This window comes from Malus sylvestris, chromosome 13, assembly GCF_916048215.2.
Source record: "Malus sylvestris chromosome 13, drMalSylv7.2, whole genome shotgun sequence".
NCBI lineage: Eukaryota > Viridiplantae > Streptophyta > Magnoliopsida > Rosales > Rosaceae > Malus > Malus sylvestris.
In genome coordinates this window covers 7,761,408-7,904,951 of record NC_062272.1, presented here as the reverse complement: position 1 = coordinate 7,904,951, position 143,544 = coordinate 7,761,408, and the positions used below count along the sequence as shown (strand labels likewise).

At 39.0% G+C, this 143,544-nt stretch overlaps 9 protein-coding genes and 2 pseudogenes across 12 annotated transcripts; 8 read left to right on the top strand and 3 right to left on the bottom strand.

Annotated features, from left to right (window-relative positions):
- Positions 1–5,514: 5,514 nt before the first annotated feature.
- On the top strand, positions 5,515–5,976 carry LOC126595571 (uncharacterized; annotated as a pseudogene).
- A 20,173-nt stretch (positions 5,977–26,149) lies between these two features.
- On the top strand, positions 26,150–28,211 carry LOC126595567 (geraniol 8-hydroxylase-like). Its single transcript, XM_050261846.1, has 2 exons — positions 26,150–27,127; positions 27,536–28,211. The coding sequence occupies exons 1-2, from the start codon at positions 26,234–26,236 to the stop codon at positions 28,154–28,156; spliced, it is 1,515 nt and encodes a 504-aa protein (XP_050117803.1). The 5' UTR covers positions 26,150–26,233; the 3' UTR covers positions 28,157–28,211.
- Positions 28,212–32,037: 3,826 nt separating this feature from the next.
- On the top strand, positions 32,038–38,985 carry LOC126595210 (geraniol 8-hydroxylase-like; annotated as a pseudogene).
- Positions 38,986–60,030: 21,045 nt separating this feature from the next.
- Positions 60,031–76,154, top strand: LOC126595569 (geraniol 8-hydroxylase-like). The gene is made up of 3 exons (XM_050261847.1): positions 60,031–60,083; positions 74,015–74,883; positions 75,347–76,154. The coding sequence occupies exons 1-3, from the start codon at positions 60,056–60,058 to the stop codon at positions 75,950–75,952; spliced, it is 1,503 nt and encodes a 500-aa protein (XP_050117804.1). The 5' UTR covers positions 60,031–60,055; the 3' UTR covers positions 75,953–76,154.
- A 3,115-nt stretch (positions 76,155–79,269) lies between these two features.
- On the bottom strand, positions 79,270–80,867 carry LOC126595570 (uncharacterized). The gene is made up of 2 exons (XM_050261848.1): positions 80,770–80,867; positions 79,270–80,489 (listed from the first exon to the last, which is right to left on the bottom strand). Exons 1-2 carry the CDS (start codon positions 80,797–80,799, stop codon positions 79,635–79,637), a joined length of 885 nt encoding a protein of 294 aa, XP_050117805.1. The 5' UTR covers positions 80,800–80,867; the 3' UTR covers positions 79,270–79,634.
- Positions 80,868–82,110: 1,243 nt separating this feature from the next.
- On the bottom strand, positions 82,111–88,109 carry LOC126596694 (uncharacterized). Of its 4 annotated transcripts, none has more exons than XM_050263363.1 (9): positions 87,803–88,109; positions 86,566–87,335; positions 84,987–86,086; positions 84,488–84,731; positions 84,133–84,339; positions 83,634–83,807; positions 83,272–83,469; positions 82,888–83,001; positions 82,111–82,664 (listed from the first exon to the last, which is right to left on the bottom strand). In XM_050263363.1, the coding sequence occupies exons 2-9, from the start codon at positions 87,253–87,255 to the stop codon at positions 82,335–82,337; spliced, it is 3,057 nt and encodes a 1,018-aa protein (XP_050119320.1). In that variant the 5' UTR covers positions 87,256–87,335; positions 87,803–88,109; the 3' UTR covers positions 82,111–82,334. The 4 variants fall into 4 exon arrangements, with proteins under 4 accessions (XP_050119320.1, XP_050119319.1, XP_050119321.1 ...); XM_050263362.1 differs by having other exon boundaries at positions 87,919–88,109; XM_050263364.1 differs by having other exon boundaries at positions 86,566–87,332; positions 87,919–88,109.
- An 898-nt stretch (positions 88,110–89,007) lies between these two features.
- LOC126596484 (NADH dehydrogenase [ubiquinone] flavoprotein 1, mitochondrial) lies at positions 89,008–92,129 on the bottom strand. Its single transcript, XM_050263083.1, has 3 exons — positions 91,971–92,129; positions 89,642–91,112; positions 89,008–89,266 (listed from the first exon to the last, which is right to left on the bottom strand). Exons 1-2 carry the CDS (start codon positions 91,971–91,973, stop codon positions 89,655–89,657), a joined length of 1,461 nt encoding a protein of 486 aa, XP_050119040.1. The 5' UTR covers positions 91,974–92,129; the 3' UTR covers positions 89,008–89,266; positions 89,642–89,654.
- An 11,897-nt stretch (positions 92,130–104,026) lies between these two features.
- Positions 104,027–107,161, top strand: LOC126595654 (uncharacterized). The gene is made up of 4 exons (XM_050261954.1): positions 104,027–104,535; positions 104,667–104,942; positions 105,233–105,370; positions 105,459–107,161. Exons 1-4 carry the CDS (start codon positions 104,200–104,202, stop codon positions 107,001–107,003), a joined length of 2,295 nt encoding a protein of 764 aa, XP_050117911.1. The 5' UTR covers positions 104,027–104,199; the 3' UTR covers positions 107,004–107,161.
- Positions 107,162–107,698: 537 nt separating this feature from the next.
- Positions 107,699–113,376, top strand: LOC126597765 (probable pre-mRNA-splicing factor ATP-dependent RNA helicase DEAH4). The gene is made up of 14 exons (XM_050264597.1): positions 107,699–108,207; positions 108,305–108,522; positions 108,678–108,730; positions 108,878–108,994; positions 109,086–109,177; positions 109,413–109,499; positions 110,342–110,556; positions 110,655–110,747; positions 111,124–111,247; positions 111,484–111,631; positions 111,733–111,802; positions 112,166–112,326; positions 112,559–112,734; positions 112,852–113,376. Exons 1-14 carry the CDS (start codon positions 107,810–107,812, stop codon positions 113,000–113,002), a joined length of 2,103 nt encoding a protein of 700 aa, XP_050120554.1. The 5' UTR covers positions 107,699–107,809; the 3' UTR covers positions 113,003–113,376.
- A 6,636-nt stretch (positions 113,377–120,012) lies between these two features.
- LOC126596712 (urease-like) lies at positions 120,013–126,597 on the top strand. The gene is made up of 19 exons (XM_050263379.1): positions 120,013–120,158; positions 120,279–120,435; positions 120,573–120,646; positions 120,806–120,851; positions 121,008–121,113; positions 121,197–121,339; positions 121,608–121,718; positions 122,048–122,211; positions 122,355–122,727; positions 122,822–122,930; positions 123,445–123,584; positions 123,755–123,892; positions 124,000–124,091; positions 124,499–124,628; positions 124,724–124,882; positions 125,198–125,365; positions 125,620–125,754; positions 125,950–126,021; positions 126,108–126,597. The coding sequence occupies exons 2-19, from the start codon at positions 120,310–120,312 to the stop codon at positions 126,327–126,329; spliced, it is 2,508 nt and encodes an 835-aa protein (XP_050119336.1). The 5' UTR covers positions 120,013–120,158; positions 120,279–120,309; the 3' UTR covers positions 126,330–126,597.
- A 12,399-nt stretch (positions 126,598–138,996) lies between these two features.
- On the top strand, positions 138,997–141,214 carry LOC126596718 (stemmadenine O-acetyltransferase-like). The gene has a single exon (XM_050263395.1). It carries the CDS (start codon positions 139,077–139,079, stop codon positions 140,481–140,483), a length of 1,407 nt encoding a protein of 468 aa, XP_050119352.1. The 5' UTR covers positions 138,997–139,076; the 3' UTR covers positions 140,484–141,214.
- Positions 141,215–143,544: the final 2,330 nt, after the last annotated feature.

The following is a 143,544-nucleotide window of genomic DNA, read 5'->3' as shown; positions in this document are numbered from 1 at the left end:
AAAGGAAACCCAAAGCAGCACGTTGCACATTTCGTCGAAACTTGCAACAATGCGGGGACGGAGGGAGACTACCTCGCCAAGCAGTTTGTGCGCTTGCTGAAAGGAAATGCCTTTGAGTGGTACACGGACCTAGAGCCTGAGTCCATCAACAGCTGGGAGCAATTAGAACGGGAATTCCTTAACCGCTTCTACAGCACCCGCCGCACTGTGAGCATGCTAGAGCTAACGAGCACAAAGCAGTGGAAGGACGAGCCAGTCATTGACTACATCAACAGATGGCGCACTCTAAGCCTCGACTGTAAAGACAGGCTCTCGGAAACCTCTTCAATCGAGATGTGCATCCAAGACATGCAATGGGGTTTGCAATACATCCTTCAAGGCATTAAACCACGGACTTTCGAGGAATTGGCCACTCGCGCCCATGACATGGAGTTGAGCATCGCCCATCATGGGAAGAAGGAACCGATCGCCGACTACAAAAACGACAAAGTTCTTGGGCCAAAGGTGGAGAAGGCTACGTGGAAACCCACCAAGGAAGCAATGACGGTCAACACAGCTCCCGTCAAAATCCCTACACGAGGCAAGGCGATTCAAGCCGAAGGCTTTCGTGATCAAGAGATGCGTAGACACACTTTGAAGGAGCTTGAGGAGAAAACTTATCCATTCCCCGACTCTGATGTGGTTGCCATGTTAGAAGACTTGCTGGAAAAGAAGGTGATCGGCTTGCCTGAGTGCAAACGGCCAGAAGAGATGAATCGCACCGACAGTCCAAGGTACTGTAAATTCCACCGCTTCATCAGTCATCCGACAGAAAAATGTTTCGTGCTGAAAGATCTCATCATAAAGCTGGCTCAGAAAGGAATCATCGAGCTAGATCTTGACGAAGTGGCGAAGTCAAACTATACCACCTTCACTTCTGGCTCTTCCGACTCAAAGTTTTCACCTCAACCGCTGGGGGCATCCTCCAAGACAAGCAAAATTGAAGGATGGACTCAAGTCACTCCTAAGAAATTGCACAAGAAGCATACGTCTCCTCCACAAGTCCGCCAATCGGAAAGGGGGCAAAGCAGCTCTTGTCAACCTTCAAAGCAACGTGAACGTGTTGAAGATGATGAAATTGCGACACAAAAATCGTCCGTTGCCATCACGATGCGTGACTTCTTGCCCGAAGACTTCTTCAATCACGCGGTCAAAGCTCCTTGCTATGAAAATTGTGAGGAACGCCTCTCCCGGATTGCTTGACAAAATTCACAAATGCTCCTCGCCTGCACGAGCCTAAACTGCATGGCACAATGCTCCTTGTTCGCACGAGCCTAAACTGCACGAACCAAAGCTCTTTGTCTGTAAGAGCCTAAACTGCAAGACACAAAGCTCCTTGTCTGTAAGAGCCTAAACTGCAAGACACAATGCTCCTTGTTCGCACGAGCCTAAACTGCACGAACCAAAGCTCCTTGTCCGCACGAGCCTAAACTGTAGGACACGAGGCTCCTCGCCTGCACGAGCCTAAACTACATGGCACAACGCTCCCGATCCGCACGAGCATAAAAGGCGACATCAACGCTCCTGATCCGCACGAGCATAAAAGGCAACACCAAATGCTCCTTGTCTGCACGAGTTGAAACTGCATACGACACCAAACGCTCCTTGCCTGCATGAGTTGAAACTGCAACATGGCACCAAAAGCTCCTTGTCTGCACGAGTTGAAACTGCAAACGACACCAAATGCTCCTTGTCTGCACGAGTTGAAACTGCAAACGACACCAACACTCCTTGCCTGCATGAGTTAAAACTGCAAACGGCACAAAAAAAAAATACCAAAAATATGTATGTATTTGAACTACGTTTTGACTTGATCTCTTTCTTTGGAAGGGTACGTAGGCAGCTTGAATATTCAATTTCAAGTTCAGTCACATCAAAATAAAAAAAAAGTTTTATTAAATAGAGTCAATTTTATTACAAAAAAAAAAAAAAGAATACATATGTTATTATGTATGTACAAAAAAAAAGGAAAAAAAAAAAGATATATATATATATATATATATATATATATATATATTGTGCAGAACTTGAAAGGGGATCTCCCCGATTAGTTATTAACTACAAACCTTTGAATGAAGTTTTGGAATGGATTCGATATCCTATTCCCAACAAAAGAGATTTAATAAAAAGGCTTAGTAAAGCAACTATTTTCTCAAAGTTTGATATGAAATCAGGTTTTTGGCAAATTCAAGTCCATGAATCTGATAAATATAAAACTGCTTTTGTAACGCCTTTCGGCCATTATGAATGGAATGTTATGCCTTTTGGTTTGAAAAATGCACCATCTGAATTCCAGAATATTATGAATGAGATTTTTAATCAGTATAGTCATTTTACAATTGTTTATATTGATGATGTTCTTGTTTTTTCTAAATCTATAGATGAACATTGGAAACATTTACACTTGTTTGCTAGGATCATTAGATCATATGGATTGGTTGTGTCAGCCACTAAAATTAGGTTGTTTCAACTTAAGATTAGATTCTTAGGTTATAATATTCATAGGTCTACCATCCAACCTATTGACCGTGTCATCCAGTTTGCAGATAAATTTCCAGACCAGATTACTGAAAAAACCCAACTTCAAAGATTCTTAGGATCTTTGAATTATGTTTCAGAATTTTATCCTCAGTTGCGTCAACAATGTAAACCCTTGTTTGATCGTCTTAAGGAGAATCCTCCTGCTTGGTCTACCATTCATACTTCTATTGTTAAACAAATCAAAAATCATGTTAAGACTTTGCCCTGTCTTGGCATTCCAACTCCCAACTCTTTTAAGATAGTTGAAACTGACGCCTCTGACGTTGGTTATGGAGGTATCCTCAAACAGCAAACTTCCTCCAGATCACCTGAACAAATTGTTCGTTTTCATTCAGGTGTATGGAATCCTGCTCAAACTAATTATAGTACTATTAAGAAAGAAATATTATCTATAGTATTATGCATTAGTAAATTTCAAGATGATTTATTAAATCAAAAATTTCTTGTTAGAGTCGATTGCAAATCTGCAAAACATGTTTTACAAAAAGATGTTCAAAATATTGCATCAAAACAGATTTTTGCACGATGGCAAGCCATATTATCAATCTTTGATTTTGAAATTGAATACATTAAAGGCAGCCATAACTGCATTCCAGATTTCCTAACCAGAGAATTTTTGCAGGGGAAGAATGTCTAATAAGAACACAGCTTCTCCACAAGGCAGTAGCCAACAAAGAAGGCTTCCTGCCTCTCTACCACCACCAAAACAGGAACCTATTCCCGGTTCCTCGGCCTTAGCCATTACCAATAGATTCACTCCATTAGGATCAACTCTAAGAAATATCCGCCCAAATTATCAAACAGTGTTAGTAAACCAGTATGACCCTTTCTCCTCTACCTACAGGCAATCGCCATCCCCCTCTGTTAGTTATACTAAAACATCTCCTTACATCATTAAACCCTCCAAAGAATACTTATTCAGCATCCCCTTCAACTTCAAACATTTGAAAACACCTGAGGTCATAACCAAAAAGATGTTTCCAGTTAATTCCCATTTTCAGCCAAGTGAATTTCACAAAACCCTCAAATACTATACTACTATTCTCAATGAGACTTCATCCATCACCATAAAATCGATCTTCGATAAAGCTTCTGGCAATCAAAACAGAATCCTGTATCATTCCCTTACCATCAATAAATTCTTATTAGAATCTGAATGGCAAGTACCTCTTTTTCAGCCCAAACCTTTTAAAAGCAGTAGCTTTCCCAGTCACTCAAACCATTATACCTATTTTGATTACATTCAAGCTTGGACTAATATTTTCTTGCATCAATCAGAAGATTTTAGTCATTCATGGTTTATAACCTTTGATAGAAGCTTCAGATTAAATTTTCCTGCATGGTTCCCTAGATGGTGGTCAGATCATGGCCTTATCTCTGATCTCATGCCGGACGATTTCAAGCAAGTCTTATCAGGCACTTTCTAGAAGAAGTTCGATAGAACACGTTTTGATGAAGGAATCCCTTTGTTCGCCATGTTCATGGCAAAATACAAGGTCCCTTGGATCCTCCGCTGGAATTACGAGATTGAATCCAATCAAGTCTTCCGACAGAGAATGATCAAATGGTGGGATAAGTTCAACTACCAGAAGATCATTGAAGTCGTGCTCAAGGACTTCCCCATGAATTCCAATCCAGTACCTGCAGTAGCAGCTCCTCCAGCAACGGCTTTACCAGAACCAACCAAGGAAGAAATTGAGTCATTATCGGACATTAGTCCTTCTTCCTCTCTCAAAGGCAAGCCCACATCATCCAAATCTTCAAGAAGTTCGAAGAAGAAGAAATCATCAAAACTTAAGGCTCTAGCCAAAATCCTCATGAAGGAACTACAAGAAGAAAATGAAGATAGTTCAGACTCTGACAACTCTTCGGATGCTTCTTCACAATGCGCAGTAGCCACGCAAGGAAATATTTTCCCACCTGATTCTCAAGACCCATACGAATTTTAAACTTGTAATAGCATGTATAGGAATTTCTAAATTCGTATGAATGTAGTCTCTGTAGTATACATTGTATCTAGACTTATATATATATATATATATATATATATATATATATATGGATATATATCTAGTTCGAGCAGCAACAAAAGAAGGCAGAAAGCGCCATGGACTCCAAAGCAACACCAGGCCCAAGCCTGTGTCAAGTCCAACGTCCAGGCCTGGTTCTCTCTCGGTCCGTACACCCCTCAAATCACCATTTCCCTTGCCAACAAGCCTACCACAGGCCCGGCCCAGGAAATAGCCTACATCAGTCCTCCCGACGGACGGGCTTCAAGTCAACTACTCCACCAACCACCGACCTTAAATTCGATATTTACAATAAAACCCCCATCTTAACCGACAAGACAATTGGGGTTTCTCAGAAAATGGCGCTTTGTAAGAAAGGTTTGGTCTTGGTTGCTCTTGCTTTGGTTGTTGGGCTCTGTTCGGATCTGAGTTTTGTTTCTGGCTTCCCTGCATCTGCCGCTCACGAACCAACCCCAGTGTTCTTCCTGATGAATTAGTGAATCCAAGGTTAGCAAAGATTTTGGAGAAGGTTGCTGTTAACAGAGAGCTTATAGTTGCTCTTGCAAACTCAAATGTGAAGGAAATGTTGGATTTGTGGTTCACTAATATTAAGAGGAGAAGAGAGATGAGCAGCCAAGTGGGTGCGAGGCGGACCAGTCTCAGCCAAAGACGGGGACTCTCCACTAGCGAAGAGCTGGAGCATCCACAGCCGACCCGAAATCATCGAAAAATACAAGATCCTGGAGCGGGTCGGATCCGGAGCCTACTCCAATGTCTACAAAGCCATCCGCCTCTCCGACAACCTCACCGTCGCGCTCAAGGAGGTCCACGACTACCAGTCGGCGCCCCGCAAATCATTCAGCCCCAACCGTCATCTTCACCTACTTTCCCCCAAAAAAAAATCCCATCTTTATTTTGTCCATCAATGGCCTTCGTCGCCACCGGCAGTCGATTCAAAGAGCTCCTGAAGAAGTACGGCAAGGTCGCACTTGGCGTCCATTCCTCAGTCTCAGCTGCCTCGATCACAGGCCTTTATGTCGCCATCAAGAACCACGTCGACGTCGAATCGTTGCTGGATAAGCTTCACATGGGGAGCGTGTCCTCCAAAGACGAAAACCAGAGAACCCACCTGTAATCTCCGATGGGTCGGAGTTTCGAGACGGATCCATATCAGAAAATGGGCAATCGACAGCTGTGGTTGTGGAGAATGAGAGGAGTCGGACGGCTGAGCTCGCGGCTTCGACTGGTGGTGCTCTGGCATTGGCTTTGCTCTGTAACAAGGCCCTGTTTCCGATTCGGGTTCTTATTACTCTGGCGCTTACTCCTCCCGTGTCTAGGTTTTTGGCCAGGAGAAGGCTCATCAAGACCGGCGGTCTATGAACATCTTTGCCTGCAATGAATGCAGCCTGCATATGCTGCAAACATGTGGAATGAAGTAAGATCCAGACTCCTACTGACAAGGTAGTCGTTCCTTCTTTCTCGGCAGCCAACCAAAAATTGGATATTTCGGACATTCACGCGGCGCCCGCACAGAGTATGCATTCAATGTTCACCGCGGACGACTCCTCCGACACGTTTTGGGCTCTGTCGTCGCCGGCGGAGATGAACCGGAGCACGTCGGAGTGGGCCTTCGAGCAGTTCCTCGATGAGTTCACGACCCCGGCCGCCACTCCTCGCCAATCGGTCGCCGAACAATTTCCCGTTTCGTCCGCCGCTTCCTGCTCCGTCGCGTCTCAGTTTTTATTTAAGCGCGACGATGTGGACGAAGAGATAGTTGAGATCAAGAAGCCCGATCGTCATCGTCATCGTCAACTGTAACCTCCTCAGCAGCTCAATCATCCTCCGCCGGCGGCGTTGGATCCAGCTCCTACGGCGCCGATTAACTCGGACCAGTACCGCGAATTTCTTAAGAACCAGCTCGATCTGGCTTGCGCAGCAGACTACTCTCTCTCGGTCATCTCTTCGATCCAGCCTGCAAGTACCAACCTCTGGTTCCCACGCATTCGATTCGACTTGCCATCGTTTCTTTCTGTGTGGTGGTGATCTGGTGTGAGATCGGAGGAAAATGGCGGGTCCGTATGCGGATCAGCTGGAAGCCTGCTTCAGGAAAGCAGATTTGGATGAAGATGGCAGGATCAGCGGAGCTGAAGCCATCGCTTTCTTCCAGGGTTCCAATTTGCCCAAACCAGTTGTTGCTCAGATATGGATGCACGCTGATCAGAACAAAACTGGTTTTCTTGGTCGGCCAGAATTTTATAATGCACTCAGACTCGTGACTGTTGCACAGAGTAAGAGAGATTTGACTCCGAATATTGTCAAAGCGGCACTATACGGTCCAACTGCTGCAGAAAAAAAAAAAAAAAAAAATTGCTGCTTCACAGATTAATCTTCCACTCGCGCCTACACCACCGCCCACATTTCATTCCTATGCCAAATTTTGAACGAAGTTGTTTCCACAAGATTGGGATCCCATTGGCATGAGAGAGAGCCGTCGTCGCAACGAGCAGGGAGCAACCATCATCCCAGCAAGCAGTGGATAGCCGTCATCCCAGTCGGCAGTGGTCGTCACAACAGTCGCAAGCAGTCATGAGCAGTAGCAAACATGTGGTGCAGCAGACAGTAGCAGCGCAGCGATCGGCGGTGTGCAACCATCTCTGGCAACCTGCCTTTCTTCATCATCGCTTGGATCTCCCTCGTCTTCTCCACTAAAGCCCATGAACAGAGCCAAAAGATCACCATCTCCTCCATGATCTACCCTCTGCTCATCACCCAGCGCCGCACCTCCGCTGCAACTCCTCCACTTCAAACTCATTACTCTGGCCGATGAGGACGTTGCGGGCGTGGTAGACTTTAGCGAAAGATTGCAGAGAAGTTGAAAATGTCGACAACGTGGCAGCGACATAGCTGGTGATCCCTTCCTCTGGGACGGCATACGGTGCAATGGGTGCTTGGTGACTATGCTCGGTGGCTGTGCCCAGTGGTGGAAACGGTGAAGCTTCTTCCCCTGCCTCCCTTGCAAGACATCTCCTTCTGCCCATCAGCTTCAGCAGCACATGCAGCCCCTCCGCATTCTTCTTCTCTCCGCCCTCTCTGCCCATCTTCCTCCATGCGCCTTCATCCTTCCCTGCAAATTCCCCAGCCCATCATCGAAATTTATAAAAAAAATAATAATAATAGAAAATGGGATGGTGGATCAAAGATGGGGAACAGCCCCATGACAGATCAAAAGTTTCTGGTGGTGCATGGGCACCATGTGCAGAAAGAAAAAAAAATTGCAAAAAATAAAAAAATGAAAAGTTTGATCTTTGGTGCGTCTGGCACCATGATTAAAGAAAAAATTGTTTGATATTTGGTGCTCTGGCACCATGTGCAAAAAAAAATAAAACAGGAGAAAAGAAAGGAAAATATGAAAAAAAAAAAAAAGGCATTAAGAGAAATAAAAGTCCATTTTATTTATTTTTTCTGGAAATTTTACATAAAATTGCATTCTACATACTAAAAAAAAAAAAAAAAAAAAAAAAAAAAAAAATCAAATTTACAAGAGGGGATCTTCAAGGACGATCAGGTGCCGCCTCACCACTCGGCAGAGCTCCAGAAATGAGAGGCGCCGGAGGTTGACTGTTTGAAGCCACACCACTCGGCGGAACTCCAGGAAGAAGAGGAGCCAAGGGTTGATCATTTGGAGCTTCATTACGCGGTACAGCCCCAGAAGACGAAGGTAAATGCTGCTGGAACAAACCCACAAACCGCTGATGATCAAGTAAAATCTGACCATCAGATTCCTGAATCTGGTCAATCTTCCTCTTCATGTTTGTCGCATAGCTATGTGCGAGCTTATGCAACTGTTTATTCTCCTGCTTGAGCCCTCTAATCTCCTGTTTGAGACTCATCACTTCAGCCGCCAATGATTCAACTTGACGGGTTCGAGCAAATAGGCGTTGGGCCATATTAGACACAGAACCTGCACACTGCACACTGAGAGCCAGAGAATCCTTAACAGCCAACTCATCAGACCGTTTGGAAAGTAGTCTGTTATCTCTGGGAGTGACAAGATTTCGGGCCACCACCGCAGCGGTCATATCATTCTTCACCACCGAATCCCCAACGGTAAGAGGACCAGTAGGGGATATGAAGGATGGGCGCCATATGTTGTCTGGAGAAGGCGGGACTGCCTCTTCACCAAGATTAAAGTCAAAACGACGATCGGAGGGTCCTGACATTTTCAAAATGTTGAAGAAAGAAGAGGTCGGACGAATCAAGATCTTAGAAGTGCAAGAAGGGAGTTTTCACAAGTAAAATTCAAGTGTGCTTTGAAACGAACAGCGTGCCTCTATAAAAAATCAGCACTCGACGGGATTTCAGAGATCGAAGAGGCGAGCTCAGAATTCGAAGAGGCCATTCAAAAATCGAAGAGGCAAGCTCAGAAATCGGAGAAGCATCTTGCTTTTCCAGACGCGTCGGCACCTATCACACGCAAACTCAGCTTTGCGAAAATCACGGGCAATTTGTCGAAGCGCCGATCCCAGATATCGAAGAGGCGCCAGTCTTTTTCAGCCACGTCAGCACCCATCACACGCAAACTCAACTTTGCGTAAATCACGGGTAATTTGTCGAAGCGCCGATCCCAGTTATCGAAGAGGCGCCAGTCTTTCTCAGCCGCGTCAACACCTGTCACATGCACACTCAGCTTGGCGGAAATTACGGACAATTTGTCAAAGATTTCTGATAAAGAAGAAAGCACGTGAAGCCATATAGATCAATCACGCATTGGTTGCCGACACGAGTGAAAGAATAGTACCTCTACAGGTATCAAAGAACTTCCTATAATTGTCTACCTTCGCCTTCCATAGCAAGGCAGACATACAGAGCCTTTCTTCATCTCCAAAAAATGTTTTCCCAACGAAGCCTCTCGAGTCATTCAATGTTCCTTATTCCTTGGGGTACCTCTGCAAGCCAATGACTTCAAAGCAAAAGTATCTCATATCACCAGAGTAGAAAGCAAGAGTATCTCATATCATGCGTTCTCCTTGTCCTTTCCTTTGTCCTTGTTCTTACCTACAAAGACAAGGATAAAGAAAACAATATGCCGGAACTTCCACTCAAACTCGGGTAAGGAACCGACTGCTTGGAACCCTTCCCTGATTGCCTACCTAGCACTGCTCTCGAGTACTCGTTTCCCACTGCTGCTGTACTTCCAAAGAAGCTGCCCCATCTGCCTGGAGAACAGATAAGGCAAGTGAAAATGATACCTTGCAGCATGTGGAGACAAGGTGCAGAAGGAACAAGCAGAGAAGAATGCAGTATGCACAGTCAACTCAGCAGAAGGAGTCCGAGCTGAAGAACTTAAGAAGCTGCCATATCTGCCTGAAGAAACAAGCAGAGAAGAATGCAGCATGCACAGTCAACTCGGCAGAAAGAGTCTGAGATGAAGAACTCGTTTTGACCCTCAAATTCTTGGGTAGACTTACTAGGCGTTGTGGGCTGCACGTGCCGATTCACCACCCTTGAATCAAATCCTTAAAGATCAAGTTACCAACTGGAACAAGAGCCCATCAATCTTGAAGATCATACCGCTGACCAAACTGCTCAGGTGTGAATTAGAAAGATTGAACAAAGCAACAAGTCGTCACCTTCACCTCGTGCCTGCTTGCAATATGTTCGAGTCAACCTTCAAGAATCAAGCCTCGACGGCCCTTGAAGAAGCTTCCAGCCAAATTCAAAATCAAGCCTCGACGGCCCTGGAAGAAATCACAAGTCCGATTCAAGATTAAGTGTCTACCACCCTTGAATCAAAACCTAGTTCAAGAATAAGCTGTGGAAAATCAACAATTGGAGGAATCCAGAAAATCCTCCAACCCAGTTCAAGATCAAAGCTGTGGAAAGTCAACAAGCGCAACAAAATACGTGCCGATTCACCCACTACCAAAGCCAAAGATCATCTACCACATGAAGCTCCTTGTGGTCCAATTTCAACCTTCAAGATCAAGCCTCGATGGCCCTTGAAGAAAGTTCAAACAAAAGTTCAAGAACAAGCCTCAACGGCCCTTGAAGAAATCTCCAGCCCAATTCAAGATCAAGCCTCGATGGCCCTTGGATCGACATCTACAGTAGGGGACTTCAAAACGCATCTCCTACACGTGACAAGCACATGTATACGACGCGCCTTGAAGTGGGGGCATTTGTAGACATCGAAATTTCGGTAAATAAATGTTGACCGATAAATTAAAGTGTCAACGCTCATGTATTACATAAATTTTACACGTAGCGTGCGACTCAACGAAAATTGAAATGAGTTGGAAAAGTCATCAAATAGGACACGTGTCAACACCTGGCAGAAACAACTTATTTCATCTGGGATATTATATTCAAAATTAGGCCTTGGAAAATTCTATAAATACAAGCCCATTTCATTCAATGGGGGAGGAATTCATATTACACCTTGAAGCTCTGAAGCTCTGAAACTCCGAAGCTCTCAAGCATCCAGGTTCCTGAAGAATCAAGAAAGCTCTCTTCGTTCTTCGTTCTTCGCCCATCGCTCTTTCAAGATCAAGCCCCAACAACCTTTGAAGAAAGCACCATCGTTCATCATCCGTTCATCCAAGATCAAGCCCCAACGGCCCTTTGGATCAACAATCATCCACCTTCAAGATCAAGCCCCGACGGCCCTTGAAGAAAGTGGTCTTCGTTCATCGTTCTTCCAAGATCAAGCCCCAACGGCCCTTTGGATCAAAAAACGTCGACAAATCCACACATCCAACCGTTCTTCAAGATTAAGCCCAAAAGCCCCTTGAAGATCTGTTCATCAACCATTCTTCAAGATCAAGCCCAAAAGCCCTTGAAGATCCGCCAAAATCCACCTTCAAAGATCAAGCCCACGGCCCTTTGAAGAAAGTTCCAACTGTTCATCCAAGATCAAGCCTCGACGCCCCTTGGATCAACGAAACACCCACAAATACACACCTTACGGAGATCGAATCAGAGGATCAAATTAGAGAGAGATTGTAACCCAAAACTATCAAATACAAATATTTGTTTGTGCACGTTGTTTCTTGTCTCTTTCGTTTCAGGAATTTTCCGTGTTCACAGTTATAACACTGGATTGTAATATGAGAAAATTGACATATCTTTTGTTCTCATCTCATTTGTTTTTCTTTTATAACAAAGAAGTCATTATTTTTTAGGAAAACTAATGAAAAGAGCTTAAAAACTTTGAGTTTTAATGATAAGGACAAAATAAAGGGTAAAGTGAATAGTACCAAAATTAACTTTTTAGTGTAAAAATGTGGGTTTTCGTTAAAGTGAACAGTACCGGGATCTTTTCGTTAAAGTTCCCTTATTTTTTTTTGGTACAGATAGGAGTCTCTCATTTCGTAGTAAAAAATAAAGTGAGATCAAAGTTGGAATTTTAATTTTTGTGTCCATAAAAATGTATTTTGCTAGTCTTTACCTATATAAGTGAAATAGTGGATGTGCAACTAAGATAAGAATTAGAAGTAAACTGAACACCTAAACCTAGTTTAATCTGCTTTTACCTTTCCTTTTTCACTTGAATGAAGAACAAACTATTTCGTTTATATAGGATCTCTTGAGGATTTAAGTTTGAGAATGAATTTCATATGACAGGAGGAGGGATTTTACATGGAGTTACTAGTAAGTTAGGCTGCTTTCTATATTGCTAATTGTTTTTATGGTGAAACTTCAACATTCTTCATGGTATCGTAGCAGGTTGTTCCACGTGTGAAAGCCTACGGCCACATGTGTTTCACGTCATCCCGTTGTTCCATCCAAGTGTTAGGCTTGAAAAGTCGCTACACGTAAAGAACGCGTTGAGAATAAACCCCACATTAATAGGAGGATAAACCTTGTATGAGTTTATAAGTAAGTTGGATTACTTCTCACATATTATTATTGAATTCACAGCGGAATCTCAACTTTTTTTAATAGGGATAAGAAATCTTAAGAGCACTTCTCATATCGATTTATATGTAAGATTTATTGTCCTCTCAACAGAGAGACCAAATGGACATTTTTGAGTTGTATACTCTTATGGTCACTATTTGCGGGTGTCTCAATTTATACCCTTTATTATTGGATGAGGATCTTCACATCATAATCGTTCATAGTACATCGTACATCGTGCGGTCAATTTTCGTCAAGTACTATTTATGTTTAATTTTAAATAAAAAATCAAATGATTTCTGACCGTACGATATACGATGAATGACTAAGATGTGAGGATCTCTAGAATCCTCACAATTTAGATCCAGATGAAATCCAAATCCTCTATTATTCACTTGGAAGAAGATCATCAAATACCAAAAGGCTTCCACCTGGACCAAACCGACTTTCCTTCATTGGCAATCTCTTAGAGCTTAACCCATCTCACTCTCACGAAGCTTTCATAACGGTATGGCCCCATTAAGTTTTTGCAACTCGGCCAAATAACAACCGTTGCCAAAGATGTCCTCCGAACCCATGACCAACTCTTTTGCAACCGTAGTGCGGCCCTTGGCCAAATAATAATTCAAAAGTTTTACTTCCCGTTAAGTTTTTTGAGTAAAAATTTGAAAATTTTGACAAGATAATAATAATAAGGGAGACTTTGGTTGCGGTCTCTAGTTATGAATATTCTTTAATTGAAACCTTGTTGGTTTTCAATTTTTGATTGAAGTCCCTGAAGTTAATGTGATAATTTATTTTTATGTACGTTACCATATTTTTTAAATTAAAAATTAAAAATTTTAGTTGTATATATAAATGAGATTTTAAATAAAAAACCATAATTTGTGGGATTAAAAATATTAAAATATAAATATACTATTGTGTGTGTGTAACATCCCACATCGTCTAAGGGAGTGATCCTTAAATGTATATTCCCATCCCTACCTAGCACGAGGCCTTTTGGGAGCTCACTGGCTTTGAGTTCCGTAGGAACTCTGAAATTAAGCGAGAAGGAGGCCAGAGCACTCCCAAGATGGGTGACCCACTGAGAAGTTGTTCGTGAGTTCCAAAAAACAAAACCGTGAGGGAATGGTCAGCCCAAAGTGGACAATATCGTGCTACGGTGGTGGAAGGGGCCCGGGATGTGGTGGACCCGGGTCGGGATGTGACAAATTAGTATTAGAGCCAATCCCTGACGGGAAGTGTGCCGACGAGGACGTCGGGCCCCTAAGGGGGTGGATTGTAACATCCCACATCGTCCAAGAGAGTGATCCTTAAATGTATATTCCCATCCCTACATAGTACAAGGTCTTTTGGGAGCTCACTGGCTTCGGGTTCTGTAGGAACTCCGAAGTTAAGTGAGAAGAGGGCCAGAGCACTCCCAGGATGGGTGACCCACTGGGAAGTTGCTCGTGAGTTCCCAGAAACAAAACCGTGAGGGCGTGGTCAGGGTCCAAAGCGGACAATATAGTGTTACGGTGGTGGAGCGGGCCCGAGAAGTGATCTGCCCCGGGCCGGGATGTGACAGAATGGTATCAGAGCCTAACACTGGCCGTGGTGTGCCGACGAGGACGTCGGGCCCCTAAGGGGGTGGATTGTAACATCCCACATCACCCAGGGGAGTGATCCTTAAATGTATATTCTCATCCCTACCTAGCACGAGGCCTTTTGGGAACTCACTGACTTCGGGTTCTGTAGGAACTCCGAAGTTAAGCGAGAAGGAGGCCAGAGCACTCCCAAGATGGGTGACCCACTGGGAAGTTGCTCGTGAGTTCTCAAAAACAAAACCGTGAGGGAATGGTAAGCCCAAAGCAGACAATATCGTCCTACGGTGGTGGAACGGGCCCGGGATGTGGTGGACCCGGGCCGGGATATGACAAATATTGTAACATCCCACATCGTCCAGAGGAGTGATCCTTAAATGTATATTCCCATCCCTATCTAGCACGAGGCATTTTGGGAGCTCACTGGCTTCGGGTTCCGTAGGAACTCCGAAGTTAAGCGAGAAGGAGGCCAGAGCACTTCTAGGATGGGTGACCCACTGGGAAGTTGCTCGTGAGTTCCCAAAAACAAAACCGTGAGGGAATGCTAAGCCCAAAGCGGACAATATCGTGTTACGGTGGTAGAATGGGCTCGGGATGTGGTGGACCCGGGTTGGGATGTGACAATGTGTGTGTGTATATATATAAACATGGGTACATTCATCAAAATTAACCAAAAAATTATTGTATCAAAACATGCGTACATTCTTCAAAATCACAAAAAAAAAAGAGAAGATATTAGGCTTAATAACATTAGTAAATTTCTTCGATTAAGCTTGACATGGATACATTTTAAATCAAAGAAAAAAGAATGTACCCATATAAGTTCAAAAATGGATTAGAAAAAAACTGAATAGATTTTATATAAAAAAAATGGTACATTTTACATATAACAAATTAGTATATTTAAGAATGAGTACATTTTAAGATTAAAAAATTTAAAAAATTACATGAATGGGTACATATAATTAGCATGGGTACATTTGGCAAAATAAAAAAATGGGTACAAATAAATTTAAAAAAAAATATGGGTACAAATACAAATAAAACTTTAAAAAATATGGGCACAAAAAGAATTTAATATATGAGTTCAAATTAAAACTGAAAAGAAAATTGGTACAAATTAAAAAAGGGTTACAAATTAAAAATGGGTACAAACTAAAAATATATGATAAAAAATTTAGTCATAAATATAAATATACTAATTGTAACATTTTTAACATTAAATGAATATATTTAGAAAAAAAAATTATTTTATTATTAAAATAATTAATGATGTTATTAATACCCAAGGTGACACACCCCGACCGAGATCAAGGCATGCTGGTCGTCACGTGAGAGTGACGTAGCCATGTGCACAGTGCGGAAGCAATAATGATAGAAAATATATGAATAATTAAAAACTGAATTACCAGAGTGCACTACTAACAGGAAGTGATAAGAGTTAGTTACAATAGTAAATACTCCTAATTAGAGCATAGAAAGTTTAGGTGTAGTCCAGTAAGACAAGTACTAGTTATACAGTACCAGGAATGTCCTACTATTATTTAGATAGGTCAGAACTGCCGACGTCCTCAAGCCACCAACATCAAGCTTACTTAAAACCTGGAGGGGCGCAAAACAGAAAACGTGAGTGGGAAAAAACAAATGTTTTACAAAATCATTTCATTTTTCAACATATCTAACCCCTCGCTGTAAAACATGTATAATTTTTCCCAGAATCAAGATATAAGCATATACATAACTATATAACTATATAACTATATATATATATATATATATATATATATATATATATATATATATCACTTCACATCATGCTTCACATAATCAATTTCATATGTATGCCATGCCAAGATATAACAGAGTAAGCAATTCAGGTAAGAATAATTTCATAGAAATATAACATGTTAGTCGGAACCCCTGTGGTAGTCTGTACGGCTGAATTCATAGCTCAAAAGTCACTTTAGCCGGAGTCACTACAATGACCTATACAACAACATACTGCACAAGAGTCGAAACCAAATAAAAAGGTCTATACGACAATAATGGGTGTAATACAATCATGCTCAATACTACTCTCACATAATAGTTGGGCGATAATTCGCCAGTTACCTGTAAGTCGGAACCATAAGTAAGGTCTGTACGACAAGACTGTGCACCTAAATTGGATCCAATATGAGCATATGGTGCGGGAGGTGACATAATAAACAGGCATGTGCCATATCTATGGCTAAATCACAATTACCCTAAGTGCAGTTTTATGAACTCAACATTATTCAATCACATATCGCATCATCGATGATTCACATAACCAAACATAACTTACCTGAGCTTACCTGAGCGTCCAAAGCACCACATTAATATATATAAAGCATTACATACCAATTCATGTACGAATTATAAATTTATATGCATGGCATTTATGACATACTTTCATATAAACACATATTTCTGAGAAAATATCAAGTATATAATATATACTGAAAACCAAAAGCCCACTCACTGGTATGTCGAAGGGTCGTAGCCCCCGAGTCGCCCCTGGATACGCTCGTCCTTGGGATAAGTCTCACCTATATGCGAATTAACTATAAAAACGTTATTTTAAAGCACATAGGCAAAACTAGCTAATAACTTCTCATACATAGCTCAAAATGGGTATATGAATATACCACAGTGACCTACACAACCTCAGGATCACCCCCAAATTTTCAGATTAATTTTTGGACCCCTCACGCGCCGGCGAGTGCACGGCAAGATGTGCCCCCACGTGCTGCACGTGACACGCATACTGACGGCGTCAGTCAATGCCGTCAGGAATATTCTAGGGAATATTCCGTTAAAACCTAACGGAATCCGTCTAAACTAACTGACGGCGTTGGAATATTCCGTCATCCCTACCATTGAATCTCCGACGACCGTCGCCGGCGCCGGAAACTGGGTAAATCTTTGAAACACTTATTCTCCTTCGTTTCTTCACCATTTTTCATGAAATTTGAACCATTGGAAAGCTAACAACATGTAGAATCACGTTATACAAGTTTCAAGGCTTAAATTTCACTAGGTTTTCCCCGAGAAAGCTCGATAGTTCGGCTTACCTAGAAACATGTCGATCTCAGTCCTCCGACGTCCAAATCCTTCCAACGAAGTACCTCGAGACTCGTGAGGACCTCCTTAAGTGTCCTATGTCCTTAGAATTCCCTAAAACACAAGGTTTTACGTGTGCATGAACAGTGCACAAAATCGGGGTTAGGGTTTCTTGGGTTTTCGAAGCATTCACGTCCAAACAAGGGTACCAATAGACTTAGAAGGTTACAATGAGCAAGAACTTTACCTTTAAAGCTTCGATCCGTGCTTGAAATGGGGAGTTCTAAGCTTGTCCGTACGAAGAAGGGAGAAAGAGAGAGTGAGAGTCCGAGAGAGATGAGAGGGTACGGGATAGAGAACTAAGAGAGAGTGTGTGTGTGGCCTAGGATTGGTCAACCACCAAAATATACAATAACTTAATCCTAATTGGTTCCAAACAATTAGGATTTAAGAATTTTGACCCAAAACCACACTTAAACCACATTACACAATCTAACGTCCATGGGCATTTCCGTCAATTCACGTGAACAAAAATTATCTTCCGGGACGGGCTGTGACACAAGGACCTTGATCTAAAATTGAAAAGGAATATGATTTTAATCAATGGAGTAGCAAAAGGAAAGATGAGAACCTAATTTCTCCTAATAATAATTCCAAAATTTCTAAGGTGCCTTTTATTATCCTATTCAAAGTTTTTTTTTGTTATCATTTTCAAAATATTATTTAAAACTATTTCTTAAGTTGATTTTTGAGTTCATTTTTTTAAAATAATTGTACCAAACAAGAATTATTGATTTCAGATTTAAAAATGTTTTTGAATTAAAAATATTGGATTCAAATTGCATACCAAACATGCCCTAAGTTTTTTCATACCCTTAACATTAACAGATTAATTTATGCACCAAATGTTAAACTTAAGGAGAACAATTTGAGATCCGCACCAATTTCCTAACCCTAACGATAGATGTAAATTGATCGGATGTCATGTCAAACAGATTGAGTGTTGCACCAAATGTTTAACCCAATGAAAGATGTAAATTAATCGAATGCTGTAATAATGTCAAAATATTGAATTATAGTGTGAGAAAATTAAAATATCTTTCTTCTCGTCTCATTTGATTTTCTTTTTAACATTTGTTCCTTTTTAGTAAGACATTTCATTTGTTCTTTAAAGACATAAAAATATGACTTCTTCGGGCCTATACAAAAAATATAGAAGTCTCGATTTTTGTTATTTTTTTTGACAAATAGAAGTCTCTAATTTCGCAGTAAATATATATATATATATATATATATTTTTTTTTGGCTCAGACACTAAAAATAAAGTGAAAGAGGTCAAAGTTGGAATTACCTTTTTATTTCTGTCATAAAAAGGTATCTTGCTAGTTTCACGTACATGGCAGAAATCAAAAAATTGAAATTGAAAATCGGAGATTCGATGGGTTCTTAATTATTATAACTTTAAAAGAACCTCTCTGTTTGTAACATTTGTATAAAAATTCAACGACCCACAATGCTTGATCAGGAGAATCCTCTCCATTGGCTTAGGAGAGGATCCAAATCCCTTTGATTAGCCACGAGCATCCACACAATTCCTTGTCTGCAATTGCTTTCTCACTTTTTTCCACGTCATCTCCATGTCCTTTTCCATTTGTCCAGAACCCTTTCTTCTCTGCGGAAAGGGATCCTCTCTGGATCTTTTCCTCCTAATTTATTAAATTTGAAAATTTGGATTGTTAAAATTTGATCAAACGGCTATAAATAGAGATTCACTGTAAAAATTATAATAACTTTAATCGTTAGATCAAATTTCAACAATTTAAATTCTTGAATTTAGTGGATTAGAAAGAAGGAATCCGAAGAGAATTCATTTCTCTACTCTACAACTGCTTTTTGTTTCTTTCATCCACATGATCTCTATGTGCTTTATCATGTGTCCACAACGATTGATGGAAACATCACATTATTTTGTTTGTATTATCTATGTGTCTTTTGATGGATTTTGCACTGAGATTTTAACTTTTTTCCTAGGTGCACGTATTAAGAATGAATTCATATTGATAAAAAGAGAAATTTTGCATGAGCTTATAAGTAAATTTGGCTACTTCTGTATATATATTTTCTAATGGTTTTATAAGTAAATTAGAGCAGTTGCAGTAGCTTTTATTTATTTATTTAAACAAATGATATTATTTACACACTAAGGAAGAGAGGTGAGTTTAGTCTTACAATAGACTAGCAATAATGTGGTTCACATTCGTCTTTCGCGAGAATCGAACCTAAGACTTCTTACTTACAAGTGAAGAAAAATATTATGAGACCGTAGTTCTAAGTGTCATTTTTAAGAATGGACGGCAAGAATAATGAAGGAAGGCCACATGCGCCCTATCACTTCTCATATCGGTTTAAACGTAAGATTCATCGTCTCTCTCAACAGAAAGAGATCGTTCAAATGGACATTTTGAGTTGCATACTATTAGGGTTACTGGTTGCAGCGATCTCAATTTGCTCCATCTATTATTCACTCGGAAGAAGATCATCAAATACCACAAGGCTTCCACCTGGACCAAACCCACTTCCCTTCATAGGCAATCTCTTAGAGCTTGGCAATAAACCCCATCTCTCTCTCACCAAGCTTTCACAACGCTATGGCCCCAATTATGTCTTTGCAACTCGGCAGAATAACAACCGTGGTAATTTCTTCGTCAACCGTCGCCAAAGAAGTCCTCCGAACCCATGACCAACTCTTTTGCCACCAAAGGGTGCACAAGTGTTTGTCAATGCATGGGCCATCGGCAGAGACCCCGACATTTGGGACAACCCCGACTCATTTGACCCAGAGAGGTTTTTGGGATCGGAAATTGATGTTACTGGCAAGAACTTTGAGCTTATTCCGTTTGGTGGTGGGAGAAGAATATGTCCTGGCTTGCCATTGGCAGTGAGAATGGTGAACTTGATGTTGGGTTCACTTATTAACTGCTTTGATAACTGGAAGCTTGAGACGGAATTGCACCGGAGACCATGGACATGGATGAAAAGTTTGGCATCACCTTACAAAAAGCTCAGTCTGTCAGATCTGTGCCCATGTTATAGAAGAACCCATGCTCGATATATGTACTTCAAGTTTCTACCATATAATATTTAGAATATATAGGACTAGGTGCGCCGAGTCTAGGCCTAGAGCTCTCTGACTGGAGTTTAAGAGCTAGCTTGTTAGTGCTGTGTTTTAAAAAAAAAAAACTGCTTTTGTTGTGTAGTGAAAATAAACAGTTATAAATAAAGCAGTTTAGTGTTTGATTTGATTTGATTTATTTTATTTTTTATTTTTTTTGTAAACGTGTTTTTAACAAGAAAAACAGTGTCGAATGTTTGGTCAACCTTTATGTAAAACTGTTGCAATTATACTAATGAGAGCTTTTTAATGGAAATGATTTGGACTAAGTTTATTTTAACCAAAATTTTATTTAATAACTTTATTTAATGTAAAAGACTTGAAATTTAGTCACTTAGTACTACGGTCTAGTGATATTTCTCTTCACTTGTAAGTAAGAGACTTTAGGTTCAATTTTCGTCAAAGGCGAATTTGAGCCACATTATTACTTGCTCATTGTGAGGTTAAGCTTACTCACTTCTTTTAATGTAAATAATATCGTTTTTTTTTCAAATTTTTTTTTATAATTTAATGAAAATGACAAAATACAATATAATACATACAAAAACTAAAAGCTTATGAGTAGGACATAAGCCCACATGCAAAACAAAAAATATATTTTTTTTTCCAGCCAATGTACCTAATAGAACTATTCCACCGTCCAATTCCCAAGTGGAGGTGGATTGTCTGCCCTCCCATTTCTATACTCTTCCCATCCCCTCTTGTTTGTGTGGTCACGGTTAAGTCACGTCAACATTTTATATTCCTATTACTTTTTGTTTTATTATTTCTATAAAAAATTAATATAAAATGTTGACGTGGCTTAACCGTGACCACACATCACAGGAGGGGATGGGGAGAGTATAGAAATGGGAGGGCAGACAATCCACCTCCTTCCTAAGTAGCACTCTCCAAAATCCAATTCCCATCAATTTTGCCTCCAATCAACTTTCTCTTTATAAGTGATAATCAAGAAGATGTTGAGGTCATCTTTAACCAAATGAAGGTAAGAGGGTTCTTTTTAGCCCTATAACCCTCCAAAAAATTATATTTTAATGAACAGTGCCGAGTCATATTTCCTACCATCTCCAACCGAATGGGTCAAAGGGTCATAGGTCAAACATAACCCTGTGACAAAAAATTATTTCCAACCGAGGGAGCCAAAAGGTCATAGGCCAAATATAATTTATTATTTTAATTGAATTAATATAGTTAATTAAATTAAATTACCATATTAAAATAAGATTTTCGGACATATTGGAAGATTATTGAAAGAGGTGATCATTTGAAAATTATTGAAAAAAATTAAAGGAAAGATTATTGGAAGAGAATAGAATGTGAAGAATTGAAATAAAATGAGGTAAGATAGTATGAAATGATGAAAAGTATGTGAGAAATGGTGTAGGAAAAAAATTCGTCAAAAAAAAAGTGGGCTGGAGATGGCCAGCCCTGATTTGGTGGTTTTGGCTTGGTGGGGCCCACAAGCTCTTTGGCCTAATCCTCGTTTGGAGACGATTTTCGTGTTATTTCGAGCTATTTTTAGCCCTATGACCTTCTGGCTGGATCAGTGGAGATGACCTGAAGTATATTTTATAAAACTTCCATTTTAGATTAGAAAGAATATAACTGGCTCTTCCTATAAGATCGTTGTCACAGCCTGTCCCGAGATTTTCATCGGGAAATGTGAAATGACAGAATTACCCTCGGACGTTATTTGGGGTGTGAGTTATGTTTGGTTTAATTTTGGGATTTTTGGAACCAATTAGAACTAAGATTCTTCTTAGTTTTGGTTGGTGGCTTTTTGGACCACACAAATCCCTATCACCCTCTCTCTCTCCTATCCCGTATCTATCTCCTTCGCAGACTCTCTCTCTCTCTTCCCTCATGTACGGACCACACCCAAAGACCATCAAAACTTCACGGATCGTCGTGTTTAAGACCACCATCGTGCTCCTGGAGACCACACGAACTCTCTGGTACCCATTTCAGGTAAGAAACCTTTCGATTTCACGTTGAAAACTCAAGGTCCGAATTGAGCATTGTTCACGAACTTTGTAATGGTTGGTTTTTAGGACAATCCAAGCTCACAGTGAGCTCTAGGAGGTTCCCACGAAGCTCGGGGACGTTCGTTTGAAGGTTTTGGAAGTCGGGATCACAAGGTTCGAAGGTGGCCGGTTTTGGTAGAAATTTCCCGAAGTGATTTCGAAGGATTTGGAAGTTTTAAAAGGTATAACCTTCTTCCTCTCGTGATTTGTGACATTTTGGTGAAAATTTCGTGGAAAATGGTGCAAAATCGAGCGAGAAAAGGGCATTTGCAGGTTTTCCGGCGCCTGCGAGATTTTCCAGCGTCTTGAGGTAGGGGATGACGTGCGTGGGGGCGCGTGCGGCGTTGAAATTTTTTTCTAAAAATATCTCGACGTCCGTGACGTCGAGTAGGTCACTGTGGTATATTCATATACCAAAATTGAGCATCGTATGAGAAGTTATTACGTATTGTTGGTTATGTGCTTTAAAATAACGTTTTTATAGTTGTTTCGCATTTAGGTGAGACCTATTCTGAGGACGAGCGCATTTAAGGTCGTCACGGGGGTTACGACCCTTCGACATACCGGTGAGTGGGCAGTTATTTTCTGTATATACCTATATACTACTGACTTTTCCTAGAAATTTAATTTAAATGGAAGTATGTTTTAAAATGCCATGCATACATATTATATGAAATATATGAACTAGTATTTGATGCATATATGTGAAATGGTGTTGTGGACGCACATGTGAGTATCAGGTGAGTTAGTTATTGTTTGATGTGATTTATGTTGAGAGCTCATAACCTGCACCCCTGGTGTTAGTGCTTATATTATTCACCCCGTACCACACGCTCATCTTGGATCCAAGTAGGTGCATGTCGTACAGACCATTAGAGGTGGTTCCGACTTGTAGGTGACTTTAGATTATTATACAACTGTTGATGAGAGAAGCACTAGAGCGTATTCTTACACCATTCTTGTCGTACAGACTACTTCAGGTAGTTCCGATTTATGTGCAGAGTAGTGCCGTACAGGTCACAGTTGGTGACTCCGGTTGGATTGGATATTGAGCTATAGAATTAACTGTACAGGACAGCTGCAGGGTCTCCGGTTGATTCCTTATTTCACCTGTTATATTGATGCATCCTTATTATGTTTTGAAGCATAGCATGGCATATTTCATGAAAAGTGTTAAAGACTTGTGATTTGAGTTATTTGTTGTTATATATGGTTATATATATACTATTTTTCTGGGAAAGTATACAGGTTTTACAGCGAGGGGTTAGAAATGTTATTAAATGAAATATTTTCAAAAAGCTTTGTTTTATTGACCCACTCAATCTTGTTTTGCGCCCCTCCAGGTTCTAGTTAGCAGTGTTGGTGGCTCACGAGGATTCCCACGGCGTTCTGACAGACTACTTAAATGTAGGACTCACCTTCGGGTGTTGTAATTTAGTAATGGTCCTACTTGACTGCACATAGTACTTATGTTCTGATTATGTGTGTTTCACACTTAAACTCACTCTAGCATGTTAGTTGGATATTATTGCTAGTAGTTGGTTTTTATTCCTTCGTATTTCTTTTACCTTTTTGCTTCCGCGTCGCACTTTTGGTTACGTCACGCCCACGTGACGGCCAGCACGCCCTGATTTTAGGGTCAAGGTGTGTCAATCGTGATACAAATTCTGAAAGAACCCGAAATTATGATGCGTTATGGCACTACAATCATTCATTTTTAAAGTACACATGCTAATTGATTATATCTAGAATTGAATCATGCCTATGTCTTAAACTGAACCGTATCTATTTTTAAACCGAACGCTGGTACTATAACTATTGTAGTTTCATAAATAGTGTGGGTTGTTTTGGTTCAGTTTCAGAAATATTGTTGGTTGTTTTGCTGTAATTTCAGAAATAGAGTTTATTTTGTTCTCTTCCAAAAATAGTGTGGGTTATTTTGTTGTAGTTCTAGAAAAAATGTAGGTTATTTTGCAGTAATTCCAAAAATGTTTGCGTCACTTTGTAGTAGTTCTAGAAATAATGTGTGTTATTTTAGTTCAGTTTCAGAAATAGTGTGTTATTTAGATGTAGTTTTAGAAATAATGTTTATTTAATTTGTTTCCTTTCAAAAATAATGTTTATTTTATTCCCTTTTAGAAATAATTGTTTTTAATACTTTAAAAAAATATAAAATGAGTATAAAGCAATGAAAACATGTAATTTGATAATAGACTCACTTCTAAAAACAATCTATGTTTTTTAATCTAGATCTAAAAATCCCTACAACGGAGTGCAAATATTCTCGAATGATTACTATTCACTAAGACAATAGTTACTAATTGCTTAATAGCCCGTACAATTATCGTCAGCGGGGGAGTTGCTTTTAAGAATCTATCCCTAGGACGCCAACTGGAGTTTAAAGCCTAGTCCACAAAAGCAATTCTTACAAGTAATGAATTGTTCTTGGTCAACAAACGTATGGGTAGAGAGAGTTTTGCATATTGCACTCGTTTTTAACGCTAAATTCATTAGATTAAAAGAAAACTAATAAAAAGACTTGAAAATTTTGAGTTTTAATGAAAATGACAAAGTAAAGAGTAAATTGAATAATACCAGGATTGACTTTTTAATATAAAAATATAATTTTTCTTTAAAGTAAATAGTACTAGAAATTTTCATTAAAATTCACTTAAATTAAAGGTACTTTAAAATACATCCTCTTTATCATAACAAAACAAAACAGCACTCGTTTGTTCACAATAATGGCTTTTTACTGTCTTCAAAATACTAAAGAGATAGTATCACTTTATTTACTAGATGTGGGTGTGGCTATGAAAGAACCACGTCTGTATAATAATAGTAATATAAGTTAAAGTAAATAGCACTAAAAAGTTTTCGTTAAAGTTCCTTGTATACAAAGCAGATGGAGCTATTACACGCGTGCATGCGTATGCGATGACGAAAATAATGTAGGCCCTTAATTGCATGAAGGGGCAGATATGTTGGTATGTAATGCACCAGTACACAAAGTGGGGAAAAGCTTTTCAAAGTGTCTGGTTCAGTACACAAAGTGTTCTTATATAAATGGTTAAATTTCTTTTAACATCTAATCACTTATTTTATGTCAATTGATATATCAAGTTGTATTTCTGACAAACTAAAATTTTTCTTGCATGTAAGAAATGCACAAACCTATCTTGATTGTAGAAATTTTGAAATTGAAATATCTAAAACTGTTTATTTCTCTATTTTTATTTGAAAATTATTCTCACAAAAAATCAATTGAGTCGAAGATTTTATGCTTCCAAATGTATATAACAAAAGGTAGTGTTATTTACACACTTCTTATTATCTCTTACACACCATTATTAATTTTTGTTTATTGATCTTCTTCAATTCATTTGATCTGGCTGTCAGAAATTAATAGGAGCTTGTGAAGGTAAAGATGAGTGTGTGGATAATGCACTATCTTAAAACAAATTGACGGTGTGAATACTAACTAGTAACTATTAAGTAAGATATTTACAAGAAAAGTCTATTATTTGATATATAAGGAAATGATTCCTTTTTTCTTTTTTTAGAAATGATCTTTTCAAATAAAGATAAAAAAATTGAAGGATTAACATAATGAAATTTATATAATAAGGCCATGTCATTAAGTAAGATATTTACAAGAAAAGTCTATTATTTGATATATAAGGAAATGATTCCTTTTTTCTTTTTTTAGAAATGATCTTTTCAAATAAAGATAAAAAAATTGAAGGATTAACATAATGAAATTTATATAATAAGGCCATGTCATTCAACGAAGGATGTTATCCGAGAATATATATTGATTTTCCCCAACAATCATGCCAAAGATAAAGGCTTAGGAGAGGAAAGAAAGAGTACGATCAGATGGACTTGTTGAGTTGCATGCTATTATCTCTTATAGTCGTCTGGATCTCAGTCCATGCTATCTATTATTCATTTGCAGGAAGATCGATTCCCACTAGGCTTCCACCTGGACCAAAACCATTTCCCTTCATTGGAAATCTCTTGGAGCTTGGGAACAAACCCCATCTCTCTCTCACTAACCTTTCACAACGCTATGGTCCCATTTTCACATTACATCTCGGACAAGTAACCACGGTTGTAGTTTCCTCGTCGACCGTGGCTAAGGAGGTCCTCCGAACCCATGACCAATTCTTTTGCAACCGAACCATCCCCAATGCAGTCCAAGCTCGTGACCACGCCAAGTACGGCATGCCTTGGCTACCCGTTTCAGCCGCGTGGAGAAACCTCCGCAAAATATGCAACTCGCAACTGTTCGCCAACAAAGTTCTTGACGCCAACCAAGCCAACCGTCACATAAAAGTGCAGGAACTCATATCCAAGGTCAATGAAAGCGTTGTGAAAGGTAACGCTGTTGATATTGGAAAGGCCGCTTTCAAAACTACGCTCAACTTGATGTCGCGTACCGTCTTCTCTGTGGACTTGGCAGACCCGAAGAGCGAGACGGCTAGAGAGTTTAAGGAGTTGGTTTGGAGTATTATGGAAGAGATTGGGAAGCCAAACTTGGCTGACTATTTTCCTGTGCTTAAGAAGATTGATCCCATGGGGATACGGCGTCGTTTGGCCAATCACTTCCAGAAGATGATCGACCTCTTTCACCGCATGATCACACAAAGGTTGGAGTCAAGAAAATCACGAGATTATGTCATAACAAATGATATGTTGGATACACTCATAAACATCAGTGAAGAGAAGAGTGAGGATATGGACATGGATGAAACTGAGCATCTGTTTCTGGTTAGTTGCCACTACTCTACTCTATTCTACCTCCATTGTTGTCGATACCTTGTTTGAATTAAAAATAGCTTGGCAGCTGGGCTTATCTGTACGCTCGAGGTTTTAAGCCCTTCTCCATTATTAATTGCTTTATATAAAATTTTAAAAAATGTATTATATGTTCGTTTGGTTTGATGGTTATATACTTGGATCATTAATTTTGTAATTGTTAGTCTTTTACTTGTTTATGATGTGTATTGTGCCATCTAAACTTACTAAGATGATAGATCAAATAATCAGTTGAGATGTTATAGGTAGATTTTGTTGTTCATACACAGCTTCATTCAATATTCCAATCAGATACGAGTTCATATCTCGTGAATAACAATTGTTGGATAAAAAGTACTAATTACACATTCCGTCAATTAGGATCTATTTGGTGCGGCCACAGATACAACTTCATCCACATTGGAATGGGCAATGGCTGAGCTATTACGCAACCCGGAAAAACTTTCCCTAGCTCAAGCAGAGCTGAAGCAAATTATCGGCAAAGGAAAGCCAGTTGAGGAATCACAAATTGCTCAACTCCCTTACCTACAAGCCATAATCAAAGAAACCTTCAGATTACACCCAGTTGTTCCATTTCTAATTCCCCGAAAAGCCGAAGTTGACGTAGAAATCTGCGGGTACATTGTACCAAAGGGTGCACAAGTGCTGGTCAATGCATGGGCCATAGGGAGAGACCCCAATGTTTGGGACAACGCAAACTCGTTTATGCCGGAGAGGTTTTTAGGGTCGGAGATTGATGTTTTAGGCCGGAGCTTTGAGCTTATTCCGTTTGGTGGTGGGAGGAGAATATGCCCTGGATTGCCATTGGCAATGAGAATGTTGAGCTTGATGTTGGGTTCGCTTATTAACTCGTTTGATGATTGGAAGCTGGAAGATGGTGTTACACCGGATACTTTGAACATGGATCAGAAGTTTGGCCTTACCTTACAGAAAGCTCAGCCACTAAAAGTTGTGCCAATTTTATATAAGAACCTAGCTTAATTTCTACTTTCCACTATATATTTTCTGAACCGCAATAAGAATAATATGTTTGTGATATTATTGTCCCACATCCATTTTAATAATTCTTTATCGATTTGAAAATTTTCATCACTTTATTGGATGACTGGTGGGTTTTGAATTTGATTACTACCTGGCGGCTGTTGAGCTCCATATTTTACTTACTTTTTCGTCTTAGTTGTATTAAGCCGCCGGTGGCTCCTCAACATGATTGAGGACTGGTAGCAAAAAATGAATGTGATATCCACACATCCTATTTTACTTCTCACACACATTTTTAATTTTCGGCCGTCGGATCGGATGAATTGAAGAAGATCAACGGATAGAAATTATCAAAGGGTGTGTGAGAAGTAAAATGGGGTGTGTGGATAGTATTCTCTGTGTACCTGCCATAGTATTCCCCTCCCCTAACCTTAGGATCTTTATGGACATTTCTTGTTGTTTTTCAACTTTGGTTTTGAATACTTTAAAACAATTGAATACAGAAGACTTCCGAGATTAATAGAGATATGAAAATCTTGAAAAATCATTCGTAAAAGTCATGAAATACACATTTCCATGAAGTGTTTTGGTTGGAAAAGGTCCACAGACGTCTGAATGAATAATCTCCAACAACTTTAGACTTCTAGTTGAAGTTTTCTTCTTAGAAATTATTAACTTTCCCTTAAAACACTCAATACAATTTGTTAAGTCTGAGAAGTCTAAAGTAGGTAGGATATTATCCTTGACTAAGCGATTCATTCTAATTTTCGAAATGTGTCACAATCTTCTACGCCAAAGCATAGAAGATTTTTCATTTAAAAACGTTCTTTTACTCGAACCCATTGAATCAACACTAAGGCCAGCAAAATCATTCATCACTGAACACAACAATTGCCACAAATTATTAACCAGGAAACAAACTCCAAGAACATCTTTTGGATTATTTTTCAAGTAAATTATGACACTCTCATTGTCGCATTTTACAAGTTTTGAAACAGAAACTAAATTCCTTCAAAGTGAAGGTACATAGAGAACATCAACTAATTCTAAAATAAAACCACTAGATAATTCCAGCTTGAGGTTGCCTACTACTTCCACAGCCACTTTATTGTATTGCCAACGAAAACTTGAAAAACTTCACTTCTTGTAGTTGTAACTCCTCTTGTGAAACCCTGCAATGAATTGGTGATGTGAACCGAACACTCAGTGTCAAACCACCAAGTATTTGGAGGGACTACAACAAGATTAGTTTCAAAACAAACAAAAATACCTTTCTTAATTTTCCAGTTCTTGAGTTTCTCACATTCCCTTCTTATGTGTCCAGTATTTTTGCAAAAATAGCACCTTATGTTGTCCATAATTTCCTTATGTTCCTTTGGTCATTTAGAGGAAGAAGCGGCTATAGCAGTTCCTAGAGAAGAGTCTAGTTTAGAAGCCTTACCAGAATGAAACATTGGCCTATTCCCTTTGTTGGCATGCACCAAGTTCATAGTACCAAAATTGGTGTTTCTTTGAGCCTGTCTTCCCCCTGAGCGCATATGGAAATCAGTTCATCCAATGACCATTTTTCCTTCTGTGTGTTGTAAGTGATCTTCAGTTGATCAAAGGAATAAGGTAGGGAGGTCAATGCCATATAAACAACAAAAGCATTATCAACTGGAACCTCCAAGTCCTTCAATTTTGTTGCAGTGTCAACAAGCTTCGGTATGTGTTCCCTTACACCTTTGCCTTCATCAAACTTCAAACTGGCCAATGTCATCATCAATTCACCCATTTCGGCTTTCTCGGACTCTTTGAACTTTGCTCCAATTGAATCCAGGAAATCCTTAGCTTTGTCACATGCAGTTATACCACCTCTCAAAGTCTCACTTATAGTTCTTTTCATCACCATGAGCTACACATCCTGTTGGCTTTTTGCCACTTTTCATGCTTCAATCTTTGCTCAGCAGTCAAAGTGTCAGTTGGTGCACTTTTCATGCTTCAATCTTTGCTCAGCAGTCGAAGTGTCAGTTGGTGGTGCAGGTTCGTCCTCTCTCAGTGCTAAATCGAGATCCATCAGGCCCAGCAAAATCTCAATATCATGTTTCCACGTTTTGAAGTTTCCCCTATTGAGAGGCTCGATCGATGAAAGGCTAAGTGCAGATGAAGTTGCTGAGGTAGCAAAGTAAAACATTAAATATAGTTTTAATTTCATACATCACTTACACATGTTTAAATATAAACACCCTTTCAAAATCATGTACATTTTGACCACTACAATCACTTTTATCGCAAATATATCGAGTCTTTGGACAAGATAATTACAAGATTATACAAGGAATGATTCATTGAAACGTTACGGATTTTATATATTCTTTCCTTTGGAAAAGAGTATGAACATGCAATGAATCTTTAAACCCTTCTTTGCCAGAATATACAGCCATATCATTCACCGCTGCATGACATTAAAAACTTCTAAGGCAAGACTATCCCATGCATTTCATAAAAAACAGAGAATTCACATGCTTGAAAACATATGCAGTTACACATATATATTCGACTCGTTGAAAGACTTAATGTTCTTAAAGTGATAGAACCCAATAACGTAGAACTTTTCTTTACGAGCAGGGAGTCCTTATATAGATTAACATTCACCAACTTCCCTCTATCATGGAGAGTTGGTTTTTGTCAGTTAACAACAATTTCATCAAATAGTGGGACGTAAGTTATCTCCACGATTGATATCCATATTTCCTTAATAATAGGAAGCAGTTCTTTCCATGCTTGCAACTTATGTCAAATTGTATTATTACCAATTAAATACATTTCGTCCTTCACTAAATGATAGTTTAGTCCAATTAGGTTTCTAACATAAATGGCTTTCTTGAGTTGTGTAATACTATGTCTAATGGTGGCCTGGATCATATTCCAAGCCTTCCGTCACTCATCTGCAAGAAGAATGCCGACAAATCTTCCGCCCTGGACCAAGGCCATTACCCTTCATTGGCAATCTTTTGGAGATTGGCAACAAACCGCCCCTCTCCATAACCAAGCTTTCACAATACTGCGGACCCATAATGTACTTTAAAACTCGGCCAAATAACTGTTGAGAATGAATCCTACATCGATTAGATGAGAGACCTTACGTGTGCTGTTAAGTAATTTGGCTACTTCTCATATTGTCAATTGGTTTTATAGTGGAACTCCAACTTCTTCATGGTATGCCAAGCATGGGATACCTTGGCTACATGTTTCAGATAAATGGAGAAACCTTCACAAAATATGCAACTCTCAATTGTTCGCCACCAATTCTCGATGCTAGCCAAGGCAACCATTAGCGGATGGACTAAGGGGCAAGGGAGGTCAGCTGACCCCCGAACTCCAGTGAATGTCCGGATAACTCGAGAGTTGCCTTTTTGAAGATTGAAGTTGGCTTTATACATTCCCTCCAGCTGTTTGCTAAAATGCTTGAAAGAAGAGTTTCTCTTCTTCTTATTATTATTTTTTAAATATTATCTTACCAAAACGACCATATTTTAGGCCAAATTAGTTTAATAAAATTTTAAAAAACAACAACAGCCAAAAAAGTAATAATAATCATGTGCATTTGCTAATTACATTGCTTTGGTTTTACCCGTTGCTAATGCTTCAGTGGAGAAAGTCATTTCCGCTATCAATAGTGTGAAGAGTACATTGCGTAACAGAATGATTTATACCTTGGCTATGATGGAGTGATAGCATGGTGATTTATAATAAGAGCAATGTTTTATCTTCCGTTGATAATTAAGCTATGATGGAGTGTTTTCAAAATATGAAAATGTGTCATTGACTATTGTTACTTGTATTGTTATTTATTCTATAGGTTATGAATAAGGAACTATGGTTTAATTTTTAAGGTTATTATGTGTCTAAAAAATGTTTGTGAAATTTTACATGTGACCCTCCGAATAATTTTTCCTAAATCCGCCATTGAAGGCAACCGTCAATTAAAAGTGCAAGAGCTCGTTGCTGATGTCAAAGAAAGCCTTGTAAAAGGCGAGGCGGTAGAAATTGGAAGGGTTGCTTTCAAAAACTACGCTCAATTTTCTATCACGTACTGTCTTCTTTGTGGATTTAGTGGACTCACATATTGAGAGGGCTAGAGAGTTCAAATAGTTAGCGTGGAGTATTTATGGAAGAGGCTGGCAAACCAAACTTGGTAGACTTCTTTCCTGTGCTTAAGAAGATTGATCCGATGAGGATAAGGCAACGTTTGACTAGTCACTCCCAGAATGTTTGAACTCTTTGACCGCTTGGTCATGCAAAGGTTTGAATCAAGAAAAAAACTTGATTATATCATATGACTAATGATATGTTAAATACCTTAATAAACATTAGTGAAGAGAAAAATTGAGGATATATATGGACACTGATGAAACTCAACATTTGTTCCTGGTTAGTTGCTACTACATATTTACCCTCTAATTTTGTTGCTCTCAATTATTCTCAAATGTTGGCAGTCCTACATCGGTGGGAAAAGTCAATAAGGGTGGCTTTAAATATAATTACTCTACTCTAACTAATACCAATGTCTTTTGTGGTAATATCTCACACCTAACGGATTGGGCATGTGGTGTGGTAAAGTTGGGGACAATACCAGTGTCGTTAGAGTGAGGCCCCCCAGACCCTTTGATCTATAAAATATCAACATGGTATCAGAGCCCATTGTTACGGGCTCATGCAAGCCGAAAGCTTGTCACTAGGAAATGTGGGCTTGGAAACAAGCTTGGACTCTTAACATAGAGCCAGCATCTGAGTTCTTAAGAAGCACTTCCTGAAAAGATTAAAAACAAGTCTAGACACCATTGGAGCTGGCTTGTTGAGTTTCAATTGCCGATATGTGGATCTCCACGTGTGAACCACCAAAGGGGGTTACACGTGAGGGGGCGTATTGGTAGTCCCAGATCGGTGGGGGAAGTCAACAAGGGTGGCTTTAAATATGATTACCTTACTCTAATACCAAGGTTTTTTGTGGTAAAACCCCACACTTGACAAATTGGGCATGTGGTAAAATTAGTAACAGTATTGGTGTCGTTATAGTGGAACCCCTGGACCCGTCGTTGTAAAAAATTTCAACATTGAATAGCGATGACTATGATTGGTTAGAGTGGAGCCCCTGGACCTGTCGTTTTTTGTTGTGTATACTTAAGGATTGCTTAGAGGCTATATCGATGACTATGATTGTTTTGTTGGTTCATTACAGAATCTATTTACTATGGGAACAGATACAACGTCATTCACATTGGAAAAGGCAATTGCTGAGCTACTCTGTGACCCTGAAAAATTGTCCAAAGCTCAAGTAGAGCTGAAGCAGATCATCAGAAAAGGAAAACCGGTTGAAGAATATGACATTGGTCAACTCCCTTACTTACAAGCAATAATCAAATATACCTTTTGATTGACCCAGCAGCACCTTAACTACTTCCCCGAAAAGCTAAAACAGATGTAGAAATCTGCAGGTACACTGTACCAAATGGCACACAAGTGTTTGTCAATGCATAGGCCATCAACAGAGACCCTAGCATTTGGGACAACCCGAATTCATTTTTGCTAGCTAGAGAGGTTTTTGGGATCGGAAATTGATGTTACCGGCAAGAACTTTGAGCTTATTCTGTTTGGTGGTGGGAGGACAATATGTCCTAGCTTGCCATTGGCAGTAAGAATGGTGAACTTGATGTTGGGTTTGTTAGATATAGTGTGTAAGGTGGTTAAGTTGGTTAGCATATCATGAACTTAGATTGTGACAAGTGTTAACATCTTGTGAGTTTTATCTTAGCTTAGTAGTTAAGCTAAGATAGTTAGACATATATACATTTGTGTAAGTGTAATATGTGATTTCATGAAAATACAATACAAACAAATACTTTCTTTCTCTAAACAACCTTTCTTATTCTTTGAGATAGTTCTTTCTTTCTCTGTTTACATGGTATCTTTCGCTTGAAAAGCTTCGGCTTGACGGTTTCTTGATCTTGGTTCTTTTACTTCCGCGTTCTACTGTGATTCACGATTGCTCTCTCTCTCTTGGGGCCGTGATTACTCTCTATCCTTTACACTCGATGTATCTTCTTCTCTGCACACCAAGTGTTTGTTATAATTTCTCAGTGAAAACCTTTATCTGGGTTGTCTCGGATCTCTGCAATGGTGACTTCTGCTCATTTGCAGATTCTTCAATCTCCTATAACGTCTCTCATCTCCACAGTTTCTTCATCTGTGAATGTTAAACTTGATGATTCCAATTATCTTACTTGGAATTTTCAGATCGACTTGCTTCTTGAAGGTCATGGTCTTATGGGTTTTGTTGATGAGTCTCATATCTGCCCTCTATGGTTTGTTGCTTCTACTTCTAGAGACTCTAATGTTTCTTCAAGTGATGGGGGTTCTCTGATTGAAAGTGATGAGTTCAAGGTTTGGAAGATGCACGATAGGGCATTGATGCAATTGATCACCGCCACTTTATCTCCCCTAGCGGTCTCTTGTGTCATCGGTAGTACTAGTGCTCGTGATCTGTGGGTGCGTCTCAAAGAACAATTCTCTATTGTTACTCAAGCTATGATTTTTCAGATGAAATCTGAGTTGCAGAACTTCAAGAAAGATACTGATTCAATTTCTCAATACTTGCAATGAATTAAAGAAGCTTGGGACTATCTGGTTGCTGCTGGGGTTCATTTTGATGATGATGATATAGTCATCTTAACCTTGAACGGCCTTCCATTTGAATACAATACTCTACGATCTATTATTCGAGGCCGTGAGAATGTGATTTCCATGAAGGATCTCCGGTCTCAGTTACTTGTTGAAGAAGCAATGGTTGACAATGTCCTTATTACTCATTTCTTATTTGCTATGGTTGCTAGAAATAATGGCAGTCATTCACCGTCTTATGGAGATTATACCAAAACTGGAGATTCTTCCAATGGTCCTTCATATGGGGGTTCTTCTGGGTTCAAATCGAATTATAGTAAGAACAAAAACAAGGGTAAATTTCAGCATAGCTCCTAGCTGCAGATTTCGAAATTCTGATAATGCAGTTTCTGAAGGTTGTAAAATCTGTGGGAAGAAGAATCATAGTGCCAAATACTGTCACTTCAGGAATTCTACTATGTCTTCTCAAGCTCCGACAACTATGCATGATTCGACATCTCAATCTCATGAACCAAGTGCCCTTCTCAACAACTGTGGCTTACTGATTCCGGAGCTTCTTCCCTTATGATTGCAAATTTGACTAGATTTTCATTGGCTTCCTCATACCCTACTAATGACACCATTCAGACTGCGAGTGGTGCAGGTTTATCGATTTCTCATATTGGTTCTTCTACTCTTCACACTTCCTTCAAACCGTTGCAACTAAATTCAGTTCTTTATGTTCCTCGTTTATCTCAGAATCTTTTATCTGTGCATAGACTTTGTTTGGACAACAATTGTTGGCTAATATATGATGCATTCTCTTTCTGGATCCAGGACAAAGCCACAAGGATGATTCTCTTTCGAGGCAAATGCAGCAATGTATTGTACCCTATCCCAATTTCTGCTAAGAAGAAGGTTATCACTTCTTCGGCTCCCACTGCTTATTTTGGACATCGTGTATCTTCTGGTCTCTGGCATAATAGGCTAGGTCACCCTTCCAATTCTGTGGTGTCTCTAATGTTAAAGAAATGTAATGTGTCTGTTTTACCTGATTCACTGTCTGTGATGTGTCATACTTCTATGGAAGGTAAATTCTGTAAACTGCCATTTGTCAACTCTGTGTCTAAGTCCATTCATCCATTTCAAGTCATTCATAGTGATGTTTGGGGTCCCTCTCCTTGTAATTCAATAGATGGTTTTCAGTATTATGTGACATTCATTGATAAATGCACAAGACATTGTTGGCTATTTCCTCTTATCAATAAAAGTGATGTTTTCTCTACTTTTGTTGGTTTTTCCAATTATGTGTCCAATCATTTTGCCACTTCTATCAAAATATTACAGAGTGATGGTGGGGGTGAATATCTTAGTAAATCATTTCAACAAGTTTTACTGGACAAAGGGATTAAACATCAATTGTCTTGCCCTTATACACCTGAGCAAAATGGTTTGGCCGAAAAGAAGCATCGGCATATCATTGAAACAACCATAACCCTTTTGCAAACTGCTTCTCTACCACCCATGTTCTGGTCTTTTGCGTGTCAAACTGTTGTGTATCTTATAAATCGCATGCCTTCACCTATTCTTCAAAATCAATCTCCATTTGAATTGTTATTTGGTGCTGTTCCAGATATACATCATCTCAAAGTTTTTGGTTGTTCAATATTTCCTTTACTAAAACCATATAATAGTACCAAATTGCAACCTAAGACATCCAAATGTATCTTTCTTGGTTATGCTTCCAAATACAAGGGTTTCATTTGTTATGACATTTTTTCTACCAAGTTTTATATTTCTAGACATGTAGTTTTTGATGAGTCTGAACTTCCATACCCTTCTCTCTCTGCTAAATGTTCTGTCAACCTCCATTCTACTTTTAATTCTGTTGTTTTTCCATCATCTCTTCCATATTAGTTAACCATGAAAATCATATTGTGTCTATGTCATCTACCTTGTCTGATACTATGTCATCCCAATCTACTCAACACAGTGGTACTTCTAGTTCATTACAATCCATTACTGCATCCACAGATCACCAATCCTCTTCTGTACTCCCTGTGGTTCCTGAGATTCCAAGTGGGGTATGTTTTGAGCCTTCTCATGAGTTCACTTTTGCAACTCCGAGTACTACTGCAATTGAACTGCAACATGAGTTTCAACCTGATAGTTTGCAGATTATTCTTCCAATTCCTCCTATGAATACTCACTCTATGCAAACACGCGCTAAGAGTGGTATTTCGAAAAAGAAGGCTTTTCTTTCAGTAGTTCAAGAGAGTGAAACGGTTGATATTTCACAAGTTGAACCTGCCACTTACAAGTCTGCTCTTAAGTCTCCAGTGTGGTTATCTGCTATGGAAGAAGAGTTGCAGGCTCTTCACACTCAACATACTTGGTCTTTAGTTCCACTGCCTCATAATAAAAATTTGGTAGGGTGTAAGTGGGTGTTTAAGATCAAGAAGCATGCTGATGGTTCTATTTCCCGGTATAAAGCCCGCCTTGTTGCCAAAGGGTTTAATCAAGAAGAGGGTATTAATTATGGAGAAACTTTTAGCCCGGTTGTTAAACCTACAACTGTGAGGTTGGTTTTGGCATTAGCAGCTAATTTTGGATGGTCAGTACGACAACTTGATGTCAAGAATGCCTTTCTTCATGGCATTCTTCAGGAAGAGGTGTACATGACACAGCCACCCGGGTTTAGTGATCCTCACTATCCTGCACATGTTTGCCGACTACAAGTCCTTGTATGGCTTAAAACAAGCCCCAAGGGCATGGAATGACAGGTTTACCTCATTTCTTCCTTATCTAGGATTCCCTTCAACATATTCTGATCCCTCATTGTTTGTTAAACATGTTGGCAAGTATGTGGTTATCCTACTCCTTTATGTTGATGATATACTCATCACATGGAGTGATTCAGCTGCTATTGATATCACTATTGGGGCTTTGACCAAAGAATTTGATATTAAAGATCTTGGTTCTCTTCATTATTTTCTTGGGATTCAAATCACACAGAATTCTAGTGGGATTTAAAGAATATGTGACAGATTTGTTGGGAAAAGCAGATATCGTTCGTTCTAAACCGTGCCCTACTCCTTGCTTACCGTATAACAGATTGGTAAAAGATGATGGACATCCTTTCAATAATCCATCTTTGTATAGAAGCATTGTAGGTGCTATTCAATACCTGACTTTTACCAGACCTGATATCGCATTCTCGGTTTATCAAGTCTGTCAATTTATGCATTGCCCTATGGAATCACACTATGCTGATGTGAAACGTTTTCTCAGGTATTTGCAAGGCACTATTGATTTTGGCATTCAGTTTAGCAAAGGGGATTTGGATCTTCATGCCTTTAGTGATGCAGACTGGGCGGGTGACCCAAATGAACGTAGATCTACAACAGGTTTGGTTGTGTATATCTGACCAAATCCTATTTCTTGGTCATCCAAGAAACAAAACACAGTCTCTAGATCATCTATAGAGGCTGAATATCGAGCACTCTCAAGCACTTCTGCCGAAATCAATTGGATCAAACAATTACTTCAGTTTATGCAGATTGAGGTTTCTGGTCCAACAACTTTGTTCTATGACAATCTTTCTACCATTGCTCTTGCTTACAATCTTGTCATGCATCAGAGAACTAAACATATTGAAGTAGATGTCCATTTCATCCGAGAGAGAGTTGCCAAGAAGCTACTGCAAGTGCAATTCGTTTCATCAAATGACCAATTTGCTGATATTCTTACAAAGGGACTCTCTACTCCTTTGTTTCACACACATTGCTACAATCTCAGACTTGGCAAGCCTCACTCTGAGATTGAGGGAGGATGTTAGATATAGTGTGTAAGGTGGTTAAGTTGGTTAGCATATCATGAACTTAGATTGTGACAAGTGTCAACATCTTGTGAGCTTTATCTTAGCTTAGTAGTTAAGCTAAGATAGTTAGACATATATACATTTGTGTAAGTGTAATCTGTGATTTCATGAAAATACAATACAAACAAATACTTTCTTTCTCTAAACAACCTTTCTTATTCTTTGAGATAGTTATTTCTTTCTCTGTTTACAGGGTTTGCTTATTAACTGCTTTGATAATTGGAAGCTTGAAGATAGAGTTGCACCAGAGGCCATGAACGTGGATTAGAAGTTTGGTCTCACTTTACAGAGAAAACTCAGCCTCTCATAGTTGTGCCCATGTTATAGGAGAACCCAGTTTGATATCTACATGAAGTTTCTATAAAGGGTAACATTGTAAATATACCTTCTTAGTTGTTATCTTAGTGGTCAAGATAATCTGATAGTTTGTTGTATATATATACACCTAAGTTGTAACATTATGTGTGTGAAATGAAAATATATTTTACCAAATATGGTATCAATCGCCTTCTCTGTCTAACGACTTCCGCTCTTCGATCCTACCTTTCCTGCTTCTCTCTGTGTTCTTGATCGATTCTTCGATCATGTTCGAGATCTTCGATCGTGCTCTCTACCTTCATTGTCTATCTGACAATGGCGTCTCCTTCGTCGGAATCGGCTTCTCCAATTCATCCCCTTCCGACTGAATCTTCAAACCCTAATTCTTCAAATTCTACCTCAATCACGATCCAAAACATTGGATCCATGGTGCCAATCAAGCTTACCACCACAAATTACTTGACCTGGAGTGCTCTCTTTGCCCCGATTTTTCGCCGCTACAACCTTACTGGTCATATTGATGGATCTATAGCGGCACCGCCTCACTTTCTTCTTGATTCTTCGAGCAATCGCACTCTCAATCCTGCTTATGTTTCTTGGTATGAGAATGATCAAAATATTCACATCTAGCTCAACTCCACGCTCTATGAATACATAATTCCATATATTGTTGGTGTGAATTCCGCTCGTGATCTTTGGGCGAAATTGGAATCACGTCTTGCCACGGCTTCTCAGTCTCATATTCATGAGTTACGCTCTCGTCTTCGTAATCTTACCAAAGGAAATTCAAATGCTGCTCAATATCTTCAGCAAATTGAGGCAATTGTTGATGCTCTTACTAGTGCCAACTCTTCGGTTAACGATTCCGATCTGATCTCTGTTACTCTTCATAGCCTTCCCCTAAAGTATGACTCATTTGTTGATGCTATTCAATTCCGTCTCGGATCTACAACAATTGATGAACTCCATGGCTTCCTCCTTAGCAAAGAGATTCAATTAGCCACTCGCAAGAAAAGAATCTCTGAGGCATCATCTTTTCAGGCGTTTAACACATCTGCAGGCATCCTTCATCTTCTTATTTCCAATCCTAACTCTTAGGCTTTTGTGGCTCAGTCTCCTTCTACCTTCAGCAATCAAAGTCGTGGAATGGATCGTCCTCATAATCGAAGTCATTTCAATCATGGAAATTATAGATCCTCTAATAATCAATGATTCTCTAACAACCGTGGTAATAATCAGCATCATACTCGTGGAGGTCACAACAATTTTTCATCCTATACTAAGAAAAATCCCTGTCAGATTTGTCATCAGTTTGATCATGAAGCATGTGATTGTCCTCATCGCATGAATCTGGCTTATGGTGGAAAATCCTCTTCTGCAGCAATGGTTGCTAATACTTCTTCATCCAATCCTACTTGGATTGTCGATTCCGGAGCCACATCACACACGCCCAACTCTTATGCAACTCTGCAGAATCCTGAAGCATACACAGGTCTAGAACAAGTGTACATTGGTGATGGCAAAGGTTTGCCCATCACTCACTCTGGTTCTACTATTTTGAATACTTCTACTAGTGCTTTTACACTCAATAAAGTACTATATGTGCCTGCATTAAAACATAACCTTCTATCTGCAAATCAATTTCTGATTGATAATCACTGTTCATTGCATCTTTATCCCTCTCACTTCACTGTGAAGGATATTTCTTCAGGGAGGATGCGTTTAAAGGTCCTGTTCAGCAAGGGTTTTATCCTTTTCATTTTCACTCATCTGCAAATGGTCATCATAAGGCACTCACAGCTTCTGCAAAAGCTTCTAATGATGTTTGGCATCAAAGATTGGGTCACCCATCAATCAAGATTCTCAATAAACTTGCTTCAAAATCCTGTATTCCTGTTTTAGCTCATACAAATACAACATTCTGCTCAGATTGTGCATTAGGTAAAAGCTCCAAGCTTCCTTTTGTATCTACTTCTTGTACAACTAGCAAACCTCTAGAACTCATCCACACGGATGTTTGGGGACCATCACCTATAGCATATTCTCAAGGTTTTCGGTACTATATCATTTTTGTGGATGACTTTACTAGATATTGCTGGTTTTATCCTCTGAAATGCAAATATGATGTACTGTCAACTTTTATGCAATACAAATCTCTGGTTGAGAATTCTCTGAGTACCAACATCATTACTTTGAGGACTGATTATGGTGGAGAGTACTTAAGTACTCATTTCTCTAACTTCTTGGCTACACATGGCATTCAACATCAACTCACTTGCCCCCACACACCTGAACAAAATGGGTGTGTAGAACACAAGCATCGTTATTTAGTTGAAACTGCTTGCACTCTTTTGGCAGCTTCAAAAGTACCCTACATCTATTAGGTTGAGGCTTTCACCACATAAATCTATCTTATTAACAGATTGCCCATTGCATCCCAACAGTCTCCTTGGGAATCTCTATATCATCGAGCTCCAAACTATGAGTTTTTAAAGGTCTTTGGTTGTGCTTGTTTCCCATGGCTCAAACCTTATACTTCTTCAAAGCTGGATCTTAAAAGCAAAGCATGTGTCTTTCTTGGATATAGTCTGAATCACAAGGGCTATAAGTGCCTTGATCATGCAACCAATAGAGTATACATTTCCAGGCATGTTCTTTTCAATGAATCCAGTTTTCCTTTTCATAATATGTCAAACACCACAACCCCATTACCACCCTTGTATCCTAAGCTCGGATCATTTGACCCATCTAATCTTACCTTTACATTTCCTATTTCTTCTTCCTCTGGTACTAACACCTCATTGCCTAGATCCTCTTCAAGTACACCACCTATCTTATCCCATAACCATTCCTCCACTACTATCTCAAGTCCTATAATGTCAGTTCCAGATTCCATTCCTTCCATTTCTAATCAACCCATTAACAATCATCCAATGCAAACACGGTCAAAATCTAGCATTTTCAAACCTAAAGCACTCACTGCCACTAAACACCCTCTACCATCTCATCTCTCAGTGGATTACATACCTAATACCTATCTTCAAGCCTCCAAATACCCTCATTGGAGCCAGGCCATGCAAGAGGAAGTCAATGCTCTTATCAACACTGGAACATGGTCTCTTGTTCCCAAGACTCCATCACAGGACATTGTAGGTTGCAAATGGGTCTTCCGTATCAAGAGAAAGCCAGATGGCACTATAGACAGGTACAAAGCTCGGCTCGTTGCCAAGGGATTCAATCAACAGGAAGGTTTAGACTATACTGAAACCTTCAGTCCGGTAGCTAAGCCTGTTACCATTCGACTTCTCCTCACTCTTGCAGTTCAATTTGATTGGTTATTGAACCAACTTGATGTCAGCAATGCTTTCTTACATAGGACACTCAATGAATCAATTTTTATGTAGCAACTTCCTAGATTTGAAGATTCAACTAAACCATTTCATGTCTGCCACTTGCATCGTTCTCTGTATGGTTTAAAACAAGCTCCGCAGGCTTGGTATGACAAGCTTCATGGTGCTCTTCATTCTCTTGGATTTTTTGGATCTCACAGTGATCATTCATTGTTTATCAAAAAGGGTCCAGATATGATTTTCATTCTTGTCTATGTTGATGATATTTTGGTTACCGGTCCAAATTCAGCAGCATGTCAACAAGTTATTCAGCAACTTAGCTTCATGTTCCCAATCAAGGATTTAGGTCCTCTACACTATTTCCTCGGTCTTGAAGTTCAACGATCCTCCTCCGGTATTTTTCTCTCTCAGAACAAATACATATTGGATTTGCTATCCAAAGCAAACATGACTGGAGCCAAACTTTGCAGTACCCCTCTCAGCACCTCTAAACTTGATCATGATTCTCACTTATGTCAAAATGCTTCTGAGTATCGTTCACTAGTTGGTGCTCTCCAATATCTCACTTGGACACGTCTCGATCTCAGTTTTGCAATTAATCTTGTATGTCAATATATGCACAATCCAGAGTTTCACACTTTCAGGCTGTTAAGCGTATCCTCCGATATCTCAAGGGATCTCTTGGCATTGGTCTCTGGTTCTCCAAGTGTTCAACTCCGCCTACTATCATAGCATTCTCTCACGCTGATTGGGCTGGCTGTGCTCTTAACAGACGATCCACTGGAGGTTATTGTGTATTTCTGGGAAACTCCTTGATTAGCTGGAGTGCAAAGAAGCAACCAACTGTTGCTAGATCTTCCACAGAGGCAGAGTACAGATCTCTAGCTAACATTGCTTCTGAAATAACCTGGCTTTGTCAGTTACTGGTGGATATTGGCTATTGTCTGCCTTCAACGCCTCAACTCTGGTGTGATAACATTTCGGCTATATCCCTAGCAAAAAAATCCTATTTTTCATGCTCGGACAAAGCATGTAGAAATAGACTATCATTACATTCGGGAAAAAGTTCTTGCTAAACAGATCTTTGTCCAGTTTGTCTGCACTCAAGATCAAGTAGCTGATATCTGCACAAAGTCTTTGTCCAAGCTCAGATTTCTCTTTCTTCGTGACAAACTTCAACTTCGACTACCTAAGTTCAGTTTGAGGGGGGATATAAAGGGTAACATTGTAAATATACCTTCTTAGTTGTTATCTTAGTGGTTAAGATAATCTGATAGTTTGTTGTATATATATACACCTAAGTTGTGACATTATGTGTGTGAAATGAAAAAATATTTTACCAAATAGTTTCTACCATATAATTTTTAGAATCTCTATAGTATATCTATCTGCTATTCTCTCCTTCCTAATTATTGCTCCTACGTGATGAGAGATTGGACATTCACGTTATGAACAAAAAAGTTCGGTGATGGATGTTCTTGGTGTTCTTTTCTTTTTGTTCATATGTAATTAAGAATTACTTACATTCTCCTTGAGGTTTGTCGTATTTTCACAATAACGATTCTTACAAATCAGTTGAATGGCGGCTCAACGACTCCTTTAATTTGTTGAGTGAAACCTTAATAGCATCTCTATTTGCAATTGCCTGCCTCCCTCCTAATTCTTATTCCTATGTGATGAGAGGTTAGACGTTCAACTTTTGAACAAAAAGTTAGGTAATATGTTCTCCGTGTCCTTTTCTTTTTGTCATATATAACTAAAGATTAATTACACTAACACTTCTTGAGATTTATCGTATTTTTAAAAAGCGATTCTTAGAAGTTAGTTGACTGGCCGCTCAATGGCTCCTTTAATTTGTTAAGTGAAGCCTCAATAGTATCTCTATTTGCAATTCCCTCCCTACCATTTCTTGTTCCTACGTGATGAGATATTGAACATTCAAGTTTTGAACAAAAAAGTTAGGTGATGGATGTTCTCCATGTCCTCTTCTTTTTATCAAAATATAATTAAAAATTAATTACACTAACACTACTTGAGATTTATCGTATTTTCATAAAAGTGATTCTTACAAGTTAGTTGACTGGTGGCTTGGGCTTTAATTTGTTGAGTGAACAAAAAAGTTAGGTGATAGATGTTGTCCATGTCCATGTCCTTTTTTTTTTTTATCCATATTTCATTAAGAGCTAGTTTCACTAATTCTCATTAAGGTTTATCGTATTTTCACAAAACCCTTTCAGATTTGAGAAATAACACTAATATTTTAATTTTCTTTTGTATCACCCCCTAAAGACTAATTTACCCTTTCATTTAATAGTTTAAAATTAAAAAATGCTTTGTGAATAAATAGATTAATAAAAAAGCACAATACACAAAAAAAAAGTAAAAAAAAGAAAATGGAAAGAAATCCTAGATGCTAATATGCTATGCATATTCTTTTTGTCGCCTTCTTCGCCCTCCGTTTTTTTCTCCTCTATTGTCATCGTCGCAAACACAACCACGAGCCATTTTCCTCCACCCTTTTCTAGCAACCATCCCCAGTCATACTGCCCCAAACTCCACAGACAGGAAATAGGCAAACAGATAATAATGCCCTAACTAGAAACTCTTAGCAATCCCACCGTCATGGTTTGAAATTCCTGATTGTGAAATTGCGAGAACAACATCAATCCGACGTGAAATCGTGATGTGGAACCCTAAACCCCTGATTTTCACTAGAGAGAATAATGATCATAAATTTTTATCGGATGACGTGGTCCTGATGATCGTGAGTGAAAGTTCGAGTTCGCAGTTGTCAACTCGGGTCTGGTGACCTTCGCGCACAAAATGATAACATAATGATAAGGATATCATCTTCAAGGTATCATGCTTTGACTATTTTGTTGCGCAAGTTCAGAAAGATGAAAATTTGATGCTTTAATTGGTCAAATAAATTGCACTGGGAAAAACCAAGTAAAATGAACGGAGTTTCTCATTATGCATGTTTGGTTTGTGTTAAGAATATTAGAGGATCACCATATCACAGTGCACTCACGTCACTAGATTAATACTTACTTTAGTGGTAAGTAATCTACCTTAGTGATTAAGTAATGAGTAGATAAGGTTGTTATGTAAGAGTGGTGACTAAGCAATAGATAGTTATTTATAAGTCTATATCCCTTTGTAAAGTGTGCTGTAAAAGCTAATGAGAATTCATTCTTCACATATCCATTCTCTCTCTCTCTCTCTCTCTCTCTCTCTCTCTCTCTTGATAAGATATTAGGATTCTACATGGTATGGCCGCCATAGTCTCACGACAAATCGATTTGCTTCCGATTGTCTACAAGTTTCTACAGTTTCCACCATTGAATGGTCAAACCCAAAACTCCAAAGCACTTGTAAAAACTACGAACACTAGTGGCATTGATTGTTCCTTAATTAGCTCTAAAATTGAATGCCTTCGCAGCATCGCCATCATTTGCTCTCTGCTGAGTGAATTGCCATACAAAAAATGTGTTAATAAAACAGACAATATATGGTTATATTGTAAGACTAAATTTATCAAAAATATAAGTTAAAAGATTAAGCTCATGAATCACAAATTTATACAAGTACTAGAATCACAATTTGACAAACACAGTGACAGACTAACCCGTAAAAGCAGCAGAAGAAGAAGCCAAAGCAAACTTCTAAACAGTGCACCTTCTCCTCTCTTGCAAAACCAAAAGTACTCAAACTAACAATAGGTCTTGGTTCGATATTGAGTGTACGTTTTGTGAGAGCAGTGACCACTATTTATAATAGATCAATCCTAATAATTCTCCTATTAGAATCACCATAGGATACCAACTATGAATCCAAACACATTATGAGTACATCAACAAAATAGACTTCCAGTCCCACAAGGACTAGGATAATCTGAATTAAATCCTACAAGAATTAGGATAGTTTTAAACTTTCTAGCAAGACTTTTCTATGTCAATTGAAACCCTGTGACCGACCATAATATCCAGTTTTATACTCATTCTAACGTTCTCCCACTTGAGTATGAAACATATTAATCACATAGCCTTTCATATTCATAAAAGTGATCACCAAATCTTTTGGATAACAAAAGCTTAACCTCACATACTAACACACCCAGACCGGAGTCGAGATGTGCTAGCTGTCACGTGAGAGTTGTGGAGCCAAAAATATTCGCTAGGCGACACGTGGACTTTTGGACAAAAGAGGACAAAAATACCCTCGAAGCATACAAGGATTCCTACGCGCGAGCAGTGGGCAATCATCTTTCAATCAAGTCAAAAGTGCCCAAAAAAGGTAACAATTAAAAACCTCTCTCATCAAATCCTTTCTATAAGGTATTTCCCAAAACCTAGTATTTTCTATTTCATTATTTAGCTAATCAATTAGCTAAATAATATAAACCTACCATATCTCCTAAAATCACCCAATTAATAGCCCAAAACCGGCCCCCACTATTCACATCCTCATCTTTCCCATTTTCCTTATTAAAATAATCATTCATTTTTATAACCACCCATTTATTCTTTTCATATTTAATTAGCCAATAAATTGGCAAATTAAACATGAAATTAACCCCCACAAAAACCCTATGGCTGGCTACTATTATTCAAAATAGGGCAAACCCTAACTCTATAAATAAACACATATTCTCACCAAAAATTCATTCCAACTCTCTCACAAAAAATCACAAATACTCTAAACACTATTTCTCTCTAAAATTCTAACTTTGGCATCGGAGGTTCTTCGGCCAAAGCCCCCCCCATTCATCGTGGGCGCGTGAGGCTCTTGGCCTTAACCTAAGGTGCTAGTTGTTTTGTAGGTGCAAAATCGTCCAAGATCGAAGAGGAGAAAATTTGCATCCACAAATTGGTGCTTTCATTGAGAGTTGAAATCCATACTCGTAGAAGACTCTCGCACAAAAAGATTTTTTCTTTATTTTCTAGTCCATTTGAATATTTTTCATACGTTCTTATTATTAGAATTTTTTACTTGCAAAGGTTCTTTGATAAAACGTATAAGCAAAATATAATGGCTAGAAATTTAGAAAATTCCACAAGTGAAAATTCTAATGTTCAAGAAATGGGATTGCGGAGATCCGTGAGGCTAAATGCGACAATAAGGGGAGCGGCATCATCATCACGAGCTTCCACCATGGGAACCACCGTGGTGGCTACCTCGGTAGCCATCCGCGGTGAGGTCCATGGTGCCTTCACCACGGCCACCATGGGAACCACCGCGGTGGCTACTTCGGTAGCCACTCGTGGCGAGGTCCATGGAGCCTTCACCACGGCCCGGAGATCCCTGAGGCAAAATGCGACAATAAGGGGAGCGGCATCACCACCACGAGTTTCCACCATGGGAACCACCGCGGTGGCTACCTCGGTAGCCACCCACGGCGAGGTCCATGGTGCCTTCACCACGGCCACCATGGGAACCACCGCGGTGGCTACTTCGGTAGCCACTCGTGGCGAGGTCCATGGAGCCTTCACCACGGCCCGAGCCGTGCCATCCAAGGCTCACGGTACCAAGACCACGATCCAAGCCGTGCCATCCAAGTTTACGTGGACCCAAGCCCAAGCCTCGCATTCACATGCACCGCGCATTGAGCAGCCTGCTTCCATAATCCAGCCTGCTCCCATCAAGCAACCCACTCTCACAACCCAACCTGCTCCTGCCGAGCAGCCTGCTCTTGTGACCCAGCCTGCTCCCGACGAGCAGCCCACTCCCGTGGCCCAGCCTGCTTTCGTCGAGCAGCCCACTCCGGTGGCCCAGCCTGCTCCTGCCAAGCAGCCCACTCCCGTGGCCCAGCCTGCTCTTGCCAAGCAGCCTGCTCTCGTGACCCAGCCCCGACGAGCAACCCACTCCCGTGGTCCAGCCTGCTTCTTTCGAGCAGCCCACTCTCACGGCCCAGCCTGCTCCCGTGGCTTTCCAAGCAGCCCAAGTCGGCCCAAGACTATCTCAACCATCCGGACCTACCATCGAGCCGGGGGCATTCTTACCATATTTTTTCGCGGATTTGACATTTCCCAACTTAAATCTCGCTCCCGGAGTCTACCACCTTTCCACTGCCCAAGGAGGCGCATTCCTTCCAAGCTCTTCCAATCCAAATGGCGAACAACACTTGTCTCGACAAGTCATAGAGTTGACGAGCGCCCTTGCACAATAGACAACCTTGGTGAATCAACTTTTGCAACACATTGGGATCCAACGTGCCCCGGACGAGGTATCCCGAAGTAGGACAAGGGCAGACGGACATTTCCAGCAGCGTCCCGGCAAGCAGCCACGAGCCGAACGTTTGGGCAGTGTACATTCCCGTCTTAGAGCGCGAAGGAGCATGCACTCTCGACTAGGCCCACGGAGGAACATACATTCACGGTTGGGGTTATACTCCAATAGTCAACATGAACAACCTTCCGGGCAAAGTGTCTATTCGCACCTAAGCCCACAAGGAGCGTCCTCCACCTCACATCAGAGTAGGCAGCACGACGGACGGAGAGAAGCAGTCACTCAATCCAGCTCAAGTTCAACCAGCAGCATGCGAAGAACTCGCTCGCCTACTAGGAACGCATCACATGCACTGCATCCGCGGCATAGACGAGCCAAACACATGGAAGAGCAGCCTAGACCAGCAAGTCATGACTGGGGGCAGCCGAGAGCTCCGCTACCCCAACAAAGGCAAATTCAGGAAGAAGTAGAGAGACTCTTGACCAAGCGATTGCATGATTTCCAACGCAACGAGGTCACCGACGAGGCACTACGACGGAACATAACCAACATAAGCAGGTCACCCTTCACGGAGGAGATTGAGCAGGCAGAGCCTCCACAAGAGTTCAGCATGCCACATTTCACATATTTCAAAGGGGATGAAGACCCGGAGAGACACTTAAAGCGCTACCGAAGCGCAATGATCCTTTATCGAAACAACGATGAGCTTATGTGCAAGATATTCACCACCACTCTACAAGGCGAGGCGCAAGATTGGTTCTACACCCTGCCGCCACAATCCATCCAGAATTTCTACGAACTTTCTTTGGTTTTCACCAAAGAATATTCATCCTATCGCTCGATCAAAAAGAAATCTGATCATTTGTTCAACGTCAAGAAGAACCCAAAGGAGTCACTTCGCGACTATGTGAGGAGGTTCAAAGTAGAGAAGGCAAAAATAGTCGGATGCAACGACTCGATAGCTAGAGCAGCCTTCCAAAAAGGACTTCCAGCAGACCACCCGCTATTCGGAAAATTGATCATGAAAGAAGATCTAACTCTGGCAGACTCTTTTGCTTTGGCAGAGAAGTATGCACTTTGGGATGAGGCTTGCCAATGCACATTCAAGGACTTGAAGAAGTACCCGACATCACCTCCCTAGAAGCAGCGGAGGACTTATTCACATGTTTGACGGTATCTAAAGTAGCAATAAGCTCTACCATCATGCGAGAAGAGATGGGGGCCCGACTACCTGTATTCCACAGTTACCTGTATTCTACAGTTCAAAAGCTCTCCTCGATGTTATTAAAAATTCAAAAGCTAACTTTGGCGATAGTTGTTGCAACCCAGAAGCACAAGTTTTACTTTCAAACGCATGCAATCATCCTAATGAAGTACTATTCTGCCCAATCCAGACGCGCGACGATAAAGGCGTAGACCCTGGCGGATGTAAAGTTTTCTGACGAACGTAACACTGGAATGACATACTCGAAAGCAAGTTTTGTCCTCGTCACCCTAAAAGATTCTACATAGGAGCAACATGTACCGGCAGTTGAGTACCATTTCTTGCTGCGCATCACACGGCCCTAGCCGACCCTTGCTCAATGATTCAACTCTAGAGTGGCCCAATACCGGCAGTTGAGCATCTCCTGTTGCGTATGACATGGCCCCATCTCCACAGCTCCCTACTGCGTCTTCACGCCGAGCCTAGGTGACGCAACAGAGCGGCCCAACGATGCCTCAGAAGTAGCCGAGCACACTCTAGCTGCGCCTACTCCACCCGATGGAGACTTCTGGCATTTGCATGTCGACGACGCAGAAAAGCCTTCATCACTGCCGGCAGAGAAGGCTCCAAAAAGATGGATCCCATCTGGGAAGGTCCGTACAAGATCAGCAGAGTAGGGGGCAAGAGTAATTACACCCTCACCACCATGAAGCGGCAAAAAGATTGAAAAGAAATGGATGGCCTACAATCTGAAGAAGTACCATGTGTGACCTCCCACTACATCAAAACCTGAAGACTCAATAAGCTCGACGGGCACCACCTCACAAGCTGAGGACTATCCAGTTGTTATGCAGTTCCTACCTTACAGCTAAAGTTCTCGTTCGTTTCACTCGTTTTTCAATGAGGAATTTAGAAGTAATCACAACTTGGCTTGGCTGCATGCTTACAACAACTAATCACTCATGCACTTCAAAAGAAGACTGCGTCCTTCTTAGGGACTCATCGCAGGAATTGCGCCCCTCGAGGGACCAACCATGCTCTCCAGTGCGAGAGGGTAAACCAATTCTCCGACACCCATATGGGTCAGCTCTCCAAGACGGGAGGATAAACTTTACACTCCGAATATCCAGACGTGGATGAGCCTGGCTGCCCTAGTATAACTAGATGCACGATGGCTTGCGCCGGGATTCCTAGAAGTAGCCGCAATGGTCTTTTTCAAGGCTTAGCTAACTGAAGGATTTTGGGTCTCTTGGCCTAATCCGTGGAGAACCGGGCCCTAGAGACGGAAAGGGCACATTACGCAGTACATCCGATGGACGGCTGCCCTGGAATCCTAAAGCTGCTACCGAGTGCACTAAGGTAGCCTACAGATTCCGGAAGACTGCCTACGGCTTGCCCTTCGAGCAGTGAAGCCGCACTAGACTTATACAACCGCACATTCTTGTGAAAGGTTAAACAAGCTAGCGCGCATATACGAAGTTTTATCCACTGCCGACATGCTACGTAGTCGATAAGCTTCACCTCTACCAAGCGCAGAACAACCTACACCAAGTCCTAAAGTGTTGTGATACTTGCTACGCAACCTACGGAATTGAAGAAAGTCAAGGTTAACAGCCGAGTGGTTACGCGGACTTGTCTACTTCTGTAAGTAAGGCATCCGGCTGCCAACCCTATGGCTAACAACTTTGCAAAGTTCTACACCCACACTTACGGCTGCATAGGCTACGCGAGTTTGTCTGCTTATAAAAAAGTAGCATGCCTGCCACTGGTCTATCAAGTCTAAAGGTTAGGGCATGAACAAAAGAAGTGAAGATGAAGAAAAACGAAGGAAAACATGTTTATAAACAACTAGCAAAGGCCGAATGAGTTCAAGCAAAACAAGAGCTACAAGGAAAAACAAAGAAAATCCTAAAGGCTACCTAAAATACTACACCACAGCAGCTTGGACATCCCACGACTACTCGATCGCCACACCTTCAACAGCCGTAACGCTCTTAGCAGCGGCATCATCCGGCGCTTCACCCCCGGCTGCCCTAGTCTGGGCACTAACTTCTCCAACTACTTCACCAATGGAAGCCTTAAAAGTAAAAACAAACAAGTCTTCCGGAGAAATAGAGAAGGTCTTAAAACCTCAAGCCCATCCTTCTCACCCTTCAGCTGCTCATTCTTCTTAAGCAGACTAACACGGACGCGCTACAGCTCATCCACTCTCTTCTTAGCATAAGTAGCGAAACGAAGCTCAGAAATTGCAAGCTTAAGATCTTGAATCTGAGGCGAATCAATCTCAGCAGCAAAGGGAGCAGGCTTTGGCGCCACTTTAGCAGCAGAGTCCACCTTACCACTCTTCATAATAGCAAGTCTCTACAAAGGTGAACCGGACTTGGCTCCCAAAGAACGTCCTGGTACAGACTTCGGCACTGGGGGCATGATAAAACATTTACGCTGAGTAATCTTATCCACAATTGTACTAGCCATTCTCAACATGGAAGACGCCACATGCTCAGATCTAGCAGCCTTACATTTCTTCCCATTGGAAAAAGTCATGTCAATCACATACCTCTCGGTAGCAAGCGGACCCTCATGAGCAGCAGAAGAAGTCTTCAGTTTTTTCTTAACTGGCATCTCATGAGCAGGTGGGGAAGATCTCTTCTTTCCATCTTCATTCATAGTAAGCTCCACGACAGCGATCAGATGAGCCAATGCATCCGCCTTGATCTTCTTTACCTCCTCTTTCCGGAGCAGCCCACATTTCTTTCAGCAAAGAGGACTAAGCAGCCAACGACATTCATGGTACTCAGCAGGGGAGCTCAACCCAGTATTCCAGCAGGCAGGAGGCCTGCATGCCCAACATTCCAGCAGCCCGTGAGACCCGCAATCTCCTTATTTCTCTCAATCGCCAGCCTGGCCCGAGTCAAGTCCAAGAGCCCAAAGGACATGAGCCATGCGGTTCGCCTAACACTGCGCCCCAGTGCCACAATCCTCGACCCCAGCTGCACAAGCTGCCCTTGGTTCTAGCCAAGTCAAGCAGCTTAAAGCAGTGATCCCTACCACAATACCTCATCGGCCCATGCCGAGCCGACTCCTGGCCTATGCCAGCCGACGTGCGGCACCACCCCGATGGCTGCCCTGCAATAGCACTATCCAAGAAGAAGGCAAGAAAAATTAAATTTTTATTACATCGGTGCGGCACGGAAAAGACGAAGAAATCAACGAAAGACGGTCTTTTGCACAGGCAAGACGTAGAAGATTGCTAGAGGAGGGGGAACAAATATCCTCTAACTTTCTCTCTCTTGTTGGGTAGAATAAATCGCTCTCCAAAGTTGATTTAATAACCCACTTAAGGTGGACTTAAATAGGCTTTGAGAGAAATTTATTTCCCTTTCCTAGAAGGATCTAATTTCCATTTAAAGAGAGAATCAACAACAAAATAGGAATCAATTCAGAGTTGCCTAAAGCGAGAAAATCTCTACACCTGTTGCCCTTTTCTGCAAGCAGCCCAACAGGTGTGGGGGCATTTGTGGAGCCAAAAATATTCGCTAGGCGACACGTGGACTTTTGGACAAAAGAGGACAAAAATACCCTCGAAGCATACAAGGATTCCTACGCGCGAGCAGTGGGCAATCATCTTTCAATCAAGTCAAAAGTGCCCAAAAAAGGTAACAATTAAAAACCTCTCTCATCAAATCCTTTCTATAAGGTATTTCCCAAAACCTAGTATTTTCTATTTCATTATTTAGCTAATCAATTAGCTAAATAATATAAACCTACCATATCTCCTAAAATCACCCAATTAATAGCCCAAAACCGGCCCCCACTATTCACATCCTCATCTTTCCCATTTTCCTTATTAAAATAATCATTCATTTTTATAACCACCCATTTATTCTTTTCATATTTAATTAGCCAATAAATTGGCAAATTAAACATGAAATTAACCCCCACAAAAACCCTATGGCTGGCTACTATTATTCAAAATAGGGCAAACCCTAACTCTATAAATAAACACATATTCTCACCAAAAATTCATTCCAACTCTCTCACAAAAAATCACAAATACTCTAAACACTATTTCTCTCTAAAATTCTAACTTTGGCATCGGAGGTTCTTCGGCCAAAGCCCCCCCCATTCATCGTGGGCGCGTGAGGCTCTTGGCCTTAACCTAAGGTGCTAGTTGTTTTGTAGGTGCAAAATCGTCCAAGATCGAAGAGGAGAAAATTTGCATCCACAAGAGTGACGTAGCCATGAGCGCAAAGCGGAAGTGATAAAGAGTAAGAGAAATACTAACAATTTAAAACCAAGCGACTAACAATCCCAATTAAGAAAGGATGCTAGTGAGAGTCTAAGTGTATAAATACACTTTCAAAGCAATAAGAAAGTCTATTTGTAGTCAAGTAGGACAATTACTGAGATACAACACCAGAGGGTGAATCTTACTTTTTCGGGATCTGTCAAAACACCGTTGAATTCCTCGTGGCCACCAAACTTTGCTAACTAAAACCTGGTGGGGTGAAAAACAAAGTTGAGTGGGTCAGTAAAACACATTTACATAAAAACCTTATTTTCCTTTGAATATACTAATCCCTCGCCGTAAAACAAGTATAATTTTTCCCAGAATTAATGTGTAATTATATCATTTCAATCATGCTTCACATAATCATAAACATATGTATGCCATGCCACGATATAATAGGGTAAGCAAATCAAGTAAGAATAATTTCATAGAAATATAACATGTTAGCCGGAACCCCTGAGGTAGTCTATACAGCTGAATTTCATAGCTCAAAAGTCACTCTAGCCGAAGTCCCTACAATGACCTATATGGAAACATACTACCCAATAGTCGGAACTAAATGCAAGGGTCTGTACGACGATAATGGGTGTAATACAATTATGCTCAATACTTCTCTCACATAATAGTCGGGCGATAAATCTCTAGTCATCTACGAGTCGGAACCATAAATAAGGTATGTATGACAAGGCTATGTACCTAAATTAGATCCAATGTGAGCATATGGTGCGGGAGGTGACATAATAAACAGGCATGTATCATATCTCTAGCTAAATCACAATCACCCTAGGTGCAGTTTTATGAGCTCAACATTATTCAATCACATATCACATCATTGACAATTCACATAACCAAAACATAACTCACCTGAGCTTACCTGGGCCTCCACAGCACCATGCAACAATATGCATAATTATGATAATGCATATACTAAAATAAAATATAGGCATTGGCATAGCATGGCATTTAAATCACATTTCCTTTAAATATGTTTTCTGGGAAAAACGTCAAGTATATATATATAGATACTGAAAATAACTGCCCACTCACAGATATGTCGATGGGTCGTAGCCCCCGAGCCTCGATTGATTACGCACATCCTGAGAATAGGTCTCACCTATAGGCGTAATAACCGAATAAACGTTATTTAACGTACATAATCAACAATAGGTAATAACTTCTCATATATTGCTCAATTTGGGTATATGAATATACCACAGTGACCTACACAACCTCAAGATCATCCCCAAATTTTTAGAATATTTTTCCTAGCTCCCATGCGCCGCCACGCGCGGGCTAAGGCATGGCCAGACGCGCCCCCCACGCGCGGCCATGTGCCAGGCACACTGACGGTGTCAAATGACGCCGTCAGGTATATTCCAAAATATTCCGTTTATTTATTAAAAAAAACTTAACGGCGTGACCTAACGCCATTAGAATATTCCGTTAAACTTAACGGAATATCCTCTCATCTTCTTTCTACCTTCAGCTCCGGCGGTCGCCGCCATCGCCAGAAACTGGGAAATTTTCATTTCCTTATATCTTCTTCGATTTTAACCTAAAATTTATGAAACTTGAACCATTTTAAAGATCTCACAACGACGAACAAAACCATACCTGATTCAAGCTCTGAAACCATCGGAATCCCTCCGGAAAAAGCTTCGATAATCCGACAAACCTTAAAACTTGTCGTTCTCACGATTCCGACATCCAATTTCTTCAAACGAAGTACTCCGAGCTTCGTAAAGACCTCCTTAAGCTCCCTGTGTCCTTTAAATTCCCTAAAAATCAACATTTTACATGAGCATGAATAGTACCCCAAATCGGGTTTTGTGGTTCGACGTGAAATCAAAGGTAATCTTACCTGTAATTGGCATCTTTGAACTCGTGAGGACCTTAGGAACACAATGGTACCATTTTTCTTCTTCGATCTGTCACGTTTACAAGGGTTTCTGGTTGTGTCCGTACAAGACAGGAAAAGAGGGAAAGTGTGAGTCTGAGAGAGAGAGGGCACGGGAGTGAGAGAGAGAAAGTGAGGTGTAGTGTGTGGACCAAATCTCTCCAACCAATCAAAATTTAGTCTTTCTTAGTTCCTAAGTGGTTCCAAAACTTAGGAAATCATAAATCCAACTTAAATACAAGTCATACACCACACAACTTAACGTCCAAGGGTAAACTAGTAATTTCACGTCAACGGAAATTATTTTCCGGAACGGGCTGTCACACATACAACTTACCAATGCATTTTAAAGTATGGTTAAGAATTTTTTCTGTTACATCGCAAAATTAACCCAAAAGTCACAACATACTTAATTTGGACATTGTAATTATGTGAACCAATATAGCAAAACCAAACCAATTTGCTCCCACTCATCTAGGCCATACTTAACACAAACAAGTTAATGGCAACTATATTAATTAAAGTCATTCCAATACAATGAAAGACTAATCAGAATTCATATGGAAACCAAATTCGTTTCCTTTTAAATGCTAACCAATATAATAGGATCATTCTCATTACTTAAACAAATTAAGTAACACAAATAATGCAACTAATTGCTTCAATAAAACCATAAACTAGTTTAAGCATCCCAATGCATTATAATGGCTGGTCTAAATGCTCTTAGCCTTATGCTTACATTTGAACATATGATTCTCCCACTTAAGCATAAGCAAAAAGTATTGCACATCCAATAAAGAAACTAGAGATATGAACCAATTAGTTCCTGATTCCTCACCAGCATAATCTCAGTTTAGTCATATACACCTAAACCATTATGCAAACAATTTATGTATCAAAAGATAGTCTCGATCCATGCGGAAAAAACTTATCTCACATAAACCCAAAATCACCAGTTTCAATAATGATCAAAATCAGAATAGCAAACACAATATTTTTGCATTCAATTTGATCCTAACTAGTTCAATATCCATCAAGCAAGATCAACCAAATCTTGATAATGTCTGGATATATATCACAACAATATGTCTTGATTAAAACGAGATAATCAAGACCACTATTTCTTCTGGAGAACTCAAAATTCATCTTCCTCCCTATTTGTGATTTCAATCAAAACATAATAGCGGAAGCATGCATCATAAATGAAATCACAAATACACCTATACAATAAGCATACATCTTAAACTCCATGATTTTCACAATACAATAAGCATAGGCTTTCTTATGAATTCATAAATTAAATCAATATGCATTCGGCAATGTCAATTTGTGTTGTACAAAAATATTGACAACAACTCACATAAGCTAATTTGTTTCTCATCCCTGTATATGGATGATACAAGCTAATTCTCAAAATTTATAGCTTGACCTATATAATCATACAAGTAAAATTTTAAGGCTACGATTAATATATATCGCCACAAAATCTAATTTGGGTCAACTAATGAAAAATAAGAGCATTACAAAATAAAACCCAAAATTACACCAATGTATACAGATCCACCATATATGCACAATAACGATTCTAGCCAAAACATATTTACACATATATGTTCGTTCATTTGTTCATATATTTTCTTGTATGCATGTATCAATATGCAAAGAAACTTATGCAAATTCTATTTGATATAGATACAATCGCATGCCCATAATTACAACGTCTATGCACGAATCGATAAGGAATCTGTCACATACTTAAAACTGTAATAATACCGTAAGCCTCAAATTCCATCCCAAACTAATGTTAGCATAAACCCAAAAACCAATTGATGTATTCACAGTAATTGACATTCAAAAAATCTATGGATGCTCCCATAATTATGTTTTCTTTATTACAAAAAAAATTAAGCAACACAAAACTCTTATTGATCTGTAATTAATCAAATGCCAAAATTGTATGGTGAATCAAACATGGAGATATCATGAGAATTTTTTTAAACAATTAATGCACAAATGCTATCTCCATATGCATACAGATTTCATTCATATATGCTATTATACATAAATCACAAAGCAATTGGCATCCACTTTGTTATGCATTTGTATTTGTTGCTTTATAATACCTACCGAATTGCATATGATATGCAGTCAAATCCAGTCCAACCCAAACTTGATATAAATCAAACCAATTGAAAATCAGGAATTGACAATAAGACGTGCATGTGCCGCTTCCTACAATTATATATATCGAGATTCATACATAAAACAAAGCATAACCATTTATACATATCGTTAGCATTCTTTTAAACCGTCAGAAAAGACTAACCATATTTGCTTCATCATGACAGTTGATGAGACTCAACCTGTACAACAATCATGAATCATATATGCTCATAAGTTCAAACTTTGGCTTAACCAATGCTAATGGCAAAGCAGATACATGCACCAGCACACGATGCATCCATGTATATATTGAAATAGATTCGTGTTTGTGCTTCTTTATACTTGGAAGCCCTTTGATATTATATAATATAACTTGTATATATTATATAATATCCAACAAAATCTAATCGATGCACGACACTCAATTTTACAGGCAAAATGACATGGTATAACAAATGTTCGAAACTGAGCACAAAGGTTTTGATAAAAAAGAATTCGAGATAAAACCTTATGAAAGCCCTATAGATTTCCTCACAAACAAAATTTGATCCCTGCTAATTAACTATCAAATCTTTTACTGTTTTAGTGTCAAAACTTTCAATTTGAATTCAAGAGCAACAATATTAGGCTCCGATACCACATGTAAGACTAAACTTATCAAAAGTAAAAGTTAAGAGATTAAGCTCATGAACCACAAATTTATACAAGTATTAAAATCACAATTCGATAAACACAATGACAAACTAACCCGTAAAAGCAGTATAAGAAGAAGCCAAAGTAGAATTCTAAACAGTGCACCTTCTCCTCTCTTGCAAAACTCAAAGTACTCAAACTAACAATAGGTCTTAGTTCGATGTCGAGTGTACATTCTCTCTTGCAAAACCAAAAGTACTCAAACTAACAATAGATTTGATATCGAGTGTACGTTTTGTGAAAGCAGTGACCACTACTTATAAGAAATCAATCCTAATAATTCTCATATTAGAATCACCATAGGATCCAAACATATTATAAGTACATCAGCAAAATAGACTTCCAGTCCCACAAGGACTAGGATAATCTGAATTAAATCCTACAAGAATTGGGATAGTTTTAAGCTTTCTAGCAAGACTTTTCTATGTCAATTGAAACACTATGACCGACCATAATATTCAATTTTATACTCATATTGTATTGACCTTTTTACCTGATATCTTGTATGTGAATTTCCCACTTTTCTATTAATAAAAAGGTATTTTTCTAGGTTTACATTTATAAATGAAATAATGGATGTGCAAAGACAAGAATTAGGTGTTAACTGAACACCTAAACCTTGTTTAATTTTTTTTTTTACCTTTCTTTTTCTTGAAGGAATCGTAAGTTTTAGCTAACAAGGCCCGCCATTGAACTCTCGTCTAAGAAGAAAATTCTTTAAGATAGGTTTTTTGAAAATTGAAAATTGGAGATTTGATAGGTTTTTTGGTTGATATACCCGGCAAGTTGTCCAGCTCTCTCTTATATATTAGGCACTGGCGCCAACACCTTTCTTTTATCTTCAATTGTTTTTTTCTGACTTTTGTCCCACGAGATGTCCATATCCTCTATCTTTTGTCCAAAATTCTAGATGCATGGGAATGGAGAACAATATGCATAAATTATTTAATTATTTCGATTATATTCGTCCTTTTGTTAAATGGCTTGTTTTTCAAGACGGCACACAACTTATATATAGATTATATAACTTTTGAAGGATTAATAGATAGGTACGAGAAATCTTAGGAGCAGTCGTGCTCGTGCATGAGCTCATTTAGAATGGACGGCAAGAATAATTAAGTCCCTATGCGCCCTGTCACTTTTCATTTTCGATATATGCGCAACATTCATTGTCTATCCCAACAATTATACCAAAAACTTAAGGTTTAGGAGAAAGAGGCGAGAGAGAGATCAGAGATGAACATCTTGAGTTGCATACTACTAGGTCTAATGGTTGCATGGATCTCAATTTACACCATCTATTATTCACATGAGAGAAGATCATCAATTACCAAAAGGCTTCCACCTGGACCAAACCCACCCTTCATTGCAATCTCTTAGAGCTTGGCAACAAACCCCATCTCTCTCTCACTAAGCTTTCACAACGCTATGGCCCCATAATGACCTTGCAACTCGGCCAAATAACGACAGTGGTAATTTCTTCATCATTCGTCGCCAAAGAAGTCCTCCGAACCCATGACCAACTCTTTTGCAACCGAACCATCCCAAATGCGGTCCAAGCCTGTAAACATTCCAAGTACAGCATGGCTTGGACACCGGTTTCAGCTACATGGAGAAATCTTCGCAAAACATGTAACTCGCAATTGTTCATCACCAAAATTCTCGACATCAATTAAGCCAACCGTCACCTGAAAGTGCAAGAACTCATATCCGATGGCAATGAAAGCGCTGTAAAAGGCGAGGTGGTTGTTATCGGTAGGGCTGCCTTCAAAACTTCGCCCAATTTGCTGTCGCGTACTGTCTTCTCTGTGGATTTAGCGGACCCACATAGTGAGAGGGTGAGAGAGTTCAAGGAGTTGGTGTCGAGTATCTTTGAAGAGGCTGGGAAACCTAACTTGGCTGACTATTTTCCTGTGCTGAAAAAGATTGATCCCCAGGGGATACGACGCCGTATGACTGGTCACTTCCAGAAGATGTTTGACCTCTTCAACCGCTTGATGATGCAACGGTTTGAATCAAGAAAAGAGCTTGATTATATCATGACTAATGATATGTTATAGATACCCTGATAAACATTAGTGAAGAGAAAAATGAGGATATGGACATGGATGAAACTCAACATCTGTTCCTGGTTAGTTGTCTACTCTCTACTAGCCTCGTTGTTCTTGATCTTGATGAACTTATTCTTTGAATTGATAATACGTTTATACTAAAAATTGCTTAGAGGTAATTAAGAATTACGTGCAAGTCGCCACTAGGTAATTATTAGTGTTGTGTATGGTCTAAAATTGGTCATCTAGTGTATTATTATTTCTCTAGTAAACAGACGAATTTCATCTAGAAAGATGATAGGTTGAGCTGATGTAAGTAGTTTTTAATATTTTTACTTGTTCATCGTCAACACACTACTATTTATCATAGCATCAAGCAGGTGGGCGATCTTGTGAATATCTCTATGTGCTGTTCATAGTCTGTACTATGTCACAGTTTTGATTTTGTTACATACAAATTAAGTGATCTTTAGGGTTGTTGCATACTCATTTTTCTTGTAGTGCTTGTTCAATATATATAAGCGGGACAAGTGCATTGCACTTCTCTTTGTTTCACTACAGGACCTATTTGTTGCGGCAGCAGATACAACGTCATCCACATTGGAATGGGCAATGGCTGAGCTACTCAGCAACCTAGAAAAATTGTCCAAAGCTCAAGCGGAGCTAAAGCAGATCATCGTAAAAGGAAAACCGATTGAGGAATCCGACATTGCTCAACTCCCTTACTTATGTAAACCATTGAGAATGTTGATGAAGAAGATTATGCAGAAAGAGAGAAGGAGAGAAAGATTGAAGATTGAAAGTTCAGAGAGAGAAGAGAGTTTAGAGAATTGTGTTATCTTTCTTATTAGTTACAAATGTTTGTTACAAGGTATTTATAGTTGCATTGGTAGCTTACACTCTAAGCTACACTATAACAAACTTAACTAACTCTATTATCTCTTGACACATGTCTAATTCACAGTCATAGGATCTTAATACTCATAACATGCCCCCTTAAGCTCAAGGGCAGAGAAATTGAGCCTAAGATTGGCACAATGAGTCTAGAAAATTGCTGCAGAGAGCCCTTTGGTAAGTATATCAGCAAACTGCTCATTTGAAGACACAAAGTGCACCTGTAATTGCTATTTTGCCACCCTTTCTCGAACAAAATGTACATCAACCTGAATGTGTTTTGTTCTTTGATGTTGAATTGGATTGCAAGTCAGTGCTATAGTAGACAAGTTGTCATAAAAGAGTAGTGGTTTATCTGCAAGAAATTCAACAGACACTTGATCCAATCCAGTTCAGTAGCTGTAATAGATAATGCCCGATATTCAGCCTCAGTTGATGATCTAGATTCAGTGTTTTGTTTCTTTAACATCCATGAAATGGGATTAGAACCCAAGAACACCACCATTCCAATAGTTGATCTTCTATCATTAGAATCTCCAGCTCAATCTGCATCACTATATGCAGTTATATCAAGGGAGCCTCTGACATACTGAATACCACAACCTTGAGCAAAGTACTTGAGAATCCTTTTGAAAGCCATAAAATGTGATTCCATTGGTCTTTACATAAATTGACAGACCTGATGCACTGCAAAAGCAATGTCAGGTCTAGGGAATGTCAAGAATTGTAAGGCACCAACCAAGCTCATATACAGTGAAAGATTATTGTAAGGTTTTCCATCATCCGTGAGTAGTATGTTGTATGGCAAACATGGAGTAGCACAAGGTTTGGATAGTCGCATTTCAGATTTAGTTAACAGATCGGTAACATAATTGTCTTGGGAAAGAAACAAGCCATCCTTCTTCTACACAATTTGAATCCTCAAAAAATAGTGAAAGAAACAAGCCATCCTTCATCAACATATAGAAGCAAGATCACCACAGAACTGTCAACAGTTTTTACAAACAATGATAAATCTGCATATGTAGATTTAAACCCCAAAGATGGAAGAAAATTGGTGAACCTCTCATTACAGGCCCTTGGTGCTTATTTCAATCCATATAGTGATTTATGTAATCTGCAAACATAGTCTTCATGTTTGGTATCAACAAACTCATATGGTTGTGCCATGTAGACCTCTTTTTGCAATATGACATGAAGGAAAGCATTTTTCACATCTAATTGTCTCAAAGTCCATCCAAAGTGTGCTAATAAGGCCAGAACTAGTCTCACTGTTGTTGGTTTAATAACAGGACTAAAAGTTTTTCCATAGTCAATGCCCTCTTCTTAATTAAATCATTTTGCCATTAGTTGTGCCTTGTATCTCCTAATTGAACCATCAACATTCTTTTTTATCTTATACACCCATTTACACCCAACTAAGTTCTTGTGTTTGGGCAGTGGAACCAAGGACCATGTACCTTGATTATGAAGAGCTAAGATCTCATCTTTCATAGCATCATACCAGACTGGGGATTTCAATGCAGATTTATATGTTGCAAGTTCCACTTGTGTCAAATCAACTCCTCCATTTTCATGAACAGCAGCAAGTAGAACAATTTTCTTAACAGTGCCACTCTTTGACCGTGTCTGCATAGGATATAAATTAACTGAATGAATGGAAAGAACCACTTATAGTTGTTTAGGTTGGCATTCAGGTACCACAATGAGTGTAGATGATAAGGGCTATGTTGTTGGTGAAGTAATGGATTGACTAACAGGTGAATCTTCTGCACTGGAACTTGAAACTGCAACTGGGACTGTAGTGGAGTCTTCTGAAGATTAATGAATTACAACATTTGGCATGACACTAGGTGTAGGATATGAACCTAATGGTGTAAGACCTGATGATGGACTCAAAGTGGAATGATGATGTGACTCTGGTACCATAAGAACATTACTATGATCTGGAACTGGAGTTGGTGTTTGTATGTGTGATGGAAGTGGTGAAAAGGATCTAGAGTGAGATTTAGACACCAAAGATTGGTAAGGAAACTCTGTCTCATCAAATAAGACATGTCTAGAGATATACATTTTGTTTCTAAAAGCATCGTAGCAAAGATAGCCTTTATACTTAGATGCATACCCCAAAAAGATACATTTTGTTGTTCTGGGATCTAATTTGGTATTAGTATATGGCCTTAACCAAGGATAACAAGAACACCCAAATACTTTCAGATGTTGTATTGCAGGTACAAAATTGTGCAGCAATTGAAATGGATACTTATTTCCCAATGAAGGAGATGGCATTCTATTAATCAGATACACTAAGATTTGGCAAGCAAAAGACCAAAACAAAGATGGTAAGGAAGCAAACTATAATAAAGTGATGGATGTTTCAATAATATGTATGTGTTTTCTTTCTGCTATCCCATTCTGTTCTAGTGTGTGAGGGCATGACAGTTGATGTTTTATTCCTTTATCAGATAGAAACTTTTGAAATGCTTTACTTATATATTCACCACCACCATCACTTTAGAGAGTTTTAATGGATACTTGAAACTGGTTTAAGATGAAGTTGTAAAAGGAAACAAATATACCAGAAACATCACTTTTATTGCAAATGGGGAAAATCCAGCAATATTTTGTACAATGATCAATGAAGGTGACATAATATTTGAATCCTTCTGGAGAAACACAACGAGCAGGACCCCACACATCACTGTGTACAATATCAAAAGGTTTTACAAACTTGTCTACTGAAGAAGAAAATGGCAATTTACTAAATTTACCCTCTAAACATGTGTGACACAATGAAGGTGCATGATCAGCAACACAAAGAACATGTGAAGAAGTTAAAACTTGAGAGACAATTGAATTAGAGGGATGACCTAGTCTCTTATGCCAAATACTAATTGTAACTTGTTCATTGATAGCTGTGAGAACTTGGTGAGATAATGAGAAACAATCCATTGTTACACAACCCTTTGTAAAGTATCATCCATGTGGCATTGTCTTGAATCCAAAATGAAAAAGCATCGAATATCAACCAACAGTTATTATCCAAACAAATCCTATGCACATATAATAAGTTTTGAGACAATTTTGGCACATATAGAATAGAATTAAGCCTAATAGGCTGCATTGGAGTTTTGAGAAGACTAGAACCAATGTGAAGGATAGCTAAACCTTCACCATTAGCTGTCTAAATTGTCTCATTTGATGGATATGAAGTTGACAATGAGAGATTTCCCATTTCTGAAGTCATATGATTATTTGCACCTGAATCATTAAGCCAAACATGTTGCTGTGAAGGTGCAGATGGTACTAAGAATGAAGAGTAAGTACCATTGGTTGTTGCAGCATGCAAAACACTCATTTAAGAAGTTGCATTCTTTTGAAAATATGTTTCTGCACTATGATATGGATTCCCACATATGAGACATCCTAAGGAACCACTTGTATTTCGATATCTGCAAATGTCAGCAAGATGATTGTGCTTGCCATAGATTTTACAACTTTGTGAGACATTTGTGTTTCTGAATCGACATGTAGATGCCAAATGATTAGTTTTCCCAGCCTGAAAACCATAGTTCTGTGTTCTTGGTGGTGATGTACTAAGAATGCCAGGTGCAGGACTTGAATGAAAGTTCTTGCTATTACAATAGTTTGGATTGAAGTTGGATCTAAACCGATTTCTACCTTTACTATTTTGATTAAATGACTTATATGCATTTGAATTGGGACTAGCATGACTTCCCCCAGAACTAGAAAAAGACTGATTCTTGGATGTCAAGCCATTGGTTTATGCCATTGGTGCAGATAAAATAGGTGATGTACGATAGTTTCAACCAATGTTTCTTCAGCAAGTAATTGAGATCAAAAATCTTTCAATGATATCACAGTTTCACGGCCCCTAATCACAGATCTTATAGTATTGAATTCAACAGGTAGACCATTAGTGTGAGAATCACAATATCATCATCATCAAAGAATACATCAGCAACAGACAATAAATCTCTTGCTTCTTTAATTTTTTTTACAAATATACAGTGATAGAGTCATTACCCTTCTTTATAGTTTGCAACTCGGATTTGAGTTGAAAGATACTCATTCTTGTGACTATAGAGAATTATTTTTTAAGTCGAGTCCACAATTCTTTGGAGCTAGTACTACGAATCGCACAAAAGATTGCAGCAGGGGACAAAGTTGCAGTGATCAACTGCATTAATGCTTTATCATGCATTTTCCACACCCTGTAGTCATCAGATTGAACCCGTGTAGTAGAATCACCAGATGATAGTGCAAAACGATCAGACAATTCTTGACAAAACTAGGCAGGACAAGGTATCGAACCATCAACAAAACCAATGATGCTATGGCCTTCAAGAAGTAAATCCATCTGGAAATACCAAGCCAAATAATTTGTTTCATCAAATTTCACATTTATTGAGATTAAAACCCTAATGAAATCAAAGACGTAATTGGAGATTGTAGAATCTGTAACTAAGCAACGGTCACCATTGTTGCAGATTATGAAGAAATCCTAAGAAATCTTGATAGAGAACTAACCACAAACACTTGGTGGGTATACTTTTAACTACAAGAAATGAGAATAATGGGTGAAGATGAAATCCCTAATTTACCAGAAAAGATTGCAAGAGATCAGAAGAAGGGGTGAAGATTGCAGTATTGCAGAGAAAAGATTGTAGAAGCAGAAGCAAATGAAACCAAGATCGGAATACCGTCAAGCTTTTATGCTTATTATGGTTATGATACCATGTAAACCATTGAGAGTGTTGATGAAGAAGATTATGCAAAAAAAGAGAAGGAGAGAAAGATTGAAGATTGAGAGTTCAGAGACAGAATAGAGTTTAGAGAATTGTGTTATCTTTCTTATTAGTTACAAATGTTTGTTACAAGGTTTATATAGTTGCATTAGTAGCTTACACTATAAGCTACACTATAACAAACTTAACTGACTTTATAATCTCTTGACATATGTCTAATTCATAGCCATAGGATCTTCCTAGCATTTGGGATACCCCAAACTCATCTGTGGCAGAGAGGTTTTTGGGATTGGAAATTTATTTTACCGGCAAGAACTTTGAGCTTATTCCGTTTGGTGGTGGGAGGAGAATATGTCCGGGTATGTCATTGGCAGTGAGAATGGTGAACTTGATGTTGAGTTCGCTTATTATATGCTTCGATAATTGGAAGCTTGAAGATGGAGTTGCACCAGAGACCATGAACATGGATCAAAAGTTTGGCCTTACCTTACAGAAGTATCCAGCTTGATATCTACGTGAAGTTTCTACCATATAATTTTAGAATGTTAATAAGAATCATGCTTGTAGATACTTAAATTTAGCCAAATTAGCTAAAGCAATGATTCGCATCAGAGTTCAAATCTCTTCTTTATAACTTAGATATATTATACTTGGAATGTCATATCCCGACCCGGGGTCCACCATATCCCGGGCTCGACTCCATCGTAGCACGATATTGTCAATTTTAGACCCCAACCACGCCCTCACGGTTTTGTTTCTGGGAACTCAGACGAGAACTTCCTAGTGGGTCACCCATCCTAGGATTGCTCTCGCTTCGATCTCGCTTAACTTAAGAGTTCCTATGGAATCCAAAGTCAGTGAGTCCCCAAAAGGCATCGTGTTAAAGGAGGTAAGTATGTACATATAAGGTATAGAGGATCCACTGCCCTGGGTGATGTAGGATCTAACAATCCACCCCCCTTAGAGGCCCGACATCCTCGTCGGCACACTCACAACACACGGTAGGTGGCTCTGATACCATTCTGTCACATCTTAGTCTCGGCTCCGCCATAGCACGATAGTCTGCTTTAGGCCTCGACCACGCCCTCACGGTTTTGTTTCTGGGAACTCAGACGAGAACTTCACAGTGGGTCACCCATCCTAGGATTGCTTTCACTTCGATCTCACTTAACTTTGGAGTTTCTATGGAATCTGGAGCCAGTAAGTCTCTAACAGTCCTCATGCTAAAAGAGGTGAGCATGTACATAGAAGGCATAAAGGATCCACTCCCCTGGGCGATGTGGGATCTAACATGGAATATTGCTTATACAAAAAAAATAAAATCCATGTACACTTTTAAGTGCTTCCCATTGATATTTTTTAACTTTCTGTTAGTGTGCCCAAACGCCCTTCTTGTAGAGGAGTAGGCGGGCCGAATCATCCCCTTCATGTTTAAGAATTTAGCCATAGAACACCGACTAGAATTTAAAGCCTAGTCCACAAAAGTGATTCTTACAAGTAATGAACTGTTCTTTGTCAACAAACGAGTCTTAGGTCAGTCAAAGAGTTTTGCATATTGCACTCGTTTTCTACACAAATCTCAAATTTTCTCCAACTCAATCAAAATAATTTAAAATATATCCTCTTTATCATAACAAAAATTGTCCACAAAAAGGCTTTTAAATGTGGACCCATATCCTTTCCAGACAAAAAAAATATGAGCCTAAGGATCAAATGATTCAGACCGTTGAAATTTGATCAAACGGCTACAAACAATGGGCCCTCTAAAAGTTATAATAATTGTAGCCGTTGGATTAAATTTCAAAGACCCGTATCATTTGATCATTGGGCTCAAATTTTTAGGATCCGAAGGGGATCTGGTTCCTTTAAATGTATTCAAAATACTGAATAGATTGTATCACTTTATTCGTTTGATGTAGCCATGAAAGAACCACGTCTCACCAGTTTGTATAATAATAGTATAACAAGTTAACTTCCCAAACTATATCTTGAAGGATATATACAAAGGAGATGGAACAATTGCATGCGTGCATGCCAAGGGATGACGAATATAATGTAGGCCGTTACCTTTAAAGCATCTCCACCCTTTAGTGGAAGGCAAGCAATTGAAGGGCAAGGACAATAAAATTGTCCTTACTATTTATTCTGAAAAGTAATTACCTTTTTTTTTTTTTTGGGAAACCTCGACGGTACGAGGATAATTTTATTGATAACGAAAAAATAAGTTACACCTAGACATGGGGGACATAAACCTTACCCCTCAAAAAACAGAAACAATAAAATGTAATACATGAAAAAGAAGGGGGGACATAAACCTTACCCTTCTAGAAACAAAAACGAGAATGATACAAAGAAAAAAAGGGAGGACATGAAACCTAACTCCTCTAAAACCAAACCTAAAAGTCTAAACCTACAAAACAAGTCAAACAACCCCATAAAGTTAGAAGGAAAAAAAAGTGAGACAAACCTGGATGCCGGCATGCACATTAATTTGAGAAACGGTAATTAAGCAAGCCAACATAGTCTAAAAACAAAGTAGCACGAACCGCCATCGGAGAAGAATCATGCCAAGTTAAAGATGGAGAAGACAATCCCATGTTAGCAAAATTGTCTGCAACAAGATTTCCTTCGCGATATATGTGAGATGCGTAGAAAGTCATTTTCTGAATGCAATCCAAACAAATAGTCCATTGCGTATAAAGAGGCCAAGGAGGATCAAAATCAAACAATTGAAGAGCACAAATAACACTAGAACTATCACTTTCCAACTAAAGACAATGCCAACCCTACTGATATGCAAACTCAATACCAATAATAATTATTGATAGCTCTGCAAAAAAAAGAGTTGTGATGACCAATCCACTGATAGAAACCTCCAAGAAAATGACCATGGAAATTCCTGAAAACTCCTCCATATGCAGCAGGACCGGGATTTCCCTTAGACAAATCATCTGTATTAAGCTTAACCCAAGGAAACCAAGGAGAAGACAAAAGGACAGGAAGAATAGTAGGTGTCTTGTGAGGGATAGGTTGGATCCCAAAAGAAGAAATGATCCGAGTGTCAAAACCCTGAGAATAACCATGAATAAACTTCCCACCATGAACAATCACTGAATTGATAGACATGCAAAGACGATAAAAATAGATTGGACGACCCTTAAAAGTAAATTTATTTCGAGCCTTCCAAATAGCTGAAATAGTAGAAAGACCCGCAAAAATCCATAAATTGTGCAACTGTTTGGAAAATAGCTTACGGACATAGACATCCCAAAAAACAACCAAAGAATCTAAAAGAGGCAAAAATGTACCAAATTGACATGCTAACCACTTCCAAAGTTGCATAGACATCCGACATCCAAAGAAAAGATGAGCATTAGATTCTTCAAAATTACGACATAAACAACAAATGGATGCCAAAGAAATACCACGTCGTTGTAGCGTACCCTCTGTAGGAAGTTTATCATGAAAAAGACATCAAGCCAAAATAGATAGTCGTGGCAGAATAAAATGTTGCCAAATAACCTTAGCCTAAGCACAATCACTATGTCTCTTTCCAATATGGTGATAACCATAAGAAAAAGAAAACTTCCCAGTAGGTGAAGGCTCCTAAATCAATTTGTCATCCTCAATATTTAAGGGCAAAGGCAAATGTAAAATCTGTTGCACAATTGAAGGGAATAAATTTGTAAAATAATATGGTAAAGACCAACTTTGTGTTTCAATAACATCTGAAACCCGAGGAAGAACCTTAGGTGAAATGACCGAAAATAAAGAAGGGCTAATAATAGGCTCATCCAACCATTTCTCAAACCAAAAGGAAACTGATCTCCCATCACCAATAATCCAACGACTATTATTATTCAAAATAGGTAAAGCACGTTTCAAACCATGCCACATAGAAGATCGTAAATAGATATTTTGATTTTTGTAAGGCGAAAGAGGAAAACGCTGATGAGCAAAAGAACCCCACAAAGAAGAGGATTGTAAAGCATCCCATCCAAAACTAAGCAAAGCTGTCAAATTCAAATAAGCTAAATCACGAAAACCAAGCCCACCTTCTTTTTTAGGTCCACACACCATACTTCAATCAATTGTTACCAATTTCTGGAAGATAAATCCCCTGACCAAATAAAATTCCTTCTGCAAGCAGAAAGATGCTTTAAAAAGCAGGATGGCAACTAATAAACTAAGAAACTATGGAGAAATAAGCTTTGATAAATAGACTGGACCAATTGAAATCGTCCATCCATTGACAGAAGTTTACCTTTCCAACCCGAAAGGTGAGCTTTAACCTTGTCTACCAAAGCTTGAAAGTGAATTCTCCTTGGCTTACCACGAAAAATGGGCACCCCAAGATAAGTGAAAAGAACAACACCCAAACGAAAGCCAAGATGCCTCGAGACATGCGCTTTACGATGAACTGAGGAAGAGCTGAGGTAAAAAGTACTCTTAGATGCATTAACAAGTTGCTCCGATGCACAATCATACTTATCCAAGAAATTTCAAAGAGAATGAAGAGATCGAACATTCCCACAACAAAAAATGAAAAGATCACAACATATAACACATGAGTAGGAGGGCAACAACCTCACGAAGCTGAAATAGAAGTAATCCGTCCAGTAGAGAAAAGTAAAGATAAACCTCTGCTCAGAGCTTCCTCTGCTAGACAAAAAAAGAAGTAGAGAAAAAGGGTCACCCTAACGTACCTCTTGGGAGCAAGAGAAAAACCCATGTGGTGTACCATTTACCAGAATTGAAAGGCGAGCAGATTGTAATAAAACACACACCTAATCCACAAAGATACTAGAAAAACCAAACTAGAAAGCACATGGAGAAAAAAATTCCAGTTCAAAGTATCAAAAGCTTTAGCGATGTCAACTTTTATGCCTACGTTACCACCAAAAGCCTTTTTGTCCATAAAATTGAACCCTTCTGAAACTAGCCCAATGCAATCAAAAATATGTCTACCTTTCAAAAATGTAGTTTGTTAAGGAGAAATAATGCGAGTGGCAATTGGGCCGAGCTGATCAACAAGAATCTTGGGGATAATTTTGAACATAAAGTTAGCAAGAGCAATGGGTCGATACTGAGTAATAGTGTCAGCACCTTCTACTTTAGGGATAAGCGCCACAAAATTGCAATTGGCATTGGGATAAAGCCATCCACGCTTAAAAAATTCTTGTACAAAAGCAATCACATCTAAACCAACAATATCCCAGCATAACTGATAAAAGGAACCAAGAAAGCCATTAGATCTCGAAGCACTCGAGGGATCCATAGAAAAAACAACACTTCTAATTTCATCTGCTGAAGGTAAACAAGAAAGAGAAAGATTTTCCTCTTCACTAACCATAGGTGGTATTATACCATAAACATCCTCAATTCCAATTGGGGTGAACGAAGAATTATATAAAAACTGATAAAAGTTTTCCACATGATCAACAATAGCAGTATATGGAGAGAGTACATTATCACCATCCAAAAGAGTTACAATCTTGGAGGAAGAATGTCTACCTCGAGCATAAGCATGGAAAAAAACAGTATTACGATCACCCTCAGTAAGCCATTTAACCCGAGCACGATCATGCCAAAAAGCTTCTTGCATATGAAAAGCATCGAGGACAGCCGTCTTAGCCACAACTTCCTCATTAAACTTCTCTTGCGAATTCCCATCAGAAGAAATCATATTTTGGATATTATGAAGTCTTTCCTTAGCAATAGTGACATTTCTTTGGACATCGCCAAAAACATTAGAGTTCCAATCTCGAAGACAGCACTTAAGGGCCTTAAGCTTTTCCAACATAACAAACATAGGACACCCATAGGCAATAGTTGATTGCCAGCACTTAGCAACCAAACCAGAAAATTCTGAATGTAAAGCCCACATGGACTGAAACCGAAAAGGTCGTGGACCTCCAATACGAATAGCAAAAGCTGAGAAAACTAGACAATCATGATCAGAAACGACCCTGGGTAAAGCTGAACAACTAATATAAGGCCAAGATTGTAACTAGCATGTGTCACAAAGAGAGCGGTCAAGACGCCTCTCCATGTAACCACGGACACTCCAACCATTAGTCCAAGTGTAAAAAGCACCAGTAGTATCCATATGAGTAAAGTCACAAAGCTCAGTAGTACTGCAAAAGTCCTCACACGAAGTTCGAGCAGGCAAGTGACCACCCATTTGCTCATGCACTCCAATGATAGCATTAAAGTCACCAATTGCCATCCACTGCATTGTAGTATTAGAACGGATATTTAAGAGGTCACATGGTCACACCATAAATCACGACGAAGAGTTGAGGTAGTAGCTTCATAAACAACAGTAAACTGAGAAAGAACACCTTCAAAAGAAGTCTAAAAAGTAACTTGTTGCCCTAAAGAAGAAATCACAGTAGGAGAACAATAGTCCATAGAATACAAAACCCAAATATTAGGCAATATATCACCCCTGTTATTGACAATAAGTAAAGAGAGACCTAATGAATTCCAATAAGCAGAAGGAATAGAATCAAAAGTAACCATAGGTTCAGAGATGCAAACCAAGTCCGTTTGGAAGAAAGAAATGCAAGAGCAAGGTCAACTACTATTTACAAATATAAATTTTATGCTTTGTGTCTTGTAATTGTACACTTTATAAGTTTGTTCTTTAAAAATAAAATTCAGTATTTAACTCCAATAATTTAACTTTAAATACCAAATCAAAACATAGCATTACAAACTCAATATTTATCTCCTTTTGCCCTTGTACGCTTCAGCAATCAAATGTCAATCGAAAAAGGAAATATGATCGAGAACTGTTGGGTTTTGAATTTGATTGCTACCTGGTGGGTTTTCGGCCTAGTAATATAAAGCCGCCGACGGCTCCTCAACATGATGGACTCATGGCAAAAAATACCTTTGATTTCGTGTTCTTCATGTCCTTTTCCTTTGTACATATTATTCATGTTCTCCGTATTTTTCATGTCCTTTTGGTTAAGAATTCAGATACGTAGGCTTCATTTTCTTCAAGCCACGGTACTCCATCATAAGGACTAGTTTGGAGTTGATGTGCTTTTTAAAAGTAAGAGTAGAATTGTTTCTGCTTTCTACTGTTTTGGATCCATGATATGATAAAATAAAATAAAATAACTTTTTTTTTCTTTTCCCAAATACAATTTTAGCCCCAATTTTTTTAAAAAAGATGCTTATAAAATAATTTCAGTAATGTCAAATCCGCCTTCAATTAATAGCATAACAAGTGAACTTTTTGACTGAAAATACTAAGTAGGTTAATTTATTCACCAAATGATGTGCTAGTACTTGTTAAGATCTAAACCTTACATTCTACGTCATTATGTGAGTAAAATATGATAAGTAAATTGGTCCCATTCATATATATAGATACATATCCCAGTGAAAAGATGTATTATGTCCTCTCAATTGTGGCAAAATTTACAGATTGGGAGAAGAAATGGATTTCTTGAGTTGCATACTGCTAGGTCTAATGGTTGCATGGATCTCAATTCACACCCTCTATTATTCGCTTGGAAGACGATCATTAGATACCACAAGGCTTCCACCAGGACCAAACCCACTTCCCTTCATTGGCAATCTCTTAGAGCTTGGCAACAAACCCCATCTCTCTCTCACAAAGCTTTCACAACGCTATGGCCCAATTATGACTTTGCATCTCGGCCAAATAACAACCGTGGTAATTTCTTCATCAACCGTCGCCAAAGAAGTCCTCCGAACCCATGACCAACTCTTCTGCAACCGAACCGTCCCCGATGCGCTCCAAGCCTGTCAACATTCCAAGTACAGCATGGCGTGGATACCGGTTTCAGCTACATGGAAAAACCTCCGCAAAACATGTAACTCGCAATTGTTCACCACCAAAATTCTAGACGCCAACCAAGCCAACCGTCACCTGAAAGTGCAAGAGCTCATATCCGACGTCAATGAAAGCGCTGTAAAAGGTGAGGTGGTTGATATCGGACGGGCTGCTTTCAAAACTACGCTCAATTTGCTATCGCGTACCATCTTCTCTGTGGATTTAGCGGACCCACACAGTGCGAGGGCAAGAGAGTTCAAGGAGCTGGTATGGAGTATTCTTGAAGAGTCTTTGAAACCTAACTTGGCTGACTATTTTCCTGTGCTGAAAAAGATTGATCCCCTGGGGATACGACGCCGTCAGACTGGTTACTACCGGAAGATGTTTGACATATTTGATCGCTTGATGATGCAACGGTTTGAATCAAGAAAAGAGCTTGATTATGTCATGACTAATGATATGTTAGATACCCTGATAACCCTTAGTGAAAAGAAAAATGAGAATATGGACATGGATGAAACTCAACATCTGTTCCTGGTTAGTTCTCTACTCTCTGCTAGCTTCGTTGTTCTTGATCTTGGTGAACTTATTCTTTGAATTGATAATATGTTCATACTTAAAATTGCTCCGAGGTAAATAAGAATCACACCAGGTAATTATTAGCGTTGTGTATCGTCTAAAATTGGTCATCTAGTGTATTATTTTTCTAGTAAACACACAAATTTCATCTAGAAATATGATAGGTTGAGCTGATATAAGTAGTTTTTGGTTTTTTACTTGTCCACCATGAACACTATTATTTATTATAGCATCAAGCTCAGGGGAGATCTTGTGAACATCTCTATGTGCTGATCATAGTGCGTACATTCCCACGGTTTTGATTTTGTTACATACAAATTACGTGATCTTTTAGGGTTGTTGCATACCCATTTTTCTTATAGTGCTTCTTCAATATGTATAAGTGGGACAAGTGACTTCCACTTTTGTTCGTTCATGACAGGATCTATTTGCTGCGGCAACAGATACAACATCATCCACATTGGAATGGGCAATGGCTGAGCTAATCCGCAACCCAGAAAAATTGTCCAAAGCCCAAGCGGAGCTGAAGCAGACCATCGGAAAAGGAAAACTGGTTGAGGAATCCGACATTGGTCAACTCCCTTACTTACAAGCAATAATCAAGGAGACCTTCCGTCTATACCCAGCAGCACCTTTACTAATTCCCCGAAAAGCTGAAACGGATGTTGAGATCTGCGGGTACGTTGTACCAAAAGGTGCACAAGTGTTTGTCAATGCATGGGCCGTAGGAAGAGACCCTGGCATTTGGGACAATCCAGACTCATTCGTGCCAGAGAGGTTTTTGGGATCGGAAATTGATTTTACTGGCAAGAATTTTGAGCTTATTCCGTTTGGTGGTGGGAGGAGAATGTGTCCTGGTATGCCATTGGCAGTGAGAATGGTGAACTTGATGTTGGGTTCGCTTATTAACTGTTTCAGTAATTGGAAGCTTGAAGATGGAGTTACACTAGAGACCATGAACATGGATCAGAAGTTTGGTCTTACCTTACAGAAAGCTCAGCCTCTCAGAGTTGTGCCCATGTTATAGAAGAACCCAGCTTGATATCTATTTCAAGGCCGCACCATATAATTTTTAGAATCTAAATAAGAATCATGCTTGTAGATCATATCTAAATTTAGCCAAATTAGTTAGATAAATGATTTGCATCCGAGTTCAAATCTGATCTCTATAATTTAGACATATTAAATGTAGAATATTGTTTATATAAAAAAAATAAAAATTTCACGTATGCTTGTGAATACTCCCCATTGATATTTTGTAACTTTCTGTAATTGTGCCCAAATGCCCTTCTTGTATAGGAGTAGGCACCATTTTTAAGAATCTAGCCCAAGAACTCCAACTGGAGTTTAAAACCTAGTCTACAAAAGCGATTTCTACTTTCTACAATATTTCTTTAAAATATTTATAAGAATTATATATGCTTGTGAGGTTACTGCTTCCACATTAATGTTTTGTTGTTCTTATCTTCTTTGGATATGTAGCCTTCATTTTATTGAAGGAGATTTGAAATCGAAACTCAAATGAGACATTGTTGTAAACACTCACTCTCAAAATCATTGCTCCAAGTTCAATATAAATAACCTAATACCAAATTGTTTATAACAAAGCAAGGCGAGTGAGAAAATAAAAGGATTCGTAAATTTCCGCATAACGTACAATTTATATTAAGTTCAAAAATTTCGGCCGAATATCTCTGATTAGATTCGGACACTTCTGCCGTTGGCTGTTTTGTAAATTGTTGTTTTTTTTCCTCTATAGCTCCATTGAAATTTGAATCTGTTTATTTTTCCATTAAACCATAAAGGCTAATATTTTTTTTTTCTCCAGTCATTGCCTCTTTTGCTGTCCAATATGGAATAGGGTTTGCCTTACTGTAGAATAAATATTTAGACAATTTGATGTAAACCCAAGTACACTAGCGTGTTCTAGGAAAAATCCCGAGTCACGTTAAATCTTTTGAATCTTTTGACCATTAAAACTCCCTTTCACATAAGGAAAGCTTTCCATTTAAATGGTGATGAGTTCGATGATTTTATCCGTTACAAATTTCTTATGTCTCTGTGCCTAGTTTACCGACCCTTCCATAGCTACTAGGCAAATATTTAATCATTTTCATATATTTAAACTCATTTGGAAATATTTTTGAAATTGCTGAAAGTGCTTTTAGATAAATATTTATGGGTTTCAAAAGCATTTGAAGTTCCTACAAGAAACATCAATTATGTGCTTATTGCAGAAAGCACTTTAAATGCTTTTTCAGGATTCACTTACATTTTAACTAAGAATTAGTTTCAAAATAGTTTCACCAAAAGCACTTTCAGTCATACTTTCAAACCAACCCTTTATTATTTTTTTAAACTTTTTTGAATTGTAGAAGACCAACAATACACTACCTCCATTACGAGACCACATTATTACATTAATACGAGTTTGAATTTGCTGCTCCATTTGTCCTTAATGTTATAAATAGTATTTTCCCTTTTAGATTGTTTAGTTTGAATTTTGAAATTTTTATTTACAAACACAATCTTTCGAAAGCAGACATAAAATGTGATATTATATTTGTTCAAGAGGTAAATTATCGCAATCGAACCTGATTCTATACTTGAGGTCGAATACCTTAGCTACATGTTGATTATTCAATATATTTGATTTTATAGACCGTGAGTTTTGATACAGAATGTATAAGGTACCGTGGTTGGGTTTTGATACCAAATGTATAGGTACTCTAATTGTATTTCTCTTCACTTATAAATGATATGTTTTAGATTCAATTCCCGCTAAATGCGGATTTGAATCACATTATTGCTATCCTATTGTGAGGTTAAGCCTACCTCATCTCTCTCAGCGTAAATAATATTGTTTGTTAACCATTCTACCGCCCACAACAACAACATTATAATCTTCTTTTCCCTTGTACGTTTCAGCATCCAAATGTCAATCCAAAAAGGAAACATGATGGCGGAGTGGTGGGTTTTGAATTTGATTGCTACCTGGTGGGTTTTCGGCTTAATATTAAGCCACCGCCGGCTCCTCAACATGATGGACTCGTGGCAAAAAATACTTTTGATTCGTATTCTTCGTGTCCTTTTTCTTTGTACGCATTACTCATGTTCTCCGTATTTTCCATGTTTTCCATGTCCATTTGGTTAAGAATTCAGATACGTAGGCTTCATTTTCTTCAAGCCACGGTACCATCTTCTCTTCCCTTGTACGTTTCAGCATCCAAATGTCAATCCAAAATGGAAACATGATGGAGGAGTGGTGGGTTTTGAATTTGATTGCTACCTCGTGGGTTCTCGGCTTAAGTAATATTAAGCCGCTGCCGACTCCTCAACTGGCAAAAAATACTTCTGATTCGTGTTCTTCGTGTCCTTTTTTCTGTGTTCTCCGTGTTTTCCATGTCCTTTTGGTTAAGAATTCAGATACGTAGGCTTCATTTTCTTCAAGCCACGGTACCATCTCCTTTTCCCGTGTACGTTTCAGCATCCAAATGTCAATCCAAAAAGGAAACATGATGGAGGAGTGGTGGGTTTTGAATTTGATTGCTACCTGGTGGGTTTTCGGCTTAAGTAACATTAAGCCGCGGCCGGCTCCTCAACATGATGGACTCGTGGCAAAAAAATACTTTTGATTCGTGTTTTGTGTCCTTTTTCTTTGTACACATTACTCATGTTCTCTGTGTTCTTCGTGTTTTCCACATCCTTTTGGTTAAGAATTCAGATATATAAGCTTCATTTTCTTCAAGCATGGTACCATCTCCTTTTACCTTGCACGTTTCAGCATCCAAATGTCAATCCAAAAAGGAAACATGATGTAGGAGTGGTGGGTTTTGAATTTTATTGCTACCTCGTGGGTTTTCGGCTTAAGTAATATTAAGCCGCCGCCGGCCCCTCAACATGATGGACTCGTGGCAAAAAATACTTTTGATTCGTGTTCTTTGTGTCCTTTTTCTTTGTACACATTACTCATGTTCTCCATGTTCTCCGCGTTTTCCATGTCTTTTTGGTTAAGAATTCAGATACATAGGCTTCATTTTCTTCAAGCCACGGTACCCCAGCTTAAATTAATAGTATAACAGGTGGACTTTTTGACTGAAAATATTAAACGCGTTAATTTATTCATCAAATGATGTGTCGGTACTTATTAAGACTTAAACCTTACATTCCACTTCTTTTTATGAGTAAAGTATGATCATATTTGGTGTTTCTAGCGGTACCCCATCCATATATATACGTATCCCCAGAGAAAAGATGTATTCGTATCCTCTCAATTGTGGCAAAATTTCTATCGTTTGAGAGCTAAAAAACGATAAGTGTTAATGAGAACAATGCAAGAGAAAATTAGGTTTTGCTGTGCAGCAAATTTTGAGAGCACACTGGATTTTGTGAATTCCACAACAATGTAACATTTTATTTACAACCATTGCATTTCTTGATATTGCCAAAACAAAAAGTACAGAACCAACTGATGCTCAGTTCTCTACCACAACACCAGAAATCCTACTCACTCCCAAGGTTTATTGATTTGGACTGCCAAACCACACTGCCATTTTCGTATCTACAAATTTACCTTCTAAAACATTAAAAATTACCTTAATGTTTCACATTAACAAAACTAGCAAAAATATACACTTTTTGAAGAATAGCATTCTTTTTGCACATTTTTTGTTATTCATGAAAAAGTGGTTAAATTCTTGCTGTTTTTGTTAAAAAGCGAATGAAACAGAACGCGGCGCGTAATTTTCATCATTTTTTCCCGGCGATGTCATAAGCCAGGACGATTCGAACATTTCGATGAGATCATCCTTAGAGTTGGTTTCACTTTCATCATCATCAGCAACACTACTCTCCACTTCTTCCCTGTTATTAACCTTGTTCTCTTCTTTTTTTCCAATCCCTCCTTTATTTGTTCCCTTCTGTAGAAGCACGTCCTTGTAAGTAACAGCTTTACGCGGGGAAGAGAAATTATTACCCTTATTAATCTTATTACAATTGGGGGAAGACCGGTCAGCCTCATGAACTGAACCTGGTTGACAGTTGTGATCAATATTGCTGCTTGTATCAACCTTAATCTCCTTCTCCCTCGTACCCTTTGACTTTCTCCAGTAATTAGTCATTGTAGCCGCAACAAAATTCAGCAGCCAAATGGCACGAACCAACGTCCAGTCGAAAAATGAAATGTGATGGAAATGTGCGGGGATTTTGCTAACAGCATTGTCGAATTTTCCAGGCAGGGATTCGGTGACTTGGACAAGGTCGTCGATCTTGTCGAACACAATGTGTGAAGGAGGGTAAAATATCTCGATCATGCCTTCAAGGGCTAAAATTCGACCGTCGATGAATGAGAGGATTGTCATTGTGACCCATTGGTATTCCAAGGCATAAGCCAAGGGTCCGGCCAACGTTATTAGTCTGGCTGCAATTTTTATTATGAACCCTAGCGGTCCATTAAGACCTTGGGCTATGGTGAAGGCTCTATGAGCTACCGCTAAAAATGAAACCGCACAAGTGTGCAACGGGCGTTTTCTGGGACTGATCATGTTGATTTGTGCTGTTGATTCCTGAGAAATTCCAAATTTATTCAGACATGTACATGAAAAATGGTACCTCATGCCAAAATATTGAATCAAATTCTGACATATATGAAAAATAATAGTTCAGCTCTCGAAGAGACTGTCGACGTGTCACTGACAATCCATTGATATCACTATTGCAAATAAAATGCAGTGACATGTTATCAGTACATTGTTAACAATATCAATACAATATCGATGCATGCCATTTTTCGATAAAGGACAAGAGTAAAGAGAATTTCTATGAAAACGAACGCGATGTTGTTACCTGGGATGCCAAGGATGCCCGGGAATCCATATCGTGAAAAGTGGTCAAGGATTCGGCCTTACATGTATTTTAAAGAGATGTCTTCTGCTCTAAATTTGAAAGCACCTGATAATAGTAACAACCCAAAACCAATTGTTTGGAAGGGGCGCAGTTTCTTTTTTGGCGCGCTGCCAGTGGGAAACGAGCGGGTCCTAATGATTTTAGCGGGAGAGTTCTCTGGATGATTGACACGTGTTACATGCACGAAAAGACATTACGGAGAAATTTTTCAATCACGGTTCAGTATACTAAGTGTCATAAATACAGTTGGTTAGAAATTTTTTTTTTTTTTTTCAAGTTTCCAACTAATTATAATATACATTGTGTACTGAATCATATTTCCAACGCACCGAAAGATATCTCGACTTTACCTCGTGGTTTGAGTGTGCTTGAAAAATGACGCGCGTGACGGTTCCTAGCCGCTGGCAGTTGGTTGAAAGTGAAAACTTGAAAGTTTGAAACTTGAAAAAAGCAAAATAAAAAGCATTGAATTCGATTCTAGAAGGCAACAAGCTGTGGACTGTGGAGGAATTGTTGTCAGATCAGCTGTGAGCTCATTCAACGGCTGAGATCCAATTGCAGTTTTGCACATCAAAATCAAGAAGCAAACAGAAGACATTCATCGTTTCTTCTGTCATAAGTGGCATTTTTTTTTTGTTTTGTCAACTTCTTAATCTGAATTCAACCGATGTCGGAACTGGAAAATCTGCTTGGTAATGAAGGTTTCATTTGTTAATTTTGTTTTCGATTGTTTTCGATTACGAAAGCTTTTATTTGTTTCAATATTTAGAATGGAAGATTTCGGTTTCTTGGATATCTGTTAATTTGTTATTCCTAACTTGAGTAAGTAGATGAACTCCTTGTGCTTTTTGTAAAAGTGCTTTTCTTCATATATTTGTAAGATTTCTTCATTCCCTACTCATATGTTAACTGGAAAAACTGTATGCACCAGAAGGCACAATAGGTTCTAGTTCCTTGCTTGGTTTCTTTCTCGGGTTTTTGTCTTATATCTTTCATCGTCTTGTCTCTCTTCCGCTCAGCTAGCGGCTCATGAACTTTCGTCGTGGGTTTTTGCAGGTGCAAACAAGGATAACCAGATATATATGCGACTGTAGCCTGAAGTTCTTGAACTGTATTCCTGCTGCTCTGTTTATAACTATTTCATTCGAGAAGCGGGTACTTTCTTAAACATCCTCAAAAGTCAGTTCGAATGAATCGTTCAGCATTTGCATAAGTCGTTCATAGACGAAACGCCTGCTCCTATGTTTCGAGTCGATGGACAACGAGACAAGGAAACCGAGATTATGCTTAGGTATATCATTATTCAAAAAAATAGTAGGCTTCCATGAAAGCCTACAGATTACAGCCGCTAACCCGATAGCCACTGCTCTGGAACAAACTGTTCCAACATTCATATGGTTGTACCGTTGTATAAATACTCATCTATGTACAAGCGTGAAGTAAAGAGAGCCCCCCAAATTGAACAACCTTCCCGAGTATATCAGATACGTACATGAAAGGGAAGATCACTCGCTATCCTTCCAAACTTCACGGAGGAGTTGATACCTGACAGCTTTCCGACCACCCTTCCACTTCGGCGTTGAGGCTGCCAATGGACTGGGAGAAAACGGGGAATTGTCTATGATGATTGAAGTCATCGGTGAATCCAACTCATCAAGCTCGTCATCACTTGTATACGATTTCTTAAGCACTGATGACCCACTCCTAGAGAAAGTTGGACTTCCCACATCTCCTATAATGCCTAGTAGTGAAGCAGCTGGAGGTGGTGAATACACGGTAGGATTTGCGTTGCATGGGAAACTTGCAGCTGACTCTGCTTCAGCTTCCGAGTCCTCCTAAATAAATAAAAAGTGAAAAAGATTAATGCAAAATTAAACCCTACAAAGATAAGGGTTTCCGCCCTGAATCCATGATTCTTGTTCAGAGGATAGCCAGTTAGAATAATAACCAATCAATTATATATAAACAGTCCTACACCATTCATACACGAATGCAGTTCAGTAAATAAGCTGAATAGTTATGTGCGGAGATATTAGAATTAGAGGCCCACTTAGTTACCTCATAATCAAGAGCCTCGAAAACTGCTTCGGGAATTGGGTCTGGGCAAAACTCATCTGGAACAAAATTGTAAAGAACCCTCTTTATCAATGATGCACCAAATGTAGGGCATACCTTCAGAAATCAATGAAACAGTGATTATTACAAAATGGCAGGGAGTTATTATAAACTAGGTGTTTTTTTTAGTACATTGATATTTTTACACTAAGGGGAGGGGGAGTTCGGCAAAACCACACAATGGGCAGCCTAATTTGGTATCGAATTCGCCGTCCACGAGATTCGAACCTAAGAGCTCTCACTTCCAAGTGGAGAGGAATACCACCAAACCTCTCACGGTGTTTTTTTTTATTAACTGTGGGGAATGGACACAAACCCAGTATTTACCTCTTTCCGGGTGGATTTATCTGCAAGCATATCCAATGGAAGCATCATGAGGTCACTCAAAGCATTAAGTAGACGGAAAGCTTTAAAGGATGTTTCGCACTCTTGTCCCTTGTGATCACTGAGTTCAGTATTATCATCAGGACCATCAGTATCATCGATGCCAAATAGATCAGTAAGCCATCTGGACCAGCTTCCAATCTGGGGTCATGAAGACAAGCACAATCCTTCCTTCAATGAAATGCAAGACTACTATTTCTTCACAAATAAAATACTTTCCTTTTCACCGGTAGTACAGAGTTGCAGCGGAAACCAAAAAACCAATATGTGACTAATAACCCACACAATGAAGTGTCCACACTCACCGCATTTTTTAGCTGTACACCAGCCCCAAAACTCAAATTTCCAGCTGGAATAGGGAGAACCTTAGAATCACTTATGGGGTCGGACACAGGATCTGTGGGCATCTCTTCAGCATTTTCACGAAGAATAGCATTGAACATAGCCACATCCAATCTATCCACTAATTGCTCCATTACCTGAAAAACCATAGATTAGCATTCTATAGGTCTGCATAAATTTTGAGGAAAGTACTAAAACCGTGCGATAGATCTTTAATTGACTTTGGAAGCATGATGCAGTAGTAAAAGCTCACTATAATGTAGTACTGGAATTCCACCAGGAGTTCAAAACATAAAATAAAACACTAAATATATTTTCATTTAAACATCGGTCGTGCAGCTCTAGCTACCTATAGCACTTGCACGAAGTTTTCAAATACACTCACGCACAATGTTCTATGATAACCTTTAGGAGTTTCCAGGTGAAGTGAAAAGCTCAACATACACTCATGCATAAACCTACCAAACGAGCCAGCAGAGGCAAGCAGCCACACTCATGTCCACCAGCTCTTGCAGGACAAAGCCTTTCACAGGCATCTTTGAAAGCCTTCTTCCACAGCTCCATAGAAAAGTTACCCTGCTCATGACTACCCAAACCATGCCTCCTTCCATTGGCTTTCCTTGAGCTTGAACCTTTTGCAGCTGCTGACTGCATATATGGAGTCATATTCTGAAGAGGGAAAAACAAGATACGATATCAGTAATGAATAGCAAGGACTTTCTTATCTAGGCTAAATGAGTAAATTCTTGTAGGTAGATGAAAAGAGATGATGACAATGCCAATAATGAAGAAAAAAATGAAAATAATATGGGTTTACCTGCCACCATACAGACTCAACAATTCGGGAGAAAATCCATCCTTCAAACTTTTCCAAAGCTGCCATAAATATCTGTGGATCTTCCCAATCATCGAAACTTTCAACAGTGCTATTGTTCTCTTCCTTGTGAGGAGGAAACCCATTCTTTGGTTTCAAAACCCCCTCAGCATTAATTTTATTGCAGGACAAGGTCTGGCTGATGATAGCTCTCAACACAATTGAATTTGACAACCAGAATGTCAACCTGTTCATTGGCAACAAAACAGTGGAGTGTGAAACTAAAAGATAAGTATCTTTGCATCCTGGAAGATTTATAGTACACAAAGTATCAACTGATTTCGACCATCAAAATAGTTAGGATCCGGGGACACACGTTTTGACACCTATTCAAAAAAAAAATATATATATATATTTTTTTTTTTTTATATTCATCTTGGACATCATTTCTTGGCCAGTAAATTATAATGGTGAGTTCTTTTCCATTTATTTAGCTTAGTACCTCGCAACATCATTTCCGCATGCTTTAGAAACCAAGATTAGTCCAGTGATAGCAGCTCTTGCTGCATTTGCCTTGTTAGCTCGCGAGCTTGTCTTGCAAGCATGAAAATAGAACCTAGAAAGTCGCCGAGCAGGAGCGTGAATCTTATTAGTGTGGCTCCCATGCTCAGCGGCAACAGAGTAAAGGCCAACCTCAACAGCAGCAGCTTCTCTCAGTTCTTCCTTGAGCAATTCAATTGTGGACTCCAAGTCAACTTTGCTATCGGAAAAGCTGACTATTTTTTGTTCACTTTCGCTTGTTGAGCTAATCCAACCGTGAACAGAAGCATCTTCAGGAGTTTCAGCTTCCTTTGACTTTTTGAGAAACTCATTATTGCTTGACTGTCTATTGTTCTGAGCTGATACTAAAGGTAACTGCACAGACTCTACATGCTTTAGTTCATTACTTTTAGCCTTACTTCCCTGCACTCCAACAACTTTCCTGCTGGGTGTAAAAGTTTCACTCCTTAACCTGACTTGCTTTCTGGTAGGATCTTGTGAAAATCTAGGATCTAATTTGTCATCAAAAGAATATTGATTCGCCATTAGGAGATGGCCATCCTCTCGAAGGGCTTGTGAATCTGCATTGCTTGCAAATGTGGAGTTTGTGTCCTCCTGAATAGACATACTCGAGGATGCACGTTCAGCAGCATGGGTACTGACAACATTTCCCGTGATAAGTTTTTGAGCATTTTCATACATACTGGCACTCCTGTTAGATGGAGTTACGTGAATTCTGTTGTCCTTAAAATTATGGTAACCAGATACCTGATGGCTATCTTGATAACCAAAGGATGAAGACGCTGAATGAACAGAGTGAGTGAGTGATTTTTTAAGGATTGGCATTGAACTCTCCTTTGAACTGTTAGGCAAGGAAGCAGGATCATTTGAAGAGTTCAGCAGAATGGAGGAAGAGCCTATTGATGACGGGGGAGATGAACTTCCATTTTGGTGTTTGAATGCTTTAGCCACTGGAGTTCCCCCTGTGCTTGCAGTTGCTGCCATTGACTGTACAGCAGGTTCCCCATAAGTCCTTTTACTGATTGTTGATTCTAGTCCATTCTGAAATTAATATATATGTGGCTGTTAAACAATCAGAAAATCCAGAAATGAATTGGCTCAGATAAAGAAAAGCAACCCATCAGATCAAACATTGTCAGGATAGTTACTGTCCACTATTTGATTGGTGCAGAAGCAACCGACAAACCAAAGTAAATTGGCAGGATGATTGCAAGTTTGCAACCATATTATTAGGTCGTTTTCTTTGGACATTTATATGCAAATGAGTATGACAATTATGATGCTGCAAGTACTTCAAGTCACACTAACTGGGTTCTCGGAATTTGTATTTGAAGGCCTTAATTTCAGCAACGCAGTTTGTTCATTAGACACCATGGATCTGAAACTAATTTAAATTCCCCAGACCTAATTCTGCTTGATAAATTAGTTGCAACTGGAGAAATCATATTTTGAAATAATAAGAGCAAGAAAGGAAAGAAATTGATCTAAAAGGTAGAAAATTTAAATACGGCTTCACATACCTTTTCACCGCTAGGTGATGAACTGACTGTTGTCTCAATAGCCGAGGAGTTTACAGTACGTGATGAACGCGAGGAAACATCATCATCGTCATCAGTAAAAGAGGCAATTTCATCATTGCCATCATTCGCAGACTCTGGAACAGATTCAGTTCCATCATTTTCCAGAGACACTTCTCTGGACAAGCTACTCTTCGGTGTCAAGCTGGAGCTAGATTTACCACATGGCTGAATAGTAACATAAAGAACCGGTTGAGCTGAACTCTTGAAACTTTTCTTCCAGTTCAGAGGAGTGCTCACATTTCGGGTTTCCACAATGATCCCATAGTCAGCAAGATTGATCACAGCTGACCCCAAGAGTTGACCTTTAACTCCCTTGTCCTTTCGAGGTTCATACAAGTAAAACTCTAAGTTGTTCTTCAGGTAAGAGTCGCGAACTGCACTTTTTCTTGATTTCTCCTTATATAAAGTGACTGGAAGCGTGAAAGACTCGCCGAATTCGATCTTCCCATCACCAACATTGTAAATACACGATCCAGAAACCTGATCACCATTTTCCCATTGAAGCAGGACAGATTGAACAGACTTCAAAGCCTGAGATGAGGGCCATGGCTTTAACTCCTGCACATGGATGAGATAATCAACCTCAACGGCCGCGCTCTTCCTGCTTTTTGCTCTGATCCCAAGAACCATTGTCACGAAACGCTCCCGGATAGCTTGTGATGGGTAGAACCAGTTACAAACTCACAATGCTTCTACATCCATAAAACCTCCTTACATATATACACACATCACAAAATCAGATACAAATAAAAGGGGTGTAAAATATATTCAAATTGTCAACCTTTTGAATGTAATTTAATACCAATAACCTAAGATGCAATGCACCCTCATGAACTTCAATAAACAATGAAGAAAATGCAAGAAAAAAACAATGGGCAGTTTAAGATTTGACCATGAAAAACAAAAAACGAGTACAAACGTGGAGAGGGGTTTAAATTTAATAAATTTTGGGTATCACCCACCCCACTCATTCAACTTATTTTTTATATTATTTAAAAAAAAATGGTGACAAATTCTCTGACCTCCCTCCGCGTTATATAAAAATGCGGAAGAACTTAGCAAAAACTGAAACGGACAAAAGGGGTGATGAGAACAGCAGCAGTGAATCAATCAACAATAAAACAAAACAAAAATCAAAACTTTTTGTATCCGAGCATCGATGCAGAGACCAACTTACTACTCCTACTAGATCCCAAAGCAGAGAAGACGAACAGAATTTAGAAACCATGCAACCAATGGAAACAAATTTGAAGGAAAAACTGGGAATTGCAGGACAGTTTGATGTAAGCTTACGGCGGGCGAATGGAGAGGAATGCAGAAGAAATGCGAGACTGCGTCTGGGTTCGGCTGTGTAGGTGTGTGGTTTTTCAGGTTGTACGTTGCGTCAGAAGGTGGAAAATTGAAAGGGGAGAGGCGTGCGAGAATACGGAAAGAGGAAGGAAAGGTCGTTGGAGAAAAAGGAACAATTGGAAAAGGATGGATGATAACCGCGTTGTTCGGAAAGGAACTGTCTCTCTCCGGAGTCCCTCTCACTCACCTCATCCACTCTGGGCTCATATGTCTGACCGACCGGCTTGAGCCCGCCAACGGGTTGCGTCATTCTATTGGGCCCTCCTGTGGTGAAGGCCGTTCGGATTTAGATCGAAAGTTAAAATTTTCGTCAACTCTCACTCAAACAACTTTCAGTAGTTAATTGTTAACACTTTAGACTAAGTTTATTTTTTAGTCTCACATGTGAAGGCTTACGAGTTAACAATTAACAAAGATTTGACGAAACTTTCAATTTTAAACTTAAATCTTAACAGACTTACTCTATAATTTTAAATCTTAATTTTTTTTACCATAAAAGACATCTTCTGACTCCCTCTCACCAGGAGGATTGTTTTGACTTTGGGGAAGCTCAAAGTTTCTTCTTTCCACGTGTCACTCTTCTAGAACCTACTACTTACCCCCTCTGAATTTTGCACACCTTGTTGAATTTAGTACAAGTCCTTTGGAAACTGTACAAACAAAAGGCATCCAACTTCACTAAAATGGAAGTTGATAAATATGCCTGGGATTGTTGCCAACACCTACTACAAACCATTAGATATATGGACTTAAGATGCATCGAGACCATTGACCAAAAAACAAAAAAGATGCATCGAGACCACACTAACAGGGACTTGTAAGTGATGGGTTGAAAATTCTTTGTTTCGTGTCTTCTTCGTAATGCTCATGCAGTGTATTTTCAATCCCCATGTCGAATATTTTATAGTGCAATTTCTTACTAATCTAGCATGCAAGCATAGAACCCTTGAAGTTTTCGTACCCGTAAATTTGAGGTTTCATGTTGTATTCATGAAGGCATATTTATCCATATCATTACATAAAGCCGGGAAGTGAAAAACAAAAATTTATTAACAAAATTCCAACTGTGTAAGGGAAAACAAAGATCTGGAAACACAACATAAATATCCTGCCCAGACGCATCAATAACGAGTCACAGTTTCTCTGGGACAACGATGTCATATAGTTGATATAGTTAAAAAATAAACAATAGCGGCCGGACCACCAGCTGCCTCCCGATTCACCTATCCTCCCAAAATCTGGGACACATAGTCCATTTTATTCCATGACTTCCGCTACTACAAGCATTAACCTACACGGCAGAAAAATCCTTATTAAACCAAGTGATAAATGTTTCAGTACCTAAGAATATACAGATGCGTTCACCAGCAGCTACCCCAAGAGCAAAACATTTACCACACAAACAGAAAAATTCGGCCATGACACTAAATATACTAAGATGAGAGTAACAGATTCATCAAGTTCGCTAAACACAGAAACAGGAATGCTAGTTAATCATCCACCTAGTTTTCCGAGTGTTCTTAACTTGATATTAAGGTCAACATTGCCAGTCAAGATCTCACACAATTCACCGTCTTAGTTTGAAGTTACTAATATTGTTTTTCTCCTTTTCTTATTTTTAGGAGTTGAATGAAGAAAAGAATACAGGATAGATACAAGAAGCAACCTGAGAGAAGCACTTAAGCAGCTGCCTCCAGCAATTCCTTCTCAGCACGCTCCCTGATCCTCCTCTCAAGCTCTGGCCTGAAATGCCTTATTAAACCTTGCACAGGCCAAGCAGCAGCATCACCCAAAGCACAGATTGTGTGCCCCTCAATCTGCTTGGTCACCTCCTGAAGCATGTCAATCTCTTCCAGCTTCGCATTCCCAACTTTCATTCTTTCCATGATCATCCAAAGCCATCCTGTCCCCTCCCTGCATGGTGTGCACTGCCCACAGCTCTCATGCTTGTAGAAGTAAGAAAGCCTTGCAATTGCATCGACAATGTCAGTCGATTTATCCATCACAATAACAGCTGCAGTTCCCAATCCTGACTGGACAGCTTTCAGTGCATCAAAATCCATCAATACATCATTACATATGTCCTTGGTAAGCAATGGAACGGATGAACCACCTGGAATTACTGCAAGTAAATTGTCCCATCCACCCCTCACACCTCCACAGTGCCTCTCTAATAACTCTTTCAAGGGTATGCTCATCTCCTCCTCAACGGTGCAAGGCTTGTTCACATGTCCTGAAATACAGAACAATTTTGTCCCTGAATTGTTCTTTCTCCCAAAACTGGCAAACCACTCTGGTCCACGCCTCAAAATGGTAGGAGAAACAGCCACCGTTTCCACATTTGTAACGGTGGTGGGGCAGCCATATAATCCTGCATTAGCAGGGAAGGGAGGCTTCAATCTTGGCTTACCCTGTTTCCCTTCAAGGCTCTCTAGAAGAGCTGTTTCTTCACCACAAATATAGGCCCCAGCACCAAAGTGGATATGAACATCAAAATCATAACCAGATCCACATGCATTTTTTCCCAGTAATCCAGCTGCATAGGCTTCATTTCTGGCCTTTACAAGGTTTAACCGTTCATTCACATATTCACCTCTTATATAGATGTAAGCAGCACTAGCCCTCATCCCAACACCAGCAATCAAGCAACCCTCTAAAAGTTTGTGTGGGTCATGGCGCATAATTTCCCTGTCCTTACAGGTTCCAGGTTCACTTTCATCAGCATTGACGACAAGATAGGATGGACGGCCATCAGATACTTTTGGCATAAAAGACCATTTGAGGCCAGATGGGAAACCAGCACCACCACGTCCACGGAGGCCAGACTTCTTCATTTCATTGACAATCCAATCAGCACCTTTAATAACTAGATCTTTTGTTCGGTACCAGTCACCTCGTTTCATGGCACCCTTGAGAAATGGGTCGTGCAACCCATATAAGTTGGTGAAAATTCGGTCTTCATCTTTCAAACCACCAAAATGGGTTTTTTCAGGAGGTGGAGGAGGTGGTGGAGGTTGAGGAGTAGTAGAGGGTGCTGCACCCTGAGTGCTAAATGATCTAAACCCTAGGCCCCACTTCGCACCATGATGACGAGCTAAAGCTGCTCTCTGCAGAGAAAGTATACCCTTGATGGGTGCCTACGAATTAACAAAAATAAGTCAGATCAATTCATTTCTTCAAAGTGACCTATGCCTATAATATCTACTCTTCAGAGCTAACAAGAAACAAAATACAGTTGACATAAAACAACTTCTCGGAATGTGCATGAAAAATCCTACATAAAATAACATAACCGGAAGCATGATGTAACATTGGTGTTATAACAAAGCTGTGGCATATCCACTACATTCATTTCTTAAAGATTCTACATTCCACGAAGAAGGCAATATGGGCACACGCACTAGACGAATTACATGCGGTTTGCCCATTTCAATTCAGCATCTCTATAACTATCTTAAGTTTAGACCTGGAAGAGATTCTCACACAAAACTGAACCTAGGCCCTGAATTGAATTAATCTAAGAATCCTGCGGCAAATCCCCGCTATATCTCAAACCAGCTTTTAGCCGAACAAAAACGGTAATAATGGAGGTGATAAGTATATAGACTTAAAGGCTCCTAATCCATTTGAAACCTAAAGTCAAAACCATTCTCCAATCAAGCCTAATAAAAAGATGGTCTCAGCTAACGAGAGATGGAAAACGTATCGAAAACCTAACTAACCCATTCAAAATTCAATTTTCCATCGCTTTCCAGCTATTTTCCTCAATTTTCCCACCAAACAAACAGATACGAGACAGAGAAAATTAAGAAAAACCCATATCGGATCTACTAAAACCCAATATTTCATAACAAATTAACATATAAAACAATAACGGATTGACAAAAACACAAAAGCAAAGCTGAATCAGAGTGAAACCTAGGGCAGTGCACGATAAGCTCAACAAATTAAAATTCAGCTAGAAATGCGCGCAAATTGAGATGTCGGTTGCCTACCATGGCGGGTTACGGCGGACGAAGCTTGATGCGTCGCCGGATCAGGTAATCGACGAGAACGAGACTGGGAGACAAGGAGAGAGAATCCTCAGTTGGGAAATGAACGAGGGAGCTCCCGTTCGCGAAACCTGGTATGCTGCAGAGGGTAAAATGGACCTTCGATGATTTAAAGAGGCCGGTAGTGAACGGTCGAGATTAAGCGAGTATGTGTGATGAGGCTATATAACACGTAGATGCTATGCTGTTTCTATTTGGTCCATGGATCAACGGTTGTGATGTGGACCTAGTTTTACGTCCTTTTCATCCTGAAATTTTCAATTGGGTTGGGCTTTTAATTTTAGATGAATCATGGGTATATTCGTGGGCTTTGGGTTGAATCGGTTGGTTTTTAAAAAGAGTGTTATTATGTCCACTCGTTTTGATTTTTAAATTTTTGGCCAAATTTTTTTTGTGATCTATGTGGTGACACGACACTTTCAATGTGATCCTTGTAGTGAAAAAGCTATTAATTAAACATCCGTGGTGAACCCTATTAGCAATTGAGGTCCAAATCCAAAGTTCCGTTAGTCTTCCATTAAATAAAATCATGTGACTATCACATGTGGATCGGTTAAAATTAAGTTTATTTATTTTGGAAAATAAAAAGACAAAAATGATTGAATTAAAATAAAATTACAAATAAAAGAAACTTGTAAAGATAAAAAAAACCCAGTAGTTTTCGCATCTCATTTCAGGCTCTCAGCCACTAGTGGACCTCCTCCACCGTCACTAACCATCACCCCAATTTAATAGCACATGTATCTCAACCTATATAATGCAGGAAAATCACATAGGCACAAGAATAACTTAAAGAGTTCAATACAATGGGTGAAATGCAGTATATATGCATTCAGATGGGTGAATGGCATTGTAGAATTAAAGACAATGGGTGAAAGGCATAGTTAAAAGGTTCAATCTTCAGGTCCACCCTCCGCATATGAACTTCAAGAGTGTAAGAAACTTAAAGAATTAAAATTCAAATAAGATTAAGAAAAAAATTTGAAAGGTTGTGCACTGGCCGACTAGGGCCTGCATAAAACCACATTACCAATTAAAGACAAAACTGAAGGGCATTTATGCATTCAAACTGGTACAAATTGATACAAGAATGAAAATTCAAGTAAGACTAAGACTCTAACTCATGATCAAAGACATGTTGGCATTGAAAAAAAAAACCAATGGTATATTAGAAGTATTAAGATTTCCAAATGAAATTAAATTATACCTAAGAAATTAGGCGCGACTTCACCTTCACCTCTTCCCCTAGCCATTGACGTGGTTTTACATGTTTAGTTTCAATCTTCACGTTCAAGCTTTTTTTTTTTTTTTTTTTCCTGTAAAATCTAATTTCAATTAAACCCTAAATTATAATAGACGTCCATTGAATAAGATGTAATTTGGATTGAAATGACGAATTTGACCCATCATGTGACAGTCATGTGAGTTTATTTAACGGAAGACTAATGGAAATTTGGATTTGGACCTCAATTGCTAACAAGGTCCACCATGAGGGTTTAATTAAAAGGTTTTTCACCACGAGGGTTACATCGAAAGTGGACTGTCACCACAGGGATCATGAAAAAAAAATTGGCTTTAATTTTTTTTATTGTATTTCACAGTCTCAACGCGTATTTTTACGTGTAGTTTCATTTAAGCATAAGACGAGAATAACACGTATTGCGTGATGTGGAGCCACGTTCGCCATTGGGCTAAACACTTGGGTTAACTTGACTTCAATATCAACAAATAATTTGAGGTTCCACCATAAAACAAATTGACAATATAAAAAAATAATTCAGCTCTCTAAAAGCACATCCCAAATTCATTTATTCTCCTATGTGCAATTCACACTCTCATTGCCATAAACTATTGCACCATAACTGGATTTGTAGATTAATTTATCCGGCACAAGATAATCCATGTGTCCTAATTTTTGTGTAATGAACAAGAAAATAATTTACTTGTTCAAATAAGATACCATGTAAACTTGACATACATTGTTGTTTCATTTTATTTTTTTTTAATATAACTTAAAGTGTGCGATGCTGTGGTTGACAATTCCCGACCCCGATATTCCCCGAATACTCAGATAAGCATGTACTGGCCGACACCTGAGGGTGACGAAAGCCATTTATTGAATACAAGAGTAATGATTAGGAGGAAAATACACATGAATGATCATTAGAATCTAGAGGTAATAAACAAAGTTTAAGGAATGTCTAGAGTGCACAGAACACATTCTAAAACAATATCACAAAAGAAAAGATCATTACAAGATATCACACAAGTGAGTGATAGATTGCTACTGGTAGGGGAATGCCTCGTACGTCGTGTCGTAGTCCTCGTTTCTAAGACCTGAATGGGGCGCAAAACAAAGGTAAGTAGACCAAGTTCATATATACAATAATAATAAAACAGTTATTAAGATACTAACCCCCACAATTTATATACAGAAAACTACTAGCATAATAAGTGATAGTTTTACTGAAAACCCTAGCATGCCAAAAATATCTTAAAAGACATATCGTGGAACACAAAATATTAAACGTCTCATAGATCGTCTCATAGCGCGATGTACTACTAGTAAGATCACTGAATAAATATAACTCCCGGCCCTATACCAGCATTGTGGTCTCTGTGCCCGTAGCCAGAGATTACCAACTCCCGACCCAACGCCTGCTCCGTGTCCCTCAGCCCGTAACTAGGGATTATTTTTATTTCTCCCAGCCTATCAGCCAACACCAGATCCTCACCCCGGGCGGCATAGTGTCCACTAGGTACGCACAAATAGTTACGCCTCTCATAAATAACCATTTCATAGTATAAAGTCATCAATCGTCTATACTATAAAGAAAGGTTTCTAAAACATATTCTAGCATCCTATAGTTATCCATCAGATAGTCTACCAATTCATGGTTTTTATAGAAAACGAGAAGATAAACAACATATTTCATAAACATGCTTAACATAAAAATCAATTCATAAACTCGTAAGGCATGCATTTCATTTATGCAATTAAACTATGAAATTATGCAAATTTCAGAAATGGTCTACTCATAGATACTCCGTAGCAGCAGAATTGTGCGGAAAATGATTAAGGAAATCCCCACTAGCAACTTCACCTAAGCACAAAAATGTACAATTTATCAAGCTACCCAACTATAGAATTTTAAGAAATGGAAATGGGTCTTGGGTTTGGATCCGGATTAGGGCTTAGGTTTAGGTTAACTAAGGTTCGGACCTATTGGGTTTTGGATAGGTTTAGGAACAAAAAGGGTGGTGGTTTGGGCTTGAGCCCAAACCCACACAACACATAACACACACACGCCAGCACACACACACACACACATGCATGCACAACACACATGCACACACCCACTACTACAATATTAGCTTTAGGTGGCGGATGATGGTTGCGGATATTAGAAAATCATGTCGGATAAATTATACCTGACACATCATTTAATTACTGGCGGATATTAGAAAAATTCTGTCGGATATATCCGACATAAATTCCTGACGGATATTTACTAGCAGATATCAAGAAAATACTGGCGGATATTTACTGGCGGTATTTTTGAATCTTTTTTTTGAATATTTTTTTACATATTCTGGCGGTTTTTAAGTTAATGGTGGCGGTTATAACCGACAAAAATTGACTATTTTACTTTATGACGGTTATTATTTTGTATTCTGGCGGTTATAACCGACATAAATGAAAATTTTATTATTTTAAAATGTTATATTGATTAAAAATAAATAAATAAACACATATTTTATTTTATTTTTTTCACTCATGACCCTAAAGTCTAATGAACCCAATTCCCACAAGCAATAAATTTTCTTAGAGAATAATAACAACAGACTACAATCTAAAGCTCTATTAATTTTGTAATAAGGATTATGCTCCCTCACAGGCAAGCAACAAGATACAAAGAAATTTAAACAATTTTTTCCAATGCGTCACAATGCACATTGTCTGACACATAAACACACATGAACATCTAGTGTACTTTATCATGTCTGATTTTATTATTTTAAAATGTTATATGGATTATAAATAAATAAATACATGTTTTAAATATTATATTTTTTGCGATTTTTTACACATGCTATCTCATAGTATATACAAACATATTTGACGGTTGGATTGTTGAAACTAGTTTTGTTGAATGCATTTTCTATCAAATTGATAGATTTAACAAACACTTAAGAGTTAATGTTATACTTCCATTAAGTATAAAATAAGATTTATCCACTAGTGTAAATATTTTAAATTGAAGATCGAATTCATTCATTGCATTCTTATAGGGTCGAGGAGTATAGCTGTAAAAAATCATTAAAATCAAAGCTAAAATAACCGCTAAATTGTGAATTTTTTGTTTATAACCGTCGAAAACTTTTGTTTCGTTACGTAATCTATGAATGTTTGTTTTTTACGATTTTTTACGTATGCAATCTTGGAGTGTGTACAAATAAGTTTGACAGTTCGATCGTTGAAAAATGCTTCGTAGAATGCGTATCGCATCAAAACGGTAGATTAAACAAACACTTATAGACAATGTTATACTTCCATTAAGTATAAAATAAGATTTATCCACTAGTGTAAATATTTTAAATTGAAGATCGAATTCGTTCAATGCATTCTTATAGGGTCGAGGAGTGTAGCTGTAAAAAATCATCAAAATCGGAGCTAAAATAACCGTTAAATTGTGATTTTTCGTTTATAACCGTTGAAAACTTTTGTTTTGTTACCTAATCTCTGAATGTTTGTTTTTTGTGATTTTTTACATATGTGATATCGGAGTATGTACAAACAAGTTTAACGGTTAGATCATTGAAAAATGTTTCGTAGAATGTGTATTGCGTCAAAATGGTAGATTAAATAAACACTTAAAAGTTAATGTTATACTTCCATTAAGTATAAAATAAGATTTTGTGGTATCCACTAGTGTAAATATTTTAAATTGATGATCAAATTCTTTCATTACATTCTTATAGGGTCGAGGAGTGTAGCTATAAAAAATCATTAAAATCGGAGTTAAAATAACCGTTAAATTGTGTTTTTTCGTTTATAACCGTCGAAAACATTTGTTCCGTTACGTAATCTGTAAACGTTTGTTTTTTACGATTTTTTACGTATACAATCTCGGAGTGTGTACAAATAAGTTTAACGGTTCGATCGTTGAAAAACACTTCGTAGAATGCCGATCGCATCAAAATGGTAGATTAAACAAACACTTAGAGTTAATGTTATACTTCCATTAAGTATAAAATAAGATTTATCCACTAGTGTAAATATTTTAAATTGAAAATCGAATTCGTTCAATGCATTCTTATAGGGTCAAGGAGTGTAGCTGTAAAAAATCATCAAAATCGGAGTTAAAATAATCGTTAAATTGTGATTTTTCGTTTATAACCGTCGAAAACTTTTGTTCCGTTACATAATCTCTGAACGTTTGTTTTTTACGATTTTTTACGTATGCAATCTCAGAGTGTGTACAAATAAGTTTGATGGTTGGATCGTTGAAAAAAGTTTCGTAGAATGTATATCGTGTCAAAACGGTAGATTAAACAAACACTTAAAGTTAATATTATACTTCCATTAAGTATAAAATCTAGTGTAAATATTTCAAATTGAAGATCGAATTCGTTCATTGCATTCTTATAGGGTTGTGGAGTGTAGCTGTAAAAAAATCATCAAAACCGGAGCTAAAATAACCGTTAAATTGTGATTTTTTGTTTATAACCGTCGAAAACTTTTGTTCCGTTACGTAATCTCTGAATGTTTGTTTTTTACGATTTTTTATGTATACAATTTCAGAGTGTGTACAAATAAATTTGACGGTTCGATCGTTGAAAAAAGTTTCGTAGAAGGCATATCACGTCAAAATGATAGATTAAACAAACACTTAGAGTTACTATTATACTTCCATTCAGTATAAAATAAGATTTTGTGGAATACACTAGTGTAAATATTTCAAATTGAAGATCGAATTTGTTCATTGCATTCTTATTTATGTTTTTCAAGTATTGATTAGACAATATTTCATTTGTGTGATGACATTTTCCGTGTACAATTATCTTTTTGTTTCCTTATTGCATATTTTACATAGGTTACTATCTATTAAACCAAACAATTATTTATTTTCGACCAAAAAAAATTTATTCATTTAATTTTTAAAACCGTATTCTACGTAAATACATATTATTTATTTATTTATTAAACCAAACAATTATTATTTTATTTTTTAAAATCGTAACAAAATTTTGGGGGGAATTTAAAATTTTGGAGGGAATTAAAATTTTGGGACGGAATTAAAATTTTGGGACGGAATTTTGTGGGGTGAATTTTTCCGCCATTTTGTTTCTGTCGGTTGTAACCGACAGGAATGAAATTTTTTTTGTCGGTTTTAACCGACAATACCTAAACCCTTTCTTATACCTACATCCGGCCCCCACTCCTCTCCTTCATTTTTCTGAAACATAACTCTTTAACTCTCGACACACATTCTCTCTCTCTCTAAGCTCCGAGAATGAACCCCCACAATTCCTCTCAATTCTGACCAAATCAACCCTTAAAAATCTGAACCTCGAACCCTTGGGACATAGGGAATCAACCTGCAGCGTTGCATGTATCATCGATGCATCACCGTGTGCTCTGCCATTAATGCTGAGAGCTTCAGCTCTCTCGAACTCCATCTCAGGTATGAATTATTTTCCCCTCTTGGTTGTGTGGGTTCTAATCCATCTGTGATGAGTATTATGGCGAAAATCTCTGAGGTTTAATCTCTATTTTGAATCTGTCGAGATGCCCTGCTACTGCTCTGCCGAGATGCCTTGGCGGGCCCGAGGCCGTATGAGTGTGTCCGGCGAGCTTGGCATAGTGATAGGCACCAACCCATGAGAGGTGCCATCATTCAGCAGATTTTCCGGCACTGGGTCATCTTTGTTTCCATGGATTTCTTGGTAAAGGTGTATGTTTTTCACATTTTGCTGACCGCCCGCTACCTGTTTGATTAGGGTCGTCAATGAGGTTCACAACTCTGTAACGTAGAAGAACAAGGAGTGGCAAAAGAAGTTGCCTTTGGTGGTTTTAAAAGCAGAGGAAATTATGTATTCCAAAGCCAATTATGAGGTTTTTCTCGTTTCCTTTTCGGTTTTGCATTCGCTCTTTTTGGTTGTTCCGTCGGTCATTTTTTTCTTTGTTTTGTTGAAGGTTGAGTACATGAATCTCAACACGCTATGGGACAACAAATGACGCGATTAACACGATTATCCGGCGAGATGAGGACACTGAAACCGGGGAGCTTCTGTCGCCGTGTGTCGAAGGTAACATTGTACTGATTTCTTTGCAGTCTGTTGAATTGAACCTTGAAATTATGCTACTGGGTTGGTCTCATTTTCAATGTATATTAGCTCATTGCTTAAGCTTAGGTTAGTTCGTTGTGTAGAATGAATACACTAGAGGTGTGATTTGTATGTGTTTTGGTTCCTCATCTGTAGTTCGTAAGAAAAGATTATTGCGTAGAAAGTCGTTTATATTTTTTTAATTATTAATATATTTTCTGTTGGTTTCAGCCGACAAGAATGCTTTTATTTATTATTATTGATAAATTTTCTATCGGTTATAGCCGACAGAATTCCTGGTGGTTTTATATTTTCTGTCGGTTTTATCCGACAAAAATTCTCTTATTTATTTATTATAAATATATATCCTGTCCGTTATAACCGACAGTATTTCTGTCGGTTTTAGAGTATTTTCTGTCGGAAAATTCATTTCCTGATGTAGGCAATTCTGTCACTTATTGTATCCGCCACTGCATCCATTTTCTGTCGGATTTTGCCTAAAATCCGACAGTAATATACGTTTTTTGTCGGTTTTTGAACCGCCAGTTATAGATAATTTTGTAGTAGTGACCTGTACACACACACACGCAACATACCACACACGTGCACAACACACGCGCACACACACGGGCACAATACACCCACACACTCACACGGACACACACACACCACACACACACGTACGGACACACACATATACACACCACACACATGCACGGCACAAAACACACACACACACACACACACACACACACTCACTGAGCCTAAAACACACACACTCAGTCCAGCATGACACGGCCCGTAGGCCAAATAACCAAAAGGGAACTTGGCTGGTCCAAGAATAGGCTAAGGCACGTGGGTGTTTTGAGAAGGCCTGGTGGCCTGTGGGGTGACGGGGAAAAACACCGGAGCTGTTATAGCTCCGGTTGACGGCGAACATATAAACTACTACCCAAACCAAGTACTAAAATAAAGAGGGAAGAGAGTGGAGTATTTTTCATACCCTAGTTTCGCCATGAACGGCCGTGAGTGTTCGGAAAGAATCCTCGAAGGTCACGGTTTCGTCAGAAAATGTGGGTAAGTTTCCCCCGTGCCGTTTCCGTCCTCAAAACATTGGAAGAACCACGTAAAAATCAACCCACAACCCCCCACAACAACAATGGTAATTTAAAAAGGTATTCAAACTTACCTAGCTGGAAGGAATGGAGGAATCGGTCGGAGGTCCTTTCTCTAGGTTCCCCGACCTCGCTGCGATGGAGAGAGAGAGACGGCGCAAAGAGGATGATGATGATGATGGTCTACAACAGGAGCTGCATGTAGGTTTGCTGGGTTGGTCACGGTGCAAGGAGAGAAAGGGAGATAGGAGAGTTCCCGTGAAAAAGAGAAAGATCTGAAAGGGAATACTAGGGAAGAGAGGGAAGAGAAGAGAGCTGAGAACCTACCATGTGGCAGTTTAGGAGAATTAGGGAATCTAGATCAATGGTTAGGATTAAAAGAGATAAGGGATTAAATTGATAGATTTAAATATGTTCTAGGGAGGAAAATAGAAATATAATAAAAATGTGGGAGTAGGTGTACTTGCATGACAGCCATCCACACGAAAAAGAGAAAACTTGATATACATAGTTGACACATCATTTCCTGGTACAATGGTTGTCTAAACTTACTTAGTCAACACCGAGGCCAAGGAGGAACTTTGGGCTTCCTTTGGGAAGGAGAATTCTATACCCTTCTATTCTCATCCCATTCCATTCCTCTCATCTCACACATTACTTTTTGTCTTATTATATATATAAAAAAATCAATATAAGATGTTGACGTAGCTTAACTATGACCATTCAAATAGGAGGACATGGAATGGTAGAAAAATTATAAGGGTAGAGAATCCTCCTCCTTCCGTTCGAGCTGGGTTTTGTGAGCTAAATAAGTCCACCATTTGTTTGGATCCCTGTCCCTAATTAAGTGGGTAAGTATCAAAGTAGGCAGCCATTTGAATACCAAATTAAGCTAATCTTATGGTTAACCAAATAATTAACCTCGGATAAGCGGCAGGCCACCAATTTTGTGACCTTGTTAGACAAGACAGCGACTTCTGCAAAACAAGTAAGCAACCAACTGTCTTTTTCCAAATTTAGTTAGTGTTAATTAAGATTATAAAATTATGTCTTATTCCAAATTTGATTAATGTTAATAAAGTTATTATGGTGGGTTATTATAGTTGAAAATATTATTGTAACTGTGGCTACATTACAAGAGCACTTCAAATGCAGGCCAAATCCGGCTTTTAGAAGACCTCAAGTTGTTGGACTGTCGGGACATGGAAAGTCTAGGGTTTATTATCTCGATGAAATTAAGGAAGATCATTTGGTTGTATCGATAATCACTTTTGGACTTTTAGTTTAGTTAGGGCTAGTTTGGTATTGCGCTTTGAAAAAAAACTGTTTTTGCTGTGCCGTGAAAATAAACTCATTTTTTGCTGCTTCAAGTTTTCAACTTTTTTTCACCTAAAACTGTGAAAATAAGTTGTTTTTAAGTATTTACCAAACACTTTTTGAGCTAAGTTTTTTTTTATATCTATTTTTTATAAAAACACCTCAGTACCAAACCAGTACTTAGGCTTGTTTGAGATTGTTTTCGTAAAAAGCAATTATATTCATAATCATACTGTTATTGGATGGACAACAGAAAAATTTATATTAACATTGCTTTCAACTGTTCCTTTAAAGTCATATTTATAGACCATATGATGTGACGGTTGATAGTTGAATTCTTTATTTAGATCATTCAAAATGAAGTACAACTATCAACTGTCTCATCATTTGGTTTAAAAATACAGTTTCGTTTTTTTATCCAAAAATATATTCTCAGATGGATAATGCTAGGGAGATCGTCAATTTAAACATATTTTGTAAACTATATGACGTGGTTATTGATAATTGAATTATTGTTAAAGTGTTGAATAACATGCGTATCTTTTATTGGTGACACATCACATGATTTACAAATTAAATTTAAAAAATTGGTCTACTTAACATTACTCTTTCTTAATAGGTCTCACATATATGTAACCCTTTTCTCGATACAATAATGGAAAAAAGGAGAAATCAAACTTATGACCTTCGGTTTACAGATAAATAAAATTAACCACTTAAATTCCAACTCCTTTGTAAATATGCAACTTTTTAGTGGCATGCGTGTGTAGTGGCTTGTATTTGTGGGTGACCAGCTATTTGATTAAGCAACACAAATTGGGTTGGTTAGAAATTGAGTTGATGGCTGAATCACGATAAATCAGTATAGTTTAAAGTCGGTCCAAATTGTAATGAATATGTTGATCATGTGTAACGCCTAGAAGGACATCTGAATCTCATTTATGGTTCCTTCGATACAAATGAATAATCCAATTTTCTTTTCCGTTACAAATTTTTTTTTTTTTGTGAAATAAAAAGATAATCCAATTTGGTTGCTAATGTCCAGCTACAAATCTTTCATTGTTTCGATCGTTTTGATTTGGGATTTTTTTTCCTTTTTTTATTATAAAATTTCATAGTGAGAGGGCGGGTCTTGGTACGACAGAAATGTTACTTCTTTTTTACTAAATGATCACGGACTTGAGTTGTGAAAACAATTTATTTGCAAAATAAGAGTAAGACTGCGTACTATAGATATTTCTCCCATTCCTCACAAAGTGTGGAACCTTATTAGCTTGAGGTCACCCTTTGAAATTTCAGAAATATTTTTATCATCATTCTACTCATTCCCTCCTATTTTTTCTTTGATTACCAACATGTTGTTGTAGTCAATTAATATTAATAAAAAAAAAACTCATACTAAATTAGATAGCTTCTATAAAACTAATTGATTGTATCGAATTCGGATAATCATTTCCTTAAAAAGATTTCATTCAAATGATCTCACCCATTCTCTTTGATAGACAAATCATCTCACCCATTAATTCTAATAATTGTGCCAGCAAACATTGTGTGAAAAGTCTAAAGAGAATGAAAAAATCCCAAATCAAAACGATGGAAACAAGAATGATTTGGAGTTGGACATTAGCAAACACATTTCAAAGCGTAACAATCATACCGCTACACAATATAACTGATACATGAGTCATAAAATAATTTTATTATATAATTGACATACTCAAATTATAATATTAATAAATAAATATACGTGCTCATCACTCATCTAAGTAGAATAATAACACGATGGTATGACATTTTATTGTAATTAAAGTTGGGCGGAATGCCCTTAATTCTTTTGAACCTCACTAATAATTAGTTCCATCATTCATTCGGAATATGAGATACTTCAGATTTTAGCGGTAGAAAATATTTACTCGGTAAAGAGGATGAAAACTTGTTGAACAAGACCAAGTCATCGTCAAATATATTTTGGTCACCTTGGTACACAACCCCAAGAAGACATATGTCTCTCTTCCCTCTCTTTCTCTCTCTAGCTTTTCTCTCTCTAATCTCCTCTCTGGCGCCAAAATGGGAAAGCATCCTGCGTATTCTTTTATCATAATCCATCAAATTAGTGTATCCGTATAAACGGAAAATTTAATTTAACGATTGTAAACAGAGATTTACTTTAAAAATTATAATAATTTTAACAGTTTGATCAAATTTAAATGGTGCAAATTGATTGATTTGATTGAGATTCGGTCCTTTCCGCCAAAATCCCAACTCACTGTATAAGCAGACCAAACAGAGCTCTCTCTCTCTCCACCTATACGGAGCTCTCTCTCCACCTATATACCCAATCACAAAAGCCACGAAGCTCTCCAGACGTTTCACTCTTCGGAGGTTCCGCAAAACGAAGCGTTTCGGAAATGATGGTGTTCGGGAGCTCCGCCACGGCTTACCTGTCCGGCGGGAAAGCGCACGCGCACGTGTTTCCGATCGACTACGAGGCCGAGGTTTCGCAGCGGTTGGTGGACGCCGCGCACGACAACGACTCGAAATCGGCGGGGGAATGTCTGGGCGATCCTTTCGTGGACGTGAACTTTGTCGGAACGGTGTGCTTGAAGTCGAAGAAGACGGAGATTGTGGCGCAGGGTGAGTCGGCGCACGAGGTTCGCGTCGAGTACGAGGAGTTCAAGACTCAGATCACTGCCTTGTTCCTCGCCGCTCACTCTGGGAATTTGGCGCTCGTTAGGAAGCTCCTGGTAACGTAATTCATGCAAATTTGCGGTATTTGAAATTATTAAATTCATATTATAATCTCTCTTTTGCTTAAATTTAGAGCGAAGAACTTTGAATGTCTCTAATTTTAGTTTTGTAAATCTTCGCGTGACAGAGTTATGGAGCAAATGTGAATCAAAAGCTGTTCCGAGGCTATGCAACAACAGCAGCAGTGAGGGAGGGACATTTGGAGATATTGGAGGTGCTCATCAATGGCGGCGCGTCTCAGGAGGCATGTGAGGAGGCCTTGTTGGAGGCAAGCTACTTGGGGAGGGCTAGGTCCGCCGAGATGCTCATGGGATCCGACATGATCCGCCCTCAGGCGGCAGTGCATGCTCTTGTTTCTGCTTCCTGCAGAGGCTTTGTTGATGTAGTTGACACACTCATCAAGGTAACTTTTAGTCATAGACTAATCGAAAAAGCCATCGTGGTCTTATGTCTCAATTAGGGCTCGTCTGAGAATGCTTATGTAGGAATAACCTCTGCTCGTGAGCACTTTTAAGTTGTTATGCTCTTATCTGAGTCTGCATTGCAGAAAACATGATCCTTAAACTATATTGACAACATAATTAAGTGTGAAGTACAGACAAGGTCATCGTCGCCCAAAAGTGTATGTGTTTTTTTAATTGCTTGAACATATAACCTTTGTTCCATGACAGTGATGCTATTGATTGGTGGCAGTGTGGGGTGGATGCGGATGCAACTGACAGGGCGCTGCTTCAATCGTCCAAGCCATTTCTATACACTAATGTTTACTGTAATGCGCTTGTTGCCGCCATTGTTAGCCGGCAAATTTCTGTAGTCAGACTCCTCTTGCAGGTTTATCCCTAACTCATCGACTAGTATGCGTACCTTTATGGTTATGCACTTCTATCTAACGTTGTGTACCTTTTGGAATGAATAACAGGCTGGAGCCAGAACAGATATAAAAGTGAGTCTTGGGGGCTGGTCCTGGGATGTAAATACAGGAGAAGAGTTTCGGGTGGGTGCAGGACTAGCCGAGGCTTACAGTGTGACCTGGTGTGCTGTGGAGTATTTTGAAGCCAGTGGTGCTATCTTGGGGATGCTCTTGCAACACCACTCTCCTAACATTCCTCACTTTGGGAGGACTCTCATTCACCACGCCGTATTATGTAACAATGAAAGAGCGGTAGAGGTTCTGTTAAGTTGCGGTGCTGATGTAGAAGTTCCAATTAAGACAACAAATTCAGAAACTGACTGCCCTGTTCACATGGCGTCGCGACTTGGATTAAATAAGGTTCTTCAACAATTGGTTAGTGCGGGGTGCAATGTCAACTCTCGGACAGAATCTGGAGAAACTGCACTAATGAGCTGTGCTAGATATAAACACCAGGAATGCCTTAAAATTCTGGCTTCAGAGGGTGCTGATTTTGGCCTGGTGAATTCTGCTGGTCAGAGCGCAAGCGTAATAGCAGAGTCAGCAAGGTGGACTCTTGGCTTCCGACAAGCAGTTGCAGACGTGATTCGATCTGGTGAAATTGTTCAATCAAGCAATACATCAGTATTTTCTCCTCTAATGCTTGTGACTCAAGCAAACGATGTTGAGGCCTTGAAGAAACTGATTGAGGGAGCAGACGTTGATCTCAATGAGCAAGATGAAAAGGGATACTCAGCTGCCATGATAGCTGCAGAGGGTGGTTACCTGGAAACTTTCAAATTGCTTATCGATGCTGGGGCTGACATAAACCTGCAGAATAAATGTGGTCAGACTGTAATGGAACTATTCGTTACAAACCAAAACAGTGAAGAATTTGAAAAGTTGTTTCTTAAGAATGCTGCACCTCAAAAGGTACTTGATAGTCCTATTGAGTTTTATGGGACTCTACATCAGGCAGTACAGCACGGCAACACAGATTTCGTTCTTACATTGATAAGCAGGGGTTCTGATGTGAATGCTTCTGATGCCGATGGATACACTCCATTGATGTTAGCAGCAAGAGGAGGCCACGCTACACTGTGCGAGCTTTTGATTACTTTAGGGGCAAAATGCGACATTGCGAATGCAAGACACGAGACAGCCCTCTTACTTGCAAGGAAAAGTGGGATTAAAAACGATGCAGAGAATGTGATATTGGATGAGGTTGCAAGAAGCCTTGTTCTTGGTGGGAGTCGCGTGAAGAAGCACACAAAATGCGGTAGAGGATCTCCACATCGAAAAATGCTGAAAATGGTTGGGGCTGCCGGGATTTTGCAGTGGGGGAAGTCGAGCAAGAGAAATGTGATTTGCAGGAGGGCGGAAGTCGGGGCTAGTGACTCGTTCAGATGGAACCGCCGGAGGAAATTCGACACTGACGAGCCGGGGCTGTTCCATGTGGTGACTACAAAGCACAAGGAGCTGCATTTTGTATGTGAAGGTGGGATTGAAATGGCTGAGCTCTGGGTGAGAGGGATCAAGCTTGTGACAATGAAAGCTGTTTTTGGCAAGCTTTGAGTGGAGTTGGAGTGTGCATTGGAGATTTGTTCAATTGAAGCAGTTTTTATTGGTGCTTGGTTCATCCCATTGTACTTTTTGTTGTATGTTTTTTTTACTTGAACTCTTTGTACTTCGGTAGTAACTTTCCCACAAAGGTCTTTAAACTCAGTAAATAAGTTTCTGGGCATTTCTTTCCACTCCACGAGAAAGTGTGATTTGAGTTCACAACGACGCAATTATCAGGGGCGTGCTCTAACATTGAGTTAATAGCATGCCGTGAGGGCTCCTGCTGGAGGCCTACTATGCCAAAAGTGACGTTGAGTTCGAATTTTAGGAACATAGCAAAACAAAAAAAGCTATAAAATTGAGTTCGAAAAGCAGCAATGCACGTAAAATTTGAGTTCGAAAAATCTAATCGGTATCCAAATGTTAGAGACTTTTTGTCATTTGAACAATTTACATCACGATTGTATAGCAAACTAATAACTAACTAATAACTAACATCTGGAACTATTACGGGATGACCTAATAGTTAAGAACGAATTTTAAACTCATACTTCACACAAAACGTCCGTGAATCACATTATAATAGCCAGAGAATAATGAAATACTTTTATGAGTCTTCTCAACTCTTCGAAATATGAATTGTCATGGTGAAAGCATTAGCTGCTCCTTAAAAAAAAAATAAAAATAAAAAACCGTTGAAAAGTTGAGTTTTTCTAAAACCCTGATTTCGATTTTCTTCCCAAACAAATTCCCTCCCAAAACCCCGAAATTTCTTCTTCCTCGTCATTCTACGATTCCGAGCTTCTTTTACTTCATCAATGGCGGACCTACCAATCCTCCAATTCGAGGACACAATCATGAAAGCAGTAGAAGAAAACCCCGTCGTAGTGGTAATCGGAGAGACAGGTTCGGGAAAGAGCACGCAGCTCTCTCAGATACTTCACAGAAGGGGCTACACCAAGTCCGGAGTCGTCGGCGTCACTCAGCCCCGCCGAGTCGCCGCCGTCTCCGTCGCCAGACGAGTTTCGCAGGAGCTCGGCGTTCGGCTTGGGGACGAAGTTGGATACGCCATCAGATTTGAAGATAGAACTTCGGAAAGGACGCGGATTAAGTACCTCACCGATGGAGTTCTTCTTCGTGAAAGCCTCTCCAATCCAGAGCTTGATCAGTACTCTGTAATCATACTAGATGAAGCTCACGAAAGGAGTCTAAACACGTACAATCTCTCTCTCCATAACGCTCCAGATTTTAGGGTTCTTAGAAGTTTTGATTATTTGTTTGTTTACACTACAATGTGGCATTTTGTCAATCAGGGACATACTGCTGGGACTGATGAAACGCTTGGTGAAAAGGCGTGCCTCGAATTTCAAGGTTCTAATCACTTCAGCAACTCTTGATGGCGAAAAAGTATCACAATTCTTTTCAAATTGCCCTGTAGTGAAAGTCCCCGGGAAGTTATTCCCGGTCGAAATAGCCTACAGCCGTGAGCGGCCTGCCAGCTATCTTGAGTCATCTCTAGAAACAGCTCTCAGTATGATTTTGATTTTAGTTTATTCTTTGCATTGTAATTTATTTTTCATATAATCAATGCGGTATCTTCTTTCTGTTATTTCGGTTTAATTCCCGACTTAGTTTCAAACATTTACTTGTTGGTAAGAAGTTGACTAACAATTTCTCTTTTTATAGATATACATATTAAGCAAGGCGAAGGCGATGTCTTGATATTCATGACTGGACAGGTCAGATGCTGTTTTCCTACTCTCTTTTCCTTTTTGTGGCATTCAATGTACATGCGAGCGTGTGACTGCTACTTTGCATATAACCTGTCGTTTACATTGTTTTCCATACAATGCTTCTACTGACCGAAAAACTGTTCTTTTTTATAGGATGATATAGACAAGTTGGTGTTGAAGTTAGAAGAGAGAGTTCGAAGCCTGGAAGAAGGGTCTTGCATGGATGCCATAATCCTTCCTCTTCATGGTTCTTTGCAGCCTGAAATGCAGGCAAGTAAAGACTAATTGTAATTGTGTTCTATTTTTGGAGGCTTTAAAATCCTAATGCTTTTTTAGTTCACGCTTCATCTTTTCTGTACAGGTACGTGTTTTTGGTCCTCGGCCTCCAAATTGTAGGAGATTTATTGTTGCAACAAATATTGCTGAAACTTCTTTGACTGTAGATGGTGTTGTGTAAGAAAAGAAACTATTTCCTGGCTGTCATGCTCATTTGCTTTTATTTACCCTTTTTATATTGCTTGCTTCACAAGGTTGAAATTTACTTAATGATTATATGGAAGCTATTGTTGAGTAAAATTTTCAAGTAAACTTTTTTCCATGTTATTTATAATCAATGAATCTGGTTTACACATAACTGAAATGATGTTAAATGGTTTTCTGTTTTCTCATAATCATGTATGAATCACAGGTATGTTATTGATTCTGGTTACGTGAAGCAACGACGGTATAACCCATCAACTGGCATGTATTCCCTCGATGTTGTTCAAATTAGCAAGTAAGGAGTCCATAGTTTTATATTTATTATAACTTGTTACTGTGTTCTGTCCTTACACTTAATTTATTACTGTATTCTTGTTTGGGCTCTTCGTCTACAATTTTAGTAGACAAGTTTTATGAAAAGTACATTTTTTCCAGGCTTTTCCAAACGATAAAATTTCCTCTTTTTTACCCCCGCATCTTGTACTCTACCGAGTGCTATAAGGTTTCTAACACAAATGAATAACATCTCTGTGTAGTTTGCTTATGTTTGTATTCAGGTAATTTGAATTTTGATCCAATTCATTCCTATGTGAAAAAGATTTGAAATTGAAGTTAACTAGACCTTTTCAATTGTTTATATGTTTGTTCTCTTATTATTTTGCACTACAATTGTGAACCAACTACGAAAGCAATCAGCGTTAGCAGCTTCTATAGTTGCATTCTGATCTAGAAACAATTTCATGGTTATCATTTAAGGAAGCCAGTGATACTTAAACCATTGCAGTAGATGTAGGCATGGAATTTTTAAAAGCATGGCCGAAAGGCTTAATAAACAGAAGTTGTCATGTTTATAGATGTTATTCCCTCGAATGATTCTCTTTAAAGGTCGTACCCAGTGCACAAGGCTCCCGCTTTACGCAGGTTCTGGGAGAGGTGAATGTCGGCTAGCCTTACCCCCATTTATGGAGAGGCTGCTCCCAAGTCTCGAACCCGAGACCTACCGCTCATGGGCGAAGGCACTTGCCATCGCACCAAGTGCGACCTCTTTAAAAAAAAAAAGAATGATTCTCTTTAAAAAAAAAAAAAAGAATGATTCTGCCTATCATTCTAATTAAGTTTGGATTCATATGATTGCAGGGTACAAGCAAATCAACGTGCAGGACGAGCAGGAAGAACACGTCCTGGGAAGTGCTATCGTTTATACCCTTCGACGGTTTACGAGGATGAGTTCCTTGATGCAACAATTCCTGAAATACAACGCTCTTCGCTTGCTGGAAGTGTTCTTTATTTGAAATCTTTGGACCTCCCTGATATTGACATTCTAAAATTTGATTTTCTTGATTCTCCTTCCTGTAAGATGAATTTCTTTTCATTGTGTTTTTCTGCCCTGTTCAGGCATAACATTAGAATTCCTTGCATATGTTGTCTAATTCCAATTGGTTTGCTGCAGCTGAGTCTTTACAAGATGCTTTGAAGCAGTTGTATCTTATTGATGCTATTGATGAAAATGGATTGATCACAAGAGTTGGAAAAACAATGGCTGGTATTTGATTCACATCCCAGTTTTCAAGAGTTATAGTAATAATTTCCAATGTGTTGCCATTATTTAGAAGCCTTAAACGAGTTTTAGTAGTTTTGATAAATTAGCGTCATTGGAGAGCCCCTAGCATCTTGAGGAATAAAATGGCATTTTATAGTGGTCAAAATTTTGTACATCATTCATAACCTTAGTTGAACTGTAATAGAAGTGTCATATATGTACTCACAAACGTTTTGCTACTCATTCCTACTTGGGCTTTTTGTTCCTGTACTATCTGTTACTAGTGCTAGAAGTTATTCCCCCTTGGTTTTGTGCACATTGAGCATTTTCTCTTTTAGATCTTTGATGAGTCTGCTCAGTAATTCCTTGATTTTTTCAGAGCTTCCGCTAGAACCTTCACTGTCAAAGACCTTAATGGAGGCAAATGAGTATGGCTGCTTATCACAGGCTTTGACTGTTGCTGCTATGTTATCTGCAGAAACCACATTGCTTCCTGGTCGAAGGTAAACTCGTTAAAAGTTTCCTAGAAGATGGTGCCCTTATGTATGTTGTGAAAGTTAATAGCATGCATTGTGTTCTGACTTCTGAATACCTGAAAAGTACTCATATATCATATGTAAAACTAAATGTGCACACATCTGCACACATAAACTTTGAAAGATATTTGTGGACCTCTGGCCCTTGGAAGTATGAATATTTCGTTTGAGAAGATTATTTTTGTGCATGCCTCCATTTGCAGCAAAAGTACGGAGAAGAAGAGGAAACATGATTATTTGGACCTTCCTGATGGCTCTGGTTGGGGTGATCATATCCAGTTGCTACAGATCTATGAGTGCTGGCATCAAACTGACTATGACATTAATTGGTGCAAGGATTATCAGTTGCAGGTACCTTTTTATAGTCTGTATAAGAAATGTGATATATTGAGTACATCTACAACATGATTCTAATATATGCATATTATGTTTCTGGAACTCATTGATTGTAGGTGAGAGGGATGAAGTTTGTCAAGGATGTAAGGAAACAGCTATCTCAAATCATGCAGAAAATAGCAAAAGGTTAGTAAGCTACATTAGCGAGGACCTTGCGCTTATATCACATTCACGAAACATTGCTTGTTACTTGATAATGTGAAACTCTTATATATAATGGTGAACAGCTGTAATAGTTGCTAACTGATGAGTGCTCAATAAGTAACATATCCAAAATACATTGATTTATGGCACAAAAACGAATTGAGATGACAATGGAAGATATATTAGCTATCTTTATTATTTATAGCCTAATTTTTTTCTTGACGTATTATCTGATCTTTGTTAACTGTTATTAGTGTTTAACTGCCAACTGAAGATTCTTCTTGCAGTGTTCTCTTGATGTTGCTTTCCTTCACTCTATTGATATGTTGTGTATCTGGAAAACAGGATCATTAGATGTACAGACAGCCAGAAGACGGAATGAAAGCCAACAAGATTATCACAATTTGAGGAAGGCTTTGTGCGTGGGATATGCAAATCAACTTGCTGAGAGAATGATGCATCACAATGGTTATCGAACTTTAGGTTTTAAGCCCCAAGTAGTACAGGTATGAACCTTGAAGTCTAGTCTACGTTAGGCGTGTTACATTATCATTATGCATTTCTGGTTTATCAAAGCACCTATTGATTTATTTAATCCGGGAAAGGAAAATCAGAAACTTTGAGTAGAAAATTGATTGTGACTAGGCATATCTTACTACCATTAGTCAAAGGCTTTGAGTAGTGAGTTTTTCGGAAGTCTAGAATTGACGCTTGTATTTGTATCATCTTTTATTTCAGGTGCATCCATCCTCTGTGCTAAAACCAGATGATGAAGGGAAATTGCCTGACTACGTTGTGTACCATGAACTCATTGCAACAACCCGCCCATTCCTGCGCACTGTATGTGCCGTAAATGTTGCTTGGGTCAGACCCATTTTGGACAAAGTGAATAATCTAAACATCAAGAAGCTGAGGTAAAGCCAGTTTACATAGAAACACCATTATAAGTAGAAAATGGTTTGTTGCTAATTTGAGGTCGTATATGAAGTTATGAAAATTGCTGGGTTTGAACCTTTTAACCTTTTATGCAGTGGCGGGATTGGTCGTATTGAAGAGCAACCGGAGGGAAATCTTTCCGATTTGCCAAAGAAAGAGGATGTTGTTGCGCCGGTTCTTGACGATCGTGAAAGTAGAGTACAGGCGGCTAGGGAACGATTTCTTGCTCGTAAAGGAAAGAAATGAGCTTATTCAGTAGTTGTGTTTGATGGAGTGGGGGTATTGAGTTTTGGCACTGACCTAAAGAAATCTGGTTTAAGCTGCAACCGGTAAATACGGAAACCAAACTAAGGCTGCCCAACTCCCAAGTCAATATCAGATCAATGCCAGCCTCATCATCCTCTACCATAGTTGCAATCAACCACCTCCGGAAGACATGAGTCCGGCACACACACATGTTGTATTTCTATTTTCCGATTGTTCTGGTACGACAAGCAATGTGCATGCCGGCCAGTACATCCCAATCCAATGTGGTATGTTTTGAGCATACTGGCTGCTTCGTGACGTATAGACTTTGTATATATTTCAATTAAAAATCAAAGATTTTTCAATCTATCAAAGTCCTCTCTACGAACAAATCGTTCAAAGCCTCTCAAAATGAAGGAACAGATCTCTCAAAAGAAAGCAAGCATTTCCTCGAAGCATTTCAAAGAGTAGTAGTACCATTCCTTGTCCAAATCTCTCTCAAATCAAGTAGCTAAGGCGATTATCGTCGGAACAGTTTGTGAACTTAGTAGCATCTCCGTCCATGCAGATGCTGATCTGGTAAAGATGGTTCGCACATATATCCGGCTCACACTGAATTGTAGTTTGGACTTTGGTTTTCTGGTGATGGCATTAAAACTTTCCGCAACAATCTTGGCCTTTGCACGAAGATCCTTAATATGGATCATCTCCCTAGTAAGATCCTTGATATGGATCATCTCCCTAGTACAGCGGATAGGCTTTTTCGAATAAAGGAAGATCCTTCAAAGACAAAATATTGGGAAAAGGCTATCCGCTGTACCAGGGAGATGATCCATATAAAGGAATAAATGCAAGAACTCTATATTATGGCCTTTTTAAGCACGTGGCTGAATTATTATCTTCAGCACGTGTACAGTCGTGCTGCGGAAACTTAATTTCTGGTCATGAAGCCAACATTGCTGCGAGTGTTTGCTGCCAAGGCGCACAAGTTTCTACCTCCTCAGGGGTGTACTTCTGTCAGGAAACATGCGTGAAATGCTTGAAGGCTAATGGTGGCGACAAGCCAGTCGCGGTGGTTAATGGTGGTACTGAGAAGAGGATGGACATGCTCACTGCTTGGCCGAAAACAAATCCAGGATGTTCTTGTGCAATTCGGATGCACCCAGCTTGCAATGACTTTCTTAAAGGAATATACTTTAGCTCAGTAAACTATATCTGCTTCAATAGCAGTATGGTCTTTATACAGTTTTACATACACCCGCATGCAATAAACAATAGCACACGCATGCAATAAATAACTACAATAAAGTGATTGTCTAGTTGTAAGATCATGCAATATTCTTCTGCCCATCTTCATCAGCATCTTCGACAGGACTTCATGGGTTTCATTTAGAATAGTCATTTCATCATGTCAGCAGCACATGGCTTATCAGCACATGGCAACACATGGCTTATCAGCATATGGCTTATCATTTCTAACAGTGCTTTTAAGTATTGAAGAATACGTTTGACAGCAGCCCAATGTGTGGTTGTCGGTGAATGCATATATTGGCAAACTTGGTTAACCGCGAAAGCAATGTCAGGACGTGTGAAGAGAAGGTACTGAAGAGCACCAACAACACTTCTAAATTCAGTGGCATCTGAAAGAGGTTCCCCTTCATGAAGACTAAGACGACGACCGGCAGTAGCAGGTGTTGAAGTTGGCTTGCAGTCGGTCATCTTGGTGCGACGGAGGAGATCCACAATGTATTTGGATTGAGAAAGGTACATGCCAGTAGGTGTACGAGTGACTTCCATGCCAAGGAAAAATTTAAGGGGCCCAAGATCTTTCATAGAAAATAATAGGCCAAGCTGAGCAATGAGACGTGAAATGTGAGCTGCATCATTCCCAGTGACTAAAATGTCATCTACATAAATCAAAAGATAAATAATAGTGGCACCATTGAAATATGTAAACAGGGAGGAGTCGGCAGTGGAAGCAAGGAAACCTAAGTCCTCCAAGTGATGAGAAAAACACTGAAACCATGCCCGGGGTGCTTGTTTAAGGCCGTATAAAGAACGACGAAGCTTGCAAACATGAGTAGGATATTAAGGGTCCACAAAGCCTGATGGTTGTCTCATAAAAACGTCTTCAGCTAGTGTGCCATGGAGAAAGGCATTTTGGACGTCAAGTTGACGAATAGGCCAGTGAAAGTGAAGAGCAACGGACAGTATGAGGCGAATGGTGGCATGAGTCACAACTGGACTAAAAGTTTCCCCATAATCAAGACCTTCCTGTTGATGAAAACCATTGGCAACAAGACGTGCTTTGAACCGTTCAATGGAACCATCATACTTACGCTTGATGCGATACACCCATTTGTTTGGAAGAACATTGAAATGGGGCTGACAGGGAACAAGTGTCCAAGTACCTGTGCGTTGGAGTGCATTAAACTCCTCTGCCATTGCTTGCCTCCACTCGATATATTTATTTGCTTGACTGAAACAAGTAAGTTCAACTAAATCATCAACAATAATAGCAAGTAAAGCATACTTAGGATTGGGTTGTCGAATCCCATCCTTAGCACGGGTGACCATGGAGTGAGAGGAAGTAGTTAGTGGAAGTGGCGGAGACTGCCCTATATTCGAACTGGGGAAAGAGCTGATGGGTGTGGGACATAAAGGGGATGGATCTGATATGGGAGTGGTGTTAGTAGGCAGTATATTGGGAGTAGGTTGGGAAGAAGAGGTTATAATAGAAGTAAGAGAAGTGATAGGATATTGGGGCCCTAATTCTAACGTGGCAGGAAGTGCATCAGAGGAAGAAGAGGGGATAGTAGGAATGGAGTCTTTGTATGGAAAAGACTTTTCATAAAAAACAACATGGCGAGATAAAAAAATGCGACCTGTAAATGGATCTAAACAACGATATCCTTGTTGATTTAATGAATATCCGAGAAATATGCACTTTTTGGAACGAAATTGCAACTTGTTATTGTTATATGGACGTAAGTATGGAAAACATGCACAGCCAAATACTTTAAGAAAATCGAATTGAGGAGATTTTGAAAATAATTTGTAATAAGGAGAATCATTTTGTAAAACTTTTGTTGGCAACCGATTGATAAGGTAGTTAGCCGTATGAAAGGCTTCAACCCAAAAGGACGCAGGCAAAGATGCATGAGCAAGAAGAGTAAGTCCAGTTTCGACCAAATGACGGTGTTTTCTTTCGGCTAAGCCATTTTGTTCCGGATGATGTGGGCAAGTGAAACGATGATGTATGCCACGAGTTGCCAAAAATTGTTTAAAATGAGTATTGATATATTCGCCACCTCCATCCGTTTGAAATGATTTTATTGTTGTACTAAACATGTTTTCCACTAATTTTTGAAAAGTGACAAAAGTTGCAAAGACGTCAGATTTTAATTTTAAAGGATAAATCCAAGAATACCTAGAGAAATCATCAATAAAAATAACATAATATTTGAATCCATTAATAGAATGAGACGGAGACGTCCATATATCAGAGTGGATCAATTCTAAAGGAAATGACGACAAAGAAGTAGACAATGAAAAAGGTAATTTATGACTCTTACCCAGTGGACATGAGTGACACACTTCACTGTTGACTTTACCAGAAATGGGCAATTTATTTCTAGTGACAAGAAGTTTCAAAATGGAACTAGATGGATGTCCTAAACGAGAATGCCAAATACTATCTGATACACGAGTACCGATGCATGAAAAAACGCCATTATTGTTTGAGATGGAAAGTCTGGAAAAGGGGTAGAAGCCATTCCTACTCTGGCCGTGCAAAAGGATCTTCCCCGTTTGCATGTCCTGAATATGATAAGAGGTAGGAGACAAAGTTAGAGAACACTTGTTATCTATGGTAAAACGATTGATGGAGATGACATTAGTTGTAGCATTAGGGCAATAAAGAGTGTCTGATAATTTAAAGGTGTGATGAGGTGTTCGAATATAGGAATGGCCAACTTTTGAAATATGCAAACCTGTGCCACCAACTACTCCGTTCACATGATCAGTTCCATGATAGTCACGGGCAGCAGAGACTTGAGCTAAGTCGTTGGTGATGTGGGCGTTGGCACCAGAATCGAAGAGCCAGTCTTGAATAGCAGGGGTACTGCGAGAGCCTGAGGATGGAGCAGTTGCAGCAAAGGCTTGAAGACGAGAGCCAGGAACACGTCCCTCATAGGCCATATTTAGACGGTTGAAACAGTCAATGGCAGCATGTCCGTGGCGTTGACAAATTTGGCATTGAACTCTCCCAGAAGAATAAAAAACATTACCTCCAGAACCACCATTGGAAGGTGCAGTACCAAGGACTCCATCATTGTTGGAGCGATGTGAAGGACCTGAGGGATGAGCAAAGCGTGGTCCTCCAGGTTTGTGGTAATGTCCAGTGTGGAAATTATGACCACCAGAAGAAGATCCACGTCCACCACGGTAGGAAGAGCCACGACCCCGGAAACCACCACCAGAGCGTCCTCCACGCTGAGCAGCAAGAATAGTCGGTGCAGCGTCGGAAGGAAGAATGGAGTGACCTTTTTGGCGTCGCTCTGCGCTGAGAAGAAGAGCTTCTAAAGCAGCATAGGAAATGGCTTCATCTCGAGCCTGTGCAGATGCCACAGTACTCTCATAAGTCGGGCCAACATTGTTAAGAACGATGGCCACCAAGTCCTCATCAGATATAGGAGAACCAGAGAGGGAGAGAGTATCGGCAATGCCATTGACACGATAAAAAAAATCAGCAATGGAAGTGTCACCACGATGAGTGTTCATTAACTCACTTCGGAGCTGAAGAAAACTGCCGGTAGACTGAGAAGCATATCTGTCCCGAAGAGAGGTCCAGATAGAGTGGGAGCTCGTCTTACCAATGAGAGTGGCAAGAACAGTAGGATGAACAGAACTATTTAACCAAGACATCACCATGGCGTCTTGTTGGATCCAGGCCTCGTAGGCCGGATTAGGTTCAGTAGTAGTGTTGCCTGCAGTGTCCTTGAGGAAGGCAGGAGGGCAAACACTGGTTCCATCGACAAAAGGGACCAAGTTCCGACTCCGAAGAAGAGGCAGCATCTGTGCTTGCCACAGGGGATAGTTGGTACGGTCCAACTTGATAGTGAGGAAATTGGAGACATTGAGAAGAACTGGAGAAGAAATAGGGGGAGATGATTCATGTGCAGAGGCCATCGGGAAAAAAAAAAGTTGGGTGTTTTGAGGTTGTCGTTAGACTGGGCTCTGTGATACCATAAAGGAATATACTTTAGCTCAGTAAACTATATCTGCTTCAATAGCAGTATGGTCTTTATACAGTTTTACATACACCCGCATGCAATAAACAATAGCACACGCATGCAATAAATAACTACAATAAAGTGATTGTCTAGTTGTAAGATCATGCAATATTCTTCTGCCCATCTTCATCAGCATCTTCGACAGGACTTCATGGGTTTCATTTAGAATAGTCATTTCATCATGTCAGCAGCACATGGCTTATCAGCACATGGCAACACATGGCTTATCAGCATATGGCTTATCATTTCTAACAGTGCTTTTACTGGCCTTGCCGCCAGGGACATGGTCTGGGATCAAAGACGAGAAGCTTTCGAAAGAAATATATCACCTTGTTTCCACAGAAAATCTTCCCACATTGCTTCAAGAAGAGGTTTTGCACCTGCGACGCCAGCTCCAACTTCTCAAGAAATGCCAAGAGGATAGGGTCGACGAGGATCAATCGCCAACGCACATCAAGCAAAAGACATCATTAACCCATTCGGACCTACTTTTTTCTCTTTTTTTTTGCCCAAGCCTAAGGTATTATTCCGTAATCTGAAGGGTAAGACGAGTCCTAATGGGGTCAAAAGACTAAAGGCATTTCAATCCATCTCTAATCACAATCAAATGACAAAGGTCATCTCAAAGCTTTCAACCAGAAAATTATTCATGTTTTTGCCAGCTTTACGCCTCAAACCCTAAACCCTAAACCCCACTTATTATTATTAAGTTAGCGATAAATAGAGGCACTTTATAAAAGGCCATATGTATTACAGAACTATATGTAAGTTTTATTCCTATAAGAAAGAAATCCCTTGGTGATAAGCTCCAAATCCTTCGGTAATGTGCGGTCTTGCTCCATTGATTTTGGTTACTATCGAATAATCTAGCCATTTGTGTCGTATTTGCTGTTAACGTTGATAGTTTGGGTGAAGTTACAAACTCGCCACCATAACTCAATTTGAAGACCAACTTTGTCCCTCTTCATATTTTACATTTTCGCATCTTTGATGTAAAAAATTTACCTATAACAAACGAAAAATTAAAATTTATTCATAAAAAGATGTAATCAACAGTTATTATAATACACGTAGCATCGCCAAATTTTGAATTTTGAATGCAAGTCTACGTCACCAATTGAATTATTAGTTACACAAAACACATAAAAAATAAACATGTGGTGGCTGACTTATCATAAAATTGGTTCTCATTGGCAAAGCTTGTTATAGTTTAATGAGGAAAGTTCAAAAATTTTGTTGTGGGTCTGTGTTGGATGCAATTGGATTGTCACAATGCAATATTATATAAAGGACTATATGGCGACAGACACATGAACAATAAACTCTAATTGACCGGCCAAATGTCAACTTTCAACAACTCTGATATTATCGGCAACTTGAATGTTCAAGTTCAACAACACCAATGATGTCCTTAACTTGCCAACTTGTTAATTAATATCTGCACAATCCGACAAGTGTGGGGTCTTATTAGTTGGAGTGATGTTATGATATTTAAACTTTTATTTTCACAAAGGTATAATCGATCTGAAATGTTACAACAGTACACAAGTTGAACACAATTTATGTAATATTATTAATTCACTCAAATTATTATAGGTGAATATTTTTTATCAACATAGTTTAGCAAGAAACATATCAAGTATATATTCTTTTTAATCACAACAGTATATCATGTTACTTGTGTTTTCGATGCGCATAAAAAACAGAAACAAAATATTAATTCGCCCAAGAAAAAGGAGAGAGAGTCACACCCCCTTAACGTTTCAGTCATTGCCTTTCACTTGGCAAATGTCCCAGGGACCCAGCCGTGTTGCGCATCATCGGACTGACAAAGTGACACCAATCTTCGTATCTCTTGACAAGTAAGAAACTTAGTTCCCACAATTCGGATGCTCATCTAATCATCCACGTTCTTCAATTTCGCCTCCAAAAGATAAGAGATTGCATCAAATAAAATAAAACATTTTTCTTGTAAGTTGCAGGCATTGACTTACAGAGCAAGGAGTGGAAAAAATGAAGGTGGTTCCGAGAGAAGCTGAGAAACTAAGCCTAAACAATGCTGGGTTTTTGGCGCAGAAGCGTCTTGCTCGAGGGTTGAGGCTGAATCACCCAGAAGCTACAGCTCTCATAGCCACACAGGTGTGTTTTTTGCTTCGTATTTTTCAGATTTTGCTCCGAAACTTGATCTTTTGTTCAAATTTACCAACTTTGATCGGATTTTGGTAATGGGTTTTGTAAAGGAAACGTTTTTGTTTAATGTGTTTGTGTGTTTGTAGATTTTGGAGTTCGTTCGAAATGGCGATAAATCTGTGGCGGAGTTGATGGACATTGGGAGACAGCTGCTGGGAAGGTAATGGTGTGAACTGTGAAATCTTATCAATTTGCCCTGTTTTTGTATGTGGGATGTTAATTCTGGATTGCAATCAACCAATTTGTATTCCTAATTTCGTACCTCGAAATCATGTGTCTAGTTGCTCAAGATTGATCTGCATCTTTCTTTTTCAAACAGGAAACAAGTTCTTCCTGGTGTTCACTATCTTTTGGATATGGTGCAGGTATTATGCTCATTATGGTTGTTTGCATTTGCTTCGAAAAGCCGTAAACATAATGCTTGCTGCTGAAAATTTGTCAAAATTTCCAACTTATTGTCTCATACCCCTGACATAGCATTCTGCCTAAAATCAAATTTATAAGTAAGATATTAAATGCAGGTTGAAGGGACTTTTCGTGATGGGACCAAGTTAATCACCATTCACGATCCAATTTCTAGGGAGAACGGAAATCTGGAACTAGCTTTGAAGGATTCTTTTCTTCCTGGTAAAGGCTATCGGATATTGGAAGTTTCAAATGACTGTTCTGGGACCTATTATGGGCACTTATGCAATAAGATTTTTCTGCAGTTCCCTCACTAGACAAGTTTCCTGAAATGGAAGATGGTAAAATTCCGGGTGAAATTATCCATGGAGGTGGTTGTATTGTGCTTAATCCTGGAAGGAAAGCAATACTCCTCAGAGTTGTTAACCAAGGAGACAGGCCGGTTCAGGTGCGTTTATCTTTTACATATCATTTCTCAGTTACTTGAAATAGTGATATCCCTTCTGTAGTCATATTCAGTTTTAATTGGTTTCTAGTAGCTTATGGCATGCACTTGTAGTCAAAATGTAAGCATTCGTTAGTTCGAGGATGAAAGGGATTCTTGATTGAGCTAATCAACATCTCATTTACTTTAGCTTAGTATAGTTATTGGTTCTGGTTTAGAGTGTGTCAATTAAGCAACCGACTTATGATTAGTTACTACCCTACTTTTTCAGGTTGGCAGTCACTATCACTTTATTGAGGTCAACCCCTGCCTGGTTTTTGATCGAATGAAATCATATGGCATGCACTTGAATATACCAGCTGGAACAGCCAAGAGATTTGAGGTTCTTTAATGTCTAAAATCATTTTTCAATGTTATCATTGTTATGTAATGAAAAGTTGTTTAGTTCATGTCAGTCACAAAATATTTTCTGCTTATCATATATTTTTCTAATCAAAGTCTATCAAGGATGTCATGTCATCCTTCATCATCCTTTACATCTATAATTGGGTGCTACTTTTGTGATAGAAGTCATGGTGCTGCGAAGCCACTTATTTTTGTTAATTAGGCCCTACTTTGTCATTTTGCATGCTGGTATAGTACCATTTATTTACCGCTTAATCTACTATTAGCATTCTAAGTATGTTATTGGTGCTTGTTTTGCTGTGCCAGCCGGGGGAAAGCAAACATGTTGCACTTGTAAGAATTGGAGGTACTAGAGTAATCAGAGGAGGAAATTGCATTGTGGATGGTTCGGTAGATGATGGCAAACTAAAGGAAGTCATGGAAGCCATACAAGCAAAGGAATTTGGACATGAGGAAGAACCAAATGCTAGGTCGAGGCTTTCTACCAGAGAAATGTTTATTTGCCTCCTTGCTTCTATTTTGTTAGATCAATAAAGTTGCATGATTGTTAGCTAGTTCACTAAGATGGTTAAGGAAAAATTGGAGATGCCTTACCTCAGTATTAATTTTGCAGTGAAGGTGTTGCAGGAAGCGATCCAGCTTTCACCACTGTAATTTCTCGTGAGGCATATGCAAACATGTATGGCCCTACTACTGGTGATAAAGTTCGGCTTGGTGATACCAACTTGTTTGCTGAAATTGAAAAGGATTTTACTGTTTATGGGGATGAATCGATATTTGGAGGTGGTAAAGTTATAAGAGAAGGAATGGGCCAGTCATGTGGGAACCACCCAGCTAATTCATTGGATACGGTTATAACTAATGCTGTGATCATTGATTATAATGGGATATATAAGGCAGATATTGGTATCAAAGATGGTAACATTTTTGCACTTGGAAAGTCAGGCAATCCAGATGTTATGAATGGTGTAAATATGACTATTGGGGTAAATATCATCTCATATTACAGCAGGTCGTTCTGGAAAGAAAATTTATAGGAAGTTGATAAAATGTCCTTATGCCTTCTTCTTTATCACTTAGGTTAACACAGAGGTCATTGCGGGGGAAGGAATGATTGTGACTGCAGGAGGAATAGACTGTCACGTGCACTTCATATGCCCTCAATTAGCATATGAAGCAATATCGAGTGGTGAGCTATATTATGAGAATCCTTAGGCCGGAAAGTGCCTGTGATGCGTATAGTGATGCGTTTTGACGCGTAGTGAAGTACATGTATCTGGTGTGAAACATTATTTATAACTTAAGAGATGCTTAGTCATCTTGTTTAGTTGCCTCCAAGACATGGATTATATATTAGATGCAGAACATTATACCAGCAAGTTGCAAGTTGAATGAGTCGTTTTTAAAAAAAAAAAAAAGTTGACATACCATAATTTTGTTGTAAAGATTTTCCTCTATTAACTCAAGGTTTGGTGCAGTTGCATAATGTTTCATCTGAATGGCATATTTTATTTCCTGGTTGATTCAATTTGCATTTGTTTTTTCCCCTTGTACCACCTAGGTTTCCTTTAAAAAAAATTCATTTTTGCATCTTCTATTCCTGCTCATATATACTCGTGAATGAACTTTGTGTGTTTCTAAATTTTTTGCGGACAATGAACAAGCATTTAAGGGGTCCATTTTCCGAAACTTATAATGTGTAGGTATCACAACCTTAGTGGGAGGTGGAACAGGACCTGCTACTGGGACTCGTGCAACAACTTGTACACCAGCCCCATTACACATGAAGTTAATGCTGCAAGCAACTGACGACCTGCCTCTAAATTTTGGATTTACTGGGAAGGTATGCTTAAACTGTTGTGTGTACTTAAAAATCTCTTCTTTCTTCCCTACCCCATGCCTGCATTCAACTATAAACCTGTTACTACCATTTTACAAAATGTGAAGTAATGTCTAAAGCTGTTTTATTTTATATATTCTTCCTTTTTCTTTAATATCCTTGGCTTACTTTAGGGGAACACTGCCAAACCCGAAGGGATGCATGATATAGTAAGGGCTGGGGCAATGGGACTGAAGCTGCATGAGGACTGGGGAAGCACTCCTGCTGCAATCGACAATTGTTTGGCTGTTGGAGATCAATATGACATCCAGGTGCTGTATTATAATCTTTATTTAATGTTAGGTCTTATAGGCTGTTTCGGGTGGTAGTATCTTACGAGTTTCACATCTTCTAATACTTCCAATTCTGACCTTGATAGGTTAACATCCATACAGACACCTTGAATGAATCTGGATTTGTAGAGCATACAATTGCTGCATTTAAAGGAAGAACTATCCATACTTACCACAGGTATAAATCACATCCTCGGTCTATTTGATAAGTCGGCAATTTTTCTTACAGTCTCTTACAAGTCCATGACCACTTTACTTTGTACACAGAGTAGAGGCAAACCATTTTTCGGTAGCTAAGGCATCACACTGAATACAGTTTGAGATCGTGGCCATTTGGTCACATCTTGGCATTTATCTAACCATTCCTGCATACTTGAATATTTTGCATTATCGTACCTATATTTTTTGCTGTGAGTCTTGATGACTTGTCAGTACGATTATATTGCTAAGTATACATATTTTAAATGATTATGAGTATCCTTGGCGTAACTTCCTGCATGTTGTTACATTTCGTTTCTTGTTTTCTTCTTATTTGTGTTTTTTCTTTTTTAGTTCTCATAGTTTGTGCTTGTTATCTCTTGGCAGTGAAGGTGCAGGTGGGGGCCATGCTCCAGATATAATCAAAGTCTGCGGTGTGAAAAATGTCCTGCCATCATCAACGAATCCCACACGGCCTTTCACCTCAAATACTATAGATGAGCATCTTGATATGCTGGTATGAGAAGATAACAGTAGTAGTGATACAGCATGCGCTAAGGTTGTTTAGAGTCTTTTGGCTGAATGTTGTTTTGAAACTTCGAATGCGTACAGATGGTTTGCCATCACCTTGACAAGGACATTCCAGAAGATGTAGCTTTTGCTGAATCAAGAATAAGGGCTGAAACAATTGCTGCAGAAGATATTTTGCACGACATGGGGGCAATTAGCATTGTATCTTCTGATTCACAGGCTATGGGTCGCATTGGAGAGGTTCTTACTACCTTCACCTTATGCATTCTGGTTCCTCCTGATCATAGAAAACTTTTATAAATTGAGATACATGCCCCCATATGTCTGTTTGTATCGACTTCACTGAAACCGTAACATAACAGTAACAAAAAAGGAAAACAAAAGTCCTTATTCAAATTGAATTACAGAACATTATCATTGTCGCCTTTTACCAAACTGTGGATTTTCATGCCTTCACTTGGAAGTCCCTGTTTCTGGCGTTAGTAGGAGTCTTTGTCTAATTATTTTACACCGAGGCATGTATAAGGCTTATTGTCTAAAAACTTTTCGTGTCAGGTGATAATCAGAACTTGGCAAACAGCTGACAAGATGAAATCACAAAGAGGGTCGATAGAACCTAGTGGATCCGACAATGACAACTTCCGGATCAAACGATACATCGCAAAGTACACTATAAATCCAGCAATAGTTAATGGATTTTCTCAGTATGTTGGTTCTATTGAGGTATGCCACTCTTATAGATAACCAAAATAATTCTTTCAAGCATTTTTTAACCTCTCTTATTTGGAGCAGAGCATTTGAGAAACAAATGAATAGAAGTTAAGCTTGATGCTTTGAGCTTCAACCTTTTTGAATGTGTACCTTGATGAAACTTACCTTTTTGGAATTACTCGCATTTCTTGGGTTCCATAAACACTTTTATTGTCATTAAAATAGCGGAATTCTCATTCTACTCATGGGCTTTGCATGTTATGCAGGTGGGGAAGCTGGCTGATCTTGTTCTATGGAAGCCATCGTTCTTTGGCGCAAAACCAGAAATGGTGATCAAAGGTGGTGCAATTGCATGGGCTAATATGGGTGATCCAAATGCAAGCATCCCCACCCCTGAACCGGTAAAGTTTATAGTTTACAAACAGTTCTTATGCATGGATGCATTTTCTAGTCATGACAATTCTTTTACGTGATTGATGACTTACGTTGAGGATGGTCCAAAAGAATTTGGAGATGGTAGTAGATATTCTTTTTAGGGTGTAATAAATATAGCGATTTTTGTTCTGATTACTCTAGAAAACCTTATGTCTTCGCAGGTTATTTCAAGGCCTATGTTTGGTGCATTTGGCAAGGCTGGTAGTGCTCATTCCATTGCTTTTGTCAGCCAGGCATGGATCTCTCTCTCTCTCTCTCTCTCTCTCACGCGAGATTCATTAACAAGACTGATTTTCTCTTTATTTCAATGTGCAAACAGGCAGCTGTAGATAACTGCGTTAAAGACTCGTATCGCCTTGACAAGAGAGTGGAAGCCGTGCGCAACGTTAGGAAACTCAGCAAACTCGACATGAAGCTCAATGACGCCCTACCAAATATAGAGGTTGATCCGGAAACATACAAGGTAACAGCAGACGGCGTGGTTCTTACCTGCAGTCCAGCCACCACAGTTCCACTATCTCGGAACTACTTCATGTTTTAGGCTCCTTCATAGCTCCAGTGAACCCCCTCCCGCTTGTATTATGATTCCAAGTCTAACGAACTCAAATAAACACCGGAAGTATGTACAAATAGAACCAGTTATAAACTTTTAATAAAAAATACACCAAGAGAGAGCTAGCCCGTGTGTTATTATACAGCTTGATGTCTATTTAGTGTCCCGAGGTTTTGTATGTGCATACTTCTCATTCTCAATAAACGTTGATTCGTTGACATTTTTGATATATATCATTCATTGCATGTTCTGATAATGTGAATTTGTATATCTGGTTGCTCATAGGTAATCTGTTAAAATAAACCAGCAAAGAGCCTAATAAAATGGCTAATCATTGAGTGTTCTTGTCCTCTAGATGTTTCACATTTTATACAATATTTTCTAATTTCCCCTACCGTCAAATATTTTCTTGCAGCTGGAACAAAATTTAATATATAGAAATAATTAAACTCAATCAAATCTCGACTTCTAGAAATGAAAAATAATATAATAATATACGATATAGGAATTTTTTTTTTCACGTGAATTGTTTGCATAGTAAGTCAATCACATCTCAGTTTCTAGAAATGAAAAATAATCTTCGTTTACCAAAAAAAAAAAATAATGAAAAATAATCTTCTATTGTTATAAATAGGTAAAAGTTAGAGAGATAATCTTTCTAAGGACATGAGCAAAGCAGGTGCAAAATATCACACTATAACTTTAGTAGCTATAACACAAAAAAGATGGTAGATAAAGAGAGGGAGGGATACTGATATTATTTCTCTTGCTTTCTTTCGCAGTGCATTTGATAACAGACGGAGTGCTGTATTTATAAAGAGACTCCCGTAACTACAACCATCCACAAAACAATGATGGTACTTTTGAAAGTATCAAACACTATTCCTAAGTCTTGTTCTTTTTGAGTAGGCATTCATTAATCCGTCAATTTTACAACACTTCCCCTTGGATGCCCACATATCAACATCAGTTGTCTCGTTAAAACCTTGTTCGGAAAAATCCAGTGGGAAAAAATCATAGCGAAAGAAAAAGAGTACAACTTTACCTGGATTGTTGATATAATGTTAAGTATGCTTATGTTGCCTCGTTAAAACATTGATAGGAAAAACCCAATGGGAAAAATCCTAGTCGAAGGAAAAAGAGTACAACAAGCATGTATCATGGATGCTCCCCTTGATATTTATCTCCTCTTGATTTCGCATTCTTCAAATTTAGCTGATTGGTAAGTCGACGTAATCCGATACTCTGCACTAACTTCTGAAACGTGCACTTTGGTAGAGACTTGGTGAACAGGTTTGCCAGATTTTCATTGGAACATATTTGTCTGACTTCAATAACTTTAGCCTTCTGAAGCTCATGTGCACTGAAAAACTTTGGAGATATGTGTTTAGTCTTATTGCCCTTAATGAATCCTTCCTTCATTTGGGCAACACAAGCTGCATTATCTTCATGGGTGACAATTGGATTGTTTGTCTTCGAAGGTAGACCACATGAATTCCGGATATGATGGATCATTGATCTTAACTAAGAACATTCACGACTTGCGTCATGTAAAGCAAGTATTTTTGAGTGATTTGAAGATGTAGCAACTAATGTTTGCTTTGTTGAGCGCCATGAGATTGCTGTATCTCCATTCTTGAACACATATTAAGTTTGTGAGCGGGCTTTGTGTAGATTAGAGAGGAAACCAACATCTGCATATTCGGTAAGGATCTGGTCATTTGTGGATTTCTCTGAGTAGAAGAGACCCATGTCTGTTGTCCCACAAAGGTATCGCAAAACATCTTTGACTCATTTCTAATAACGAATTGTTGGAGCAGAGCTATACCTTGCTAACAAGTTAACTGGAAAAACTATATCTGGTCTAGTACATTGTGCTAAATACAATAAAGTACCTATTGCACTCAGATATGGTACTTCTAGACCAATGACCATTTTATCATCTTCTTTTGGACATAATGGATCTTTCTTAATGTCCAAAGAACGAACGACCATTGGTGTGCTGAGTGGATAAATCTTGTCCATGCCAAAACGCTTCAGGATTTTTTCAATGTAAGTTGATTGGTGGACCAAAATTCCATTAGCACAATCTCGATCTGCAGGCCGAGACAATATTTTGTTTTCCCGAGGTCTTTCATTTCAAATTCGCTTTTCAGATATTCAACAGTTTTATTGAGCTCTTCAGGAGTTCCAACTAGATTCATATCATCAACATATACTGCCACTATAGCAAATCCAGAATTGGATTTCTTATTGAACACACAAGGGCAAATGACATTGTTGATATATCTTTCTTTGATCAAATATTCACTGAGATGATTATACCATATTCGTCCAGATTGTTTCAGCCCATACAATGATCGTCTTAATTTGATCGAGAGCATACCTCGTGGTTTGTTAGTTGTTTCAGGTAACTTAAGTCATTCTGGGACCTTCATGTATATGTCAGTATCTAATTCTCCATATAGATATGCAGTGATGACATCCATAAGTCGCATGTCAAGTTTTTCTGAAACCACTAAACTTATTAAGTAACGGAACGTAATTGCGTCCATTACAGGAGAATATGTCTCCTCATAATCAATTTCAGGTCTTTGTGAAAAGCCTTTTGCAATGAGTCGTGCTTTGTATCTTACAATCTCATTTTTCTCATTGCGTTTTCTTGTGAATACCCATTTGTAACCCATAGGATTTACATCAGGTGGAGTTTGGACTACCGGTCCAAAAACATTTCGCCTTTCCAAGGAATTTAATTTTGCCTGAATTGCATCTTTCCACTTAGGCCAATCTTGTCTCTGTTTACATTCATCAACAGAGCGGGGCTCAATATCATCACTTAATATGATTTCAATGTCTACTGCGAATGCGAACATATCATCGATGATTATTTCATTCCGATCCCACAATTTATTTGTACATGCATAATTTATAGAGATTTCTTTGCTTTCATGTACTATTGTCTCTTCAGGGACATGTGTCTCATCAAGGACATTTTCTTTTTCTGGAAGTCCAGAATCATGAATTGTGGATTTGTCATTCATTCTCTCTTCCTTAATGATTTCATTTGGATTCAGTTGTGCCTTTGTCTTTCTCTTTTGAGAGGCTGAATCTTTTGAACCTGGGGTCTACCACGCTTTAGGTGTGCACCAGATGAATCATTCGCTGCCACTTTATTTTGTCCAACAGGGACATCAATTCTTGCAGGTGCATGTGCAGCTGGTATATGTGATTTTGTCACTTTTATAGCATCATTAAATGCATCTGGCATTTGATTGGTAATATTTTGAAGATGAACGATCATTTTCACTTCATTTTCACATTGAGTGCTACGTGGATCAAAATGAAACAAGGTGGGTACAACCCATGTCAGCTTTTGCCGTTCTTCTGGAACGGTCTTTTCTCCCCTTAATGACGGGAATACTGTCTCATTAAAGTGATAATCAACAAAACGAGCTGTAAATATATCACATGTCAGAGGTTCCAAATATCTAATGATAGATGGTGAATCAAAACCTACATAAATTCCCAACCTACGCCGATGTCCCATTTTAGTGCGTTGCGGCTGTACAATAGGCACATAAACAGCACAACCAAAAACTCGTAAATGTGAAATGTTTGGCTGATGCCCAAACATGAGTTGTACTGATGAGTATTAGTGGTTGGCTATAGGTCTCAATCAAATCAATGATGCAACATGTAAGATGGCATGTCCACATGCAGAAACTGACAATTTTGTTTTCATGAGCAGAGTGCAAGCTATTAACTGAAGCCGCTTGATCAATGCTTTTGCTAAACCATTTTGAGTATAGACATGAGGAACATGGTGTTCAACATCAATGACCAATGTCATGCAGTAATCATCAAAGGTTTAAGATGTAAATTCACCAACGTTATCCAATCAGATTGACTTAACGGGGTAATCTGGGAACTGTGCTCGTAACTTAATTATCTGAGCAAGAAGTCTCACAAAAGCTACATTTCGAGTAGACAAGAGACAAACATGTGACCATCTGATAGATGCATCAACCAAAACCATAAAATATCGAAATGGTCCACATGATGGTTGAATAAGCTCATAAATATCCCCTTGAATTCTTTGCAAAAACGATGGGGATTTAGCATCAAACTTTGGTTGTGATGGTCTGATTACCAATTTCCCTTAAGAACAAGCCTTGTAAGGGTTATCATTTGAGATAACAATGTCTCTGCTCAATAATAGATGACCATTAGAGTTGGTAATGATCCTACGCATCATGGTGGATCCTAGATGACCCAAATGGTCATGCCAAAGCATGTAATCTTTTGAATCAATGAACTTCTGGTTCATAACAGTATGTGATTCAATTGTCCTTATGTATGTATAATACAATCCACTCGACAAACCACGCAACTTCTCCAATACACGTTTCTGGGTATCATTGGAGGTAACGCATAGATACTCCACATTTTCTGCACTTTTTGTTTCAATGTGGTATCCATTTAAACGTATGTCTTTGAAACTCAACAAATTTTGAGTAGATCGAGTATCATACAATGCATTTTGTATGGACAATATTGTTCCATTTGGTAACATAATTTGGGCTTTCCCTGAGCCTTCAATTACATTTGATTGGCCTGATATTGTTGTTACCCTTACTCTTGTAAGCATCAAGCTTAAGAAATACTTTTGTTTGTACCATACTTGACCAATCCCGAAACTACTGAGCACCGGTCAACGTTATACCGTCAAGGACCTAGAAGAGCTTCCCTTCAACCAGGAGGCCAATCACAATGCGACACGTGTCGACATCAAAAGCCAATCACAGCTCGACACGCGTCAACATCAGAAGCCAATCACAACACGACACGTGTCAATGTTAGAACAAAACTAGAAACTCTCTTCTATAAATAGGGATCATTCTCCCACAATAATCTCTAATGTCATTTTGTACTAAACTATTCACTAGAACTCACAAAATGAGAGCTTGAACCTATGTATTTGTGTAAACCCTTCACAATTAATGAGAACTCCTCTACTCCGTGGACGTAGCCGATTTGGGTGAACCACGTACATCTTGTGTTTGCTTCCCTGTCCCTATTCATTTACGTACTTATCTTCACTAGTGATCGAAGCAACCAAGCAAAGGTCACAAACCTGACACTTTCTGTTAAACCAAAGTCCTCGCTGATTCTGTGCATCAACAACTTTCAATCACGAAGTATTGTATGTGTGGTTGAGCTGTCTGCAAGACAAATATCTCTGCCATTTCTCATGTTTAGAGAATAACCATAGTTTTTATCCATGCTTTTTGAGTAAAGGGGATCATAGTTAAAAATAACTTATAACAGGAAATTTAAATGCCACTTTTATTGAATTGAAATGCTAGTTTTAAACTACAAGTTCAAAATAATAAAAGTACATCAAGCATAAATGATTCAGTCAGACCGATACACTTCATTCCCCCTTTCCACAATGAAGTCTGAGACATCTAGGTGGGTTATGTTCAACTTTCCTGATAAGTCGCACATTGGATCAGGTATATCCATTAGTTTAGCCTGGTCGAGGAAATTAGGCTCGACACCCTTCTCCTTGAGGGAGGCTTGATATAAATCCACCAAATGTTTTGGGGTACGACAGGTACGCACCCAGTGTCAATCGCCACCACACCTATGGCATGCTCCATCAGAGTTTCTAAAAACCTTGTTCATATGAGCTTTGCCTTTGTGGTGATTTCCATTTTTAAAGCTCGGGCTTGAATTTTGCCTTGGAACCTGATTATGAGACTGAACACCATGGTTCTTGCCTTTCCTGTTCTACCGACCTCGCTTGTGGCCACGTCCTCGTTTATGATTATCGCCACCAGAAGATGTGGCGTTCACTTTGAGGGAAACATCATTCACTTCTAGGAATGGTGCAAATCCAGTAGGTTAGGATTGATGATTTTTATCAGTAGCTCATTGTTTTGTTCAACTACCAAGAACACATATATCAGTTGGTTGTATTCAGTGAAGCCTCGCGCTCTATACTGCTGCTGCAGGAGCACGTTAGAGGCATGAAATGTGCTGAAAGTCTTTTCCAGCATATCTTCTTCAGTAATGGTATCCTCACAGAACTTCATCTGAGAGGTAATTCTGAACAACGCATAATTGTACTCAGCCACTGACTTGAAATCCTGGATCTTTAGGTGAGTCAACTCATAGCGAGTTCTTGGAAGAATTACCGTTGTCTGGTGATTGTATCTGTTTCTCAAAGCCTTCTAGAGAGCTAACGAATCTTCAATCGTTAAGTATTCGCTCTTTAGTCCCTCATCAAGATGACGACGAATAAAGATCATGGCATTCGGCCGATTTTGAGAGGATGAGATGTTCTCTTCCCTAATGGTATCTCTAAGATTTCCTGCTTGCAGATGGATCTTGGTATCCAGTACCCAAGTAAGGTAATTCTTCCCAGTAATGTCCAGGGCAGCAAAATTAAGCTTTGTCAAGTTCGCCATTTTCTTATCTAAAAGAAAAATGAGATGTGTAAGAACTTGTAATAATATGTATTCTTTGAGGAATATAGTGTTAGAACTTCTAGCTTTTACAAATTTTTCATTTTGATATTCAGGCAAAAAATGATAAGCACTCGAAACTTCAGGCTCGAGATTTTCATGATTAATAAGAAGGGCGATTATACCGCATCATTCTCATCGAAACAAGCATAGGATGAGCGATTATTCTGTACCACTTAAACAGCAGGAAAATTTAAATACGCACAGCAGGGTGAGCGATTATACCGCACCACCTAAAATTGCAATGAAATTAAACAGCAAGAAAATTTAAATATGCAGGGTAGGGTGGACGATTATACTACCGCTTCACCTAAAATTTGCAGTAAAATTAGATCTGCAGCTCAAGATGGGCAATTGTACCGCACCATCTTTGATCGTAATGAAAATTAAATTTGCAGTTCAAGATGGGCGATTGTACCACACTATCTTGGATTGCAGTTAAATATAAATAAACACTGGGTTAATAATCAATAGCTACACCAAACAAGAAATCAAAGATATATGTAACTGTTAGGTTGAGAACTAAAAGTAGGCATGGTGCAAACAGTTCTTCGCGAGGGTATGTCCAGTAGTTAAGACAGAGGAAGAAGATGAACAGTAAAATCCTTAGAGGAAACATTTTTTTTTCTTTCTTTCGGTGAAGGTAGATGGAAACTATTTAAGATTAGAGAGTTGTGCTGATAACTTGTTATAAATAGGCAAAAGTTAAAGAGATAATCTTTCTAAGGATAGGAGCAAAGCGTGTGTAAAATATCACACTATAACTTTAGTAGCTATGTTTATACCATATTTAGGGCCTCGTATTTAGACCTCGTATAAATACTCGGGGGACTTAAATGTAATTATAGAATAAAGGAAGGGACAAATATGTAATAAGTGAGGAGTCCTTATTCTATAAAAGGTCCCCTCACCCTCACAATTAGGGGAGGCCTCACTCTCACTCTCGGAGGCCAATTCACAAGGTTCCTCACCCCTCTCCAAGCTCTCACTCTCAGAGCTCTCTCTCCCTCAGATAAATACAATACAATCAGTGTGGACGTAGCCCAAATCTTGGGGTGAACCACGATAACTCTTGTGTCATTTACATTTTATACAGATTCACGGTCGGATTTACGTTGTTCCAAGACCTCCGGTTTTGTGCATCAACATTTGGCGCCGTCTGTGGGAAGCGACACGAAAAACTATGTCGGTTCTTTCATTTTTTTTCATCTCCACCTTGAATCTGCAAAATCACAAAAACCCAAAGACAGAAAAAATCAAAATCTTAAACACTCCTCACAAGCCCACAGGGAAGAAAAAGGGCGTTGCTTTTTGGGTTTTGGGTTTTCAGGAAACCCAGGGGATCAAACCTTTCTCCATCCTCTGTTCTCTCTAACTCTCCCTGGTCGACGAAGACTGGGCTATCAATTTACCTACCATTCATTCAACCAAATTATATTCAACGATTGAGCTTTCTTTGCCATCAATTTGCCTATCCGTCCATCTGCATGCCTCCGAATCCGATTGCAATTTCCAATTTCTGGAATTTCAGATCCTGGCTCTCCACCGTCATCCTCACCAACCCCAACCACCGCGTCAACGACAGACCTACTGATGCAAATCGCGAGACTGGTGGGGCCCAAAGACGACACCTTTTTCTTTTGCTCTCATCTCCAAACCCGCAGATCCAAGCCCTCGAAGGTGCAGGTGTACAGCCAAATGAGGACGTGTACTCAAGCCTGACAAGTTCTCGGTCGGGCGGGTCACGGCGCAGAAGCGGTGGCTTCTGGCTTTCCTCGTCATGCTCTCCGCCTCAAACAAGTTCTCTCCAGACCACCTTCTGGACTGCCTCAACATAGAAACTGAACACGAAGCACTCAATCTTGCAGACATGGTCGAAGCTTCGACGTACACGTGATAATGGCCAGGTACAAAAAGCGAAGCAGAAGCTACAGCCCTCGTCGGCGCAGTCGGACTCCGTCTCCGGACGCAAGCGATACGACGACGAGCCGCGTGATCGACACTGTGACAGTAGGTCTCACAGAGACCGTAGTTCTCTCGCCCCTTTCGATTTGCTCGTTTGCAATCTCCCTCTCGACGCTAGGTGTGAAGCCCTTGAGTGGGGACTTCCCTCTTCAGCCGAGCACAGAAAGTACGCAGGAGACGGCAACGAGGGCCCGGGCAGGCAGTAACCATTCTCGGATTTGGAGCAGGATGTTGGATCGATTGGCGGGTTGAAGAGATAGGGCTAAGCAGAAATGGAGGTGGAAAGAGACAGAGGTGCAAAAGAAAAAGAAAAAGAAAATGGAGGCCCTCCTCGAGAGCACATGGGAGACAATGCAAAAGAAAAAGAAAAAAGTGGTGCAGTCATGGAGGGGTCATGTGCTCACAAAGAAGAAAAGCAAAAGCACTGACAAAAGCAATGCTATTGGCAGATTTAGATCAAAATACACTGCGCCTACGCAGAAAAAGAAAAAGAAAGTGAAAAGAGAAAGCAAAGGGAAACACACTGGGACACTGCAAAAGCAAGGAATAAACACCCCACCAGAATGATGTAATTTATTTTTCTTATTTCTGGAAACATCTGTATAAACCCTATCAGAGGGTTAAAAAAAAAAAAGGCAAAGCCCAAAATAAATGGGCTGGAATGTTGTGTGGAGAGCGAAGGCCCATAAGCCCAAAATAGCTCCAACCAGGCGATCAAAAGTACGCCCAGTACTCAACAATTATTCGGCAACCTGCCACTATTATCTCCAACCAGGTGATCAAAAGTACGCCAAGTACTCCAAATTATACATGAGCATTACTCATGTCATTCATACATAAACATTCATGAGCATCACTCATGATAATCATACATAAACATTCATGACCATCATTCATGTCAACATTCATGAGCATCACTCATGTTAACATTCATGAGCATCACTCATGACAACATCCATGAGCATCACTCATGTCAATCAACATAAACATTCATGAGCATCACTCATGTCAATCAGCTTCAGAAGCTTCATTTACAAAGCTCTAGCTTCAAGAGCTTCATTTACAAAAGCTCCAGTTTCGAAAGCATCATTTACAGAGCTCTAGCTTCAAAGCTTCACTTGCAAAGCTTCACCTACAAAGCTTCAGTGCAGGGTATACAAATACCGCATCCGAACAACTGCCACTTCGACCCATACATGGATTCAATTTGAAGTCTCCAGCCAACAGACTCTATTGACCGAAGACTTGGGGGACTACATTATGTACCATATATTGGGCCTCAACTAGGCCTCATGAAAAATACTTGGGGGACTTAGCCCATTATTTATGTATTAAGGAGCGAGCCCTTATTTTATAAAAGGGACTCCCTCACTTTCATTAGAGAGCACCCATTATTCATGTACTGAGGAGCGAGCCCTTATTCTATAAAAGGGACTCCCTCACCATCATTAGAGAAGCAACGTCGCCAGCTGAGCAACCACTTCGCCGCGAGCATCACTCCTAAATTTATGTATTGATGAGCGAGCCTTTAGTTTATAAAAAAGACTCCCTCACCATCATTAGAGAGCATCGCCGCCTGCTGAGCAACCGTCTCGCCGTGAGCATCAACTTTAGCCCATCATTTATGTATTGAGGAGCGAGCCCTTATTCTATAAAAGGGACTCCCTCACCTTCAAACGCCACAAGCCGAGCCAACCAAGCCAACATAAGCCACAAGCAGAGCGGCCTCACAACATATGCTACTTCTAGTTGAGCATCATTTCAGATTGGGCACCGCCTCATATCGAGCATCAGTTCTAGACGACATTTAGTTACTTCGGCCCACACATGGACTGAATTTCAAGTCTCCAGCCAAAAGACTCTCTTGACTGAAGACTTGGGGGACTACTGTTTATACCATATTTAGGGCCTCGTATTTAGACCTCGTATAAATACTCGGGGGACTTAAATGTAATTATAGAATAAAGGAAGGGACAAATATGTAATAAGTGAGGAGTCCTTATTCTATAAAAGGTCCCCTCACCCTCACAATTAGGGGAGGCCTCACTCTCACTCTCGGAGGCCAATTCATAAGGTTCCTCACCCCTCTCCAAGCTCTCACTCTCAGAGCTCTCTCTCCCTCAGATAAATACAATACAATCAGTGTGGACGTAGCCCAAATCTTGGGGTGAACCACGATAACTCTTGTGTCATTTACATTTTATACAGATTCACGGTCGGATTTACGTTGTTCCAAGACCTCCGGTTTTGTGCATCAACAAGCTATAACACAAAAATGATGGTAGATAAAGAGAGGGAGGGATACTAATCTTATTTCTCTTGCTTTCTTCCACAGTGCATTTGATAACAGACGGAGTGCTCTATTTATAGAGAGACTCGTAACTACAACCATCCACAAAATAATGATGGTACTTTTGAAAGTATCAAACACTATTCCTAAGTCTTGTTTTTTTTGAGTAGGCATTCATTAATCCATCAATTTTACAACATCTATATATAAAGTCAACCATAAAATGAATAATGTTTTTTGGTGTCACAAGCTTCAACAAAAATATTTGGACAAAAATGTCCCTCAAACAAAAAACTTCAAAAGTAGCCTAATATAATACATCATATAATGCATGGGTATTTTCATCATTTTAACAGTGTTTTTTAATAATTAATTTTTTGTACAGTTTTTTTATTTTATTTTTAAACTAGTACCTTACAATAGGCTAGCAATAATGTAATTCAATCAGCTGTTCATTAAATATTTTTTTCTCTATTTTTAAACACGTTCAAAATATCTTAAGAGGTGTGTAATATCGGTTATAAAAAAGATATTTCGCACGCGAATAATAATATGATTAAATTAGTTGTCCAATGTTTTTTTTTTAAAAACAAATAATATTATCTACACTAAAAAAGAGATGTAAGTTTAACCTTATAATATATTAGTAATAATGTGATTCAGAATAATTGAGTACTCCGATGAAGCTAGAACATACGAACTTATAGATCTTAATAATTTATTCGTGTGGTGAAGGCAATGTAAATGAAAGGCAAAGAAGGAAAGAACGTTCTAGCTTCATCAAGTACTTCAAACTTTCTTGACTACAACTTCAAAATGATTACAAGATTACAGTATCTTGACTACAACTTCAAAATTATTACAAGATTACAGTATCCAGAACTCTCCTCATATAGCATCTACAACTCTCGGCATTGACACTTGACAGAACCACCCCAACTTCCTCAATCTTTTCACTGACTTGCAAAATCTCTTTCTAGATCGATTTAATTTCTAGAGGTATGTATTATTGTTGTCCGTTGCCATTGCAAGTCAACAAAATTGAACATGACACAGGACTTTTGAATGGTAGTATTTAATTTTGAAAAGGTTGAGAAATTAAAGCGAATTAGAGAGATTTTGTAATGTATTTTTAGTATTCACAAATCTCATATCTCTTTATGAGATTTCGAGAAAATTGAATCAAAATTTTACATAGAATCTTTACAAATCAGTTAAACTCCATACAAATTCATGAATTTTTAAATTCATTAAAATCTCTAAAATTCTCAATTGAATACACATTTTTATTTAGTTATGCATAATTAATAACGGTGTTAACTTTAAATCAAGTGGAATGACACATGTAAAATTAGTACAGACAGACACAATTGAGACAAATAATTGGGGACCGCATATCAACCCTCAAAAATCGAGCAATCCTCTCAGAATCTCTTGCCCTTACTTCTCAGAATCTCTCAAAGATAGAAATACATGTATTATATTGTTTCCTTAAAACGTAAATGCTTCTATAATAATAGTGGAAATGATTGTTGCATTTGCATCACGACATAGATTTGAATCTCGTCGGCTTTTTAATTTAACACCTATGAAGTGATTGAGAAAAAAGAAAAAAATGGATATGCTTCAACATATATAGTCTACGGCGGAAAATCCTATCCTTATTATCTCACTGGAAAACTCATTCAACCTAATCCTCAATTCAAGAAAAGAAAAGGCTAAATTAATTATTTTAATGATGCTTAATAAAATGAACAAACGTACGTGTCGATGTTACATGTTCCGCAGAGTGTGGGATTGTGATTCGTGCAATTCATTAATCTCCAAGTTAAACAAAACAGTGGATGGTTTCATGGAGATAATCAGATCCATGAGCCAATTACGTTTTAGCTCTATATAAGTCTCCATGAGAGGAGCACCATAGAAGCACAACTCCAGGCTCCAGCTGCTATGTATACCCTTATTGTTTTGTTATCAACATTAATTAGCTCCAACTTCTTGCTACTAAATAAAACATTCGAGCTGATGAAGGTTGAGGTTGAAGTGATCTCCAATGAGAATATCAAACCATCTTCTCCAACTCCTGGCCACCTTCGCCATTACCAATTTTCCTTTCTTGATCAAATGGCTCCCCAAGTCTACAACCCGTTGCTCCTCTTCTATGAATACAATGCCAATATACATCCCAACATCACTGAAATATCCAACCACCTTAAGAACTCCTTATCCGAGGCCCTATCGCTATTCTACCCGCTAGCCGGTCGAATCAAAGACAACCGCTTCATACATTGCAATGACGAGGGCATCCCCTACGTCGAAGCTCGAGTGCTGAATTGCACTCTCTCTGATGTTCTCAGCAACCCCAACCCTGGTGAACTTAACAAGTTCATGCCATTTGAACTTGATGATATTACCAATCCATTACCCTTTGGGGTCCAGCTCAACATATTTCGGTGTGGAGGGTTTGCTATTGGCCAATGCATTTCTCACAAGATTGCTGATGGGTTGTCCTATTTCACGTTCAGCAAAATTTGGGCAGCCATCGCCCGTGGGGAACAAGCCAACATAGACCCTCCACAATTTTTGTCAGCCACACTCTTCCCACCAAAGGAGTTAAATACTGGATTCGATGGAGGCGTTGGAATCACAAAAGATAGAGTGACAAAGAGGTTCGTGTTCAATGCCTCTAAAATAGAGACCCTCCAAGCAAAATATGAAAAAGATATGAAAAGCCTCCAACTAAAACACCCCACGCGTGTTGAGACCTTATCCGCTTTCATATGGAGTCGATATGTGGCGGCTACAAAGGATTGTACCGTGAATAAGTTGTACATGGTGATCCATGCAGTGAACCTGCGTCCGCGGTTTAGTCCACCATTGCCTCAACATTCTTTTGGAAATCTTTTTCGTTTTTCCATGACATCACCATTGCGAATCAGTTATGGCGGGCAGGAAGAATGTGATGGGGTGGTGATTGGGGAGGTGCGAGAAGCGATAAGCAAGATTGACAATGAGTACGTGAAGCAATTACAAAGGCAGGGTGAGAAGCACTTGGGTTTGATGAAGAAAGCTGCTGATAATTTCAAGAGAGGAGACATGGTTGCGGTACTTAGCTTCAGTAGCTATTGTAGGTTTCCTCTCTATGAAAATGACTTTGGTTGGGGTAAACCTGCGTGGGTGGGATCACCGGCACTGACCTACAAGAACCTAGTGCTTTTCATGGACACCAAGGAGGGTGATGGAATAGAGGCATATGTTAGCTTGGAGGAGAGAGTCATGGCCAAATTTGAATGTGATAGCGAGTTGCTCTCTTATGTTTCTCCAGCCGGTCGGGTCCTGCTGAGCTGTGGAAATTAATTTCACTATGTATGTGTTATGTGTCACAAATAATGTTACCCTCACACAACTGTTTCCCCTCTATCCTCCCATCCTTTGTGTCTCACACAATTGTTCTCCTCTATCCTCCACTCCCACCGTTAATACTCCTATTAGATGCTTGCTTTCGAATGAGAAGCCTTATTTGACCACTATGTTTGCTACCCGCCTTGAGAGCGAGTCGTCATTCAGTTAGAGGAAGGTATGCAAAATCACTTTGGTTGTTTGGGTCTATACCGCTTCTTTCTACGGTTCTGATGGTGTTTTGTCTACTTGTTTTGTTAGTATCAAAATTCTTCGTTTGTTGGTCCTCGGGTGGTTGACATGGTTGCTGGTGTTGTTTGTTCGTTTTGTTGGCTGAGTGTTTTTGAAGCAATTTTATGTATTGTTTGTGGATTTTGATGTTGTGAAGTTAGTGATTTGGTTTGTTTTTCATCTGGGGCTACTTTGTATCTTTGTTTTTGGGGCATTTGTTTCTTGTTGGCACCGATGACGAATCAGCCGGCCTGACCAATGGAATGGTGAGGTGTTTGGTAGTTGTGGCAGTGATGACTTCCGCCAACAAAATGAGTCTAATTCAGTCATCATGTGCTTTGCTTGGACTTCTATGTCCTCTTAGCCTGCTTTCAGCTTGTTTTTATGTTTATCTCTTGTATTGTCTTCTTCTGTCAATAAAGTTTATGTTCGACAGAATAAAAAATTAATCTCTTCTAGTTTTTTCCTGAAATGCTTTACACTTTTATTGTATCTGCACTCATGTCATGACAAGTCCATATTGATCAATATGTACCGAGTCTCGCCTAATATACATATGTATCCAACATTATATATCTGAAGGAGAAGCTAATAAATTTTTAAAATTCCGTATCACCCCAATAATACAATTGTTTTCAAGTTTCATGACGTTGGAAAATTAGGCATTTACTATTTTAAAAAAGTTCGGCAAACTTTACAAATTTTAGTGCGAAGGCTGAAGAGTGGTATGGAATGGATTCCTATCTAGGAGAGATTTCTTTCAAATCATTTTGACAAAAAGATTCTTAATTATTTTAAATTATTTTGATTCATTGTTTATTAAATTGAGATTATTTGTGTCATTTTGATTTTTATTTAACAAATTTTTTTTTTTACAAAATGACCAAAATGATTGACGGTGGAAAAAACTCAAGAACCATTTCTATCAATTTTAAATCTTAAAAATTAAAGTGATGAATTATGACAATCATTTTAGCAAAAAAAATCTACTTTTTCCTTGCAACTACCAACTCAAAATTTGAAACATAGTTTTGCATGTGTGTTGTGTTCACACGTCTTACGTAATTTTTGCCCTTTGTGATTAAGTTAACGTTATTATTAATGCTGTGTAATAGCTGAAAATAATAATAATTATGCATTGGAAATTGTTATTGGCATTCCAAAAATCTCATTCTACACTCCAAACTTTATATATTTGGAAAGAAAAATACAAGTGTAAAATAAGATTTTTAGAATGCCAATAACACTTCCCTTATGCACTCTGATACGAATTTGATTTCCACTAATTCTTCCCTCACTCTCTCACTTGCGAGTCTTTGTTGTTGTTCCTCCTAACATTTAAAAAGTATTAAGTAAAGCGAATCCAGAAGTCCCCACCCCTACTAGCCTTACTTTTCTTTTTTTTTGGAAACTTACTAGCTTTAGTTTAGTGATCAGTCAATCTCACTCTCTCCGACAGCCATTGTCTTCTTTAATCCCCCCAAAATACACAAGTACGCCGTCGTTTCACCGACATTATGTTTCCTTATATATATCATCAGTTCGTCACTCATCAGCATCTCACTTTTCTTGTTACTATAAAGCATTAAACTTCAATCTCAGAGGGAGATATGTATACGGTGAAACAGTCCACCACTGCTACTCTCAAGTCAACCGCCGCCGTTGACCCGCCTCTTTAATCCCACAAAATACACAAGTACGCCGTCGTTTCACCGACACTCTGTTTCCTTGTATATATCATCAGTTCGTCACTCATCAGCGTCTCACTTTTCTTGTTACTATAAAGCATTAAACTTCAATCTCAGAGGGAGATATGTATACGGTGATTCCAGGTGCTATATTATGATCTTTATTTCATGTTAGGTCTCATAGGCTGTTTCCAGTGGTAGGATCTTACGAGTTTAACATCTTCAAATACCAATTCTGATCTTGACAGGTTAACATCCATACAGACACCTTGAATGAGTCTGGATTTGTAGAGCATACAATTGCTGCATTTAAAGGAAGAACTATCCATACTTACCACAGGTATAAATCACATTCTCGGTCTATTTGATAAATCGGCAATTTTTCTTCAGTCTTCTACAAGTTCATGACCACTGTACTGTGTACACAGAGGAGGCAAAACTTTTTTCGGTAGTTAAGGGATCACACTGACTACAGTTTGAGATCGTGGCCGTTTGGTCACATCTTGACATTTATCTAACCATTCCTGCATACTTGAATATTTTGAATTTTTGTACCTATGTTTTTTGCTGTGAGTCTTGAATCTTGATGACTTGTCAATATGATTATATTGTTAAGTGATGAGTCGATTTTATACTATATATTTTACCCTATTCTTAGTATTAATTTATTGGTTATTTTGTGTGAACTTTGATACTTTGTTATGTATTTTCAATGTAGGACATTCGACTTCTTCTGAAGCAAAAAATAGTCAAACGGATGAATTTTGGAGTGATTCCAATTGAAGGATGTTCGTGAGTCTGTTGACTTGATCATACCAAAGTTTCATAATTTTCTACCAAGCGATGATTTTCCGGCAATAAAATAGAGGAGCAATGCGCGGTGCTGGAATAATGACGTTTAGGGCTTGACTTGCGTTTTTGGAATCTAAGATGACCTCGGATGAGTTTGTGGCCTTCTGGAGATGTGTTTATAACGTTCCGATCTTCAAAACAAGCTATCATGGGCCAGATTTGGAGGATATCTGAGACTAAAACGTGGCTGGACAAGTACCTGGCAGTTTCTCCTAGCTTAATTAGGATTTTATTTTCTAAGATATTTT

What these genes read in the sequence shown, in the direction of transcription:
- LOC126595567 (XM_050261846.1), top strand. Translation starts at nt 26,234, where the DNA reads ATGGACTTGTTGAGTTGCATGCTATTATCTCTTATAGTCGTCTGGATC. An exon ending in AAACTGAGCATCTGTTTCTG is followed by an intron (nt 27,128 to 27,535) that starts GTTAGTTGCCAC and finishes TCCGTCAATTAG; the next exon opens with GATCTATTTGGTGCGGCCAC.
- LOC126595569 (XM_050261847.1), top strand. Translation starts at nt 60,056, where the DNA reads ATGAACATCTTGAGTTGCATACTACTAG. An exon ending in CTTGAGTTGCATACTACTAG is followed by an intron (nt 60,084 to 74,014) that starts GTCTAATGGTTG and finishes GCATACTGCTAG; the next exon opens with GTCTAATGGTTGCATGGATC. An exon ending in AAACTCAACATCTGTTCCTG is followed by an intron (nt 74,884 to 75,346) that starts GTTAGTTCTCTA and finishes CGTTCATGACAG; the next exon opens with GATCTATTTGCTGCGGCAAC.
- LOC126595570 (XM_050261848.1), bottom strand. Translation starts at nt 80,799, where the DNA reads ATGGATTCCCGGGCATCCTTGGCATCCCAG. An exon ending in GGGCATCCTTGGCATCCCAG is followed by an intron (nt 80,490 to 80,769) that starts GTAACAACATCG and finishes GGAATTTCTCAG; the next exon opens with GAATCAACAGCACAAATCAA.
- LOC126596694 (XM_050263363.1), bottom strand. Translation starts at nt 87,255, where the DNA reads ATGGTTCTTGGGATCAGAGCAAAAAGCAGGAAGAGCGCGGCCGTTGAG. An exon ending in TTGAGTCTGTATGGTGGCAG is followed by an intron (nt 84,340 to 84,487) that starts GTAAACCCATAT and finishes TTCCCTCTTCAG; the next exon opens with AATATGACTCCATATATGCA. An exon ending in ATAAATCCACCCGGAAAGAG is followed by an intron (nt 83,002 to 83,271) that starts GTAAATACTGGG and finishes TGATTTCTGAAG; the next exon opens with GTATGCCCTACATTTGGTGC.
- LOC126595654 (XM_050261954.1), top strand. Translation starts at nt 104,200, where the DNA reads ATGATGGTGTTCGGGAGCTCCGCCACGGCTTACCTGTCCGGCGGGAAA. An exon ending in TAGTTGACACACTCATCAAG is followed by an intron (nt 104,943 to 105,232) that starts GTAACTTTTAGT and finishes GATTGGTGGCAG; the next exon opens with TGTGGGGTGGATGCGGATGC. An exon ending in TAGTCAGACTCCTCTTGCAG is followed by an intron (nt 105,371 to 105,458) that starts GTTTATCCCTAA and finishes AATGAATAACAG; the next exon opens with GCTGGAGCCAGAACAGATAT.
- LOC126597765 (XM_050264597.1), top strand. Translation starts at nt 107,810, where the DNA reads ATGGCGGACCTACCAATCCTCCAATTCGAGGACACAATCATGAAAGCA. An exon ending in CACGAAAGGAGTCTAAACAC is followed by an intron (nt 108,208 to 108,304) that starts GTACAATCTCTC and finishes TTTGTCAATCAG; the next exon opens with GGACATACTGCTGGGACTGA. An exon ending in TTAAGCCCCAAGTAGTACAG is followed by an intron (nt 112,327 to 112,558) that starts GTATGAACCTTG and finishes CTTTTATTTCAG; the next exon opens with GTGCATCCATCCTCTGTGCT.
- LOC126596712 (XM_050263379.1), top strand. Translation starts at nt 120,310, where the DNA reads ATGAAGGTGGTTCCGAGAGAAGCTGAGAAACTAAGCCTAAACAATGCT. An exon ending in ATCTTTTGGATATGGTGCAG is followed by an intron (nt 120,852 to 121,007) that starts GTATTATGCTCA and finishes TATTAAATGCAG; the next exon opens with GTTGAAGGGACTTTTCGTGA. An exon ending in GCATCCCCACCCCTGAACCG is followed by an intron (nt 125,755 to 125,949) that starts GTAAAGTTTATA and finishes ATGTCTTCGCAG; the next exon opens with GTTATTTCAAGGCCTATGTT.
- LOC126596718 (XM_050263395.1), top strand. Translation starts at nt 139,077, where the DNA reads ATGTATACCCTTATTGTTTTGTTATCAACATTAATTAGCTCCAACTTC.